This window comes from Thunnus albacares, chromosome 13 (assembly GCF_914725855.1).
Source record: "Thunnus albacares chromosome 13, fThuAlb1.1, whole genome shotgun sequence".
In the NCBI taxonomy this organism is placed as follows: domain Eukaryota; kingdom Metazoa; phylum Chordata; class Actinopteri; order Scombriformes; family Scombridae; genus Thunnus; species Thunnus albacares.
The window spans coordinates 30,933,375-31,064,117 of NC_058118.1; the positions used below are offsets into that span (position 1 = coordinate 30,933,375).

Consider the following 130,743-nt stretch of genomic DNA (forward strand, 5'->3'; position numbering starts at 1 on the left):
TTTAAAATTCAATTCACAGTCAAGGATAACACCTAAGTTTTTTACTTCTAGTTTAATCTGTAGAGCCAGATTTCCAAGCCTGCTTGAAAGTTCTTCTCTCTGTGCATCTGTGCCAAATATAAGAGCTTCTGTTTTGTCTTTATTTAATTTAAATAGGTTACAACTCATCCACTGTGTAATGCTAGAGAGTAGATGTCAGTTTATATATATACTGTATATATTTACTATATCTAAAATTTTAATTATGAATTTTATGTATATATTTATATCACCTGTCTTTTGTGGTAGTTGTGTTTTTCTCATACATTCTATAGGTATTTGAGTTTTATCTTACCTTCTAACTTTGATTGTTATGCACAACAACACCAAGGTAACATCAATAAATTGACAATAAACCTGTTTCTGATTCTGATTTTAAGGACTTTCAACAAAGCATTTGCACTTTTTTGTGGAAAAACACATCAGACACAAATGATCAAAACAAATGATTTTTCTATACATTAACACACATCTGGAGGAGATCTTTGATGCTTGGCACACAGCAGCACTCAAAGATGATGAACCAGTTATTTGTCATCAGTTTCAATACTAATTTCCTTCATTAACCATTGGAAAATATTTTTTAAAGAAACATATTTTTAACATAAAAAACACATTTGCTCTACTGCTCATCAAATATTCAAAATCCCTACAATGCAAAAAACCCTTGGCTCTAGAGAACAGAGGCCTTGCAAACTGAATGTAAAACCTCATTTACAGTGTCAGATGCAAATATTTACATGGCTGAAGTTCTGTGTTCAATCTAATCTTTTATCCTCATCTGTTACTTCAACCTGAGATAATTACATTCATACAATATCACAAAATGTACCAACAAACTCATGAAGGCATTTTACAAGAAACAATCCTCATTTTGTTATTTTGGAAACTTGGGGAGCATTCCTATGAAATCCCACTATTAATATTAAATGTTTGACCCATCATTAGGCCGGTCAATATCAGACTGTGCTCTAATAAATCTACCAAACCCTCTGATACAACAGATACTCAGCTGCTTATTCAGGCATTATGCTGGTAATTAAAAGATCCAATATAAGTGATGGGGGACAAAATCCACAGTCCTCGTTTTGTGCAAAAAGTTAATTAAAAGTTTATGTTAAGCTAATTCTCTATGGTCTACTGTAGGGAATGTTAAGTGTTCAATATAGTGCATTAGAATCATAACTTTGGCTAGGTATTGCATCAGGAATATATATATTTTCTATAATTATTTATGGTCAGAACACATTTTGATTAAAAGTTTTCTGTCTTTTTTATTGTTTGCAATTTCAATGGGGACAAGGTCTATGATGATTGTTTATATATCTCAGTCTAATACCCATTTTACTGTATTTGAACATTAAGCCCATTACAATGGATTCCCAAATCCACAGCAACAACCAACAGACCCAGACTGTAACTGCCTTGACCAGCTACACGCCCAGCCAGAATATTTTCTCAAAATATATGTGATTGGACGAGAGTATTACCCATAGAGTCCAGTAGAGGGCGGAGCCTGCGTGAGATAGAACCAAAGTAACTGTTTTTGGAGCCAAAGAAGAGGAATTAAAAGTCAGCACTCAGCTTCAATCGATAATGTTAAAAACCACAAACTAAGCCACAAATCTTGGTGTAATCATGGACTCAGACCTGAATTTCAACAGCCACATTAAGACAATTACAAAGTCAGCTGAAGAATGTATCAAGGATTAAAAGACTTATGTCTCAACAGGATTTGGAAAAACTTGTCAATGAATTTATCTCCAGTAGACTTGATTAGTGTAACACCGTCTTTACATTTCTCCCTAAAAATATCGATCAGACAGCTGCAGCTGATTCACAACGCTGCTGCTCGAGTCCTCACTAAGACCAAGACAGTGGATCATACAACTCCAGTTCTCCGATTTTTACACTGGCTTCCTGTCTGTCAAAGAATTGATTTTAAAATACTGCTGTTGTTTTATAAAGTACTGAATGGTTTAGGGCCAAAATACACTTTTGGTCTGCTGTTATGTTGTGAACCATCCGGACCTCTCAGGTCGTCTAGGGCATCTATGCTCCACATATCTGAACAAACTCCCAGAAAACTGCAGGTCTTTAATGACTGTTTTTGATTGTATTTAAGTGTCCTTATATTGTGTGTTCCTTTTGCACATTGTCTCACCTTGCCTTGTTGCTAAATAAACTTGCCTTGTCTAGTTTGGCGTTGCCAGGCTAAGAAAAAGTATACTGGTATCCTAAATAATTTCCAACAACCATAACAGCAGTTGCATTAGAAGAGAATCGTTGTTACTTAGAGTTCCAGCTTTATATCTTGCAGTCAGGCCGGCAGGGTATGTGGACAGCAGGACAGACTCTAGAATGTACACAGTTATCTGCTGGACCAGCCACTTCAAAATAGCCTATTTTTATTAGAATGCTGGACTTTTTGTCAGGAGCAGACTGATTATCCACCTTAGTGTAGGTTGGACCGAGCTTCTGTACTGAATCTCCAGGCAACAGAATATACAATGACATGAACTAGAGTATTGAGTAAGAATTGTAAAGGGATTACATCATCCATCACTGTTTAACATTACTGATCTAGTTACCATACTTACATGTCATGGTATCACATGAAGTGGGTGTGAGGATTGAGATCTTAAAATGCATTTAAGGCCAGGCAAACCCTGCTGATCAGTTCCTCCCACATGGACTCAAGCACGGCTTCTAACCTGTTAACTGTCGGCACAGGGAACATGTATGTGGGTTATTTTCTTTTTTACATGTGAACTCAACAGACATCTGCAAAGATGATGGGTTTTTACTGTTCTAAGGGTAAAACTGTTTAATTGTGCTTTTGTGTCATAATTGCATTGAAATTTTGATGGGTTTTTTTGAGATCTTAAATGTGTTTTCCAGTTAGTCAAATTTACCATATAACAGGGTGAAACCCTTTCAGTTATATTATCTCATTTTCACGGGGGTCCGATAAATGCCTCTCTAATATGTCAAATGCAACTCCATCTCAGACCAACATCACTGTTGGACTGCAGTACCGGAGACTACTGGAAATTGTGTTGTTTTCTGCTCCAATTACACTGTCATGCTGTGTGTTTCTCTTCATTAATGGGATCATGCTTTTCACCTTGAGGAGTAAGTCTGTGTTTAGGGAGACCTCCCGTTATATTCTTCTGTATAATCTACTTTTTGCAGACACTGTGCAGATGGCACTAAGCCAGTTACTGTATCTACTGTCTGCTTGTAGAATATGGCTGACCTATCCTGTATGTGGTGTTCTCGCCATGCTCGCTGATCTCACAAATAAAGTGTCTCCTCTCACACTGGTGGTGATGTCTCTGGAGAGATATGTAGCTGTGTGCTACCCACTGAGGCACACTACCATCATCACCATCAGAAACACAGCAGTGGCCATCATTGTAGTTTGGGCGTTCAGTTCACTAAATGTTCTCATCCGAGTTCTTTTGCTGTTAGAGTTTCCATTTGAAGAACTGGAGAGCCTGCAGATGAAAGACTATTGCTCTGACACAGCCATGTTTCTCAGCCCAATGTCTGATCATTATGACAAAGCCTTCACTTGTTTTCTGTTTGTATCAGCTGGTGTGACAGTAACTTGTTCCTATATTGGTGTGATTATAGCAGCCAGGTCAGCCTCCACAGACAAAGCTTCAGCCCATAAAGCTCGTAACACACTGCTGCTGCACCTGGTGCAGCTGGGCCTCAGTCTTTCCTCAACTGTACATGACCCATTGATTATTGCCATTTCAAAAAACCTCAAAAGAGTAGCAATTGTGCGCATCCATAGTATTATTTATGTATGTATTATCCTTCTCCCAAGATGTCTGAGTGCTCTAATCTATGGCATCAGAGACCAGACCATCAGACCCATCCTCATTTACCATCTATGCTGTCGATTGAAACTGCCAAGGCTGGGGTCTCACCCTAGGTGACATTGAATAATTCGAGCACTTTTTCATATTTAAATAGATATATATTCATTTGAAAGAAATATGAATGTCTTTAATGTCTTTAAAATTTAAATACAGAATCAAATAATGTAGTATTGCAACAGTACTTTATATCCTTCCTGAATTATCTATACTCTGCACATACTGTATTTGAGTTCATTGTTTTTTAATTGTTGGCAAATGCAATATGCAGAAGTGATTTTAATATTTGTAGATATTTTAGTGTAGTCAAACACTTCACTCTACATCAACAAAGTCCCAACACTGTGGCAAAAACTTAAAGTCCCCCTCCACTCAAAAATGTGTTCTTCTTATTCCCTCACTTGGATGTTTAATCTTCACTTTGAAGAATGATGTATGTTCACATTCATCTACTGAAAGTTTCTCTGTGCTCTGAGTATAAATTAATATGATTTATTAAGGTAAAATATTAAAAGAAAGGGAAAAAAAGAAATACAATAAACAATAAAAAACACTACAGTGATAAAAAGAGGTAAAATCATGAGATAAGAAAGATAAAACAGGTAGTAAAAACAGTAAAGAGCAAATAAAAAGTTGAGTTAATTAAAAGCAAGACTCTTGCGATGTTTGTTTAATGATAAAAGGCTATCTTTGTAATGTTGTGGACATGACTTTTAAAATTCAATTCCCAGTCAAGGATAACACCTAAGTTTTTTACTTCTGGTTTAATCTGTAGAGCCAGATTTCCAAGCCTGCTTGAAAGTTCTTCTCTCTGTGCATCTGTGCCAAATATAAGAGCTTCTGTTTTGTCTTTATTTAATTTAAGTAGGTTACAACTCATCCACTGTGTAATGCTAGAGAGTAGATGTCAGTTTATATATATACTGTATATATTTACTATATCTAAAATTTTAATTATGAATTTTATGTATATATTTATATCACCTGTCTTTTGTGGTAGTTGTGTTTTTCTCATACATTGTATAGGTATTTGAGTTTTATCTTACCTTCTAACTTTGATTGTTATGCACAACAACACCAAGGTAACATCAATAAATTGACAATAAACCTGTTTCTGATTCTGATTTTAAGGACTTTCAACAAAGCATTTGCACTTTTTTGTGGAAAAACACATCAGACACAAATGATCAAAACAAATGATTTTTCTATACATTAACACACATCTGGAGGAGATCTTTGATGCTTGGCACACAGCAGCACTCAAAGATGATGAACCAGTTATTTGTCATCAGTTTCAATACTAATTTCCTTCATTAACCATTGGAAAATATTTTTTAAAGAAACATATTTTTAACTTAAAAAAAACATATTTGCTCTACTGCTCATCAAATATTCAAAATCCCTACAATGCAAAAAACCCTGGCTCTAGAGAACAGAGGCCTTGCAAATTGAATATAAACCTCATTTACAGTGTCAGATGCAAGTATTTACATGGCTGAAGTTTCATGTTCAATCTAATCTTTTATCCTCATCTGTGACTTCAACCTGAGATAATTACATTCATACAATATCACAAACTGTACCAACAAACTCACAAAGGCGTTTTAAAAGAAACAATCCTCATTTTGTTATTTTGGAAACTTGGGGAGTATTCCTGTGAAATCCCACTATTAATATTAAAGCTGCAAGCAGCGTTGAATGGGCCCTCGCGCCTCCGCACACGTCAGGCTGCAACGCAATCGAAGGGCTTCTGTCACGGGCATGTAGATGTCTTCAGACCCGAGCTATTTTCAGACAGTGCGAGAAGGATTTAAACATCACTTCCTTTGTCCACTATTTTACCTGCTGCTGGGGCTGCTTTGCTGAAATTTCAAAGGGGGCGCTATTCAGCCAGTCTTCATCACTGATGGAATAATGTCATGTAGACTTGTTCAGGCCGGGAGAAGTTTGGTGCAGACTGGAGCATTTACAATAAAGTTATAGCGACTTCCTCTGTCATGGCAAAACATCAAATCTCAACAGTGTGAGAATTTTCTGCAGGGTAAGACGTGTCTGTCTTGCTCACACCTGTGTCATCAAAATGATGCAAGTTTTGGGCCCATTCACTTGGATTTCAATTAGTAAATTGAAAACCCCTGATGAGTTTGTGTGTAAAACAAATTAATTTCCTAATTTTCATCAAGTATAATTTTAGAAAAGTAAAAACTTTTGACCCACATGACCTGGTCAAAGTTTGATTGAAATGTGTACTGTCAGGTGTGTAGAGACAATAAGTAACTGCAGCTGGACACAGAAAAATACTCATATATTTGAATGGAGAGTGTGAGCGAACCGCTAGGTGCTCGGGCCCTAATAAAGGAAAAACTGCAGTCACTCAATTAAAAACGGGATCAATTCCACATGAATGAGTGAGCCCAGACAGCTCACTGTAACTTCAACAAGCAAACTACCCACAACACCTTATATATATATATATATATCTGCTGCATTCTGGTTAAGGAAATAAATTCACACAACAGCCACACAGAGAGACATTTAACCATCAGAGATGAAATTAGCAACCAAAGAGACAGAGAGAGAGAAGCTGTATCTGACTCACGTTATTTGATGTCTTCTTCTTTCTTTCATGGAGATGAAGTATTCATGTCATAACATCCATTTGTGGCTGTTGGTCGGCTTGTTTGTTAGTTAACAGAACTTTATGGCTGCTGCTTTACCAGTCTGATATCATTAGCAACAATGACAAACAAGCTAACTCTCCTGGTTGTTTCTCCAGTTGCTTCTCTCTCCAGCCGCTCCCTGGCGGTGTCCTGCTGCTGCTGCGCTGCACAGTCCAGATCATTTCTCCCATTAGTTTGACAACAGTCCTTAATAGTCCTTCCATGGATGTATAAAGAGTCCTTCAGGCTGCTACAACAAGCTAGCTGTTGCATTGGCTAACGCAAGGAGCTATCTACTGCTGCTACTCTGCCTTACAGTGGAGAGAATGGAAGATGAATTCTGGAAACTATCATTGGACCAACGCGATGTCAATATTGCATTCTGGTTGTTGATTGGTTAGGGAGACTGTCCTCCCTTGGAGCATCATTTTACGTGTCTCCGCCAAAGAAGAGAGAAAAAATATGTACTACTGCTGCTACTACTATTCCTACTAATAATAATAATAATGATACTGAGATTCGGTAATGGTTTATTTCAACCAAATATTCTTCTTTATATCTTGATGTCCCTCTTGTTTCTCAAAAAATAGAGGAGGATCAACCTCCTTTTTTTGTAGGAATTTTGGTTGCGAATCAATTGATACAGGTTTGAAAGTGGTCAGACTTATAGTTTAGACGTCAGAAGCATCAGTTTGACAAAAAGTCCATGCCCAGAGATTGCCTCCCCATTGGTTTACATTGTAAGGTGCAATGTGGCACTGCAACTTTCAGGGCTTATGAAATCTAAACCGTTCAAGTTATTACAAAGTTTTTAACAACTTTTGTTCAGCACAGTGTCATAAATCATGTATTAAAGTTTGAAGCCGATACCATTAACGTCCTCAGAGGAGATAGAGTTTGTTCAGGGTCCAAAATTAGGGAAAAGTCGTATTTTCATGTGTGTATTGTGGACTTCCTGTTGGATTTAGGTCAGGCGTGTCAGCGTATGATTTGTAGTTCTTGATGAGACAAATAATTGAGTTTTGGTTCAATCTCTCTACGGCATTCCTACGGGCCATGGCAGCCATTTTAATTACATAGGTGGCGCTCTCAAGCACAGTTTGGCACTTTGGGGCTTAATTTTTACATTTTATCAAACATTTCACCAGACCTGATGTGCATGCCAAATTTGGTGAGTTTTTGAGCATGTTTAGGAGGTCAATTTTAGGGTTTAAGTGGCATAATAAAAAGAAAGAAAGAAAGAAAGAAAGAAAGAAAGAAAGAAAGAAAGAAAGAAAGAAAAAGAACAGATACAAGAGGGCCTTCGTCCCTTTGGGTCTCAGGCCCTAATTAAGTGTTTGACCCATCATTAGGCCAGTTGGTATCAGGCTGTGCTCTAATAAATCTACCAAGCCCTCTGATACAACAGATACTCAGCTGCTTATTCAGGCATTATACTGGTAATTAAAAGATCCAATATAAGTGATGGGGGACAAAATCCACAGTCCTTGTTTTGTGTGAAAAGTTAATCAAAAGTTTATCTTCAGCTTATTCTCTATGGTCTACTGTAGGGAATATTAAGTGTTCAATACAGTGCATTAGAATTACAACTTTGGCTAGGTATTGCAACGGGAATATAATTTTTTTCCATAGTTATTCATGGTCAGAACACATTACATTTTGATTTTCACTAACAAAGACCATGCCAACAAAGATATGAGTTTGAAATGACTGTAGGATGAGGGATGCAGGGTAAGGGATGAAGGGATGAAAGGATGAGGAATGAAGAGTAAGGGATGAGGGATGAAGGGATGAGGGTGTAGGTAAAGGGATGCATGTGGGCGTTTCTGATATCGTTTGTGTCATGGTGGTTATAGGTAAAGTATGCAGGGGAGGACCAGCAGCCGAGGATTTTAATGCTGTGGTTGGGGATTCCTTGCCTTGAAGCTGTGGATGCAGCTCCAATACGGAATGAATTTCCAGAGTATAGTTTGGGTGGTATTCCTGATCTGGTTAGTACTTGGAGCATGTGGTGGTGGAACCAGAAGCATGTGGCCAAATTGCCCGTCTCTGTGATGAACAGAGAATCACCAGTAGGAACATGGATTCCAGGATTTTATCAATGTAAGGGGATAGATAACCTGTACAGAGAGTTCTGATGCAGCGGGCAAGGAGGTTTGAAGTGTGGGGCGAACATTTTGGTAAGAGATGTGGTTCAGCCTTACGGAGACCTTTGATCAACATGCTGATGTATGAGTGGGACAAGGCTGGACACGATGCTCCTGAGGACAGTCTTATGAAGAAGTTGATTCCGCTGATGTAGACCTGTACAGTGGAAGACTTAATCTTGAGGATAAAATGGGCAAATGTGATAAACCTGGAGAGGGTCACGACGTCAAGTGAGGTGAATGGAAGGCCACGGGAGGCATGGAAACCTTTGAAGCAGTTCCATCCAGTCAAATATGATGAGAATGTTCAGGGCGCAAGGCTGTAGAGGATCATATCTCGTGAGGTGATGACTTAATGTTCATGTTAAATGTCAACTGAAGATGGTGGCTGAAAACGGTGGGACTAGGGTCAGAAGAGGGTCAGCATCTGGTGCCAATTGTTTTAATTTCTGAAATGAGAAACGAGACAGAGGGAGAGAGAGGGAGAGAGAGAGAGACAGTCTGTCACGGGTCATGTGAAAACTGAGACAAAGGGGAAAGAAACTTTTAAGACTATATTCAGACCAACTCAGACAGTGCGTGAAAATACCTGTCCTCCCATTCATTTGAATGGGAGTAGTGCGTTTCAGCTGCAGGTGTTTTGGCTGCTGCCTTGTTCATGAAATGTTCTATGTAAATAAACTTGCCTGGCCGAGTTTGGCGATGCCAGGCTAAGAAAAAGTATACTTGTATCCTAAATATTTTCCAACAACCATAACAGCAGTTGCATTAGAAGAGAGTCGTTGTTACTTAGAGTTACAGCTTTGTATCTTGCAGTCAGGCCGGCAGGGTATGTGGACAGTAGGACAGACTCTAGAATGTACACAGTTATCTGCTGGACCAGCCACTTCAAAATAGCCTATTTTTATTAGAATCCCAGACTTTTTGTCAGGAGCAGACTGATTATCCACCTTAGTGTGGGCTGGACCGAGCTTCTCTACTGAATCTCCAGGCAACAGAATATACAATGACATGAACTAGAGTACTGAGTAAGAGTTGTAAAGGGATTACATCATCTATCACTGTTTAACATTACTGATCTCATGATATCACATGAAGTGGGTGTGAGGATTGAGATCTTAAAATGCATTTAAGGCCAGGCAAACGCTGCAGATCAGTTCCTCCCACATGGACTCAAGCACGGCCTCTAACCTGCTAACTGTTGACACAGGGAACATGTATGTGGATTATTTTCTTTTTTACATGTGAACTCAATAGACATTTCTGCAAAGATGATGGGTTTTTACTGTCCTAAGGGTAAAACTGTTTAATTGTGCTTTTGTGTCATAATTGCATTGAAATTTTTATGTTTTATTTTTTTGAGATCTTAAATGTGTTTTCCAGTTAGTCAAATTTACTGTATAACAGGGTAAAACCCTTCAGATATATCTCATTTTCATGACGGACCGATAAATGTCTCTCTAATATGTCATATGCAACTCCATCTCAGACCAACATCACTGTTGGACTGCAGTACCGGAGACTACTGGAAATTGTGTTGTCTTCTGCTCCAATTACACTGCCATGCTGTGTGTTTCTCTTCATTAATGGGATCATGCTTTTCACCTTGAGGAGTAAGTCTGTGTTTAGGGAGACCTCCCGTTATATTCTTCTGTATAACCTACTTTTTGCAGACACTGTGCAGATGGCACTAAGCCAGTTACTGTATCTACTGTCTGCTTGTAGAATATGGCTGACCTATCCTGTATGTGGTGTTCTCGCCATGCTCGCTGATCTCACAAATGAAGTGTCTCCTCTCACACTGGTGGTGATGTCTCTGGAGAGATATGTAGCTGTGTGCTACCCACTGAGGCACGCTACCATCATCACCATCAGAAACACAGGTGTGGCTATTGTTGTAGTTTGGGCGTTCAGTTCACTAAATGCTCTCATACAAGTTATTTTGCTGTTAGATTTTCCATTTGAAGAACTGGAGAGCCTGCAGATGAAAGACTATTGCTCTGACATAGCCATGTTTCTTGGCCCAATGTCTGATCATTATAACAAAGCCTTCACTTGTTTTCTGTTTGTATCAGCTGGTGTGACAGTAACTTGTTCCTATATTGGTGTGATGATAGCAGCCAGGTCAGCCTCCACAGACAAAGCTTTAGCCCATAAAGCTCGTAACACACTGCTGCTGCACCTGGTGCAGCTGGGCCTCAGTCTTTCCTCAACTGTACATGACCCATTGCTTATTGCCATGTCAAAATTCCTAGACAGAGTAGCAATTTCACGCATCCATAGTATTATTTATGTATGTATTATCCTTCTCCCAAGATGTCTGAGTGCTCTAATCTATGGCATCAGAGACCAGACCATCAGACCCATCCTCATTTACCATCTATGCTGTCGATTGAAACTGACAAGGCTGGGGTCTCAACCTACATGACATTGAATTATTCAAGCATTATTCTTATTTTAAGAGATATATATATATATATATATATATATATATATATAAATTTGAAAGAAATATGAATGTCTTTAATGTCTTTAAAATTACATAATTAATTACAAAATACAGAATCAAATAATGTAGTATTGCAACAATACTTTATATCCTTCCTGAATTATCTATACTCTGCACATACTGTATTTGAGTTCATTGTTTTTTAATTGTTGGCAAATGCAATATGCAGAAGTGATTTTAATATTTGTAGATATTTTAGTGTAGTCAAACACTTCACTCTACATCAACATAGTCCCAACACTGTGGCAAAAACTTTAAGTCCCCTTCCACTCAAAAATGTGTTCTTCTTATTCCCTCACTTGGATGTTTCATCTTCACTTTGAAGAATGATGTATGGTCACATTCATCTGCTGAAAGTTTCTCTGTGCTCTGAGTATAAATGAATATGATTTATTAAGGTAAAATATTAAAAGAAAGGGAAAAAAAGAAATACAATAAACAATAAAAAACACTACAGTGATAAAAAGAGGTAAAATCATGAGATAAGAAAGATAAAACAGGTAGTAAAAACAGTAAAGAGCAAATAAAAAGTTGAGTTAATTAAAAGCAAGACTCTTGCGATGTTTGTTTAATGATAAAAGGCTATCTTTGTAATGTTGTGGACATGACTTTTAAAATTCAATTCACAGTCAAGGATAACACCTAAGTTTTTTACTTCTGGTTTAATCTGTAGAGCCAGATTTCCAAGCCTGCTTGAAAGTTCTTCTCTCTGTGCATCTGTGCCAAATATAAGAGCTTCTGTTTTGTCTTTATTTAATTTAAGTAGGTTACAACTCCTCCACTGTGTAATGCTAGAGAGTAGATGTCAGTTTATATATATACTGTATATATTTACTATATCTAAAATTTTAATTATGAATTTTATGTATATATTATTATCACCTTTCTTTTGTGGTCGTTGTGTTTTTCTCATACATTGTATATGTATTTGAGTTTTATCTTACCTTCTAACTTTGATTGTTATGCACAACAACACCAAGGTAACATCAATAAATTGACAATAAACCTGTTTCTGATTCTGATTTTAAGGACTTTCAACAAAGCATTTGCACTTTTTTGTGGAAAAACACATCAGACACAAATGATCAAAACAAATGATTTTTCTATACATTAACACACATCTGGAGGAGATCTTTGATGCTTGGCACACAGCAGCACTCAAAGATGATGAACCAGTTATTTGTCATCAGTTTCAATACTAATTTCCTTCATTAACCATTGGAAAATATTTTTTAAAGAAACATATTTTTAACATAAAAAACATATTTGCTCTACTGCTCATCAAATATTCAAAATCCCTACAATGCAAAAAACCCTGCCTCTAGAGAACAGAGGCCTTGCAAACTGAATGTAAAACCTCATTTACAGTGTCAGATGCAAATATTTACATGGCTGAAGTTCTGTGTTCAATCTAATCTTTTATCCTCATCTGTTACTTCAACCTGAGAAAATTACATTCATACAATATCACAAAATGTACCAACAAACTCATGAAGGCATTTTACAAGAAACAATCCTCATTTTGTTATTTTGGAAACTTGGGGAGCATTCCTATGAAATCCCAGTATTAATATTAAATGTTTGACCCATCATTAGGCCGGTCAATATCAGACTGTGCTCTAATAAATCTACCAAACCCTCTGATACAACAGATACTCAGCTGCTTATTCAGGCATTATGCTGGTAATTAAAAGATCCAATATAAGTGATGGGGGACAAAATCCACAGTCCTCGTTTTGTGCAAAAAGTTAATTAAAAGTTTATGTTAAGCTAATTCTCTATGGTCTACTGTAGGGAATGTTAAGTGTTCAATATAGTGCATTAGAATCATAACTTTGGCTAGGTATTGCAACAGGAATATATATATTTTCTATAATTATTTATGGTCAGAACACATTTTGATTAAAAGTTTTCTGTCTTTTTTATTGTTTGCAATTTCAATGGGGACAAGGTCTATGATGATTGTTTATATATCTCAGTCTAATACCCATTTTACTGTATTTGAACATTAAGCCCACTACAATGGATTCCCAAATCCACAGCAACAACCAACAGACCCAGACTGTAACTGCCTTGACCAGCTACACGCCCAGCCAGAATATTTTCTCAAATATGTGTGATTGGACGAGAGTATTACCCATAGAGTCCAGTAGAGGGTGGAGCCTGCGTGAGATAGAACCAAAGTAACTGTTTTTGGAGCCAAAGAAGAGGAATTAAAAGTCAGCACTCAGCTTCAATCGATAATGTTAAAAACCACAAACTAAGCCACAAATCTTGGTGTAATCATGGACTCAGACCTGAATTTCAACAGCCACATTAAGACAATTACAAAGTCAGCTGAAGAATGTATCAAGGATTAAAAGACTTATGTCTCAACAGGATTTGGAAAAACTTGTCAATGAATTTATCTCCAGTAGACTTGATTAGTGTAACACCGTCTTTACATTTCTCCCTAAAAATATCGATCAGACAGCTGCAGCTGATTCAGAACGCTGCTGCTCGAGTCCTCACTAAGACCAAGACAGTGGATCATACAACTCCAGTTCTCCGATCTTTACACTGACTTCCTGTCTGTCAAAGAATTGATTTTAAAATACTGCTGTTGTTTTATAAAGCACTAAATGGTTTAGGGCCAAAATACACTTTTGGTCTGCTGTTATGTTGTGAACCATCCAGACCTCTCAGGTCATCTGCGACATCTATGATCCACATATCTGAACAAACTCCCAGAAAACTGCAGGTCTTTAATGACTGTTTTTGATTGTATTTAAGTGTCCTTATATTGTGTGTTCCTTTTGCACATTGTCTCACCTTGCCTTGTTGCTAAATAAACTTGCCTTGTCTAGTTTGGCGTTGCCAGGCTAAGAAAAAGTATACTGGTATCCTAAATAATTTCCAACAACCATAACAGCAGTTGCATTAGAAGAGAGTCGTTGTTACTTAGAGTTACAGCTTTGTATCTTGCAGTCAGGCCGGCAGGGTATGTGGACAGCAGGATAGACTCTAGAATGTACACAGTTATCTGCTGGACCAGCCACTTCAAAATAGCCTATTTTTATTAGAATGCTGGACTTTTTGTCAGGAGCAGACTGATTATCCACCTTAGTGTAGGTTGGACCGAGCTTCTGTACTGAATCTCCAGGCAACAGAATATTCAATGACATGAACTAGAGTATTGAGTAAGAATTGTAAAGGGATTACATCATCCATCACTGTTTAACATTACTGATCTATTTACCATACTTACATGTCATGGTATCACATGAAGTGGGTGTGAGGATTGAGATCTTAAAATGCATTTAAGGTCAGGCAAACCCTGCAGATCAGTTCCTCCCACATGGACTCAAGCACGGCCTCTAACCTGTTAACTGTCGGCACAGGGAACATGTATGTGGGTTATTTTCTATTTTACATGTGAACTCAACAGACATTTCTGCAAAGATGATGGGTTTTTACTGTTCTAAGGGTAAAACTGTTTAATTGTGCTTTTGTGTCATAATTGCATCAAAATTTTTATGTTTTATTTTTTTGAGATCTTAAATGTGTTTTCCAGTTAGTCAAATTTACTGTATAACAGGGTAAAACCCTTCAGATATATCTCATTTTCACAGGGGTCCCATAAATGTCTCTCTAATATGTCATATGCAACTCCATCTCAGACCAATATCACTGTTGGACTGCAGTACCGGAGACTACTGGAAATTGTGTTGTCTTCTGCTCCAATTACAGTGGCATGCTGTGTGTTTCTCTTCATTAATGGGATCATGCTTTTCACCTTGAGGAGTAAGTCTGTGTTTAGGGAGACCTCCCGTTATATTCTTCTGTATAATCTACTTTTTGCAGACACTGTGCAGATGGCACTAAGCCAGTTACTGTATCTACTGTCTGCTTGTAGAATATGGCTGACCTATCCTGTATGTGGTTTTCTCACCATGCTCACTGATCTCACAAATGAAGTGTCTCCTCTCACACTGGTGGTGATGTCTCTGGAGAGATATGTAGCTGTGTGCTACCCACTGAGGCACACTACCATCATCACCATCAGAAACACAGGTGTGGCTATTGTTGTAGTTTGGGCGTTCAGTTCACTAAATGTTCTCATACAAGTTATTTTGCTGTTAGATTTTCCATTTGAAGAACTGGAGAGCCTGCAGATGAAAGACTATTGCTCTGACATAGCCATGTTTCTTGGCCCAATGTCTGATCATTATAACAAAGCCTTCACTTGTTTTCTGTTTGTATTAGCTGGTGTGACAGTAACTTGTTCCTATATTGGTGTGGTGATAGCAGCCAGGTCAGCCTCCACAGACAAAGCTTCAGCCCATAAAGCTCGTAACACACTGCTGCTGCACCTGGTGCAGCTGGGCCTCAGTCTTTCCTCAACTATACATGAGCCATTGATTATTGCCATGTCAAAATTCCTAGACAGATTAACACATTTGCGCATCCATAGTATTATTTATGTATGTATTATCCTTCTCCCAAGATGTCTGAGTGCTCTAATCTATGGCATCAGAGACCAGACCATCAGACCCATCCTCATTTACCATCTATGCTGTCGATTGAAACTGACAAGGCTGAGGTCTCACCCTACATGACATTGAATTATTCAAGCATTATTCTTATTTTAAGAGATATATATATATATATTAATTTGAAAGAAATATGAATGTCTTTAATGTCTTTAAAATTTAAATACAGAATCAAATAATGTAGTATTGCAACAGTACTTTATATCCTTCCTGAATTATCTATACTCTGCACATACTGTATTTGAGTTCATTGTTTTTTAATTGTTGGCAAATGCAATATGCAGAAGTGATTTTAATATTTGTAGATATTTTAGTGTAGTCAAACACTTCACTCTACATCAACATAGTCCCAACACTGTGGCAAAAACTTAAAGTCCCCCTCCACTCAAAAATGTGTTCTTCTTATTCCCTCACTTGGATGTTTCATCTTCACTTTGAAGAATGATGTATGGTCACATTCATCTGCTGAAAGTTTCTCTGTGCTCTGAGTATAAATGAATATGATTTATTAAGGTAAAATATTAAAAGAAAGGGAAAAAAAGAAATACAATAAACAATAAAAAAAACACTACAGTTATAAAAAGAGGTAATAAGATAAAAAGAGGTAATAAGATAAAAAGAGGTAAAATCATGAGATAAGAAAGATACAACAGGTAGTAAAAACAGTAAAGAGCAAATAAAAAGTTGAGTTAATTAAAAGCAAGACCATAAAAATAAGTTTTGAGCTGATTCTTGAAAATATCAAGGATGCTTGTCTTATATGTGGTGGGAGTTTGTTCCAGATCTTTGGTGTATAGCTGCAAAAAGCTGCCTCACCTTACTTTTTGCATTTTATTTGTGGCACATTTAGCAAGCCAGTGTGACCTAAGCGAACGGTTTGGAACATATTGGGCTTTAAAAACAAGTAAAAGATTTTTTTTAAATCTTTCCTCAATGTTACAGGTAGCCAGTGCAATGACACTAATACTGGTTTAATATGTTCCCTTTTCCTAGTGTTGGTTAAAATTCTTGCTGCTGATTTTTGAACGAGTTGCAGCCGATCAATGGTTTTATTTAGTAAACCAGTATAAAGTGTATTACAATAATCTAAGCGTTAAAAAACAAAGGCAAGAGTGAGTTTCTTGGCATCCTCCAAAGTAAGGTAGGGTCTGACTCTTGCGATGTTTGTTAAATATATAAAGGGCTATCTTTGTAATGTTGTGGACATGACTTTTAAAATTCAATTCCCAGTCAAGGATAACACCTAAGTTTTTTACTTCTGGTTTAATCTGTAGAGCCAGATTTCCAAGCCTGCTTGAAAGTTCTTCTCTCTGTGCATCTGTGCCAAATATAAGAGCTTCTGTTTTGTCTTTATTTAATTTAAGTAGGTTACAACTCATCCACTGTGTATTGCTAGAGAGTAGATGTCAGTTTATATATATACTGTATATATAAACAGTGTATATATTTATATTTACTATATCTAAAATTTTAATTATGAATTTTATGTATATATTTATATTACCTGTCTTTTGTGGTAGTTGTGTTTTTCTCATACATTGTATAGGTATTTGAGTTTTATCTTACCTTCTAACTTTGATTGTTATGCACAACAACACCAAGGTAACATCAATAAATTGACAATAAACCTGTTTCTGATTCTGATTTTAAGGACTTTCAACAAAGCATTTGCACTTTTTTGTGGAAAAACACATCAGACACAAATGATCAAAACAAATGATTTTTCTATACATTAACACACATCTGGAGGAGATCTTTGATGCTTGGCACACAGCAGCACTCAAAGATGATGAACCAGTTATTTGTCATCAGTTTCAATACTAATTTCCTTCATTAACCATTGGAAAATATTTTTTAAAGAAACATATTTTTAACTTAAAAAAAACATATTTGCTCTACTGCTCATCAAATATTCAAAATCCCTACAATGCAAAAAACCCTTGGCTCTAGAGAACAGAGGCCTTGCAAACTGAATATAAACCTCATTTACAGTGTCAGATGCAAGTATTTACATGGCTGAAGTTTCATGTTCAATCTAATCTTTTATCCTCATCTGTGACTTCAACCTGAGATAATTACATTCATACAATATCACAAACTGTACCAACAAACTCACAAAGGCATTTTAAAAGAAACAATCCTCATTTTGTTATTTTGGAAACTTGGGGAGTATTCCTGTGAAATCCCACTATTAATATTAAAGCTGCAAGCAGCGTTGAACGGGCCCTCACACCTCTGCACACGTCAGGTCGCAACGCAATCAAAGGGCTTCTGTCACGGGCATGTAGATGTCTTCAAACCCGAGCTGTTTTCAGACAGTGCGAGAAGGATTTAAACATCACTTCCTTTGTCCACTATTTTACCTGCTGCTGGGGCTGCTTTGCTGAAATTTCGAAGGGGGCGCTATTCAGCCAGTCTTCATCACTGATGGGATAATGTCATGTAGACTTGTTCAGGCCGGGAGAAGTTTGGTGCAGACTGGAGCATTTACAATAAAGTTATAGCGACTTCCTCTGTCATGGCATAACATCAAATCTCAACAGTGTGAGAATTTTCTGCAGGGTAAGACGTGTCTGTCTTGCTCACACCTGTGTCATCAAAATGATGCAAGTTTTGGGCCCATTCACTTGGATTTCAATTTGTAAATTGAAAACCCCTGATGAGTTTGTGTGTAAAACAAATTAATTTCCTAATTTTCATCAAGTATAGTTTTAGAAAAGTAACCTGGTCAAAGTTTGATTGAAATGTGTACTGTCAGGTGTGTAGAGACAATAAGTAACTGCAGCTGGACACAGAAAAATACTCATATATTTGAATGGAGAGTGTGAGCGAACCGCTAGGTGCTCGGGCCCTAATAAAGGAAAAACTGCAGTACAGAGCTACAAATTTTAGTTTTGATGGTATTTTTCTACAGCACTTTATCACTAAACTGTCACCCTCACTCCATTTTTTCTCTTCCCCTCATAGATCATCCCCACTACTGAATTGTAAATATAAGACCTATACTTATTGTTAAATAAATGACAATAACACCAAACTTCATACAAAGTTTGTATATAATGTACTGTATGTATATAGGCTCTTCTGCTGTATCCTACAAAAATGAGCTGCATTCAACTCCCACACCAGTGGCGGCTGGTGACTCAAAAAATTGGGGAGGGCAGGAGGAAAACCAACTTACCGCATCAAACTATATCATTGTCCCCCACCTGATGAAATCAGAGGGGTGGGGGGCAATTTTATATGCCAATAAAACAATTTGCTTTTAAAAACAAAAAACCCTGAGTGGTGTAAAGGCTGCTTCTTTAAAGACATTTAACATATACATATTGTTTCTAAGCAAAGAAGAGCTCATTTTAGCCATGGACTGGTTCAGATGAGTGATTTTACCAACAAAATGAAATTCAAGTTTATAGTATTGTTCTATTGTGACAACAGATTTATGTTCTCATCAAAAACAGACAAGATATCACATGATTTACACGTGTTTCCTATGTATTTTCTTAGTATACAGAAGTATATAAAGTACCCCAAAGCTTATAATGTGATACAAGTTCATATCAGTGCTGAATACTAGAAAGACTGAACACTAAAAACATTCACAGATCTAAAAGTGTAGATTCACATCAGAAAGTATTAATGCATGTATCAAATACATGACTTACACACTCTTATCTATATTGCACGACATACAAAATATAGTCCACAAAGTTGACATGTTAACACTAGGGGTGCAACGGATCACAAAACTCACAGTTCAGATCATATCATTTTTAGGATCAGCAAAAAAAGACAAATAAAACTTTGTTTTCTATTTATTCTGTAACACACTTACAACATGAAACAGCAATGAACTTTTGCCCATGGTCTTAAATGAAAACATTCAAGACAAACAACATTTAAGATGTCCAATGTTTAAATAAACTAAAGCTCAGCTGCAGCACATCAGACAGCAGGTAAACATACCTACAGATGTCACATCGGACCCCTTAGATGCTGTTTTGATTGTCACCTTCAAAATCCCTGTTAGTGACACACTGTCTCCCCATGACTTGTACTTACAGCAGTTTGTTTACTTTGTATTAAATGAGATGTTAAATTTTGCAATTAATGCGCAGTTCATATGCCTGCCGAACCGTGGGGGGCGATCCGTACGGATCACCTATCAACTACAATCAGTTAAACCACTAGTTAACACTTGTTATTCTAGTTACTTTAAGCTTATTACTCAATATACAACTCAGCTTAAAAACAAACTAAAGAAACTGTCAGAAGCAAGCAGCCAGACCTCCTGCACACTCATTCACTAATCATACAACATCAACAGGTGACTGAACAATCACTCAATTAAAAACGGGATCAATTCCACATGAATGAGTGAGCCCAGACAGCTCACTGTAACTTCAACAAGCAAACTACCCACAACACCTTATATATATATATCTGCTGCATTCTGGTTAAGGAAATAAATTCACACAACAGCCACACAGAGAGACATTTAACCATCAGAGATGAAATTAGCAACCAAAGAGACAGAGAGAGAGAAACTGTATCTGACTCACGTTATTTGATGTCTTCTTCTTTCTTTCATGGAGATGAAGTATTCATGTCATAACATCCATTTGTGACTGTTGGTCGGCTTGTTTGTTAGTTAACAGAACTTTATGGCTGCTGCTTTACCAGTCTGATATCATTAGCAACAATGACAAACAAGCTAACTCTCCTGGTTGTTTCTCCAGTTGCTTCTCTCTCCAGCCGCTCCCTGGCGGTGTCCTGCTGCTGCTGTGCTGCACAGTCCAGATCAATTCTCCCATTAGTTTAACAACAGTCCTTAACAGTCCTTCCATGGATGTGTAAAGAGTCCTTCAGGCTGCTACAACAAGCCAGCTGTTGCATTGGCTAACGCAAGGAGCTATCTACTGCTGCTATTCTGCCTTACAGTGGAGAGAATGGAAGATGAATTCTGGAAACTATCATTGGACCAACTCGATGTCAATATTGCATTCTGGTTGTTGATTGGTTAGGGAGACCGTCCTCCCTTGGAGCATCATTTTACGTGTCTCCTCCAAAGAAGAGAGAAAAAATATGTACTACTGCTGCTACTAATTCCTATTCCTACTAATAATAATAATAATGATACTGAGATTCGGTAATGGTTTATTTCAACCTAATATTCTTCTTTATATCTTGATGTCCCTCTTGTTTCTCAAAAAATAGAGGAGGATCAACCTCCTTTTTTTTGTAGGAAATTTTGTTGCGAATCAATTGATACAGGTTTGAAAGTGGTCAGACTTATAGTTTAGACGTCAGAAGCATCAGTTTGACACAAAGTCCATGCCCAGAGATTGCCTCCCCATTGGTTTACATTGTAAGGTGCAATGTGGCACTGCAACTTTCAGGGCTTATGAAATCTAAACCGTTCAAGTTATTACAAAGTTTTTAACAACTTTTGTTCAGCACAGTGTCATAAATCATGTATTAAAGTTTGAAGCCGATACCATTAACGTCCTCAGAGGAGATAGAGTTTGTTCAGGGTCCAAAATTAGGGAAAAGTCGTACTTTCATGTGTGTATTGTGGACTTCCTGTTGGATTTAGGTCAGGCGTGTCAGCGTATGATTTGTAGTTCTTGATGAGACAAATAATTGAGTTTTGGTTCAATCTCTCTACGGCATTCCTACGGGCCATGGCAGCCATTTTAATTACATAGGTGGCGCTCTCAAGCACAGTTTGGCACTTTGGGGCTTAATTTTTACATTTTATCAAACATTTCACTAGACCTGATGTGCATGCCAAATTTGGTGAGTTTTTGAGCATGTTTAGGAGGTCAATTTTAGGGTTTAAGTGGCATAATAAAAAGAAAGAAAGAAAGAAAGAAAGAAAGAAAGAAAGAAAGAAAGAAAGAAAAAGAACAGATACAAGAGGGTCTTCGCCCCTTTGGGTCTCAGGCCCTAATTAAGTGTTTGACCCATCATTAGGCCGGTTGGTATCAGGCTGTGCTCTAATAAATCTACCAAGCCCTCTGATACAACAGATACTCAGCTGCTTATTCAGGCATTATACTGGTGATTAAAAGATCCAATATAAGTGATGGGGGACAAAATCCACAGTCCTTTTTTTGTGCGAAAAGTTAATCAAAAGTTTATCTTCAGCTTATTCTCTATGGTCTACTGTAGGGAATATTAAGTGTTCAATACAGTGCATTAGAATTATGACTTTGGCTAGGTATTACAACGAGAATATACATTTTTTCCATAGTTATTCATGGTCAGAACACATTACATTTTGATTTTCACCAACAAAGACCATGCCAACAAAGATATGAGTTTGAAATGACTGTAGGATGAGGGATGCAGGGTAAGGGATGAAGGGATGAAAGGATAAGGGATGAGGGGATGAGGGATGAAGGGATGAGGGTGTAGGTAAGGGGATGCATGTGGGCGTTTCTGATATCGTTTGTGTCATGGTGGTTATAGGTAAGGTATGCAGGGGAGGACCAGCAGCCGAGGATTTTAATGCTGCGGTTGGGGATTCCTTGCCTTGAAGCTGTGGATGCAGCTCCAATACGGAATGAATTTCCAGAGTATAGTTTGGGTGGTATTCTTGATCTGGTTAGTACTTGGAGCATGTGGTGGTGGAACCAGAAGCATGTGGCCAAATTGCTCGTCTCTGTGATGAACAGAGAATCACCAGTAGGAACATGGATTCCAGTTTTATCAATGTAAGGGGATAGATAACCTGTACAGAGAGTTCTGATGCAGCGGGCAAGGAGGTCTGAAGTGTGGGGCGAACATTTTGGCAAGAGATGTGGTTCAGCCTTACAGAGACCTTTGATCAACATGCTGATATATGAGTGGGACAAGGCTGGACACGATGCTCCTGAGGACAGTCTTATGAAGAAGTTGATTCCGCTGATGTAGACCTGTATAGTGGAAGACTTAATCTTGAGGATAAAATGGGCAAATGTGATAAACCTGGAGAGGGTCACGACGTCAAGTGAGGTGAATGGAAGGCCATGGGAGGCATGGAAACCTTTGAAGCAGTTCCATCCGGTCAAATATGATGAGAATGTTCAGGTAGCAAGGCTGTTGAGGATCGCATCTCGTGAGCCGATAACTTAATGTTTATGTTCAATGTCAACTGAAGATGGTGGCTGAAAACGGTGGGACTAGGGTCAAAAGAGGGTCAGCGTCTGGTGCCAATTGTTTTAATTTCTGAAATGAGAAATGAGACAGAGAGAGAGAGAGAGAGAGAGAGAGAGGCTGTCACAGGTCATGTGAAAACTGAGACAAAGGGGAAAGAAACTTTTAAGACTGTAGTCAGACCAACTCAGACAGTGCGGCGAAAATGCCTGTCCTCCCATTCATTTGAATGGGAGTAGTGTATTTCAGCTGCAGGTGTTTTGGCTGCTGCCTTGTTAATGAAATGTTCTATGTAAATAAACTTGCCTGGCCGAGTTTGGCGATGCCAGGCTAAGAAAAAGTATACTTGTATTCTAAATATTTTCCAACAACCATAACAGCAGTTGCATTAGAAGAGAGTCGTTGTTACTTAGAGTTACAGCTTTGTATCTTGCAGTCAGGCCGGCAGGGTATGTGGACAGTAGGAAAGACTCTAGAATGTACACAGTTATCTGCTGGACCAGCCACTTCAAAATAGCCTATTTTTATTAGAATCCCAGACTTTTTGTCAGGAGCAGACTGATTATCCACCTTAGTGTGGGCTGGACCGAGCTTCTCTACTGAATCTCCAGGCAACAGAATATACAATGACATGAACTAGAGTACTGAGTAAGAGTTGTAAAGGGATTACATCATCTATCACTGTTTAACATTACTGATCTCATGATATCACATGAAGTGGGTGTGAGGATTGAGATCTTAAAATGCATTTAAGGCCAGGCAAACCCTGCAGATCAGTTCCTCCCACATGGACTCAAGCACGGCCTCTAACCTGTTAACTGTCGGCACAGGGAACATGTATGTGGGTTATTTTCTTTTTTACATGTGAACTCAACAGACATTTCTGCAAAGATGATGGGTTTTTACTGTTCTAAGGGTAAACCTGTTTAATTGTGCTTTTGTGTCATAATTGCATTGAAATTTTTATGTTTTTTTTTTTTTTGAGATCTTAAATGTGTTTTCCAGTTAGTCAAATTTACTGTATAACAGGGTAAAACCCTTCAGATATATCTCATTTTCACAGGGGTCCCATAAATGTCTCTCTAATATGTCATATGCAACTCCATCTCAGACCAACATCACTGTTGGACTGCAGTACCGGAGACTACTGGAAATTGTGTTGTTTTCTGCTCCAATTACAGTGGCATGCTGTGTGTTTCTCTTCATTAATGGGATCATGCTTTTCACCTTGAGGAGTAAGTCTGTGTTTAGGGAGACCTCCCGTTATATTCTTCTGTATAATCTACTTTTTGCAGACACTGTGCAGATGGCACTAAGCCAGTTACTGTATCTACTGTCTGCTTGTAGAATATGGCTGACCTATCCTGTATGTGGTTTTCTCGCCATGCTCGCTGATCTCACAAATGAAGTGTCTCCTCTCACGCTGATGGTGATGTCTCTGGAGAGATATGTAGCTGTGTGCTACCCACTGAGGCACACTACCATCATCACCATCAGAAACACAGGTGTGGCTATTGTTGTAGTTTGGGCGTTCAGTTCACTAAATGTTCTCATACAAGTTATTTTGCTGTTAGATTTTCCATTTGAAGAACTGGAGAGCCTGCAGATGAAAGACTATTGCTCTGACATAGCCATGTTTCTCAGCCCAATACCTGATCATTATAACAAAGCCTTCACTTGTTTTCTGTTTGTATCAGCTGGTGTGACAGTAACTTGTTCCTATATTGGTGTGATGATAGCAGCCAGGTCAGCCTCCACAGACAAAGCTTCAGCCCATAAAGCTCGTAAAACACTGCTGCTGCACCTGGTGCAGCTGGGCCTCAGTCTTTCCTCTACTGTACATGACCCATTGCTTATTGCCATGTCAAAATTCCTAGACAGAGTAGCAATTGTGCGCATCCAGATTATTCTTTATGTATGTATTATCCTTCTCCCAAGATGTCTGAGTGCTCTAATCTATGGCATCAGAGACCAGACCATCAGACCCATCCTCATTTACCATCTATGCTGTCGATTGAAACTGCCAAGGCTGGGGTCTTAACCTACATGACATTGAATTATTCAAGCATTATTCTTATTTTAAGATATATATATATTAATTATAAAGAAATATAAATGTCTTTAATGTCTTTAAAATTTAAATACAGAATAAAATAATGTAATATTGCAACAGTACTTTATATCCTTCCTGAATTATCTATACTCTGCACATACTGTATTTGAGTTCATTGTTTTTTAATTGTTGGCAAATGCAATATGCAGAAGTGATTTTAATATTTGTAGATATTTTAGTGTAGTCAAACACTTCACTCTACATCAACATAGTCCCAACACTGTGGCAAAAACTTAAAGTCCCCCTCCACTCAAAAATGTGTTCTTCTTATTCCCTCACTTGGATATTTCATCTTCACTTTGAAGAATGATGTATGGTCACATTCATCTGCTGAAAGTTTCTCTGTGCTCTGAGTATAAATGAATATGATTTATTAAGGTAAAATATTAAAAGAAAGGGAAAAAAAGAAATACAATAAACAATAAAAAAAAACACTACAGTTATAAAAAGAGGTAATAAGATAAAAAGAGGTAAAATCATGAGATAAGAAAGATACAACAGGTAGTAAAAACAGTAAAGAGCAAATAAAAAGTTGAGTTAATTAAAAGCAAGACCATAAAAATAAGTTTTGAGCTGATTCTTGAAAATATCAAGGATGCTTGTCTTATATGTGGTGGGAGTTTGTTCCAGATCTTTGGTGTATAGCTGCAAAAAGCTGCCTCACCTTATTTTTTGCATTTTATTCGTGGCACATTTAGCAAGCCAGTGTTAAGTGACCTAAGCGAACGGTTTGGAACATATTGGGCTCTAAAAACAAGTAAAAGAATTTTTTAAAATCTTTCCTCAATGTTACAGGTAGCCAGTGCAATGACACTAATACTGGTTTAATATATTCCCTTTTCCTAGTGTTGGTTAAAATTCTTGCTGCTGACTTTTGAACGAGTTACAGCCGATCAATGGTTTTATTTAGTAAACCAGTATAAAGTGTATTACAATAATCTAAGCGTTAAAAAACAAAGGCAAGAGTGAATTCCTTGGCATCCTCCAAAGTAAGGTAGGGTCTGACTCTTGCGATGTTTGTTTAATGATAAAAGGCTATCTTTGTAATGTTGTGGACATGACTTTTAAAATTCAATTCCCAGTCAAGGATAACACCTAAGTTTTTTACTTCTGGTTTAATCTGTAGAGCCAGATTTCCAAGCCTGCTTGAAAGTTCTTCTCTCTGTGCATCTGTGCCAAATATAAGAGCTTCTGTTTTGTCTTTATTTAATTTAAATAGGTTACAACTCATCCACTGTGTAATGCTAGAGAGTAGATGTCAGTTTATATATATACTGTATATATAAACAGTATATATATTTATATTTACTATATCTAAAATTTTAATTATGAATTTTATGTATATATTTATATTACCTGTCTTTTGTGGTAGTTGTGTTTTTCTCATACATTGTATAGGTACTTGAGTTTTGTCTTACCTTCTAACTTTGATTGTCATGCACAACAACACCAAGGTAACATCAATAAATTGACAATAAACCTGTTTCTGATTCTTTTTTGTGGAAAAACACATCAGAGACAAATGATCAAAACAAATGATTTTTCTATACATTAACACCAGTGGCAGAGGACAGGAGGAAAACCAACATGGAATCTTACAACAAACCGTGTCAAACTATATCAGAAGAGCTCATTTTAGCCATGGAGTGGTTCAAATGTGTCATTTTACCAACAAAGTGAAATTCAAATTCATAGTACTGTTCTATTGTGACAACAAATTTATGTTCTCATCAAAAACAAACAACATATGACATGATTTACACATGTTTCCTATGTATTTTGTTAGTATACAGAAATATATAAAGGAGCACAAAGCTTATAATGTGATACAGGTTCTGATCAGTGCTGAATACTAGAAAGATTGAACACTAAAAACATTCACAGATCTAAAAGTGTAGGTTCACATCAGAAAGTATTAATGCATGTATTAAATACATGACTTACACACTCTCATCTATATGTACGATATACAAAATATAGTCTACAAAGCTGACATGTTAACACTAGGGATGTTAACATGAACACAAAACTCAAGATTCAGATCGTATCACGGATTTGAGTCACGGATCAGATCATTATTAGGATCAGTGAAAAAAGGGGGAGACAAACAAAACTTTGTTTTCCATTTATTCTATAACACACTAACAGCCAGAAACAGCAATGAACTTTTGCCCATGGTCTTAAATGAAAACAACATTTAAGATGTCCAATGTTTAAATAAAATAAAATAAAATATATAAAATATTGAATGCTCAGTTATTGCAATATGAGGCCTGAAACCTTCCTCTTTTAAACAGTGAATGAAACAGCCTCTGTCCACATCATCAAAACTTGATGATAACAAATGTTCACCACTAATGTCAGTTAGCAGCTAGATGCTAATTAGCTGCTCAGCTGCAGCACATTAAACAGCAGGTAAACAACTCAAATGTCACTTCGGACCCCTTAGATGCTGGTTTGATCGTTACCCTTCAAAATCCCTGTTAGTGACACACTGTCTGCCCATGACTTGTACTTACAGCAGTTTGTTTACTTTGTATTAAATGAGATGTTAAATTTTGCAATTAATCCCCAGTTCATATGCCTGCCGAACCGTGGGGGGTGATCCGTACGGATCAGGGATCAACTACAATCAGTTAAACCACTAGTTAACACTTGTTATTCTAGTTACTTATTACTTATTACTCAATATACGACTCAGCTTAAAAACGAACTAAAGAAACTGTCAGAAGCAAGCAGCCAGACCTCCTGCACACTCATTCACTAATCATATAACATCAACAGGTGACTGAACAATCACTCAATTAAAAACGGGATCAATTCCACATGAATGAGTGAGTCCAGACAGCTCACTGTAACTTCAACAAGCAAACTACCCACAACACCTTATATATATATATCTGCTGCATTCTGGTTAAGGAAATAAATTCACACAACAGCCACACAGAGAGATATTTAACCATCAGAGATGAAATTAGCAACCAAAGAGACAGAGAGAGAGAAACTGTATCTGACTCATGTTATCTGATGTCTTCTTCTTTCTTTCATGGAGATGAAGTATTCATGTCATAACATCCATTTGTGACTGTTGGTCATCTTGTTTGTTAGTTAACAGAACTTTATGGCTGCTGCTTTACCAGTCTGATATCATTAGCAACAATGACAAACAAGCTAACTCTCCTGGTTGTTTCTCCGGTTGCTTCTCTCTCCAGCCGCTCCCTGGCAGTGTCCTGCTGCTGCTGCGCTGCCCAGTCCAGATCATTTCTCCCATTAGTTTAACAACAGTTCTTCCATGGATGTATAAAGAGTCCTTCAGGCTGCTACAACAAGCCATCTGTTGCATTGGCTAAGCAAGGAGCTATCTACTGCTGCTACTCTGCCTTACAGTGGAGAGAATGGAAGATGAATTCTGGAAACTATCATTGGACCAACTCGATGTCAATATTGCATTCTGGTTGTTGATTGGTTAGAGAGGACAGCCTCCCTTGGAACATCATTTACGTGTCATGGACAATCACAGATTAGCATGAAAAAAAAAGAAATACATTAAGTCCAATGTAAGAGATCCCACCCTGCGGAGATCAGCAGGCGCCCGTCCTCCTCTGTCCCCCACTCCACCTCCACCAATTGCACCCCCCCCTCCCCCCTCCCCACCACTTCACACACTGCTCTTTCTCCCCCCACCCTGCAGGTGTCGCTGTTGAACCATTTCAAACAGAATTTCAGATTTTTTCCAAAGAAGAGAGAAAAATGCTTTATAAATACTGAGATTTGGTAATGGTTTATTTCAACCAAATATTCTTTTTTGTATTTTTATCTCCTTTTTGCCTCTCAAAAAATAGAGGACGATCAACCTCCTCTGCCTCTATGGACCAGCCTCCACTGATTAACACTCATCTGGAGGAGATCTTTTATGCTTGGTACACAGCAGAACTCAAAGATGATGAACTAGTTATTTTTCATCAGTTTCAATACTAATTTCCTTCATTAACCATCGGAAAATATTTTTTAAAGAAACATATTTTTAACATAAAAAAACATATTTGCTCTACCGCTCATCAAATATTCAAAATCCCTACAATGCAAAAAGCCCTTGGCTCTAGAGAACAGAGGCCTTGCAAACTGAATATAAAACCTCATTTACAGTGTCAGATGCAAATATTTACATGGCTGAAGATTCATGTTCAATCTAATCTTTTATCCTAATCTGTGACTTCAACCTGAGATAATATAATAGAGGTAATTACATTCATACAATATCACAAACAGTACCAACAAACTCACAAAGGCCTTTTACAAGAAACAATGATAAATTAATTCTTATAATAATAATAATAATAATAATAATAATAATAAACAGCTTAGAATGTCATCAGTAATTCACGCGCACACATCCTTTCTCTATTTGGTATAATGGGCCTGTGATGAAAACGACTGTTTCACTCTGTGATTGTTATGCAGAAAATAAACAAGCTACTCCAGGCTAAATTAAATTGAGGCAGTAATGGACATATTGTATTCAGGCTGGTATATTTTGTTTCTGCTCCATTTAATATATTAAACATTAGGGAAATACAAAGAGATGTTTCTCTATGATGCAACAGCAGCTCTCACAGGGAAAATAATACTGATAACATCTGTATAGTAATCAGTCAGGCCTGCATGCGCTGACTATCAATGACTTTCACATCACAGCAATATAATATAAATTAATTTTACAGTTAATCAACATTTCCAACACATAAAATGATTAAATAAAAATATCTGGACACACAGTTAGAAAGCTGTACTTATATTTCTATGAAGATAATTAAGATTTAATTCACAGCAGGAGTGAATGTGATATTATCTGTTGTAACTTTACTGATATAAAGTAAAATTATGTTCACCTGTTGACAGTTAGACTCACCTGCTGTGACGGGATGTCGTTTTCAGGATTTGCTATTTAATATCTTGAGAAATGTGAGTGTAAACTCTGTTAATTAGTGTTAAATACACTTTGCTTTGGTATTTTCATTTTACTTTGATTATGTTTTTATACTGTTATTTTTTTTTCTATGTGTGGTTTTCTTTACATTTTAGAGGATTCATGTCATTCTCTAGTGAAAAGAAATATAAATAAACAATAAATAGAAACAAAAAACAAAAACAAACAACAAAAAATATTCGTATCATCATTAAATTATTTTCTGTATTTTGTGCTAAATGTGTTTTGAACATTTAAAAACTTCTGTGAACCACAACTACAGAATCCTCAATAAAGAAAAATCAATTAGAGCTGCACCAACCAATTAAATTAAAATTTTAAAATTAAAATCACAAAGTAAATAAGTTCTATTCACAGCACAGTATTGTGCAAAAAAAGCAGCGATCCTGATGTGACAGCAGGTCATAAAAATACACTATGCACTATTGTAAATATGGTTAGATGACAGTGAAGTGACAGCAGCAGTCAGCATGTATCAGTGTTTGTAGTGTTCAACCAGTCAGAGTGAGGAGGGCAGCAGTGTGTGAGGAAGTTATTCACAAGCCTGATGGCCTGATGGATAGAAGCTGTTCGCCGGTCTTGTTGTTCTGGACTTCACACTCCTGCAGCGTCTGTCTGCTGATGGCGGGAGTGTGAGGAGGCTGTGTTGAGGGTGTGAACTGTCCCTGATGATGATGTTTCCCTCCTGATGACCCCGGTGTTGTAAATGTCCTGAAGTGATGGGAGGAGCTGCTCCTGAGATGGACTGTGCAGTTGTTTGATCACACGCTGGAGAGCCTTCCTGTCCTGGGCAGTGCAGTTTCCATACCAGACTGTGACGGAGCTGGTAAGGAGACTCTCGACCTCAGTCTTCTTAGAAAGCACAGTCACTGTTGGGATTTGTCGTGTGTTGTGAGACCAGGTGAGATCCTTGCTGATGTGGGTGCCAAGGAATTTAAAGGTTTTCACCCTCTCTACCTCTGTCCTACCTATGTATGGTGGTGTATGCTGCTCCCTCTTCCTCCTTGGATCAAGATCGGGTCTGCCACCTCTCTTCTGTTCGCCGTCTCCAGCCCATCAGTCATCAGTCCAATGACTGTAGTGTCATCTTTGAATTTGATGATGCTGGTGTTGTCCAATCATTCCTCCTGTTCATACTGGATATTAAAAGATCCTTCAAATGTGCTTTCAATGGAAGTGATGGAGGCCAAAATCCACAGTGTGTCCACACAGTCATTTAAAAGTCTGTGTGAAGCTTCTATTCAGCTTCAGCAGTCTGAGTTAGTCATATCAAGTGGATATCTGACACATTTACAGTCTTTTTAGCATCAAATCACCTCTTTGTGTTTCCTCAGACAGTGTTTCCCTGTTTTTAAAAGAAAGCTAAAATCTTATTTCTTCACCTTAGCCTTTAATTAGCTTCTGTCTCGGTCCGCTATGCACCTATGCACTACTGCACTTTTAAAATTTTACTTGTATTTTGTAGAATGCATTTTATACATTCTATGTATTCTATGTCTTAACTTTGTTTTTATTTTATTATATTTTATTATATATTCTATTTTCACTTGATTTTATCTCAATTTTATCAAAATGTTTTATTTCCCCTCTTATGTACATTTACATGTTTTTATGTTCATTTTATGCCTTTTATGTCTTTCTCGATGTGAAGCACTCGGTGCATCGAACTTCTTTTGTTGTGAAGCACTTTGAGCTGCATTTTTTTGTATGAAAGATGCCATACAAATAAAGTTAATTTTATCATCATTATTATTATTATTACTGAGCTGCGGTGGAAGTATAGTAACAAAAAGAGAGACTGTAACGTTTAAGGATATCATCTACCTGCCTTGTTTGTGGTGTCTGGATTCGGAGCAGAGTGAGACATCTGTCCCTGTGTTTAGTATCTGTGCTCTGAAACGGAAACCGGAAGTGCGGTGTTTGTTGTTGTTGCTTGATGCGCTTCCATTTGTCGCTTTTACATGTTTAGTTTCACACTTTTTTAAAAATCTTTTTTGTCATCTCTTTCTGTTTCTAAGAAGCTCGTTGAACCCTCTGAGCTTCAGTTCGCGGCACTAACTAACTGTTATTCACAGGTTTTAACCGTCCCAGCGGTTTGTCGGCGTTTGACGCCGGAGCGGGAAGTTTGAAAGAGGCTAGCTGAGGTTAGCATGCTAACGACCAAAACAAGTTAAATTAAAACGGAATCATGTTTGACATAACATGTCATTGGAAAGTGATGTTGTCAGAGTCCTGGACTTTACCGCTGTGATCGAGGACTTTGCCACCAGGAAGAAGACGGTTTAAAGGTAGGAACGGACTTTAATACCTGCAGGTATTTATTGATGTGTGTGTGTGTGTGTGTGTGTGTGTGTGTGTGTGTGTGTGTGTGTGTGTGTGTTTGCAACAGTCATAAAATTAAACTGCAGTCATGAGTAATTGTTGATACTCTGCTTTCTCTCTAATACACAGAAACTCGTTATTAGTTGTTGTGTTTGTTTGTTTAAAACTACAGACGGGTGACAAATTAAAGGAAAACCTGGTCCAGGTCTGAATGCTGGACCCCTACAGTGAGGGGGGTCTGGTCCAGGTCTGAATGCTGGACCCCTACAGTGAGGGGGTCTGGGGGGCTCTGTTATGCAGGCATGGTTTGGGTCCACTTGTCCCCTTGGAGGGAAGGATCACTGCTAATCAATACAAAGTAGTTGTGAGTGATCAGCTTGAGGGCTGGGCGATATGACCACGATCTGTAAATTCAATGAATAAATATTTTATATAAAATGACCACATGGAAAGGCTTATTTCTTATTACATTTTGAATTATATACTCGACAAATAAAAGCTATTTACTCATATTTGATTATTTTCTCCTTTTATTTAGAACCTTTGTGCAAATTTTCAACTCACACTTTTCACTCGGTAAAAGAGGTTGGTGGTGTTTGAGTTTGACGAGGGGACCGGTAGTTTTCTGGTCTGTGTCAGACTTTTCATACCCGAACCACGTCCATACGACAGAAGTCTTAGGTACGAGCTCCTCGTTGGACTCCTCCATGTTTGTTTAGGTCGTCCTGCCTTCGTCCTTTGCCCTTTGCCGCAAAGAGTCGTCAAATTACAAAAGATTTTGCCGTGAAGAGTGTGATTTGCGACACCACGATATAAACGATATAACATAAAATGAACCGATAAACGTTTTTCTATCGTCAAACGATACATATCGTCATATCGCACAGACTCTTCCAGGATGACAATGAATGAGTTTGATGAGTATTAAATGATGTGAATCATATGTGATGACCTTCAGCTGACGTGTTAGACAGCGCTCTTCATCATCATCATCATCATCATCATCACAACACCACATGAGGGAAGATCTTTATGAACAATGATGTTCATCCCTCCAGAAGATCAATAACAAAGAGCTCTGAAGCTGTTCTGGCAGCACGTGGAGGTCCAACACCACACTAACACACTTAATGTTGGTTTTTTCCTTTAACTTGTCACCTGTCTGTATGTTTGTGGTTTTAGCAATAATAAATATTTTGAAGGGTTGGTGGTTTTTAAGTTAAAGCACATTTATGTTACCTGTAAAATGCTGTGTACAGTACATGAAATTGCCTTTTTAATTAGTTTGTATACTTTGAAACAGAACTTTAACGGGATTATCTTTTATTTTAAAAGCTTACATTTTATATTAGTAGTGTAATATGAGAATAAACTTAATGTTAAAATTATACAGATGAAACTATATAGATGAAAACACACTCAGCTGTGTAACAGACGGTATCATAAAAACATCCTGTATGGTTTATATTTGAACCAGCTCATAAACCAGTGGGAGCTGACCTGAGAGCCTGTCTGTAGCGCCACCTGCCTCCGGCCGCCTGTCACTGCTACAGCTGCTGGTGCCACGATGTCCCTGATAAGATGATTCTCAAACAAATCAGATACACGTTCCTGTGGGTAATGTCGCACAATTAACTGTTCATCTGACCCATATAATGTTAACTGATCACTTGTAACTGTAACGATGCCGGCTTCATCTATGTGTTATCAAGTTATAGATTTGTGTCATTCAGGCAGGTTTTAGTGTTGTAAATGTTCTTTAAGCCTTTATTTCATTTATGTTACAGGAGTTTGTAACCGTATTAGACCAAATAATGACACCAGTGAAGAGAATAACACAACAGTAAGATAACAAATAACACTAAAACTGGGTCAAAACAACATGAAGCCAGTCTTGCTGGTGATATATGGACCCAAACTGGGTCCCAGTGTAACTCAGTGATGTTCCTGTTGTTGGAGGTGTGATGCTGATTGTTAAAACACAGATGGAAGCAGCGGATGTAGGTCTACCTGTGTGTACTACCGTCGCATGGCCACTGAGAGGCGCACTGGTGTTATTTCTCCACGTCTGTGTAACTCAGACAATGCCCCTTGCTTTTACTTCGACAGTGAGAACAGGAAGTGTGTGTTGATGGTTGGTGCCTGTGTGTGTGTGGACGCTGCTCCTGCTCCTGCTCGCGCAGCCTCCTCCGGTCGTCGTCATGGTGCAGATGATGGAGTCGCAGTGCGAGTATTTCATGTATTTCCCGGCGGTGCCCATCACGGATCTGTCGGACCCGGCCCGCTACCGCACTCTGCCCCGCCGGAGCCACCTCTACCTGGGGGAGACCGTCCGCTTCCTCCTGGTGCTGCGCTGCAAGGACGCGGGGGCGACGCCGACCGAGCACGGCCCCGGTAAGCGAGGGGGAGCCGGGAGGATGCCCCCCATCCGACCGGCGACGGATGGAAGGGAGGAGGGCAGAAACATCCATTATTCATATAGATTGTTTTTATTGTATTATTTTTTATACACGCGGACATTTTTAACATGGAGGGGCATCATAATCAGTGGAGGGTGGGTCATGTACAGCTCCTTCCTTATACTGCATGTTTGTGTTCAGGCTGCCAGACTGGAGACAGAATTCATGTACAACTGTAGCATCAGAGGGCAGAAACACAAAACCCAATATTTACCTTGACACTATGAATAAACCTCTAATACACCAGATGATTTATGAAGTTCCACACTAATTTATATTTATCTTAAAAACAAAGATAATCAGGAATATACTTCAAATTATTATTATACAATCAGACAAATAATCACATCCTGAGCAGCAGGCTGAAATCCTTAAATAATACATTTATTATAATAATAAAAAATGCAGGTGTTACCAGATAAGACTGACTCCATCCTGCAGCCGTAAGTTATATTTTCTTGCAGTTTGATGTATTTGTGCAGAAGGATTCAGGTTGAAGCAAGAGACAGAACAGATGTTTTATTTCAGTGTGAGACCTGGAAACAAGTATTAACAGTGTTTTAGAGAATTTATTTACTGAGGTGTCAGTGACTCGAAAATCAACATTCAATCTGGAGAGAATACTGGACCAAACCAGGGTTAAAACACCAGAGAATACTGGACCAAACCAGGGTTAAAACACCAGAGAATACTGGACCAAACCAGGGTTAATACACCAGAGAATACTGGACCAAACCAGGGTTAATACACCAGAGAATACTGGACCAAACCAGGGTTAAAACACCAGAGAATACTGGACCAAACCAGGGTTAATACACCAGAGAATACTGGACCAAACCAGGGTTAAAACACCAGAGAATACTGGACCAAACCAGGGTTAATACACCAGAGAATACTGGACCAAACCAGGGTTAAAACACCAGAGAATACTGGACCAAACCAGGGTTAATACACCAGAGAATACTGGACCAAAACAGGCCTAAAACACCAGAGAATACTGGACCAAAACAGGCCTAAAACACCAGAGAATACTGGACCAAACAGGGTTAAAACACCAGAGAATACTGGACCAAACTGGGTCTAAAACACCTGGCACTTATTAGACCAAAACAGAGCCAAAACTTCAGGGACTATTAAACCAAACCAGGATTAAAATATCAGAAAATATTGGACCAAACCAGGTCAAAAAATACCAGAGAATTTTAGACCAAACCAGGGCTAAAACACCTGAGAATACTGGACCAAACCAGGGCTAAAACACCTGAGAATACTGGACCAAACCAGGGTTAACACACCAGAGAATATTGGACCAAACCAGAGCTAAAACACCAGAGAATACTGGACCAAACCAGGGTCAAAACTCCAGAGAATACTGGACCAAAACAAGGTTAATACACCAGGAAAAACTGAACCAAACTGGGTCTAAAACACCAGAGAAAACAGGACCAAACCAGGTCAAAAAACACCAGGGACTATTAGACCAAACCAGGGTTAAAACACCAGGGAAAACTGGACCAAACTGGGTCTAAAACACCAGAGAACACTGGACCAAACCAGGGTTAAAACACCAGAGAATACTGGACCAAACCAGGCCTAAAACACCAGAGAATACTGGACCAAAACAGGCCTAAAACACCAGAGAATACTGGACCAAACCAGGGTTAAAACACCTGGCACTATTAGACCAAAACAGAGCCAAAACTCCAGGGACTATTAAACCAAACCAGGATTAAAACACCAGAGAAATAATTCAAGCTTTAGGATTTTGGAACACGTTTATCATCACGTCCCTTCCAGCAGGGGGCAGTGACGGCATCGCAGCAGGCTTTGGGACGGAGTCGGCCAGTAGCCGGGCGTGGAGGGAGTTGGCCGGCTCTCTGTGCGCCGTGGCCAGCGTGAGTCCAGGCGAGAGCAGCCGTCACCGAGGCAACCAGCATCACCATGACTACCAGAGCAGCGGGGACGAAGCCAACGAGGAAGGCGAGGAGGACTACATCGCGGCAGCGGAGGCGGCCATCGCGGCACTCGGCAGCAGGGTGGACTCCCGGTGTCGGAGCTTCAGGGACTGCAAGCCGCTGCTCATACACAACTCATCTGGGACGGCGGCAAGGGAGTTCCGCAGGGCACCTGTTCAGGTACATCAGCGTTTTTTTGAATAAAAAAGATGGTTGTTTATATTTTTAATGGTTAAATTTCTCCATATCTGCTGTCTTTCTCCATGTCAGTCTCCTCTGGACGAGCCGGTGGTGTTGACGGATGAAGTGATCTTCCCTCTCACGGTGTCTCTGGACAAACTTCCCGTCAGCACCCTAAAAGTCAAGGTCAGGAGGAACATCTGACTGTCTGTCTGTCTTCTTTTGGATCTATAACTTTAGGCCGGTTTCACATCGAGGTCGAAGGCGACTCTCCCTTAGAGATTTGGTTTGTTTGATGAAAGCTGTTTAAAGACTCCAGAAAACGGATCTTGAGACGACCATAAAAGGGTTGATCATCATCATCATCATGTACAATATGAATCATGGCGGCCAGAAAGGTTGTCTACAGAAACCTAAATGTCAAATCAATCAGCATCTCGCTGGTATTTAACTGACAAGCGAGAGGATTGTTTGCAATTGAAGCACAGCGCAAAACAGCGTCGTTATTATGACATCTCACACACCCAGACATGACGGGGTCTTCGCTGTTTTTGTGCATTGTATCACAACCGAAGTATCAGTATTAACATCATAAGAAAAAGAGTCTATTTTTCTCTTATTATGGTTGCAGAAATAACTCAAAATCGGACTTCAGTACAGTACTTGAGTAAATGTACGTAGTAACTTTCCACCATTGGATGTAGGTGATTAAATAATTGATCAGAGGGTTGATTCCCTTTTTCCAAACAATTGAAGATTGATTCCCTGCAGAGTTCACCTGTAAACACTAATCATCTTATCTTGTGTGTGTGTGTGTGTGTGTGTGTGTGTGTGTGTGTGTGTGTGTGTGTGTGTGTGTGTGTGTGTGTGTGTTTGTTCAGGTGATGGTCACGGTGTGGAAGAGGGAGGCGGAGAAAGTGGAGGTGCAGGAGCTCGGCTACCTGAGCGTCCTGCAGCAACGAGAGCCGACACACACTTTCAGACACGACCTGAATACCTTCAAGGCTCAAGGTACCACAAACACACACACACACACACACACACACACACACACACACACACACACACACGCTATTAGATAACAGGTGTTACTGGTAGCTCCAGATGTAGACACATGGCACTTGGAGGCACTGAAATTAAAACTATGTCAATACAAGAGAGTTTGTTCCTCAAACTGAACACACACAGAAAGGAGTAATAACAATCAGCAGAGTAGCAATTAAACCTCATTAATATTCAACTTTAACTTTATTATTATCCTCAAGGAAAACTGGTCTGACGTCAGTGAGAAGCAACAGTCAGTAGTTCAAGACTTATAAATGAATTAAGTGTATTTGATGATGAATAAAAATATAATATTTAAAATAAAATCTAATAAACATCCAGAAACAGAAACACCATCCTGTGCATGAGAAGGTGGAAGATGCCAGATACACAGAGCTGAATAAAGTGTAAGTTTCTGTATTATTATATGAAGAGATTCAGTCTTTCATTGGCCACAGAAGTAAAATAGAGTCTGAAGTGTTGAGCGTCCTGCAGCAGCAGCTTGAAGTTGATGATCAGGACGGTTTTTATTTTTATCAGACTGAAGCAACCAAAGCAAACAGCAGGTTCAATAAAACACTGTTCATTACACACCTTAAAAGATTAAACGCTGCTGAACTTTGCTTTGTACAAACGGCATCGATACTTGTTATCAATGTTAAAGTATTTCTACACAGGAAAACAATCAATGAGCTTCATGCAAGAACACTTTTATCCTAAAACTGACTTTTGTTCAAACAAACTCTGAACTCACAAAGCTGAAAGTTCCTCAGATTTCATCATCGACGCCAACAAGGCGACCGGTAGGACTGCAGCTGTTGATTATTTTCATTATTGATGAATCCGCTGATTATTTTCATCAGTAATAATAGTTTCTGATTAACTGTTTGATGATTTAATAATCGTTGCAGTTCTACAAAAATGTTCCCGAAGAGTAAAAGAAGAATCAGAGGTTTCTGCTGTCGTCGTATTAGAGGAGCTGAAACTATCAGACAACATGAATCCATCAGAGCAGCTGCTGCACTGTGACAGAAATTTAAAAAAAAAAAAAAAAAAAAAGTCTTTGTAAAGCAAAACTCTCCGTGACTGATATGAGAGGCGTCATGTGACCGTCACAGAGATATTAGAGGAGAGAATATGATGTTACACTGGAGCTGCAGCTGTTTACTGCTGCTGACATCAGCACATCAGGAAACTGGCAGCCAGGACGGTGATGATGATGATGATGATGATGATGATGATGAATGCAATATTTTATTTGAGTTGATTCAGTATCATTCAGATTAAGACATCATGACTCTTGTAAAGAAAATCAGTTCATGACTTGTACGACTCGTCTAGTAAATGGATGTAGTTACCGTGACGTCACTCGTTGGTTTCTGAAGAGCGGTTTTGAAGCTCAAAGTGAGCCGCTCCGGCCGTCGCCATCTTGGCAGTACGTGACTCTGCCTAACTCCCAGCCAATCAAAAATGGGCAAAGAGGCGGGGCCGAATGGCTGAAACAAGCCACCTAGTGGCTGGCGGACCTGTCACTCAAAGCAGCCATGTCCTTCATTATGCAGAACTTTACGGCTTAATAAAATTTAAACAGGTGAGTTATAAAAAAATTCACCCCCTGTACAGTTGTCATGAAAGGAGAAATTAGCTACAGAGACCAAAACCGTTGTTTGTACCAGACTGTAAACATGTTTATTTCTGCTGTAAAGTTGGACATTTTAACATGGGGGTCTATGGGGATTGACTCGCTTTTGGAGCCTCAAGTGGCCGTTCAAGGAACTGCAGCTTTTGGCTTCATTTTTCAGTCCCGGAGGTTGCTGCTTGGTTCAGATCTAAAAGAAAATTCAACAAAAGAACCACAAATTTTCTTAAATCAGGTGTACGTGCCTCTTAAGACTGAACCTGTTTGTACGACTGGTTCTTGCATGAGGCCCGATGTCTGCATCCTGCATGGTTGTTATTTATATGTAAATAATCTATAAATAATAATGAGTGTGTTCTTCTAAAATCACTGATTGTGTTCTGACACAATCAGTGATTGTCTGTTGGCCAAGGGGGAACTCACAGGCGAGGCCAGCAGGAGAAACACGACTGCACATATTCAGTGGGACGGATACCCCTGCAAGTAAACCCGGAAGCTAGAAACATTTTTGGTGAATACACCAGGCAAGCAGCTCTTATTGGACTGAATAGACGCCATTTTTGGTCCGGTATCCAGCTCTTATAATACATCCACGGTCCCTGTGCAGGGTTAGCGGTCAGGATGTTATCAAACCTGCCAGCCTCACTGTGATGACAATGAGAATCTGTCACAGTCACTGTGTCCATCGTTGTTTGCCTTTATATATTTATGGCATGTAACATACCATTGAATATATTTTGTGTATGGATTAAACCAATGAGATTCATCGTGTTAAGTGTGCTTTAGAGGTGCTGGTAGCTATATTTTGTCACTACAGACAGAACCAGACTAGCAGTTTTCCCCTGTTTTTAGCCCTATGCTAAGCTAGGCTAATTACACCCCAATACAGACATCAGATATCAATCTCACTCTAAAAAAAAAAAAAATCTTTAGAGTTTGATATAAATTGTGCCCTGAAAACAGAGATAGGTCTAGGACATATTTAACTTAGCTTAGCATAATTTAGCATAAGGATTGGAAGCACTGGGAAACGTCTAGCCTTGAAAAACAATGCAAAGTAAATTTTTCCTTATTTGTACTTAAAAGGCCAAATTGAACAAAGTGGTACACTATGTGAAATGCCATATGGAGATGATAAAAGAGACAGTTGTTAGCAATGGTTACTTTAAGGATAATAATATATACACTGTAGCATCTTTTTAAAAAATACAAGAATGTCTGAATTCTTGAGATTATTATGGATTAAAGGTTGGTAGCCTGTCATAGTAGTCTTTTTTCTACATGTCCCACAGGATTCAGTTTGAACCACAAACAACAAAGAACAGGGAAAAACAACAAATATCTCTTAAGTATTCTTCAATTATAAGATGATAAAACTGTAAAACAGGACATGAGTGCAGACTGACATCATCGTACTGAATGTGTTCGTCCACAGTGAGCACCACTCTGACCGTCCTGCCACCTCCCACCGTCCGCTGTAAGCAGATGACGGTCTCCGGGAGACACCTCGCTGTCCTCAAAGGTAGGAGATCTAAAGAAACCTGCCCTGTGCTTCTTGTCTTTTTTCAGGTGACTGTTCAGACCTTCGTTCATAAGCTACATGTGGATTATAATGTTTTTAATCAGTTGCATCTATTGAACAGCAGCAGAGGGTGCTGTCTTACTAGTCATCTGAGTTTAATTTCACTGCACGTTAAGACTAAAATATAGCTTTAATACAGAATAATTAACAGTTGTGTCTCAAACTGTAGCATTCAGTGACTCAACATCAACTAGGTCCTAAACCATGAATCTGTTTCCTCCTCTCAGTGCTGAATGAGTCGTCTCAGGAGGAAGTGAGTATTCGGGACGTTCGCGTTTTACCAAACCTCAACGCCTCCTACCTTCCCATGATGCCAGACGGCTCCGTGCTGCTGGTGGACAACGTGTGGTACGTACAGAAACGTGTGTTCATGTGAAGTAGAGTTCTGTCACATCTGACTTGTCAAGTCGTATTATGTTATATGTGATATGAAACACATCAGATTATCATGTTGTTACTGTAGGTTGGTGTCATGTCGTGTCTTTTGATTGTGTTTACATTATACTGAAGTTATGTCCCACTACAGGAAGTTACATCACATTACACGTTGTTGTTTTGATGTGCTGTGAATCCGCCATGTTGTTACATCAAGTCATGATACGATGTCTGTTACATTGTGTTATCATGACGTCATGATGTGCAACATTACGTCATGTTACATTGTTACATGTTTATGTTGAGTTTTCTTCTGTTACACTGTGTTTTGTTGCAGTCACTTCATCATGTTAACGATGGGTTACGTTATGTTACGTTACGTTACGTTGTTTTGCGTTACATTGTGTTACGTTGTTTTGCGTTACATTGTGTTACGTTGTTTTGCGTTACATTGTGTTACGTTGTTTTGCGTTACATTGTGTTACGTTGTGTTGCGTTGCGTTATGTTACGTTACGTTACGTTGTGTTACGTTGTGTTACGTTACGTTGTGTTGCTTTACGTTATGTTACATTATGTTACGTTGTGTTACGTTATGTTGTGTTATGTTGTGTTAGAGTATACCGCGTTACACTAAGATTTACTTGCCTTCTGTTACATTCTGTTATGTAACAGTGTGCAGTGTTACATTATATTATGTTGTGAATCAATATTTCTGCATTTGTGGTTTTTGCTATTTGAAGTCTTTAAAACTGAGTCTTCACATGATGGAGAACTCACTGGTCACACTGCGTCTCCTCTCCAGCCACCAGTCAGGTGAGGTCGGCATGGCGTCTTTCTGCAGAGTGGACAGTCTGGCCTGCCGCCTTCCCAGCATGCTCAGCGCTTTGGAGGAGCACGACTTTCTGTTCCAGCTGCACCTTAACGACATGCCGCAGGACGACTCCAACGAGGTCTGTACATGTTTCTTACAGGATGTGACCTTTTTTATGGTTATCAGCTTAATGTAACCTTCAAGTTAATGTTTTGGATAATGAAGCAGTTGTTGATATTAACATTTCCATAGTTTTGGGTACGTTGGTTGTCAGTTTGTGTGTTGCTTTATTTCCAGGGGTTAGAGGTTCCCCTGGTCGCTGTGCTGCAGTGGTCAACTCCCAAGATGCCTTTCACCAACTGTATCTACACTCACTATAGGTAAGAAAACCCCAGAAACCCCAAACATGCAAAAAATGTCACGGATAGTACCAGTTAATCCTGTTGTTTGCCATCAATATTTGAAGGGACAGTTCACTGTTCCTTGATATTCACCAGGACACTCATCCTGACCGTCTGTTTACAGTCGAGCTGCTGTCCGTCCTCTCTCTCTCTCTCAGGTTGCCCAGTATCCGTCTGGACCGGCCGCGGTTCGTGATGACGGCCAGCTGCCCGAGCACCGTCAGGGTGAAGGAACACTTCAAGGTGAAATACGTTCTGCTCAACAACCTGCAGGACTTCCTGGCTGTACGGCTCGTCTGGACTCCAGAGGGTCAGTGTGTGTTTCTGTCAAGTCAACCCAACATTCCTCCATGAGCAGCAGTGAGGAAAAACTCCCCTTTAACGGGAAGAAACCTCAAGCAGAACCGGACTCTAGGTGGACGCCATCTGCCTTGACCGGTTGGGTTGAGATAGAAAGAAGGAGGGAGACAGTTTTAGACATTGAGAGTCCTGGTCCTCACATCCTCAAAAGGCTTGTAGAGAGTTTAGAGCTGGTTTTACAGTTAAAGGTAGAAAGAAGTCCAGTACTTGTGGTTATTAACTTTGTTTCCAGAATTTAAAGGACGAGTTCACAGTTTATCAAGTGTGTCTTAAACCAACAGTCAGGAGTCCAAATGAACATTAAACCTCTTTTTCTTGCTGTAATCATTCCTCCTGTTCATACTGACCATTAGAAGATCCCTTCATAATGACCTTACAATGGAAGTGATGGAGGACAAAATCCACAGTCCTTCAGCGTCCAAATGAGTCAAATCAAGTAGATATCTTTCAACGTTACAGTCTTTTTAGTGCCAAAGTTCCTCTTTTTGTTACTATACTTCCACCTGCAGCTCAACAGGGAAACACTGTCCGAGGAAACACAAAGAGGGAATTTGATGCTAAAAAGACTGTAAATGTGTCAGATATCCACTTGATATGACTAACTCAGACTGCTGAAGCTGAATATAAGCTTCACACAGACTTTTAAATGACTGTGTGGACACACTGTGGATTTTATCCTCCATCACTTCCATTGAAAGCACATTTGAAGGATCTTTTAATATCCAGTATGAACAGGAGGAATGATTACAGACACCTGACTGCTGGTTTAACACACTGGAAACACTGGGAACCTGTCCTTAAATGTTCCTAAACGTTGTGTTGGTTGATTTAATGTAGCTGATTAACAGTAACAGCTAATAACTGCATGTGAAATACTACAACTGGTTCTCAAACACAGCAGACAAATCTAAGTATGTGTATGTGTGTTCAGGTCGTGGTCAGGGCGAGGACACAGCGCTGGCAGCTGTGGTCTGTCACACTCCTCTCAGTAACCTCGGTCACTGTCGGAAAGGAAGCACTCTGTCCTTCAGCGTGGCCTTCCAGATCCTCAAACCAGGACTGTACGAGGTACTGAACCATCATTCAGACAATTTGTGCTGCTTTACCAGCCAGTTCTGGGAAATATGTTGTTGTTTTATGTGCATATATTAAGCAGAAGTGTCAGAAATAGTGACATTTTTTTTTGTTTGCGTCGTCTCTCTCCAGCTGAGTCAGCACATGAAGTTGAAGCTGCAGTTCACAGCTTCAGTCTCTAACCCTCCGCCTGACGCCCGGCCGCTGTCACGTAAGAGGAAACATCATTTTGCTTCTGTTTTTTTTATTTTTCAAATTTAGAATAAATACTGTAGAGTAGAAAATGAGTAACGCTGTTTTTATTACTCTTGTACATTGTTTTAAAGCTATAATATGTAATTATTCCACATTAAAATGTGTAAAAACAACTAGACCTATGTTATATATGTTGTTGAGTTGTGTACTTACATTATCCCAAATGTTTCCAACAATTCTCAAACTCAGAGAAATCTGTAATTTAATCAAAGTAACGGACCGTTTCATTTGGTCGCCTGTCGATGACGTCATACCTCCTCTACCAAAGAGTAAACACGCACCAGATGCATACGGCGGCGCTGTGTTTGTCCGCTACAATGGCGTCTACCAAAGAGTAACTTACACACATACAAGATAATACATCGGCGTTGTGGTTGTTCCACACAAACTGTTATAAATGGACTTTTATTCAGTTTTAAGACACATTTTCATGATAAATTTAGGTGGTTTTTAACTTTATCTTTTAGCCGGAAGAAGGATTTTAGTCGTTGGACGTCTGGATCTTAAGTTATCAGAGAAATAAACTGGACAAACGTTAGCAGCAGCTCGGCTAACAGGCCCTCCAGGAAGTACGGTGGTCGCCGAACATCGTCGGAGAAATATTGATTTTTTTAGGTGAAACAGCTTTAATTAGTATTTTAACGATTTTAATCTGCGTGTACGTTTGTTTCTGGAGAGGAGGAGACCTCTGCGGATAATTCGGCTAATAACTCTGCTTGTATGTGTCCAAACTTTATTTAAACTCACAGAACTTTATTTTCATTTCCAGTTGAGTTTCCAAAGATATCAAACAGTCATAAATGCGTCTAAAATTACAAAATGTTTCAGTCATAATAAACATGGAGGTTTAGGATTGAATGTTTCACTCAGTTTGATGATCATGTAGCTTCAATAAAGAGCTTGAGCGAATGTTCTTCTGTCACCACTCAGGTAAAAACAGCCCGTCCAGCCCGGCGGTTCGAGACCTGCTGGACCGACACCAGGCCAGTCTGGGTCGATCTCAGTCCTTCTCCCACCAGCAGCCGTCTCGCTCCCACATCATGAGGTACGACACGAACAAACAGCGTCAGGCGTCACTTCGGTGTCGGCTGTCGGTTATAAAGTTTCATGTGATTGTTTTTTTGTGTTTGACAGGACGGGCAGTGCCATGGAGCGGCGCGCCATCACTCCCCCCGTCGGCTCTCCGGTCGGTCGGCCGCTCTACCTGCCGCCGCAGGACAAAACGCTGCTGTCGCTCGACAAGATCGCCAAGAGAGAGTGTAAAGTCCTGGTGGTGGATCCTGTCTGCTAGGGAGCGAGGGAGAGATGAAAGAACTGTGAGAGAAGAAAAACACTTCTTTTAAAATCTGGAAATGAATGTGAACTTTAATAACACGTGAAACACTCCAGGATGAGCCTCATAAGAAGATTACAGAGAGAGAGAGAGAGAGAGAGAGAGAGAGAGAGAGAGAGAGAGGATTTACAGAGTAGATTACACACTGGAGAGGAAGATGATCCCTTCCTCAACTTCTCTTCATCTTTTAAATTTCCCTGAAACTGAATCTGAAGCTTCAGTGAAACGAAAGACGAGAAGCTTTCATCTTGTGGATTAACTGACTGGATGAACAAACAGACACTGTACCGAGTGTGCACGCTTGTGTAATGTAATGTATTATCATGTCTCTGTATTATTTAAAAGTACACTCGGAGGTGGGTGATTTTTACTGGAAACGTTTGTTTTAAACAAAGAGAACATTCATGAAAATGGCGGAAATAATCACACATCAAGAGGAAGTTTGTCTTTGTTGAGTTCACTTTTTATTCCAGTGTTATTATCAGTCTGTTCACTGTCAGTATCAACAGAAATGTGTCTGTAATAAAAACAAGTGATCACAGGCAGAAAAAAAAAACCTGAAGTTTCCTTCATCTCACAATCTGAAGCGTTTACAACAAACATGTTTCTGAAGTATTTTTAGTCACACAAGCAGCAACCTGTTGGTCCAGACTGAAAAATCTCAACTATTTCATGCATTTTCATAAAATTTGATTCAGACATTCATGTTTCTCAGAAGATTAACTGTAATAACTTCATCTGGTCAAATGTTTAATTTGTCTAATACTTTGGTTTATGAACCAAATACAAACTGATGACATTCCCTGCTGTATCTATGTACAGCGTCAGAGCGGCTAGCACGGCTGTAGACTCTCGCTCTTGTTTTAAGAAAGTAGTTTCCTGTTGCTGTATTATTTATTTTCATCTCAGAAAGATGTGCCTTCAGATTTTGAGGAAATGAAAACCACAACAAACTAAATATACGGCATGTAAGAATTAAATGTATTTAAATCACACTCAAAATGTAATGCAGTCTGAATCATTTACATTGTCTACCAACTCCTGAGGGAAATATCTGGCTCTTTAGCTGCTAAATGCTCCACTATGTTCACCAGCTAGTCTACAGCTAACTGTGAGCAGGTAGTGTTCAGCAGCTTTTTACAGCTTTTTCTCTGAAAACGACGCTATGAGACGCTGAGAGTGAACCAGAACAGTAAAAGTTGCAGCCGGACAGATAAACAATGAGCTGAAACTCACTATAAAGCTCCGTAAAGCCGAGAGGAGCTGCAGAGTCTCTGTAGGTTCATCACTACGAATCACAACCAACACGTTACTCACATAGATCAGACTGAGGAGTAACAGGAAATATAACATTATAGCTGCTTTAAAGAAAAACACCAAAACCTGTTTCACACAAATGTGATTTGTGAGCACTACTTACATGCAGATGGAAAATGTTTACTGTTTGCAAATTGCAATTAAATTTAAATAAAATATTGTTCTGATTAGTGAAATGTCAAAATGAGTGAAAGGAGATAATATGATGAGCACATTTACTACAAATCGTGTGTATTTTTACATGATTTCCAAACCAAACTGTAGTGTGTTTGTCTTCACTTCCTGTCAGCTGTTGGTTTCAGTTTATTTTCATAGAAATCCATTTATAGACACTTCACACTGCAGGTCACAGTGACCATCATGTTACGCTTTAAACAGTGTGTTAGTGCAGATTGATTTACGGTTGGTAGCGTGATTGAATGAAGTAATTTTTCAAGCATAGTTGCCAACTGTTGAGTGTGAGAATTGAATTAAATATCTTTGGGTTTCAGACTGTTGTTCAGACAAAACGAGACATTTGAAGACATTTTTTTGGGCTCTGTGAAACTGTGATGACCATTTGTCACCAATGTTTTGACTAAATGATTAACCAACATAAAAAAAAGAAAGAAATTGACAGATCAAACGATAATGGAAAGAAACAGTTGCAGCCCAAATAACAACAAAGTCTGATGGATTTTCGTTCCAAGTGTCTTTAACTTGTTTTTATAGAAATGAATCAAAACCATTACCACCATTAATTTTTGTTGTAGTTTAAAAAAAAACACACTAATCTGAGTCAAATGCTTTGACTTTCACATTCATTAGGAAACATTGAAATCACATCCTGTCTTTGCTGCCTCAGAAAATAATCACTGTTGTTGGAAATGTTGAAGAAACAAGTGTTAATCTAAATGGCCACGCTGTTCTCGATGCTTCCGGGACAAAGGTAAGGATACGGCAGCTCCAGTTGGCTGTTGCGCTCTGTGATGTCATCAGAAATGGCCTGGAGCTCAGCCTGCACCTCTTCCACCAGCCTGCGGTGGGCGCCATCACCGAAAACAGCCTCCTTGTAGTGACACAGAGGAACCTGCAGGCGGAGACAAAACACTGGTTTACTTCCAAACACTAAAACATCATGTAACACTTTAAAATAAAAACTTAGCTTTGTGTCGGAACTTCATTAACACGCTTCCTGTTGTCATAAACATAAAAAGTCTAAAATGAGAATTTTATATGTAGATCAGAAAAACAAAACATTCCAACTCAAATGGATCAGATATCAGCAGATATCAGTCCAATCTGATGGGAAACTGGATGAAAACTCCAAACAGCTTCTCACATTTAGGTGTGATACTGATAAGAGCTGCAACTAACATTTATTTTCATTATCGATTCATCTGTCGATTATTTTCTCAATTAATCGATTAGTTGTTTGGTCATAAAATGTCGCTGCACAGATCTGGTCTCAGAGGGCAGGGTTAGGTGACCCAGCGTCCAGCTGTAGGCCTCTCTAGGTCCTTCCACCTGGTGCTCAGATAGCAGCGTTATTGCGTTTAGAGAGCACATTGACTGTGCTGCATATTTGTACGTCCTCTGGATAACGGACGCGGTGAGACGTTCCTTTGTGCTAGGCAGATGCTGGATTCAGCCTCTTTAATCTTTGGTTCTGATCTTTTGGCGCTAGTGGCTGAAGACATGGCGACCGGAACGGAAGAAAATTGTATAAATATTTAGTCGCACTAGGCTCGCCGTAACGCGTTAGCTTGTCAGTCAGTAGCTCTAACACACAGGGTTTAGCCCAGTTAACTGCGTACTGTAAGAGTCTGCTCGTCCTGACACAGAGTCACTCTGAACTCCAGATACTCTGCTTAGCTAACAAGCTAATGCTAACTGAACCCTGGTAGGCTCGCTGTAACGCGTTAGCTGGAGGGTATAATGTTACACAGTCATGTCGGTTAGCAAATACAGGGTATCCGGAGCAACAGCTCGCCTTGATGTGGACACTGCTCCGAATTATCCTGTGTAACAGCAAAGTACACACAAGGACTGACTCAGCAAATCCAGACTGAAGCTGAGAACTACGTTATAGTCCCTCACCATGTCTAACTAGCTAGTCTTAACTAATGGTGGTAAGATGAGGCGGCGTGAGTCGAGCAGTTTGACCTGTTACTGGAGCCGAGGTGGTTCCCATAATGAAACACGGAATAACGTTAGAAAAAGAACCACAAAATATTCACATTTGAGAAGCTGGAATCAGAGAATTTGGGGGGAAAAAAGTCTTAAAAAACGCAAAATTTCTCTGATTCCAGCTTCTTAAATGTGAATATTTTCTGGTTTCTTCCGTCTCTTTGACAGTAAACTGAACATCTTTGTGTTGTTGACAAAACGAGACATTTGAGGACGTCGTCTTGGACTTTAGGAAACACTGATCCACATTTTTCACCATTTTCTGACATTTTCTGGGCCAAACAACTAATCCATTAATCGAGAAAATGATCAGCAGATGAATCAATAATGAAAATAGCTCTAATTGTTTCAACCCTGATTTCATTTTTTCTATAAAGCCATAAAACAAGCTGAAAAATCAGTTACAATAATTGACAATCATGTGTACATTTTGTTGTTAAACATTTTAGAAATAAGATGATTATGAATCTGAGATGTTTGATGAGGCGTGTTTCCTGTTTCAGGTGTGTGTGGGTGGAGTCTCACGTAGTTGACGGCGGGCTGCGACAGCAGAGTCAGTGTTGTCAGGACGCGACAGGTGGAGTTCACGTCCGGCAGGAAGGACAAGATGTCTTCCTCCGTCACCGCGCCTTTGAGCTGCGGAGGAGGACGCAACATGGAGACCGGACAGTTTGGCGTCCAGAGAGCGAAATCCAGCTGCAGGACAGAAAGACGGACGAGGACGATTAAAGCTGGAGATGTTGACAACAAATATCAGAAAATCAATGATGTTTTAGAAATGAAATATCACCCATTTGTTCACATATGTAGACAAACTATAAGCTAATTTTAAAATGATTAAAATTATCTTTCAGTGGTTCATGTTACTTTATACTTCCACTAAACTACATCTCAGAGGGAAATATTGTACTTTCTACTCCAGTACATTTATTTGACAGCTTTAGTTACTTTTCAGATGAAGATTTGACACAATGGATAATATAACAAACTTTTAAAATACAACACATTGTTAAAGATGAAACCAGTGGTTTCCAACCTTTTTGTCTTTTGACGTCTTACAAAAAGCAGTGTGTAGTCGGGGTCACATTTCACATGTCTATGAGTTGTTAACAGCTCCACCAAATAGTGATTTTTCCCTCTAAACTTCTCACATGCTTTCATTTCAATAAATGTTCAAATGATCCAATATTTCAGCAAAAATCAAAGATTAGAGAAAAAGTCCAAAAACTGAAAACAGATTTGTGTATCAGAACTTTGTTTTTTCTTCTTTCCTCTCCCATTAATCATCTCACCACCCCTCAGATTTATCTGCTGACCCTTTGGAGGGGCCCGACCCCTAGGTTGGGAACCACTGGACTAAACTAGCTAACTGTATATAAAGTAGTGTAAACTAGCTCCACCTCCAGCAGCTACAACAGTAACATGCTGCTCTAACACTGATGCTTCACTATTAATAATCTAATGATGTCATATATAATAATATATCAGTCAGAGGGACCAAACCACTACTTTTACTGCAATACTTTAACTACATCAAGCTCATAATACTTATGTACTTTTACTGCAATACTTTAACTACATCAAGCTCATAATACTTATGTACTTTTACTGCAATACTTTAACTACATCAAGCTCATAATACATATGTACTTTTACTGCAATACTTTAACTACATCAAGCTCATAATACTTATGTACTTTTACTTTAGTAGCATTTTTCATGTAGGACTTTTACTTGTAATGGAGTATTTTTACATTGTGGTACTTTTACTTGAGTAAAGGATGTGAATATTTCCATCACTGCTGAGTTGCATTGTAAGTTATTTATTTTTACATTGCTGTATTGGTAGTTATTCTTCCATCACTACCGTGATGTGGGAGTCTTCAGATGAAGTGGTCTTTAGTTTGACCCACCTGGGAGAAGTTAACAGCGGCGTGAAGTGCTGAGCAGCTGTAGATGATCATGGTGACAAACTTGGACACTTCTGCTTTGGTTTGGAAAGACTGAGGGAAACCTGGAGGACGAGAGGAGACAAAAAAACGTAAAGTCTCACACCACCGTCATGTTTTTATCTACATGGTCTCTGCAGTGACATCAGATTATGCGTCCTGTCTCTGAAATAAACAAACAAACAAAAACATGGAGGTTACAGGATTTAAACAAACACACACCCGACTTTTGTGTGAAGCTGTGTGTGTTGATGTCGGTGATCCAGTGTTGAAGCTCAGAGTCCTGCTGCACCGCGTCGTCTCCGCTGTAATACAGATCCACCCAGCTGAATACAAACCTGCCACACACACACACACACACAGTTTATCATCTGCAATGCATACAATGATCATGGGACGGTCAAATCCAGAATTCACAGGGCGTGCTGGAGATGAAGTGGTAAATAAATGTATTTTTATAGCACTTTTCTTAGAAGTTAGTTACTTTTATATATTTAAAACATCTTAAACCAGCAGTCAGGTGTCCATATGAACACTGAAAGGTTTTCCTTGGTGTAATCATTCCTCCAGTTCATACTGGATATTAAAGGACCAGTGTGTAGAATTTAGTAGCATCTAGCAGAACAGATTTGGGAGAAATGGAATATTCATAAGTATGTTGCAATTAGTGTAAAATCACCTGAAAATAGGAATTGTTGTGTTTTCATTACCTTAGAATAAACCCTTTTTATCTACAGGGGGGAGGGTCCACTTCCATGTTGCACCTCCATGTTTCTACAGTAGCCCAGAATGGACATACCAAACACTGACTCTAGAGAGGGCCTTGTTTCACAGCCAGGTTGCAATCTGCAACTTCACCGCTAGATGCCACTAAATCCCACATACTGGATATTAAAAGATCCTTCAAATGTGCTTTTAATTGTAATGTAGAGGTGCGTTTCTTTACCTGTGCAGCGCGTCCCAGACTCTCAGAGCGTCCTGGGCGTAGTAGCTCTGCGGTAATTTGTCCACACCGCGGTCGGACAGGTCGTCAGGGACACACAGGGATCGGTAATGAATCCTTGCTGACGCCCGAGAGAGGAAGACTGGTAAGGCCTCCAGACCACAGCCCACCGCCTGGAGGAACAAATAACTGCACTGCACCGCTTTCCAAAACCTCACTCCTTTATTATATTATAATATTTCAGCCCAGTATCACGCCAAGGATACCGTGTCAGTGTCACATGAAAAGTACACACCGGTACGACTTTGAAAGACGGTCTGTGCTAGACTGGATCAGCCGGAAGGACGAACTCTCTCGAGTGCGGTTAAGGTCAGGGGGTTTGGGTTAAGGTTAATGTACAAATCTCGCAAGATTTTTGCTCCAATCCAGCGCCGACCTTCAAAGAGCCTGTCAGGTGAAGCAGTTCAGATGTACGAGGTGGTGGGTTGGTGGGTTGGGTTAGACAGATCCTAACCTACACAAAGTGGATCTAGTAATCCTGCTGCAGGAGACCGCTGCTAACTACATATGTCGTGGTGTTTACTGTTGCCATGACAACTAAGGTGGCCTAACTTTAAGGGAAGTAGCAACTTTAACCCACACCATGTTTCAAGTGATCATTTTAACCCAAAACATGATCTTTAACTAACCCTAACCGAGTGGTTTTTGTGCCTAAACGTAACCAGACTTTAACCACAGCGTTGTCACACCATGAAACATCATTATTTTCACTCCTAACGTGGTGCAAACATGAAAAATACTCGTGAGTATTTTTGACGCCAAGGTGAGGCAAAACGTGACACTGACAGGATGGACTGATATGTGTATCACACCCTTTGGCGTGATACCAGGTTGAATATTTTCATTACAGTTGATGGTTTACCTTATCAAAAACCCCATCAGGTGCCAGCAGCGAGACTCTGGCCTGGTAGTTGATCTGCAGAGACGTCCTGATGTGTGGCATCAGCAGCTGTTCACAATAACAATCAGAGAGGAGATCAATAAGTAATAAACGGTGGACCTGACGACAAACTGCTCATCAGGGTGAAGAGAGGGAACAACTTTTAACAAATGCTCGTGAACTTTGGTTGCTAAGTCTGTTTATTTGTCTTTTCCTGTCTTCATTCTCAGGGTTTCCTGCTAAGCCGTCATCTAACTCAACCGACCACGAGACAAGATTCATCTTAACACCTCTGCAAGTTAACTTCCTGAGAAAACACCAATTCTGTCGTCACCTTTTCAAGCCTCCTTCTAGATCAAGACATTTATATTTTCCACATAATTTAGGCACAGTGTGTGGTGTTTTGGCCATATAAATAAGAGGTACAGTATATTCCCGTTTGAGATACAGATGGCAGAGCATTTTGTATGATCATGACTTAAGTTTGGTTTTTTCTGCAGTGTTTACAATACAAACAGTCCAGCGTCCCAGTTGACCCAGATGGTGAGCCTTTGGTTCTGAGTTGTGTTGGCGGTTTGGACCCCAGTATACCTGCTTGCAGGTCTAGTTTAAAGGACCAGTGTGTAAGATTCAGTGACATCTAGTGGTGAGGTCACAGATTGCAACCAACTGAAGACCCCTCTTCTTCCAAGTGTGTAGGAAAATCTATGGTGGCTGCAAAACTCACGAAAAACGTGAAAGGTCCTCTCTAGAGCGAGTGTTTGGTTTGTCCATTCTGGGCTACAGTAGAAACATGGCGGGCTCTGTGGAAGAGGACGTGCTCCCCATGTAGATATAAAGGGCTCATTCTATGGCAATGAAAACATGACGATTCTTATTTTCAGGTGTTTGTACACTAATTAAGACATACTTATGAATATTATATTTCTGCCAAGTCTGTTCCGATAGATGCCACTAACCTACACACTGTGCCTTTAAAAATGATTCACCTGCTGATGAAAACTGTGACTAGACCAGACCAAAACATCTCTAGAGTCTAGAGTCCAGTTGTAAATAGTACAGTCTAGACCTGCTCTATGTGCCCTGAGATCACTTCTGTTGTGATTTGGCGCTATATAAATAAAATTCACTTGAACTGAAGATAAGAAAAGTTTGGCAAGAGTTCAACTGGCCTTCAGCCACTGAAACAAAGGACGATTTAGACCTTTTAGTTCTTACAGCTGGTAAAATGACGACCAGATGGATGGTTTGTACCTGGTGCAGTGGGTGCTGGTCTGGGAGCTGCCGCAGCGTGGCCACGCAGCACAGCTCTCCCAACATGTGGGTCCTCAGGTAGTGGGAGGCCAACTGGTGACACTGGAAGTCCGCACTGTGGACCCAAATCTTAGCCAGCAGCCAATCGCAGCCGGGGTCAGAGGGCAGGAAGACCGGGTTCTCAGGGCCGGGCTTCTGTTGCAACTAAAGGAGGGAAATCACTGATTGATAGATTACTTGGTTAGATGAATTCTGGAGGACGTGCTTTTCTTAATTAAGTAAAACTCACATATTTTTTTAGAAATGTGTTTGTAATAATTGAGAATAATACATTTTTATAAGTTCTTATTCTTTATTCTCTGTTTGGATCTCCATCAGCCTCCACAAAGTGGTTGCTAGTCTTCCAGTGGTCTTCCAGTGGTCCGAGCAACAATGAAACAAACATCAATCTAAAATCACATCAATCAATAAAAAACAAGAACGAGCCGAATATCAGATCACATCAAGATCAGAGAATAAGTGAAATAAGTCTATGCATGAAAAGGTAAACAAAACTGTCTCCAGATGAGCAACTACAACGTTTTACAAGATAAAAAAACTGCTGAGTAAACAATCACCTGGATGGCGATGGGCAGCAGCTGTCCCTGCTGGTTCAGATGGAGAAGGCACAGTGGAGCGGACAGGTACGTCTGCTTCCCGTTGACCACATTGGCCGGGACGCCGTCCAGCACCTCGTAGTCCAGCAGGTACACGCTCCCTTTCTGTCCCGTTATAAAACATCAAGATACATCATTATGAGGGAAAAAATGAGCACAGCTGGCACCAAAGATAAATAATAATAAATCAGAGAATGCATGTAGCACACCTGTAGCTCCGCCTCAAGGGAGGAACCTTCAGGCAGGAAGGGGCGGAGCATGTCAGAGGTGACGGACAGGTGAGGAGGAAGGAGGCGGATCTGATGCAGCAGCAGAGGGTTGCAACCGTTCAGACACTGGTGGCCGAAATACCAGTCCTCCATCCAGTGAGCCCGAATGAACTCTGAGAGAGAAAAAGATCACGACGCACAGAGAGACAAAGTTATTCTGAATGAGTCCTGAAAAATATTATTCAAATATACTTTTTACAATTCCTAAACAGTTGTCTGGAGGCGTCTATTCTAAAAGTTACTGGATGAAGATTTATGTTCATGTTGAAACCAAAAGAGTAACAACAAAAACTTTAAAAAAATGATCCTGACAAAAAAAAAACCTGTTTCAGCCCGTTTTCTTACTAAGATTATCCTGGGAAAACTTTATTTTCACCTGTTCTAAAGTCACAAACACAAGAGAGAAAACAATTTAGATCATACTTAGAAAATGGATCACAAGAAATTTTTTTTTCTTACTTGCCTCTCAGGGCTTCCGTACAATGAGGCGATTTGCTGTTTTTCTGTCGTATGTGACAGTAAACTGAATGTCTGAAGGTTTTGGATTGATGACAAAACAAGCAAACCTCACAGTGGGCTCTGATGATGCAAATAAATGCAATTATGTGACTAAAGAATTAGTCGATTAATCGAGAAAAAAATCTGCAGATTGACTGATATTGAAAATAGTTGCAGCCCTACTCAATCTAACAATCTATATTGTTAACACACTGACTACTTGAAAAACACATTCAACTTTGTGATAGATAATATAGCCAGTATTATGTTTACTACAAAGAGCTTTCCTCTGTTCAGCAGATGAATGTGAAACTCAAACATCAAGTGAAGTAAGTATTTTTGACAGGAAGTGTGAAAGTCCTCTGTTACAGGAATGTTTTCATTCCAGTAAACTGACTGAATGTGTGTCTGTTGTTTCTTACTGGCCGTGTTGTTCTGGTTCGCAATCTGGGCGAAAAACATCTCCAGCTCGGTGAAGCTCGCCCAGGCCTCCGCTCGGCCGATGAAGCCTTTCAGATAGTGCAGGTTGACAGCCGGACTGAGGACGAAGACACACAAACAACTCAGACTCACTTGTCCTGCATCTGTCTGTTCTTTCTGCTCCTCCGTCTCATCCTGACCAGTCAAAGCGAACATTAAGTTTCACCTCTTGTGTGTGTAGCTGAGGTTCGGCCCGAGTTCAGACATGCTGTTCAGGTCCACACAGTGCGGAGCGCCATCGACGAACTTACACCACCTGCAGTCATGACACAATGACAGAATGAATCTATGAAACTACAGCGAGTTAGTTCCTGCTTTTCAGCTTTAGGCAAGGCAAGTTTATTTGTATAACACATTGCAACAACAAGGGAATTCAAAGTGCTTCACATAGAACATAAAAGGCATCAAAACAGAATATAAGTAAATGGTTTAATAAAAGGCGGCAAACAGAAAAGTCTTCAGCTGAGAGTCGCAGCAGACCTGCAGTTTTCTGGGACTTTGTTCCAGATATGTGGAGCATAAAAACTGAACGCTGCTTCTCCAGGTTTAGTTTTGACTCTGGGGACAGAAAGCAGACCTGATCCCAGACCACCTGAGAGGTCTGGATGGTTCATAACGTAGCAGCAGATCAGAAACCATTCAGTGCTTTATAAACCAACAGCAATATCTTAAAGTCAATTCTTTGACAGACAGGAAACCAGTGTAAAGATCTGAGAAGTGGAGTTATATGATCCACTTTCTTGGTCTTAGTGAGGACTCGAGCAGCAGCGTTACAGTAGTCGAGTCTACTGAAGATAAATACATGGACAAGTTTTTCCAAATCCTGCTGAGATATAAGTCCTTTAATTCTTGATATAATCTTCAGGTGATGGTAGGCTGACTTTGTAATTGTCTTAATGTTGCTGTTGAAATTCAGGTCTGAGTCCATGACGACACCAAGATTTCTGGCTTGGTTTGTAGTTTTTAACATTATCAATTGAAGCTGAGTGCTGACTTTTAATCGTTCTTCCTCGGCTCCAAAAAACAATTACTTCAGTTTTGTCTTTGTTTAATTGAAGGAAATTCTGGCACATCCAATAGTTGATTTGTTCAGTGCACTTGTATTGGACTGTAGTCCCCTACTGATACAGTCATGTAAATTTGTGTGTCGTCTGCATAACTGTAGTAACATATTTTGTTGTTTAGTCGTCTCACAGGTTTAACCTCTGAAACTCTGCTGCATCCACCCGTAGCTTCATCTTCTTCAAATGTTGTTGAATAAAGTTATATTCTTTATTCAACAACATTTTCAAAGACACCAGAGACGTCTATTTGTGTGTTTTACCTGATGAGCTTCTGCTGATGTTGCAGCTGTCGCAGTCGCAGCTCCTTCAGCTGCTCGTCTGTCTCATCCTTCAGCAAACACACTGCAGAGGAATAATTATATGTTACAGTTTTAATAATATTTAGTTAAGTTCCACAAAAAATGGACACATAAAACTGACAATGTCATTTGGATTGACTGTTGACCAACAGATGATTCTAATTACTCTTTTAAATTCAGTTTTTGGTAAAAATGAAAATTGTATTTAGGTCTAATGTCCCCTTATTAACATTAAGGACAAGGAGGGACAGATGAATATTTATATTCCAATGGATTAAATTAATTTCCACAGATTTTGACCCAAACAGATTTAATTATGGGAAAGACCAGAAACAATATTCTATATATATATAGTTGGCTGATTTGATCGTTTCAATAGTCTCTGTGTAAAGGGAACAAAACATTTCATAACACTCAGAAAGAAAACTTTCTCTTTTTTAACAGGAATTTCTCCATATTGTGTAAAAGAGGCAAAAGAAAAGAATAATTTGTTGTCTAAGTATGAAGAGAATAATGAACTGGGGAAAAAACTGCATTTTTAATTCATAACAAACTGAGGAGACAAATGTTAAAAGACTTTTAACTTCTTACATTTTCCGTTGTGCAGCTCTACGTCACCGTCTGCCAACCGCAGCCATCTGTTGCACGGGAACACCTGCGTTTCTGGATCCTCGGACCCGGACCCCTCCCCGCCTCGCCCCTCCTCCTCGGCCTGTCCGTCAGCCAGCCTGCAGACCTCCACCTGGCTGCAGTGCCAGTCCAGGTTGGGAAATCCGGTCCGAGCCTCCAGCCGGAGCCGGACCAGAACCAGACGACCCAGAGGAGCGTTGGCACACACCCGGACCCGACACGACTGTCAGGACAGGAAGAGGAAGAGACCGTCAAAGTTTTCCTTCAAGAGAACAGCAGTGTAAGGTGGGAGTGGGGACTGCAGCAGCCGTGTGGGAAGAAGTCGAACCAGAATCAACTTTTGCCGAAACACAACCTGACGTCACGCGGAGGTGGCCGATCATGTAAGCCGCTGATCAGACGGAAGACGCCCACAGGAAGAGGAACCTTATTTACCGCTAGAGCTGTAAAACCCCGCCATGAGCCAGTACAAAGACGTTACTAAGATGAGGGGAGGACATTTATCTTTGTTTGATGACAGTAAAAGTGAAGTAAGGCTTTGCTGTCGGCTTCCCATCTAGTTTTAAGAAAGACAAGAAAAAGAGAGAGAGAGCAGCGATGGTCGAGAGACCTAGAGAGTGAATGAAAAGAGGGAGCAGCGGTAGTGAAAACAAAGCAGCGACTCAGAGATTTTTAATGTTTACAATTCAATGGCCACTAGGCAAATGAATATCTGGTGTAAAAATTCCTTGTTTGATTTGACTTTTGGTGTAATATTACATAACTCAGCTGTTGTTGGTAATAAAAATAAAGAGTCACTAACTGCTCTGCTTGGGTTCAATCTGTGGAGGAAACGTGATGAAACCCACCGATCCGGGATGAAGATGCAGGTCGCCTTCGTTCACACTGATGGGTGTAGTCTCCCCCTGCGAGCCAATCAGGTTGAGCCACAGGCGGCTGAAGGTTCCACAGGTGGGACCAGGTGAGGTGTGAACCGTCACCTCGAACTCTTGACAGGAAGTCATCATGTAGGACAGCTGCGGAGGACGGGGAGATAACCAGGACCCGAATTTATCAAACTTGTAAGAACCAACTGAACAACACAAAGGACACATTTATCAAATGTAAAAGTCTCAACTGATCACATGATCAATCACATGAAGAAATAGCCAATCAAAGATATGGATTGATCCTACAGCTGCCATATTGTAAAGTCTTTTTTAAAAACACTTACAGTTTAGTCAGTGGTGTGTTATTCTGCAAAGAAAATATGATTATAAGTTGTTTTATTTGTGTGAAATATTGAGTATTTGAAATGAACAATGATCAAATATATTTATCATGTATAAATATATAAACATTGCTGTAAATTTTAAGGATTTTTAGTCCAAAATTGTATTTTTCTGCAATTTGATGAATACGGGTTCAGGATCCTGCTGCAGGTTATTAAGATGTTTCATTTCTTTGAGCCTCATGACATGAACACAGAAACACACGCTGACCCTCTGGAGTCCAAACGAGCCGTGACGTTATAAGATATGCAATTGTAAGTTGATGTAATGTTGTAATTGTATGTATTTCTCCAGCATGTGTCAATGAACTATTGTGGGTTGGTAGGGGAGGGAACTGGGCGCCACATGGGAGGAAGGGAATAAAAATTAATTGAATAAGTCTTACAACAGTGTCTGTTAAGTTGAATGGTATCGGTATCAGTTTATTATCATGAATTATGAAGATATGTATCCAATCTGCTCATTTGAGAACACAACTTTAGTTTCTCTTAATTGCTTGAAGAATCCCTAAAAATTGTCTGTCCTATTGTCAGTTGTGTTTTGACAGATCATTAGTGGGATCTATTATGTTATTACACTTAAAAACAATTGATAACAAAACAAAAAAGAGTTCAGTCTAGACCTGCTCTATGTGAAAAGTGTCCTGAGATAACCTTTATTATAACTTGGTGCTCTATATAAGATGAATTGAAGCTGAAAGGAAAAAACAACCAAAACATTCAGTTTACTGTTGTGAGACTGAATCTTCTTCTGCAGAACTATGATAAGAACTCATTTGTTTACCTCGCTCGGTATTTGACTTGGAAATGAGCGACAGTGACAGTTAGCATGAACGCCCACTCACTCACTCACACACACACACACACACACACACACACACACACACACACACACACACACACACAGAGCATAACAACACTGCACTCTTTCTTCTCAAAGGTCACTTCCTTCTTCCAGCGTTCACTGACCACTAAAGCTTCCTGTATTAGTGTTTACCTGACACACAGCAGAGAAATTACACTCATATTTCAACGAGAAGATGTAAAAAGCAGCTTTTTTTGGTTCTTATGTGTTAGTTTTGTTAGAGATGGAAATAACAAACCAATTTAAAACAACACACAGTACCTGGTCTTCTTCTGATATTAACATATATTAAAGTTTTAAACTGGATTTGAGTTAACTTTATTGCCATTATAACGAACATTATAGGAATTTGCCTTAATGAACATGTCAACACAACATAAAACCACACACATACAAACATTTTTAAAACACACAGAGTATCATAAATATGAAAGAGAAGCTAAAAACAATCAACTTTAAAGTGCAGGAAGGTTTTGTGAAGCACAAGTTACAAGTCTGTGATGTCTGAATCATTTCCAAGAACTTTCCTGGAAAGAACTATTCAATTCCAGTGATATTCATATATTCATTTATTTATCATCTCTATAATATACTTTCCTTATAATCATATGTTTATGTATATATTCCTATATAACTATATAATATATATTATAGATGTTGAATTATTTGCTTCCTTATAGTCGAGCAGTTAATTAAATCATATTTTTTAAGTGTATGTTACCAAAAACACCGCCAGTTCTTTCATTATTAGGAATTTACATTAACTTGTGCTGAGTTTATGAATAAAATATTCAGATGGAATGACAACAGAACCTGCTTCTTTCAGCTCTGATATCAGAATAAAACACATTTGTTCTTTAATAAACCTTTTCCCAGGAATGATACTTATCTTAACAGGGGAAAAAAAAACAAACATGATTTGCATGTTAACCGGCTGTTTTCAGGACAGCTTGTTTATCAGCTGTTACAGAAGTGACTGGATCTGTTTTCCTTTACTGATCATTTTAAGAAACTTCATGCAGTTTTAATGGCGCAAAAAAATTAAAATAATTAATGATAATAAATTTGTTCTCAGCAGGAAAACACAGAATCTGAATCCTTTTAAAGATTTAGAAATCATTATTTGTATAACGGATTTTACTTTTCCAGAACTTACAGGTACATTATGTTTATTCATCTCTCAGGTCAGACTGCTGTGACCTTTGACCTTCACACTACCACTGAGGACACTGAGGATATGTTCTCAGTATGGCTAATTTTTATTAAGGCTTACTCTGTTTTTTTTTAGTGTCAGTTTTCTTAAATTTCACTAAATCAGAATGAAGGGATTTAGTATTTCTCCTCCAGATTTATGTCTTGGCATCAAAAGCGCTTTGAAACAACATTTAGATCATTGCAAAGGAAGATAAAATTAAAATATAATCTAGCAGAACAACAAATGAATAAAATGTGACTTACGATAATCAGTTTTTCTCAAATCTTTGCAGACAGACAGACAGACAGACAGACAGGTGAGCTTACCTGCAGAGCGACACTTCCTCTCCTCTGTGGGCTGTTGATATGTTGAATAGCAGCTGCATGCTTAGAGCACGTCTGTTTTTTTTCAAGTCCCGCCCACCACAACACCTGCACATCCTGCTGTTGGTTCATCTCGAACACCTGAACACCTGAAACACCAAACACCTCACTACAGGTAGTCCAGTACTGACAGTTTACATGTTCAGGGCCAGAATTGATCAAATTTGTAAGAATTACACAGAGAACAGAGCCAAAGAAGACTGACTGTGTGACGATTAAGACACATTAAGAAACTCAATCCTTTAGTATTCAGAATGTCACTACTTTCACTACTTTACTTGAGTATTTCTATTCAGGATTTTACTGGCTGTGTTGACATGTAACAGCTTAAAGCTGCAGTGTGGGACTTTTGTCTCCCCCTTCTGGCAGTGAGAGTAATTACAAAAAAAAAACTGTCGATACGTGCTTACGTCATAGGCTACGTCGGAGCCTACTCTGTTGCGGCTGTAAAATGGTGGATGAACTGGTTTGAGCGTCACGCAACCCCCGCGAAATGACTCGTAATTTGATCCATTCGGTCCGATAACATTTAGAAAGACTAGAAGAGCCGCACGATTAAATGATCTTATCCCCATTCAAGTTAGCAGAGAGCTAACCGGAGGTCGGAAGTCTCTAGTGCGCATGCTCTGCCAGTATACATTTATCAGCGCGGAGCCGTCGCCACTGTGAAAACAAAAGGTGATAGGCTTAATCAGCATTGTGTGAACACCTTTGGCAAGGGCTTAAATGTAACGGACGTTCATTTAAAAGTAAAAGTTCTACCCTATACTTTTAATCTGTCCATTATGTTAATCATCCTATTAAAATACTGCATGTAGTGTCACAAATATCCAGCCTAACTCGCCAGCGTCAGTGCAATCTACTGTATACAGAGAGTGTTAAATTAGAAAATTTGAAGAAATCGTAAATACAGCACGTTAGATATACAGAACTGTCTTTACCAGAGCACCTTGATAGAAAATAAAACCATTTTTTTGCTGCTATTGTGGCATCTGGTTCCATAGTGTAGCGGTTATCACGTCTGCTTTACACGCAGAAGGTCCTGGGTTCGAGCCCCAGTGGAACCAGCAACCTTTTCCCCACGTTGAGTGTTGTTATGTAATTACGGTAGAAATGAAGAAGAAACGAGATATCATTTGATTGTGCAGCTCAAGACAAAGAAACTATAATGCGATTATAGTCTAATTCTATGATCAGAAAAAAAAATAGAATTTCCAGTTTGGACATGTAACCTTCTGAAGAGCTGTATGTTGATGTCCTCAGCATGGCGAGAATGATCTGAATGCTTCTTAACCACTGATCATCCTAAAGATTGTTGTTATTTTGTGTAAATACATTGAGAGCTGCTAAACCGGAGTCAATTTCCTTGTATGCGTAAACATATTTGGCCAATAAAGACGAGTCTGATGTCTTGTTACACGAAAAATATGTCATAATGACCGAGTCTTCATTTTCAGCATCTGTATCTCCTCACCTGATCGGTCACATGCAGTGTCCGAGTGTCCGGGACAGCAGCGGTAAAAGTGGAGATGCCGGGGATTGAACCCGGGACCTCATACATGCGAAGCATGCGCTCTACCACTGAGCTACATCCCCACACGACGCATCATGGCCGCCGGAAATCAGTATTTACATGTAAAATGGCGGGTTACACAACAAATATAGTGTATTCTTTGGTGTGAATAGATAATATTTAATACAACGCATTTAAGCCAAATACTTATACGTTTGTTTTTTAGCTTTTTGCTTTTAACAACTAATTCACCCATTGTATAGTTTTGACCCAAATGCACCATATTAAATGTATCAAACTGAAACTGATACTACTTAGCAGCACACCAACAACACGTTTCTGAATAACTTGTTTTTCCAGTCCAAAAGTTTAGACTCCTTAGACTGGCTTCTTTTACATCGTCTCTCAACACTTATTACATGATTTTATCTGTTACCTTTGTGTTACTTTTATCCATTATTTTATCTTTTTTTTTTAATTTGATTATTTTGCTGCTTTCTTTTATTTGTCCTTGTTTGTGAAGCACTTTGTATTTAGCATTATGCTAGCATTATCACAGTTAACCATAGACTGTAAATGCACCCTGCTAACCAAGCTAGCAGCTTGCACTAGGGTCAGCTCCACCCTCTTATCAAATATGGTCAAACTCAAGGCTTCAAAACAGGAGTCCACAAACCATCACGGTGGCTACGTCCATATTATTTTATTCTTTACAGTCAGCAGTATCTACAGGTATCACAAAACAACACAGGGGCTTGTGTGACCGTGTTTTTTGAAGTGTTGGCTGGCTTGACCACAGTCTCGAATCAGAGGTGGAACTGTTTATGGGCCTCTGTCAACTGAAGAGTGCTGGGCTTTGAAGCAAATTTGACATAGCAGCCAAACGGTGTGATTGCAACATCACGTGATGCACACTCCCACAACTTCCGGGTTTGCTTCCGCGTTGTGCGGCCCACTGAATATGCGCAGTAGTGTTTCCCCAGCTGGCCCCGCCCATGAGCTCACGCTCGGCCCAGAACAGCGGTACGTTCAATCGACCAATCACCAGCCAGACAGAGTCCTGAATGAGCTGTGATTCAAATTTTCACATGGCGTCCTCTAGCGACACCTAGCGACTTTACCTGCAGGCTTGAGCTACTTCCCACTGAAAATAGTGGGAGTGCGTTATATCGGAGTAAATCGTGATTTTTTTTTTTACTTTACACTCTCCTGACATCGACTTAAAAACTCGTACTGTCATTATTTGTCTGATAACTTGAGTTTCCGGTCCTGTATAGTGTTACCGATGTTCATTACCGCTAAAAGTAACGGCAGATGTAAACAGAGCAGAGGCAGCTCACGTTAGCTAGTTCTGGTGTATGAAGACCTGGGGCAATTTTATTGTTACACACTTTAAATTAGTTGAGAACAATGAACGCCAAACAGGTAAAGACGAATACAAATAGTACGGTCCCATCGCATTGTGACGTAAGCTGCGATGGCCGAGTGGTTAAGGCGTTGGACTTGAAATCCAATGGGGTCTCCCCGCGCAGGTTCGAACCCTGCTCGCAGCGGAAAAGTGATTTTATTTATTATGTAATTATTATTATTTTTTTTTATGAATGTAAACACAGCTGCAAAGATTAATCGATTAGTTCATCCATGGAATAGCAACAATTTTAATAATCAAATTATAGTTTTTGTAACGTATATATATATATATATATATATATATATATAAAAAATATATAGATATATATTATCTGTTTGCTCTGAGATAAGAAGGCTTTGTACAGACAGTAAAGCCAGTTTGTTGTTGCACTCTGTCTCACCTCACACCTCACCGTGTGTTGGGATTGTTTATGTGTGTGTGTGTGATGGCCACCTGCTCTCTGTGGCCTTTAACATGAGAACAAAATGTCCCCCGTTTCCTCTCTCTTGTCTCTCTGTCTCTCTGCTGGCGGAGCTGAGGCATCACACAGGTCGACACATATGGTCTGTGAACAACCACGCTGTGATGTTAAGGAGCTGCTGTATGTTGCTCATGTGGATTATCTTGTCTGCAACAAGTCTGTGCACGTTGATCTGCACAACAAAAACATGAAGCATAAATGAAATATTTTGACTGGTCCTGGTTTGTCCTCCTCAGCATGTGAGGAAGAAAAAAAGATAACCCTGATGATGATGAAACAGTGATGTCATCAGATTTAAAACATAAAGTCTGTGTTACAACTTGGAGTTGTGGAGTTTTAAAGCTGTTTACAAGCAGGGAGGTTCTAATGAGAAGACACTGTTGAGTTGCATTATGGGAAATGTAGGATTCAGTGTTTTTATGGAAGTGCAATACTTAATCACTGAAGAGCAACTTTGAACCTGCGTTAACTGATGTTTTGTCCTCTAGTTTTCATCAGAAACACACAGTGAAAACAACTCTGACATATTATCAGCTTGATATGTTGAGCTTGTTGGTAAACAGTTGTTTATTTCCACATCCAGCAGTTACGGAGTCGAGTGAGAGAGAGTGAACCAAAACAGTAAAGTCAGACAGCTAAACAATCAACTATTTTCTATTAATCTACTGAATGTTATCTTGATGAATTGATGAATTGTCTATTATATATTTGTCTATTAAACATCAGGAAATTATGAATAATGCCCATCACTGTTTGGCAGCATTTCCAAACTAATGCAGTGATAATAAGAGTTCTACCTGCTGTTCTGTTTCTGTAACGTTTGGTACAGAAATCTGTAGTTTTACGAGAACATTTTTGGCACAAAGTGAACAAGACGTAGCAAATGATGAGGACTTCATTACCCAGAAATCCTGTGTGCAGACGTCTGCAAAGGTTTTAAAGTTTTCCAGACGATATTATACATTTTCTATATGTGAACGTTATGACCCAGATGTTGTTTGAGCATTTTGCTGCTGTGTAATTTGTATTTGTTTTAGTTCTCTCTCTCTCTCTCTCTCTCTCTCTCTCTCTCTCTCTCTCTGTAGGTGGGATGCAGGTGGGATGCAGGTAGGATGCAGGTGGGATGTAGGTGGGATGTAGGTGGGATGCAGGTGGGATGTAGGTGGGATGCAGGCGGGATGCAGGCGGGATGCAGGCGGGATGCAGGCGGGATGCAGGTGGGATGTAGGTGGGATGTAGGTGGGATGCAGGTGGGATGTAGGTGGGATGTAGGTGGGATGCAGGCGGGATGCAGGCGGGATGCAGGCGGGATGCAGGCGGGATGTAGGCGGGATGCAGGCGGGATGCAGGCGGGATGCAGGCGGGATGCAGGCGGGATGTAGGTGGGATGCAGGCGGGATGCAGGCGGGATGCAGGCGGGATGCAGGTAGGATGTAGCTGATTGGCTCCAGCAGCCTGCAGTTTTAAGGCTTCTTCCAGCTGCTGCAGGCTCATCTCTCTCCTCTTCCAACCAACATGTTTGGATGTGTAATGTTGTCGTTAAATACCAGTCCAGGTTTTGTAGGGATGAGCAGCAATGTTGTTTAGTTATTTTCTGTTGTTTTTAGGAGTTAGATTAGCGGCTCGTCTTTTTGTTCCTGTTTTGTTTGAGTAGTTTAGGTTCCTCATCTTCTCTGTTTGTTATTTAGCTGTTGGAACCCTGAAGCATAAAAGACTGTAAATAAAACCTTTAAAAGCTGCAGATTCCTCGTTGCTGGTGGTCGTTGGAAGAGTCTCATTCTGTCCATGTCGCTCCGGGGTTTCAGCTAATATAATGAATATTTATAATAAACATGTTCTGACTTTTCAGCAAAAACAAACCTGCTGTTTTTACATGATAAATACAGTTTACTGACAACATATGAAATGATCCCAAAAGAGTTTCACCACAACAAGATTTCATATTAATTAATGTTTGTTCGGCCGATTAATCGATTGACAGAAAATGATCGATGGTTTAACTCCCTTTTCAAACACGTTAGACATGATGTCATCTTGTTTCTCACAGTTTTCTGATGTTTTATTGATTAAATGATTGAGATCGAACATTTTCCTCTTGGTTTTAATCAGCTGTCCTGTAGCGCCACCTGCAGGACAAACTTCACACCTTTATCTCCTCCGATAGAGACTCTGGATGTTTCATATTGTGTGTGTGTGATGAAGGCTGCAGCCTGTCGGGGTCGCTGTCGACGCTGTAAACTGTTGTTTATGTTTTGTTGAATGAAGGAAGGACTCGGCTCACACTTTACATTCTCTGTTAATCCTGTTTTACGTCGTATTTTCACTGCTAATGTCATGTAAATGTATTTCAGCTGCTGGAGGATTTTTTACACAGGATTAAACAGTGAGAACCCAAATTAGAGGTAAACACACACACACACACACACACACACACACACACACACACAGAGTCATTTGTTGTGTCTTTATTTAAATGTCTCTTTAATTCAGTGATCTTTGTTATTTAAATCACTGAAGAGAGAAAAAAAAGATCCTGTTGCTTTCTGTTTGTTGGCACAGAAACGGTCAAATATTAACTTCCTTTACAAAATCTATTTAATTTAAAGTCAATTTGATATGTTTTATAAATGCAGCTGAACGTATCCAACCAGAACATCTGAACATAGAAGGTTTTCACATTTATCTCCACTATTTCAGGAATAAGATTCACTTTATTTCAATAGTTTTTTTGGCCTAAAAACATTTGAGTCTCAGAAAAAAAACCAACCTTTAAAAGCATCAGATGCAGTTTTAGTTGTAGAATATAAACTCTTCTCTTTCTCAGGTCATTAAAAAGTCTCTGAATGACCTCCGTGCTCCCAGACTTTTAAAAAAGAAAACTGTGAATCTTCCCTTTAACCGCGCCTGCTGCCAGCCTGCTGACATGTGTAGGATCAATATATTCATATCTAAATATTTGTGTGTGAGTTTCAGGCTGCAGGAGCGTCGTCGTCGTTGCGTAACAGAACATCCAGTAATCTGACGTCCATTTATCTCCATTTATTATGTATGATAAGTTTTCTGACTGACAGAATCTCTGCTGGGTTTTTCTGCTTCGTCAGGGTGGAGAGAGAGAGAGAGAGCATGTATACCTCCACTTATACTCTCTCTCTCTCTCTCTCTCTCTTTCTCTCTCTGCTGGCTGTGTGCAGTGGATTGAAGTGAGAGAAACATTAACGGCAGGAGGAGACACAGCGGGAGGATACAGAGAGGCAGCGAGAGCGAGTCTGAGATGAGAGTATTTATAGGTGGAGGGATGAGGAGATAGAGAGAGAGAGAGAGAGAGAGAGAGAGAGAGAGAGAGAGGGGAAAGAGAGAGAGAGGGAGGGAGAGGAAAGAGAGAGAGAGGGAGGGAGAGGAAGGAGAGGGAGGAGAGAGACCAGAGAGAGAGAAATCCAGACACAATAAGAAGAAAAGGAGGACAAAGAGGAGCGAGAGACCATGCTGAGGAGGAAGAGGAGCGTGTCGTTTGGAGGCTTTGGATGGTAAGTGTGTGTGTGTGTGTGTGTTTGTTTGTGTGTGTTTGTTTGTGTGTGTTTGTGTGTGTGTGTGTGATTTGCATCCTTTGATAAATGGCCACATGATCTCATCACTTCTCACACACTCAGACTTTCGGAGGGTCTTTGAGTTCATTTCCAGTCAGAGCTGAAACAGAAGTGACATCACTGTGACATCACGGTCGCAGCAGCTACCCCCCCCCCCCCTCCCCCTCGTCCCCCTCCCCAAAAAAACAATTTAAAATTAAATTTTCATGTTTAAATATGCATCAGGAAGTCCTGGTCACATCCTCAATGAGATAAACAGAGAGAAATGTATGAATGTATGAATCATGAACCATCACAGCTCAACATATTAAACCTTCATGTAAACACTAGTTATATGATTTTAAACATTATTGATCTTCAGCTGCTCCTCTGACAGTCACAGTTTATATATGTTATAATGTTGAACAAGCAACATCCTGATTATTTATCCTTCTTAATGATGCATTTAGAACTTCTGCACAGACACGTTTTTAGCAATAAAAATGTATTTCCTGTCAATTTTATTGCCCCGATACTCCTTCAATTATTTTTTAAACTGCGTAAACACGCTTTTGTTGCATTGAACGAACAGTATTTATGATTTTGAGAGTAATTCACCTTCAGTTGCGTCTCTTTACAGCCGTAACGCGTCCTGATGATTCATCTGATCGGTCGTGGAGCTTAAAAATGTTAAAAAGTTCGTTCTGAGGTCATTAAAACGCTTTGATTCATCTGCAACTGATTATTTAAGTCTAACAATGATGCTTCAAATGTCTTGTTCTGTCTAAAACGGGCAGAATTGATTGATTGATTGGCTAAATAAAGACACACACACAACATACAAACACATAAACATGTAAAGTAAGAAAGAAACTAAATAAACTGATGAATTGAGGACATTGAGCAGCATAAAGAAAGTTTTTAAATGATTAAAATGAGTCTTCCAGTTTTTCTTTCCTGTTGTGTCTCAAGATGAGAAGAAAAATTAACGTGGTTGAAGTTAAAATTTGACTTTTTTTTTTTGAACGAGGTTTGGTTGATCCGTCGTCTGTGTTTCTGTTTCCAGTCGACTGACGCTGAACAAAAACCTGTTTTTTTTCTGCTGCAGTTAATAAACAACTTTCTGTTAGGGGTTCTCATACAAGAGGTCCTGGTGTCTTCTGATTGGCTGTCTGTCTGTCATATACGTGATCTGAAAGATCTGTGATGTTTAATCGTTCTCTACTAGCGTTTAGCTGTTAAAGGAGCAGTTTGACATTAATTGACTGTCTTACTGAGCGTTAGCAGAGCAGATGGATTCAACTCAAGCCTCCGTATAACAAACTGTAATTATAACGTCATGTGATGCTGTTGCCACCAAAAAGCTTTTTCCCAGCTGTGTCTCAAATCACATTCTGTTAGTAAACTGTGTACTTACTGGCGTAGGGCGCGAGTCTCAAATCAAACACGGCCGTTGTGCACTTACTGGAAACGACGATCGCAAATTAGCATTAGCTAGCGTTAGCATTCGCGCTAAATTAACCCAAAAAAACATACTGATGGCTTATATCTGACAACAGTATAGTGGTGCTTAGTGCCAAAAAACACATGTATAACTTACATTTATATAATGCGGCGATGTTCACCGTAGTAACAACGTACCCGGCCGCCATTTCCAGTTTGTAAAGTGGTTCCTCCCCTTCCGCTATGTAGCCAAGATGGCGACCGTTGAGGGCGAGAAGTGTCCATAGTTCCACACTCAACTTTATGACCGTTTTGAGTGCATTTCCCCATACTTCTCAGTGTGAACGCACTTATGCACTCAAAATGTGAAGTGTAAGTACAGAAGTGAAGCGATTTGAGACGCAGCATCTGTAAGTCAATGGATACACAACCCGGAAGTTAACCTGGAAAACAGGAAGTTAGCCCGTCTCAGCCCCTGTAGCTCTACGGGCGCATAGAGCATCCGTCCATGATTCCACTCCGTCTGTCTGTTATGGTGGTAAAGCTACTTGGTAGTTAGCCTAGCTTAGCATAAAGACTGGAAGCAAGAGGAAACAGCTGGCCAGCATCTGTCCAAACCTGTAAAGATCACTGATCAACATGTTATATCTGTTAAATTCAGACTAAGTCTACAGTCGTGCTAGCATCTATCTATATATATATACTGTATATACATACAGACCTTCAGTTATGTAATAATTAACATCTTCCCTTTAAAAAACGTATTATTTTAAAACTTTAGCCAAAGTTTGCAATAAAAAGAACAAAAAATAGATGAATAAATAAACATACGTGTTTATTTTGTGTGCATGTGAGTTAACATGAACATAACTAATAATAATTGAAGCAGTACATTAATATTTGGTATAATAATATGGAAAAAAGAAGAAGTACATTAATATTTGGTATAATAATATGGAAAAAAGAAATTTAGATTAGAAATAGAAATGTATAAATACATAATAGAATAATAATAGAATATCAAATAGATAAACAAATTGAAAATTATGTCATAAAACTTCCTGCATGATGCTAAATACAGACACTGATGCTAAATATCAACACGTCATAATAATTTGTCACTTTTGTCGTTTTAAAATACTTTCATCTTTCTCATTTCTCTGTTTCTTCTTCTTTCATTTCTGTTTGTGGTTGTTGAAATGTTCAAAATGGCGGCTGCAGAAGGAAGCTTCTGCGTGACTGACACACTAAACGTGAAGTTTACCGCTGATGTTTCAGATCTTTGACATATTTGTGGATATTTTCAGACTCTGGTTTGTGAATAATAAAGAACAAAAGGAGTCCACAGTAGCTGCTCTCTCTCATCGTTCTCGCCTCAGTAAATCTCAGTCTGCAGTCGGCCTGTCAAAACTCCCTGTGACCAGAATACACAACTCTGAGAGTGTGTGTGTGTGTGTGTGTGTGTGTGTGTGTGTGTGTGTGTGTGTGTGTGGAAACTCTTACACAAGCCTCCTTTTCAATCATTCACTCTCTGTTTTCTTTTTCTAATCTTTTTGCCTCCACCTGCTCGCTCCTCCTGCCACCAAACACCCTTCTTTCCTTCTATACCTCCTTATTCACTTCTATACCTCCTTATTTCCTTCACATACCTCCTTATTCACTTCTATACCTCCTTATTTCCTTCCATACCTCCTTATTCACTTCTATACCTCCTTATTTCCTTCACATACCTCCTTATTTCCTTCCATACCTCCTTATTTCCTTCTATACCTCCTTATTCACTTCTATACCTCCTTATTTCCTTCACATACCTCCTTATTTCCTTCCATACCTCTTTATTCACTTCCATACCTCCTTATTTCCTTCTATACCTCCTTATTCACTTCTATACCTCCTTATTTCCTTCCATACCTCCTTATTTCCTTCCATACCTCTTTATTCACTTCTATACCTCCTTATTTCCTTCCATACCTCCTTATTTCCTTCCATACCTCTTTATTCACTTCTATACCTCCTTATTTCCTTCCATACCTCCTTATTCACTTCTATACCTCCTTATTTCCTTCCATACCTCCTTATTTCCTTCCATACCTCCTTCTTTCCTTCCATACCTCCTTCTTTCCCTTTACATATCCTTCTTTCCTTCCATAAATCCTTATTTCCTTCCATACCTCCTTATTTCCTTCCATACCTCCTTCTTTCCCTTTACATATCCTTCTTTCCTTCCATACACCCTTAATTACTTCTATACCTCTCTATTTCCTTCCAAACCTCCTTATTCTCCTCTTCCTCTCTTTCTCCTCCATCATAACAGTATTAATACAGATTTTTTTTTGTCCCTCCCAGTTCACCTCGAGCAGCTTCCTCGTCATCTCTCCTCCCTCCCAGTGTTTAGACCGAGCCAACTAATAGAGTTGCAGTATTTAATAATGCAGGAGCGGCTTCAGGGCAACTGCAGGACTAGTTTATATTAAACACCCAACGCTCCACCCATCCGCTCACCTCCACCGTTCCTCCCTCAGCTGCTCGTTCTGATTCTACGATCTGTTGTTGGATTAAAATAGAACAGGAAACGTTGTGTCAGCACTCCTGCCTTCACTAACGTTCTACTAACGTTCTGCTGATATTGTTGCTCATGTTAATGTGGTTATTGCATTTATTCATGTGAGTGTTAAAAATGTGCCAAAGGGAATTTTATGATCCGATGCAGGACAACATCATTTGTCTGTGTCTCCAAAACCGTTCAAATCCCCGTTGAAAAATAAAACGATGCTGTTAAAGCGTCATAACTTATATTTCTGTTACTCCTCAGTCTGATCTGTGTAGTAACGTGTTGGTTGTGGCTCGTAGTGATGAACCTACAGAGACTCTGCAGCTCCTCTCGGCTTTACGGAGCTTTATAGTGAGTTTCAGCTCATTGTTTATCTGTCCGGCTGCAACTTTTACTGTTCTGGTTCACTCTCAGCGTCTCATAATGTCGTTTTCAGAGAGAAAAAGCTGTAAAAAGCCGCTGTACACTACCTGCTCACAGTTAGCTGTAGACTAGCTGGTGAACATAGTGGAGCATTTAGCAGCTAAAGAGCCAGATATTTCCCTCAGGAGCTGGTAGAGAGTAAAAGCAGAGCTAAAAGAGAGTGAATATTGGACTCACATTCACCAGGTGGACAGAAACACGACTCCACATGAATGATAATGTTGCTCCGTAACTGCTGGATGTGGAAACATGTTAGCCACAACTACTTTATAAACTGATAATATAACAAAAATGCTTCTGCTGAAAACAAGTGGACAAAAAACATCATGTCAAGTCGCTTGAACCAGATTAAAACTATAAAGGATCAAGAACAGAACCCTGAGGAACACCACAAGTAATTATTGACGTTATCAATGTGACGATAATGTTGCTCCATAGCTGCTGGATGTGGAAATAAACAACTTTTTGCTAACAAGTTCAACATATCAACTTAAAACTGATGATGATGAGTCAGAAGTGTGTTCATGACTTGTTTCTGATGAAAACTAGAAGACAAAACATCAGTTAATGCAGGTTTAACGTCTGGTTAGGTTTAGGGAAAGATCATAGTTTGTGTTAAAATAAGTACTTTGTTAAGAGATTAAAGCACAGATGTAATATTACAGTATTCCTTCAACACCAGCGGACTCCTGATGGACAGTTTTTAAAAAAAAATAGGGTGAAGATCGATGCAGCAGAATCAGAAATAGAATCTTCCTTGTCAAAAACTTGGTGCCTACATTACCCACAATGCAACTGGAGATTGGGATGTGTTATGCTAGTAGCAGCTAATGTAGCCTGGAGCTGCTAGCCTCCAGCTACAGAGGTCTGCTAACCTCACTTCTTTCTAACTCCACACCTCCAGATTTTTTTTTTTTTTTACTTTTCAAACTTATAGTCTTCAGCCCCAACTGACGCCGACTCAAGTGACATCATCAGTGACATCATTAACAGGCTCTATACTACTTGTTACACAGAGAATACCTGGAAACACACTCTGAGGTGGAAAATCACTGTAGTTCACCTTCAAGTTCAGGGAGACATTTTCTGCTTTTATATCCTGTTCTGATGTTGGATGTTAAACAAGGTCAAAGTTCTCAAACTTGACGTATGTAGAAATGCTGCCTGCAAGTCAAAACTCAGGGCTTCAACCTGCGCTGAACGCTTCGTTTGCAACGTTTTTTACTACCTTGCTGACGAGCTGACGTCAGCTCATCGCACATGCTCATAAATGGCTGTCTGTTCTGTAGCCTTGGTTGCTAAGGTGGTTGCTAAGGTGGTTGCTAAGGTGTTTCCATGTGTTGTTCAGCTCCAACATGTACGGATGGATTTGAGAAGTTGACATTTGGAGTAAAGAAGGAGAAAAAGAAGTGAAATCCTGCTACTATAGTTTGTTTACGTAGCCTCCGGAGCCAGAGGAAGCTTCCTGAAAGCTGACCAATCAGAACAGAGTGGGCTCATCAGGAGGCGGGGCCTTAAAGAGACAGGAGCTAAAACGGCCTGTTTCAGACAGAGGCTGAACTGAGGGGCTGCATAAAGGACCAGTAGAAGATAAATAAGGAGTTTTTATTCCAGTAGAGCCCCAGAATATAAATATAGAGCTGGAAATGTGCAGGTTAAAGGACCTTTGTTGTCATGGGTACAATAATAATCACATGGTTAACCTCCTCCCTACTTCTGCTCTGTAATAACATTATTTATAATTTGCTCCTGACAGAATTACTCCGACGTCACTGCAACATAAACGGATGTTATTTTGGGGAACTTGTTCAAACAGTCTCCGTTTAGGGTTTTTCCATTTTTCAAGATATTTAAAGACGTTTCACACGACACGATGTCGAATAAAAGACACGATAAAAACAACACAGTAAAGGCATAAATCTAACATTAGAAGCAGCTCTGAAACAGTCAGAGTCATCTCGTGGTTTCTGGGAGAATCTTCTTTAGTCAACACACACGGAAAGGGCGTGTGTGTGTGTGTGTGTGTCTGTGTGTGTGTGTGTGTGTGTGTGTCTGTGTGTGTGTGTGTGTGTGTGCGTGTGTGTGTGTGTGTGTGTGTGTGTGTGTGTGTGTGTGAGCAGACTTAGCAGCAGATATGAGTTATTTATGACCTGTGGGAGTTGAGTTTTCACAGAGTCATCATACATACAGGCTTTTAACGTTAAGGTCGTTCGCTCTCTCTCACTTTCCATCTTTACATTACTCCCTCTCTCCTCCTCCTCCCTCTTCCTCCCTCTTCCTCTCCTCCTCCTCCTCTCTTTTCTTTCTGTTCTTCTCCTTGTTTCTTCTCCTCCTCTCCTCTTGTCTCCTGTTTCCTCTCCTTCTTCTTTTCCTTTCCTCTCTTCCATTCTTTCCTATTATCTCCTCCTCCTTTTCCTTCTGTTTTCTCTCCTTCTTTCTTTCCTTTCCACCTTTTTCCTCATCTGTTTCCTCCTTCTTTTCCTCTCCTCTTCTCTTCATGTTTCCCATCTCCTGTTTCTTCTCTTCCTTCATTTCCTTTTCTCTCTCTTTCTTTCTCCCGTCTCCTCTTCACTTCTCTTCCCTCCTTTCCTTTTATCTCTTCTGTCCATTCCTCTCCTCTCTTGTTCCCTCTTATCTCATCGTCTCTTCTTCTCTCCTCTCGTCTCCTCTCCTGTTTCCTTCCTTCCTCCTCTCTTCTGTTTAAACCCTGAAGTCAAACATCAAGTGTTAATGTTCACAGTTGAGTTAAATATTCAACCTTTCGTACATCCATCTGCTGTTTCAGGGTTTCTGTTTTATATTTGGAGTATTTACAAAATAAAACCCAAAATGTTTCTGTATTTTAACAATAAATAAACTGTAAAACTTTAATATCCAGTAATAAACCAGATGATCAACAGGAATAAAGCAGCACTGAGACGCAGGACAAGAAAAGATATAAAAGAGACAATTCCAGTGAAAGATTCTCATCACTTTTATGTAATTATCAGGGTTTGATATATAAATGAGATTAGTGTTTCTGTTCCTTTACTGAGACAGAGAGGCTTCAATCTAGAGCTGAAACATTTAATAATTAAATTAACAATAATTTTCCTCTATTATATCATAACCATTAAAATGTCAGAGGAGGATTTTTGCTGATTTGAGTTAAAAAAAAATAAAAATAAACTGAAAAATAAACTGAAATTGAGTGAAAAAGTAAATTTACTGTAAAAATATGAAACAGATAAAGAACATAGAAGTTAAGTAAAATCATTTCCATGTATTTACTAATTTAAACCAATGGAAAAAAAAACAGTTTGTACATAAAGAAAGAATCACATTCATTCTGCCTCAGGTGTTTGTGGGTGAACTGACCTCTGACCTCTGACCTCTGACCCCTGTTATCTATCCTGAGCCTCTGATTGGCGGTTGAACAATCGTGTGTTAATTAGGTTCCAGCTTTGATGACCTGAGTTAATGATCTTGAACGCCATCACCGTCTAAACGAGCACACGAGTGAAAACAGGAGAACAGTGTTTATGGTTTTAGGAAATGGATCTGCTGGTGGATGACTTCATGGTTTGGATGGTTTAGTTAATGGGACCAGTTATAGTTTGTAAGAAAAACTGTAGTAATTAAAGCTGCAAGCAGCGTCGGTCGGGACCTCGCACTCTGGCCCGTCGGGATCATTACGCTTTTTAAAAATGAGGGATATTTCTTACAAGTGTGGTGTGCTTTTATTTTGAAAGTTTGATTGACATGTGTACTGTCAGGTGTGTAGAGACAATAAGTAACTGCAGCTGGACACAGAAAAATACTCATATATTTGAATGGAGAGTGTGAGTGAACCCACACCTTTTTGAACATTTACTGCTTCCACATAGTTTTAGATACAAACTTCATTTGAACTTTAAATGAGTCACGAGACTTTGACCTTTGACTTACAAATCTTGAATTTACATGTGTTTTCTAGGGGTTAATTTTTACATTTTATCAAATTTTTCACCAGACCTGATGTGCGTGCCAAATTTGATGAGTTTTTGAGCATGTTTAGGGGGTCAAATTTAGGTCTGAAGTGGCGTTATAATAAAGAAAGAAAGAAAGAAATACAAAAAACAACAGGGTCCTCGCCCTCAGGCCTTTTGGGCTCGGTCCCTAATTAAAGCAGTTGGGTTGTAGAATATTCACTATATAAATATAAATACATATAAAACTAATTTAGAGCCAACAGCTGTCATGAGGCTGTAACAGAGCTTCTACATGGTTGTATTGATCGTTATTATCAGTGATGTAAAACAGTGAAGCGACTGGAAGAGACGAGTGAGTCATCAGCATAGAAACTACAGCTGTTTTTAAGGTCTGAAATTCTTTAGTAATGTGACAGTTTTAGATAAAAACATAACATTCATCTCTTCAAAGATCAAACTTTGAATTTCATATAAGCAGAATTTACTTTAGAAATGTAATTTAATTTAGAAAATATAATAAAATATAAGTAAATAAATGTGAAAAAAGTTTTAATATTATGAAATATTTACTTTTTTCATAGTTGAACATTTTGTCAGTTAAAGTTGGACTCCAGCCTTCACATTGTTTACTTTAGCAGAGCTGTGTGTGTGTGTGTGTGTGTGTGTGTGTGTGTGTGTGTGTGTGTGTGTGTGTGTGTGTGTGTGTGTGTGTGTGACGTTAAAGACGAGTTTTGAATAGTAAATCGGAGAAAGAGACGGGTGCAGACACTTGACTAATGAAAGAAATTAAAGTCGATTAATCAATTAGTGGAAACTCTTTTTAAACATTATTAACTGTTTCAGGCATTTTTTTTTAAAGCAAAACTAAAAATATTTCACTTGTTGCAGTTTTTCACGTGAATATTTGCTGTTTTATATCAAAGTACACTGAATCATTTTGGATTTTGGACTGTTGCTCAAACAAAAAAAAAGCTCAGAGAAATTATGATAAACATTTTTCATTTTATCGACTGACTGTTTAACTGCTGTTTTAAATAATAATAGTTATAATAATGTTAGTTATCAGAAGGCAGTGTTCTTATTAATTTCTTATTTAATGATATAATTTATTGCTCTATTATTATTCTGTTATTATCGTTAGTATTTATTGTTCAATATATATTTATTTATAGTAATTGTTATTATCATTTTGTGAATGTGTGATACTGTTAATGCTGCTGTTAACACTGTAGTCGGTTTTGATGTCTTTCAAAAATTAATAAACACTTAAGTTACAAAAAACAAAAAGAAAAAAGCTTTTAGTTGCAGCCGGTTTGACATTTTAATATTTATTTGATATGTTTTGATGATTTATTCTGTTGAAATGTTTTACAGCTGCTTTTATCCTTCAGCTCAGAGACGTGTGTGATGGAGACATGTGATTTATGACGCTGCAGCACTTTAATAAATAGACTTTTTATTACTGTGAACCTCAGAGAGCACACACACACACACACACACACACACACACGGTCACTAAGGTTAATAGAGTATGCAGATGTAAATGTCCTCCACACCTCAGTAATGTCTTAATGCTTCCTGTTAGCGGAGCGTTGAGTACAATGTGTTTTAACGACGTGTCTCTGTGTCTCCCTGCAGGATTGATAAGTCAACCGTCAGCGCTCTGAGAGCTCGGTGAGTAACAACACAGACGTAATGTTCCACCAACCCTTAATAACAGGAATGTTACATAATGAAGCTCATCGGTTCCTACTGGAACTCTTTGAAACACCTCATAAATGTGTACTTTTACTTTTAAACTAGAGCTGTAAGCAGGTTTACTGGAGTCCAAACACCCGACATCACTCAGAACCAAAGACTCATTTCATTGGTTGATTGGGAAGTTTTTTAATTAGGGACCGAGCCCAAAAGGCAGAGGACTCCTGTAAAACTATTGTTTTTCATGTGTTTGTTTGTTTGTTTCTTCTTTCTTTCTTTATTATTACGCCACTTAAACCCTAAATTTGACCCCATAAACATGCTCAAAAACTCCCCTTCAGTGCCCTCCAAATGTGCTCTCTAGCGCCACCTATGTAACTAAAATGGCCGTCACAGCCCGTAGGAATGTCATAGAGAGATCAAACCAAAACTCAATTATTCGTCTCATCAAGACCTACAAATCATACGCTGACACCCCTGACCTAAATCCAACAGGAAGTCTGTAATTAGCCTTTCAAAACCTGTATCAATGGATTCACCACGAAATTTCCTACTAAAATATGATTTTTAATGTAAGATTTGGCCAAAGTCATGGGATTTATGAGGAGATTTCTCAAGAAGCAAAATGATCTGATCCCGACGGGCCAGAGTGCGAGGTCCCGACCAGCTCAGCTCAGCTCTGCTCTTCCTATTGTTCCTATTGAAGAAACAGTTCATAAATATGTAGTTTCATGTTTAAAAAAGTCTCAGTAATTCTCCAAATCAGCTGGTTCGGTTAGTTTTTAACAAACAGGAGGAAATAGTGTGTTTGTTGGGGACTATTTTCAGCGGCGGATGAATCCACATGTGGTGCTCTAGTGGGTGTTTCTGACAGCAGGTGTATTAGTGTAAGTGGTGTAAAGTCATAGCACACGCAATAATAGAATATTGATACAATGTGTTTTCTTCATCATGGAAATAACAAATTAACAAAAATCATCACAAGGTACACTTATTTATTTGTTTTCAAAGCTTTCAGTCACATGTCCTGTTCTTCCTCCACAAAGTACAACTTTCTTGCAATCCATATTTTCAGATTAATGTACCGTAAAGGTTTTAAATGTTGTCTTTGATTGTTGCTTTGAAAACTGGAATATTGGAAAATAGACAACTAGAGTTTATTTATAAATCTATACGATGGTTTGACAGTCAGACAAATTCAGAAAACGTATTAAATGTATTAACTTTCTCATATTTTGGAACAGATTTTTTAAAATGGAAGACTGGATGAGCGTTACATGGATCTAAACTGAGCTCAGATTATTATCTTATTATAATTAAAGCTTCAAACCAATTAGAAGTGGGGCTGCAGCTAACGATTATTTTCATTATCAATTAATCAATTAATTCTTTGGTCTATAAAATGTCAGAAAATGGTTAAAAAAACACAATTTCCTGAAGCTCAACATCTTTAAATGTCTTGTTTTGTCTGATGTTCAGTTCACTATCACATGAGATCAAGAAAAGCAGCAGATTGTCACATTTAATGAGGTGAATTTTCTGCACTTTTGCTTGAAAAAACTCAACAATTTATCAATAATGAACATATTTGCTGATGGTTGCAGCCGTGATTAGTAGGACATCGCGGTGGGTCAGCAGAGCGGCTTTTATTCCGCTTATATAAAACCAGACTGAGTCTTTGGCTTCGAGCTACAAACTGATGTTTACGTTTATATTTGGAGCATCTGTTAAGAACTCGGAGTGTCTTCTTTTCTGTCTCCATCTGAAGCTGATCTGACAGCGGCGTCTATTGTTCAGCTGCATGATGGGATACGGTCCAGATGCGTTTCTGAATAAAAAAACTGTCCTGATGGTTTCTGCTCGGGCCGTCAGACACACTGAGCAGATAAAAGCGGAACCTCAGGGCTGCTTTCACGGCTGAACGCTGGAGTTTGTTCTGCAGTTTTCTCGTTGGGAAAAGTGTTTTGAAAGTTTTAAACCTGCAACTAACGATTATTTTTCATTTTTAATGAATCTGCAGATTATTTTTACATTCAGAAAACATTCAGTTTATTATCACATCAGACTAAAGCAGCAAATCCTCAAAACTGAAAAGATGAAACTAGTGAAAATGTGTCGTTTTTACTTGAAAAATTAAGTTTAATTTATTAATTTATTAATAAAATAAACTGTTTCAGTTCTAGTTTCAACACAGATCTGATGTTTTCAGCTCTTCAGTGACGTTTAAGTCACACGATTCATGATGTCATCAGACAACAGGAAACACTTTTTAAAGTCCAACTAAAATCAAATTTAATCATCGTCTTTGTGGTCTAGAAGAAAAAAGTTAGGGAAAAGTCAGAAATGTGGTGGTGTCTGTGTTTGATTGACAACAGCTTGGGGGGTGTGTCGGTGTCTGTGTTTGATTGACAACAGCTTGGGGGGTGTGTCGGTGTCTGTGTTTGATTGACAGCAGCTTGGGGGGTGTGTCGGTGTCTGTGTTTGATTGACAGCAGCTTGGGGGTGTGTCGGTGTCTGTGTTTGATTGACAGCAGCTTGGGGGTGTGTCGGTGTCTGTGTTTGATTGACAGCAGCTTGGGGGGTGTGTCGGTGTCTGTGTTTGATTGACAGCAGCGTGGGGGGGGTGTCGGTGTCTGTGTTTGATTGACAGCAGCTTGGGGGGGGGGGGGTGTCGTTCAGAAAACATTCAGAAAACATTCAGTTTATTATCACATCAGACTAAAGCAGCAAATCCTCAAAACTGAAAAGATGAAACTAGTGTCGTTTTTACTTGAAAAATTAACTTTAATTTATTAATAAAATAAACAGTTTCACTTCTAGTTTCATTAAAGCGTTGAATAAAAATCTGAGACTCATCACTCATTGGCGTCCTGTAGGCAGATCGCGGCTCCTGATTGGTCTGGAATATTTAGTTTGTAGATTATAATCTTTATTTTATATGTTCAACAGAGAAACTGCTGCTGGTTTCCAGTGATGGAGGCTTGTTTACTTCTTCCGGCTGATTTGTCTAAACTCTGTGTCTCCTCTCAGTGTTTCTGCTGCAGGCAAATTCACATATTCCACAAACCTGAAGGTGAATCTGAACTCTTGAACTGTGCAGCTGCTGCCGGCCTCTCAGGGGTTCCTCTGCTGCAGCTTTTCTTTCAAACATACTTTCTTTTAACGGCCTCATATAAACTATTCAGTAAGTCAGACGAGGTTTCTCTTCGCTGCCAACGAGTATCATCCTGCCTTTTGATCCGATTCAGAGTCGCAGAGGCGGATTTTCTTCACTGAAGCACTTCTGACAAATCCTTCAGTTCCTGTAAAGGTTCAAGTCAGAGACCTGAATCCTTAATGAAATCTCCCGCAGCTTATTTTACTCCAATCTGCTAAAGACAAAGCTGATCTCTGTTAGCTCGATGCTAGCAGGAAGTAACTAAGTACAGTTTGAGGTACTTGTACTTTACTTGAGTATTTCCATGTGATGCTACTTTCTACATTTCAGAGGGAAATATTGTACTTTCTACTCCACTACATTTCAGAGGGAAATATTGTACTTTCTACTCCACTACATTTATTTGACAGCTTTAGTTACTTTTCAGATGAAGATTTGACACAATGGATAATATAACAAGCTTTTAAAATACAACACATTGTTAAAGATGAAACCAGTGGTTTCCAACCTTTTTGTCTTTTGACGTCTTACAAAAAGCAGTGTGTAGTCGGGGTCACATTTCACATGTCTATGAGTTGTTAACAGCTCCACCAAATAGTGATTTTTCCCTCTAAACTTCTCACATGCTTTCATTTCAATAAATGTTCAAATGATCCAATATTTCAGCAAAAATCAAAGATTAGAGAAAAATCTGAAAACTGAAAACAGATTTGTGTATCAGAACTTTGTTTTTTCTTCTTTCCTCTCCCATTAATCATCTCACCACCCCTCAGATTTATCTGCTGACCCTTTGGAGGGGCCCGACCCCTAGGTTGGGAACCACTGGACTAAACTAGCTAACTGTATATAAAGTAGTGTAAACTAGCTCCACCTCCAGCAGCTACAACAGTAACATGCTGCTCTAACACTGATGCTTCACTATTAATAATCTAATGATGTCATATATAATAATATATCAGTCAGAGGGACCAAACCACTACTTTTACTGCAATACTTTAACTACATCAAGCTCATAATACTTATGTACTTTTACTGCAATACTTTAACTACATCAAGCTCATAATACTTATGTACTTTTACTGCAATACTTTAACTACATCAAGCTCATAATACTTATGTACTTTTACTGCAATACTTTAACTACATCAAGCTCATAATACTTATGTACTTTTACTGCAATACTTTAACTACATCAAGCTCATAATACTTATGTACTTTTACTGTAGGAGGATTTTTCATGCAGGACTTTTACTTGTAATGGAGTATTTTTACTTTGCTGTATCAGTACTGTTACTGCAGTAAAGGATCTGAGTTCTTCTTCCAGCTGTTCGTGTTTCATTTACTTATTAAATGATGTTTTTCTTCTGATCTCAGTAACAGAAATCAGCAGTTTGATGATTGAAAGTGATCCAGACTGTGGAGTTTTGTCTGTTTTCTGTTCTGCTACAGTTTTAATTTGCAGTTGATACAAACTCAACATTTCCTCCATGTTTACTTGTTGTTTTGTTAAATTCAGTATAATTTTCACGTCCACATCACTACAACATTAGTCTCATTTCATACTCACAACTCTGCTGTTTAACAGTTCTTAGTCACTAATTATTAAAGTTACTGTTAACAGCAGAGTAGAAGTGATTGGAATTAATTAGTAAATTAGTCAAATATAAAATAATTTGAAATAAAATGTAAAAATTATAAATAAACCTAAAAATATTAAATTAAACATTAAATGAATATGTGCATGTAGTGTATGTCATACATATAAATGTAACTGGTGACCCAACATCATTGTATAAGTCATACATGGACGTACACATACGTACTACTGAGCATGTGCACATATGAATTTATAATATGCCGTGTTTCCACACTGTAAGGTATCTTTATTATAAGGACATATCTGCAATTAAAATGATTTAAACATATGTGGACAAAAAAATATACTTTTGTCCAATATTATATCAGTATTTTTATTTATAATGTAGTTTATATTACAACTAAATACAAACTTAATTTCATATATTTGCAGGTATATCCTTGACCAAAGTCACTATAAATGATAATTCTACACATTAAAATATGTATTTAAAGATATAATGATTTAAATATATAATTCAGATATACACTGACACAAAGTGTAAACACATTTATCTATTGATCGGATATATTTACACACACTGATTTATGATCATTATCATATAGGTTTGTCCTTTATAGTGACATATATGATCTATATATGGAGACATCAGTTTACAAACATGTAACACGAGGACATACATGTGACTGACATGCATGTACATATGTGTGTGTGTGTGTGTGTGTGTGTGTGTGTGTGTGTGTGTGTGTGTGTGTGTGTGTGTGTGTGTGTGTGTGCCTGAGGGAAGGTGACCCGTCTATGTGACAGAATATTCTGCTCTCTTCCCTCCAGCAGTTTTTCTTCTGATTCACAATTTATCATCTGTCCATCAAACTTCTCTCCATTCATTCTCTCTCTCTCTGTTTACCGTCCTTCCACAGTCTGTAGTCAAGTTTCCATCCACTGCTGCTGTGTGAATATCAGCAGATAAACAGCAGGTGGCGCTAATTCTCCAGTCGGTGTCATCAAACTGTTGCAGAAGAAGAAGACTAAACGTGATGACGTCATTAAAACAGTCAAAGCTCACATGATGGAAAACATGATGGAAATATGACATTTCTGTTAGTTTCATGTATTGATGTGAGGAAGGTTACAGTCTCCTCATCATCGCTCCACACAGATCTGATGTTTTCAGCTCTTCAGTGACGTTTAAGTCACATGATTCATGACGTCATCAGACAACAGGAAACACTTTTTAAAGTCCAACTAAAATCACATTTAATCATCGTCCTTGCAGTCTAAAAGAAAAAAGTTCTTTAGGGAAAAGTCAGAAATGTGTTGGTGTCTGTGTTTGATTGACAGCAGCTTGGGGTGTGTGTCGGTGTCTGTGTTTGATTGACAGCAGCTTGGGGTGTGTGTCGGTGTCTGTGTTTGATTGACAGCAGCTTGGGGTGTGTGGTGGTGTCTGTGTTTGATTGACAGCAGCTGGTAGCTTATGTTTGTTTAACAAAGTGAACAAACTGCTGTAGCTACGCGTCATGGACAGACTGCGTGTCTTTAACAGGGATTTTGAGCATCTAACGGGTCCAAAGTGACATTTGCAGGTATGTTTACAAGCTGTTTGATGTGCTGCAGCTGAGCAGCTGATTAGCTACCTAGCCTGCTAACTGACGTTAGCGGTGAATGTTTGTTTGGTGGCTCGTTCAACAAGCTGCAGGACGTGTGTTCATGTTTGCAAGTTAGATAAGAAGGAGACTTTAGCAGGAAGCTAATGTGGGTTGTTGTGTAGCAGGATGCGATCAGGCTCAGTGTGACCGTCTGCTCTGCCGATGATAGAACAACACGTCATCACTTTATTCAAAGATTTAATTTGCTGTATTGAAATAAGGTCTCCAGCTACATAGACGGATGATGAAACAGTAATTTAATGGAAATAATGTAAAACTAGGGAATCATGGAATAAAAGAATTTAAAATCTAAATTTCTCTCTTTTGTTTTCTCATTTTTTCTGAGAGGAGAACACATGACAACTGATTTACAAAGCAGATATTTTGCTGTAATAGATGAAAGAAGGCAGTTTAATTATAATTAGACTGTAGGATATTTAAACTTTTTTTTCAAATTTGGAAATCTGTGGAAAAAAAACCTCAACTACCATTTTGCTCATGCTTTTAGTATCATCAACATTTTTGCAACTTGTCAATTATGTTAATTAACAACAGTCTCTCATTATGTTCTCATAGAGAAAACATGATTCAGCAGCAATTAATGTGATTTCAAGGAGACGGAGTTGTGCTGCTGTAGTCATAAACAGTCACAACATCATTAACTGTTTTATCATTTTTATCCCATTAAAATTATACTGGTATCATCATGAACAATATGATGTCGTCGCACTGATATATGTGCATTCAGTGTTATTCTAACCACTACATTCCTTCACTGTGGAGAATTAATAATCACAACTGTTAGTAGTGATTCTTTTCTCTCTCAGCTCTGGCTTTTCTCTGTTTGTTGTTTTTGTCTTTTCTCTCTCTCTCTCTTTTCCTCACAATATTCCCGTTTCCCTCCATCTGCCTCTCTCTCTCTCTAAGTGATTAAGGCGTTATAATCCTGATGGTCCCTGACGTTAGAGAGAGAGAGAGAGAGAGAGAGAGAGAAAGAGAGAGAGAGAGGAGGGCTGGTGTGTTAGATTTGAGCAAGATGCTCAGTAACCGACGGTAACGCCACAATGCCGCACGACCACTGGTGAGTCTGGCATTTCTCCTCATCCTCCATCTGTGTGTGTGTGTGTGTGTGTGTGTGTGTGTGTGTGTGTGTGTGTGTGTGTGTGTGTGTGTGTGTGTGTGCTGCGCCGTTTCTTAAAATTTGACTGAAATCCATTTGTTGATGCGTTTTCGTGTGACATCATGAACAGACGATGCGTTCAGGTGTCTGTTGTAATATTTAGGTTATATGTTTGTATTTTCTACTGTGAATATCTGATGTGTTTATATGTGTTGTGTATGTTTATATGTTTAAATCAGTCAATATGAACTCTGAGTTTTGGTTGTAAATAGTTTCCTCCCCCCCCTCCTCCTCCTCCTACTATGAGGAATGACTGCAGCAATTGAACTCTATCAGGCAGAAAATTAAACATATGCAGCATGTTTCACATCTGGAAGGTAAATAGAGAATAAAATGTGTTCTTGTTCTAATAAAAGATGAAAGAAAATAAATCAATTCCATTCAAAGTCTGACATTTGAAACAATTTGAATCAGCCGGTAATATTAACGCAGACAGGAAAGAGTTATGATAGATAGATAGATAGATAGATAGATAGATAGATAGATAGATAGATAGATAGATAGATAGATAGATAGATAGATAGATAGACCAAAAATTGCACTAAAATTCTTTTTTAAAAAACAGACAAATTTCATCATAAAACCAAACCACTCAAATCATTGTTTTTATTTTTGCAGCTCTGCATGTGAGTCAGATCATATTTCCCCAAAATGCATTAAGCATGCTGTGAGTGTGTGTGTGTGTGTGTGTGTGTGTGTGTGTGCAGCTAAAGGGCAGACGGTCCTTCTGTCTAGAAACAGAAGCCAGCAGCGTCTCCTCTCCTGCTGCCGTTGTTGTTGTTGTTTATGTTGTCGTCGGTTTTCTTTTTTTTTTTTTTTACGCCGTTGTTGTGGACAGTGACTCATTTGCCACCCGACGAATATAATTAGCAATGTGTGTGTGTCTGCAGGTGAAACAGAAACACAGATTTCCCAAAAAAGTCAGTAAACACACAGATTTATTTATTTTAATACAGAGCAGTAAACGCCTGGTGATGTTTGTGTGCCGGTAGAATAAAAGAACGTCTTGAAAAGTTACAACAAAGTCCAACAAATTAGGAGCATTTTCTAATTGGCGCCCTGATCCAACTCTGTCTCCTAGAAATGGCGTTCAAATATGTTTTGTTAGAAACGTAATGCTGTTGAATTACATTTTCTCTCAACATGATGAGAAAATGTTAATCGACGTATTTGGCAAGTTGCAAAATGTTGGTACTGAACGTGTGAGTGAAACGTTCAGAGACGACGTACCTGGTTGTTTTCAGATGTCGCAGTAAAATCTCAGCTGGTAGAAACTACAGCAGCAGCATGAAAGTGTTTGTGGTTGTGTTCAGACTCTGGCAGCACTTGGTTCAGGTCAGAGAAAGATCCAGAGACTTGAAGCTCAACATGTTCTACAACCTCCTCCCTCCCACTGCAGAGACACATACACATGTAGCTTCATTCATGCCACTAAACGTTACCTGGGAATATAATCCAGGCAGAGATCACGCTTGTCAATGCAACTGCAAAACAGTTCAGTTGTATATAAAGGTCATTTCTAGGAGACAGTAATCAGCAGGAAGACATGACATCATCTGTCTGTGTTACTGTTAAACAGTAATGATGTTTAATGATGTGACAGTGCTGTGGTTCAGGTCTGGTTAGGGTTAAAATGATCATTTTGTTAAGGTCAGAGAAACATGTGGTGGTTTAAAGTTACTACTTCCTTAAAGTTAGACCACCTTCATCGTCATGGCAACAATAATAACCACAGGTCTAAGGTTAGGGGACGATCATCCACCCGCCTCTGTCCACATATATATACTAGAGGTGTGCCAGGATACAAATGTTATTCGGCAAAGCACTGACAGTAGGGTTGTTTTACAAATATTTGTTTCACACAAATATTTTTAAAAAATTATTTGTTTTCGGGAAGAAAAATAAAACAAGTCAAATACCAGCACGCAGGTCGGTGACATCACTATCTCAGTGTCTCTCCTCTGCTCCGCTGTGACGTCACATCCACCTGCTACATGACGCACATTTCCTTATTTGGACATCAGTCCCAGAGATAAAACTGAACTACTGACACACACTTATTGTAACACTTTAAAAACAAAAACAGGGTTTTTAAACCTCTTTCCACTTTTATTCGAAGACAAATCCAAATAATTTTGCTGCCTCAACAAATACAGACACAAATACAAATACTGGGCCCTCTGCACATCCCTAATATATACGTATATATGTGTCACAACTATTACGGCCACTAGATGGCAGCTGTCACTCAAATGTAATTATGTGTCGTTTTTTGGGCGACTGACATTAAGATCTGTTGGGTCGTTTTTCTTGGGAGGACAAACTGCAAAGTGTCATTCGTCCACATAAAATAGACCCAGAAGCTCGGTGACGTAGTGACACCTGCAGGGCTGAGTAGTCAGCTGGTGGGTCAACTACTGTAGCTGGTGAGCTAACTGCTAACAAGCTAGCCGGCTGGTGTTTCCACCCAACTGTTTTCATTCACATTATGAATTTGCACATAAAAACACTCTGGAGGTTTAAACACTTAAACACATAAAGACAACACAATTACAAAATTTCAATTTACATTGTTAGTTTTTTTTCCATTAAAAGTCTCCTACAGCATGTGCAGTGCTACTCATGTGCATCCTAACTTGTCCTGAAAACAACAATATATGGCAGCCTGAGTGACACATGTAGTGATTCTGCTGTAAGCCTTTAAATAAAGGGAATTAAAAACAAACAGAAACATTCAATATTTAGTCAGAGTTTCACTGGTTTATTTGTTTGTTGGAGGCGTTTGTCGCTCTGGGTTTGTGGTATCTCAGCTGGTCCCTTCAGCCTGCTCTGCTTTCAAACTGAAATTCATCCAAATCCTTGATCGTTCATGGCTTTTCTGTCCTGCTCTGTCAGCTCGTGGTGACAAATTCAATCCGCTGTGTATTAGCTTCATGGACGGATGAGGATTTGGACTGAGTCGTCCGCCTTGTCACTGATTCTGTTTGTGATTTTCATGGACGGGATCTCGAGGTGCAGCCGGAGGGAGCAGAGTGTCTGATAAAACTGACCTCCAGATTGTTTGTTTTTTTTTTTCTTTCTGCTTGTTGTGGATGATGTGGTTCTGGTGTCTCCGTCAGACCGTGACCTCCGCTGCACACTGGGACAGCAGACAACAGTTTGCTTCAAACGCAGTGCTTATCAGACTGTTTAACCTCTTCCCCTCTTCACCTTTACAATGTCCAAACTGGAGAAGCTGCAAATAATATGTTGCTGCTCTATGGATGGAAATGTTGGTCTGTCGGTCCATAGAGAGACAAAGTGAAACCAGAACTTCCAGGTTCTGCTCCAGAAATAAGAAAACCTCATTAAAAATCTCATTAACATGTGTAACTCTGCTAATAAGTAAAACTCAAAGCTTCGGAACAGAAGCTTTCTCAACAGTATGTTTGTGTGGCTCACTGCATATGTTTAGATTAAAACAAAAACACACAATATTTATGTTTCTAGCAGCCTTTCACGAATATTTCCCATAAGTCTTTGAGGTTTGAGGGCTAAACGTCATGAGACGAGTCCATTAGAGATGCAAAACCGAACCAATCACTACAGAAACTACAGCCCAGTTTGAATATGTTCCACAAGGAAACAAAAGTCCCTGTTCCCCAGAGAGCAGCTGTCCAATGAACTGTTATCGTAGTATAACAGTTCATTGGACAGCTTACCAATGACGCATCACGTAGGTGGATATTTCTGACTGATATATTATTATATATGACATCATTAGATTATTAATAGTGAAGCATCAGTGTTAGAGCAGCATGTTACTGTTGTAGCTGCTGGAGGTGGAGCTAGTTTACACTACTTTATATACAGTTAGCTAGTTTAGTCCAGTGGTTCCCAACCTAGGGGTCGGGCCCCTCCAAAGGGTCAGCAGATAAATCTGAGGGGTGGTGAGATGATTAATGGGAGAGGAAAGAAGAAAAAACAAAGTTCTGATACACAAATCTGTTTTCAGTTTTTGGACTTTTTCTCTAATCTTTGATTTTTGCTGAAATATTGGATCATTTGAACATTTATTGAAATGAAAGCATGTGAGAAGTTTAGAGGAAAAATCACTATTTGGTGGAGCTGTTAACAACTCATAGACATGTGAAATGTGACCCCGACTACACACTGCTTTTTGTAAGACGTCAAAAGACAAAAAGGTTGGAAACCACTGGTTTCATCTTTAACAATGTGTTGTATTTTAAAAGCTTGTTATATTATCCATTGTGTCAAATCTTCATCTGAAAAGTAACTAAAGCTGTCAAATAAATGTAGTGGAGTAGAAAGTACAATATTTCCCTCTGAAATATAGAAAGTAGCATCACATGGAAATACCTCATAATTGTACTTAAATACGATACTTTCAGTTATTGTTATTATTTTTATTATATTTATATTTCAGTCATCACTGACATCATAGAAGTTGTCAAACTCATCAGGACTTTCAGGTTTGGACTTTATTAGAGAAGGATTGTCGTCCAACCTCAGTTCGGGCAACGAACTCTGCAAACACATCCTGCCTGCAATTATTATCTCTGCAGCAAGTTTCAAGTCTCTGCAGTTTGATTTTAATAAAAACAGAGTGAAAACAACAGTTGCCTGCGAGGAAGGAAAATCTGAACCTGATGCATTTATTTGGAAAATGATGATCGGTATTTTAGAACACCGACAACATTCTCACTAAAAACTAACTTCTAACCATTTCAGCTGTTAAATTGAACTGTCAGCAAGAGTTTTGGTGTCCTTTATGGTGGAGGAACTGGAGGGATAAATTAAAATTTTAATGAACAGCTTTGATGTTTCCTCAGAGCACAGCAGGCCTCCTGGATGAAAAAAAAATTATAAATATATTTTTCATGACATTACATGCTGGAAAATAATCTGGAACTGTGCCACCAAGAAAAAACCTCCTACTCTATCTGCTCTTTCTTTTTTTCTTGTAATAGTTATCAGAACATAAGCGCACATTTTGTTTACATAAACGACTCACAGTCAGAAGGTTTGCAGTGAAAATGTGTTTGATGGATGTTTGACTAGATTAGTGAGTCTTTCACCTCAAAACCAAACCGACCTGATCCGTCACAGTTCAGGTGTCAACATGTTGTAGCATCGACGTCTGTTTACCACAGACCAGATGGACGTAGAAAAGTGTGACGTCACCTGTTGCTTGACTTACTGAAACTTAGTGAAGTCCTGGAGCCAACTGTCAATCACAGCTGTCAATCAACACCCACACGGCAGACATCAAAGCTACTATAAGTCAAATCAAATCTTATTAACGGAGCAATAATTTCCAAAATGACCACCAGCACACTCATTAGAGGGTCTGAATTTAAAGACTGAGACCAGAATGACTCAATGAAAACAAGGATTGACTCAGTACTTCTAGAGAGAAGTTGAGGCTTTTTGAATGGGAATCAGTTGGAGCATCTTTAAGGTGCTTCAGACTCGAGACGTGAAGCTGTTGGTTGTTATTTACATGTTGACGCTATGACAGAGGCTACTGGTAAGCAAATAGTGGCCCATGGGCCAAATCTGTCCCTCCAATAAAAATATTTGGCCCCAATAACAAAAGCTGAAATTTTCCCTTTTATACACATCAAATCTTTTACATGACTCTTCATAAATCTACAGTAGTTGACGATGTAAAGACACCGATAAATATGACCTATGCATCACACAGGTACGTAGCATAATTTGGCTGATCTAACCAGAACAGTACTTGTGTGAGGATAAGTTTTCAGTTACACTTCTAGTCTCATGTATCCTCATTTTTATGTCGTTTTTTGCCAAATCAGTATCAACATAAAATGTTGTTGCTTACTAATAGAAATAAACCCTAAAACTGTTTTATAAAACAATTTTATTCTTGAATGATGATTTAAAAGAAATAATAAACAAAAAAACAAACACAGTTTAGCTAAAGTAGCTAACGTTAGCCCAGGTGTGCAGCGCTCGGTGTTCGCAGTAAGCTAGCGTTAGCTTTGGTCCGAGGTAGCGGGGCGCGTCTCCCCGCGCGTGAAAGGAAACACGCCGCACTCTTTATCTGGACGTTTCTGGCTCCAAACGGAGAAGATAAAACTCTGAGCTTCAAACCGGCTCCAATGAAACCAACCGGTGACGTCACACCTGCTGCGTCCATCTTTATATACAGACTGTGATTTCAACAGATAGAAGAACCAATTATGTTCTATTTTCAGTGGTGATTAAACATTAAAAACAACAACTATCGACTAGATTATTGTGATCATTAATTAATTCTACTGATTCAGTGACTTTTAGATATTTATAAATTTAGTTAGTCAGAGATGTTGAAATTTGAAATAAATAAATCAGAAGAAGGATTTAAAAGGTTTTGGATTTGTGACTTTCATCAGTTCTGTTGTTTCTGTCACTGAAAGTGTCATGAACTTTGTGATGACGGACTCCAGAGGCGTGTTGCATTGTGGGAATGGCCTGGAGGAGTATTTGACATCAGTGTATCATGTTAACATGTGTGTGTGTGTGTGTGTGTGTGTGTGTGTGTGTGTGTGTGTGTGTGTGTGTTGGAGATGATGTTATCAGCTGTGACATGCAGCTGTCAGCGCAGATATCGAGACAGCTGAGAGTCCGGTTAAAAGTGAAACTGGTTTTATTTTGAAGTAACAGTGTCAGGTTTATATCTGACACGCACACACACACACACACACACACACACACACACACACACACACACACACACCAAACACAGACAGTTCCTCACTGAGTGACCTTTTCTCTCTCAGCAGGTCTTTGTGTCTACACCTCTCTGCTCTCATCTTGACCTTTTTGTTACGTTCCTGGACGCTCTGAACACTGAATGCTCTGTAAACGCTCTGTGAACACTCTAAATGTTCTATAAATGCTCTGTAAACGCTCTACGAAGACTCTAAATGTTATGTAAATGCTCTGTGAAGACTCTAAATGCTCTGTAAACGCTCTACGAAGACTCTAAATGTTATGTAAATGCTCTGTGAAGACTCTAAATGCTCTGTAAATGCTCTGTGAAGACTCTAAATGCTCTGTAAACGCTCTGCGAAGACTCTAAATATTCTGTAAACGCTCTGTGAAGACTCTAAATGTTCTGTAAATGCTCTGTGAAGACTCTAAATGCTCTGTAAACGCTCTACGAAGACTCTAAATATTCTGTAAACGCTCTGTGAAGACTCTAAATGTTCTGTAAATGCTCTTTGAAGACTCTAAATGTTCTGTAAACGCTCTGCGAAGACTCTAAATATTATGTAAATGCTCTACGAAGACTCTAAATATTCTGTAAACGCTCTGCGAATGCTCTAAATGCTCTGTAAATGCTCTGCGAAAACTCTAAATATTCTGTAAACGCTCTGTGAAGACTAAATGTTCTGTAAACGCTCTGCGAAGACTCTAAATATTATGTAAATGCTCTACGAAGACTCTAAATATTCTGTAAACGCTCTGCGAACGCTCTAAATGCTCTGTAAATGCTCTGCGAAAACTCTAAATGTTCTGTAAATGCTCTGCGAAGACTCTAAATGTTCTGTAAATGCTCTACGAATGCGCTAAATGTTCTGTAAACGCTCTGCGAAGACTCTAAATATTATGTAAATGCTCTACGAAGACTCTAAATATTCTGTAAACGCTCTGCGAACGCTCTAAATGCTCTGTAAATGCTCTGCGAAAACTCTAAATGTTCTGTAAATGCTCTGCGAAAACTCTAAATGTTCTGTAAATGCTCTGCGAAAACTCTAAATGTTCTGTAAATGCTCTGCGAATGCGCTAAATGTTCTGTAAACGCTCTGCGAAAACTCTAAATGCTCTGTAAATGATCTGCGAATGCTCTAAATGCTCTGTAAATGCTCTGCGAAGACTCTAAATGTTCTGTAAACACTCTACCAAGACTCTAAATGTTCTGTAAATGCTCTGCGAATGCTCTAAATGCTCTGTAAATGCTCTACGAAGACTCTAAATGTTCTGTAAATGCTCTGCGAAGACTCTAAATGTTCTGTAAACGCTCTGTAGACGCTCTAAATGCTCTGTAAACGCTTTGCGAAGACTCTAAACGCTCTAAACGCGTTTTTATTGTGAAATGTGTAGTGGTTGATGGAGGCAGCTAGCTGTTTCATTAGCTGCAGAGCTAATATCTGCAGGGTGTTTCGGGTCAGATAGCTCTGTTTTTGTTGTGTTGTTGTGTCGTTATGCCGGTTGTTTGTTGACGTCAGCGGGAGAGAGGCGAGACAGCAAACAAAAACGTCAGTTGGATTTTTGCTGAAAATCCGTCCCGAGCCCTTCACATAGACATCAGTCCACAAGCTGATACAGAGAACTGAGAACGGAGAGAGTCGGGAAGGTTTCATTTATGTTACATTAATACTCATTAAAACAACGTTAATACTGTAAACTGCTTCACAATTCTACATATAAAATCTTTCTCTCTTTCATGTTTTCTGTCAGGTTTTTATACAACATCCTTCACTGTTGGTCTCTCTGCCTTCACACATTCACACACACACACACACACACACACACACACACATACAAGGTCATTAACCTCCCTGCTCGGCCGCTGCCCTCTGGCTGTTCCCATTTTATCTCTTTTCTGTGGAAATGTCAGTTTGGTGAAATTAATTTGGATTCATAAGGGACACTACAAGAGGAGGAGGAGGAGGAGGAGGAGGAGGAGGAGGAGGAAGGAAGTGAGAATTAATTCATTTTAACAAAACTACACACAAAAGAGGATGTATTGTACTTTTTCATTCACTTTCATCTTGTGTTTTTACTGTTTAAAGCTCTGCTAATCGAGACCTTTTATATTAATGAGTCAAATGTGAAAGGTGACGAACCCTCCGAGAATCATCTCTGTCTCTGCTGCTCTAGTTTTACATTTGTGGCACATTTCTTGTCTGGTTCAGTCTCAGCTGTTACAGTAATAATGTCGATAAACTCACTGTACAATAAACAGCAGACACTCACACAGGATGAACATCACAGGAGGAGGATTAAATATCTGAGCTCATGGTTCTGGACGAAGACAAAAAGTCAAAAACTGAGTCAAAAAGAATCCATCAGGGAGTCAAATCTGAACACAGACATGAGACACATGTTATCATTCAGTGTGACTTACACTTCCTGAGGATATCATTATCTCTGACGTCCATCACCAACAAACCTCCATAAATACACTTAGAGACCAGAGAACAAAGAGGCTTCAGTGATAGTTGTCATGTTACGCTGCAGACAGAAGCTGCTAACAGCTGATTCGCTTGACTTTTAATGGAGACAAGTCTTAATATTTGGAGAAAAAAAGTCTAAAGTTGTAATCTTTGGAGAATAAATTTGACAAAATGTAAAAACACGTCTGAAGGAGAACAGCAGTACCTGCAGCTGATCTCATCAGTTTTTATGGAGTCTCACTCTGATTGGTTCAAACACACAGTAGAGCTGATAAAACGCAGCAGAAGGAAACAACTCAGAGATCAACTTTAAAACACAATGACAGGAGGAGCAGCGAGTTAAAGACAGTCTGTAATTATTACTGAACAATGAGTCACATTAAAATCACTGTCCAGCAGGTGACGTTCACATAGAGCTTTATGTATAGATTTAACTTTGCTGCAGAACAGTTGTGACGTCCCGACACCTCAGGAGGAGGTCTGACATGTCTGATCACAACCTCGCCTGACACCTCATCATCCTGCAGGGATCACAGGATAAATGTCACTCCGCTCAGCAGGAAATGAACATCGACTCGGTGGCTCCTCTGCAGAAAGGTGTTTTAATTGAGCGGACACCGGCGGTGGTCTTCAATCCCCAAAGACGTTTCAGGATGTGACAGAATCAGTGAGTCACCAAATGTTGAGTTCCAAGTCTTTAATGTCATCAAGCTCAAAACGGAGTCGTTGGAGTCAACTTCTCCTGTTTTAAAGTGGAAACGCCAGAAATTCAATATGTGTTAAAAGAGTTTCCTGTTGTCAAACATTCACTGGGGAAAAGTGCACCGCTAACATCAGTTAGCAGCTAGATGCTAATTAGCTGCTCAGCTGCAGCACATCAAACAGCATGAAAAGATACCTGCAAATGTCACTTTGGACCCGTTAGATGCTCAAAATCCCTGTTAAAGACACGCAGTCTGTCCATGACGCGTAGCTACAGTCATTTGTTTAGTTCGTTAAACCAACACAGGCTACCTGTGTTACAGTGTGACACAGGTAGCCTGCCAGCTGCTGTCAATCAAACACAGACACCGACACGCCCCTCCAGCTACTATCAATCAAACACAGACACCGACACGCCCCTCCAGCTACTATCAATCAAACACAGACACCGACACGCCCCTCCAGCTACTATCAATCAATCACAGACACCAACACGCCCCTCCAGCTACTATCAATCAAACACAGACACCGACACGTCCCTCCAGCTACTATCAATCAAACACAGACACCGACACGCCCCTCCAGCTACTATCAATCAAACACAGACACCGACACGCCCCTCCAGCTACTATCAATCAAACACAGACACCGACACGCCCCTCCAGCTACTATCAATCAAACACAGACATCGACACGCCCCTCCAGCTACTATCAATCAAACACAGACACCGACACGCCCCTCCAGCTACTATCAATCAAACACAGACACCGACACGCCCCTCCAGCTACTATCAATCAAACACAGACACCGACACGCCCCTCCAGCTACTATCAATCAAACACAGACACCGACACGCCCCTCCAGCTACTATCAACCAAACACAGACACCGACACGTCCCTCCAGCTACTATCAACCAAACACAGACATCGACACGCCCCTCCAGCTACTATCAATCAAACACAGACACCGACACGCCCCTCCAGCTACTATCAATCAAACACAGACACCGACACGCCCCTCCAGCTACTATCAATCAAACACAGACATCGACACACCCCTCCAGCTACTATCAATCAAACACAGACACCGACACGTCCCTCCAGCTACTATCAATCAAACACAGACACCGACACCTTTCTGACTTTTCCCTAAAGAACTTTTTTCTTCTAGACTGCAAAGACGATGATTAAATGTGATTTTAATTGGACTTTAAAAAGTGTTTCCTGTTGTCTGATGACATCATGAATCATTTGACTTAAACGTCACTGAAGAGCTGAAAACATCAGATGTGTGTGGAGCGATGATGAGGAGGAGACTGTAACCTTCCTCACATCAATACATGAAACTAACAGAAACATCATATTTCCATCATGTTTTACATCGTTTGAGCTTTGACTGTCGCTTTTTTAATGACGTCATCTCGTTGTTTCTTCTTCTTCTGCAGCGGTTTAATGGCACCGACTGTTTATCTGCTGATATTCACACAGCAGCAGGATGGAAACAAACTACTTTCTGGACATTTGGTTGAATTTATTCACTGTGTTTGGATGTAAACCTGATTATAGATCAGATCACAAAAACACACTTCTATACATGAAACTGTATCTGCAGGTCGTAGTAAATCCAGAAGTATCCAGGACTTGTAGATTCTTGAAGGCTTCATGATGGACAGTCGCAGGTATTTAAACCTCTGAAGGGTCGTTGAGGTCACATGTAGTTCGTTAGTCATGTGACAGTCGTTATAGTCACATGAGTCCAGGTGTGAGAGGGATGAACAGACTGTAGGTGGTCTCTGTAGTCAGGCTTTCATCCAACTGTGACACTAAATTTAAACTGCATTTCCAAAAAAACAATGGTCAAAAGAAAATGTTGTGAATGTTTGATCCAAAATACAACAAATACACACAAACAAGAAGAAAATAAATTAATGTGCAGTTAGAGGAAAAAAGTCTATTTAGCTTATTGATTACATCTACCTAAATAATATGTAGTACATACATAAATATACAAGAAAAACTAAACAAATAAGATTATAAAAATCTGCTGTAAAGGAAGAAGACTGAGAGAAGTAATTCCATAAGTTTGACGCCTGTATCTGAAGATTAGATGATTGTCTGGTTGAGTGAATCTGAGTCAGTTTCAAAATACTTTTAATTATTGTTTTTATATATATAGCAGATAAACCTTTATGGTAAATGATTGTGTTCCTCTGTATAGTTTTAATTCAGTCACTGGCAGGAACCCTAAACCTGCCAGTATGAAGAAGAGAGTTGAACCAGACGTTTTATTTTCTGTTAAACTCAACCAAACGCTCTGCTGAAGGTAGCCTAACTCACACTGAATGGTACCTACACGTAACCATGGAAACGTGTTTACACCACCAGCATGTATGGATCGGACCTAAACGTCTTAGAGACAGAAAACACCCTGTTAACACGTCCATTTTGAACGTCTTAAGGCTTCCATGCTGTCGGTTGGCGTCAACATACCGACTACTTTTTTGACGTCGGTCTACGTTGTGGTCATGTGCGCTCTTGGCTACGTATGTATCACTTGTCTTACAAGCAACTGTTATTTAGTATTTGGGACAGTCCATTTGTGCAGGTGGTTTTGAACTCTGGTGGCTGACGATGCAGATGTTAATGTTATTTAAGCCCAACATGGTAGCACCCGATTTTAAAGGCCTTAAGACGTACAAATTTGACGTATTAATACGAAAGCCGACGTTGGATCCTATGTAGGTACACGTTGGACCAGACACTGAAGGAGGTTGATCCCTGTATTACCAGCCATTCTGTACGTATTTACATGTGAACACACACATGTTGACCTTGGTGGAAGATAGAAATGAATCTGGAGGCTGTGATATTCCGGTACGAGTCAGCAGTTTCCACGTTTGAGTCGACAATATTCAAATCTGAGTCGTCAGTCAGTCCGGGTGTTAAAATCCAGACTCTTAAATCCACATCTGATCGATATTAAAGTCTGAGTGGAAAAACACAAATCCTCCAAACCCCCCGTCTGCCGGTGGTCTGACAGCTGACTGATGACGCTCAGTTTGATCCAGGTCAACATCTTCTTTTTTGGACACCTGAGGAAACCATGGCAACCGTGCAGTGTTAGCAGCCTGAGGGCGAAGGAAATGATTGGTCTTGTGGCTGGTTGGTGGTCTGGCTCTCTGTGTGTGTGTGTGTGTGTGTGGTATGAAGTCATCCACGGTTTAGTCTGTGGAGGCTCCTGACAGATTGCAGCTCCATCTTTAGGGACACATTCATCGCTCGTCTGTGACAAACATAATGACGATGTGTGGCGCTCAGATAAATCAGGACACACACACACACACACACACACACACACACACACACACACACACACACACACACACACACACACAGGTGTTTTGTATTTTATTATTACAGTGTGATAAAGGTGATATTTGGGGCGTCATGCAGACACAGGAAGATTTTCATGTCAGGTGAGAGGTTTTTGGGGCTCTGACCAAAGATGCACAAACCCCAAATTGGCTTATTGATTAAGAATAGAACTGCAATGACAACTATTTTGATAGTTAGATGGACCCAAACGCAGGAGACTGAAGAATAACTTCTTTATTTGAGGCTCAAAGCAAAACTGAGCACAGAACAAAAGATCCAACAAAGACTGAACTGGAAACGGAGCTGAGATACTCCGTGAACTAATGAGGAGATGAGGTGCAGGTGGGGAGATGGGAGGAGAAACTCCAGTGAGGTTAATGAGGAGATGAAACAGGAGAGCAGGAAAGAAGCTGATTGGCTGGGAGCAACACTGGGAAAAGGGGCAGGTGTGGAGGGAAAAACAGGCCGAGAACACAGGAGGAAAAAACAGAAAACCAAAGACCCAGAAACACAATGAATACAGTCTAAATAATAAAGGCAACTTAAAGCTATAATATGTAATTATTCCAAATGTCTACTTCTACTTCTACTTCCAGCTCCTCAATTTCTGTTTTTCTGTTTTTTTTAATTTTGAGGTTTGAAACCTTCTGTCCAGCTTCTCTTTCTCGTTACATTTGTACCTCGTCGGCTTCTGAGTCTTTGTCCTCCGACGTTTGATCATCTCGTCTCGCTTGTAAGAGGCTTTGAATAAAAGCTTCTGCTGAATGACAAAAGTAAATGTTTTCAAGTGTTGTTCAGGAGAAATAAGTCAGTTGTTGATGTCGCCTTGTGGTGGAAACTGTAACGGACATTTTTGAAGATATTCTAATATTTTATAGACTAAATGATAAATCAAGAAATGATGAAAATAATTGTTAGCAGCAGAATTAAAATCATCAAATACTGTTTAAATCCTCAAGTTTCATTCTGAGTCACTAAAACAACTAAAGAACCAGTTTCACACTGACGTCCTTCGTCTGTTGAATAACTGATGATTAATTGTTATTGATAATTATTTTTGCCGTTTCTCCAGCAAACAGGAGCTCCTGAGCATCTCCAATGTTTCTGACGCTGACTGCCCCCCCTCTCCCCCCCGCACCGCCCCCCCCACCATGAAGGTAAAACACACTAATGTCTCTCTGTACTAGTGAGGACTTCAAATCAGGCCTTTTATTTCTAATTTCTCCTGTTTAATATTCTATATTATTTGTTTTCTGCTCGTCACTTCCTCCATGTTTACATGTTGTCTTGATGAATTCAGTATAAAGTTTCCGCTACTTTGCCGTTTTTTTGATCGCTGTTAAGCAAACGTCAGTGAAACTTGAACAACTTCTGAAGAAGAGATATGATTGGCTGCTGCAAGGAGACTGTTTGACCAATCAGGAGCAACAGTGTTTGATTCTACAGATGCTGCAGCTCCATTAAACACTCATTAGTTAATTGGTCCATTTTAATGTAAAACATGTCGTCATAGTTCTCGTTTTCAAAGTTACTTTTAGTCTTGTTTTCATCGTGAATAAATATTTTATTATTGTCTACCAGCAGCTTGGAGGGTATTATGTTTAATGCTTAAAGCTTAAAGCATTTCTGGTTTAATTATCTAATGAAACATTTGCAGGAAATGTTGAGTTTCATTGACAGCAGCTTAACAGCGATTGAAAAAACTGCAAAGTAGAAGCGACTAGAAATGAACATTATGCTGAATTTACAATGTGAGACATTATAGTACAGACAATTATAATGTCATCATTTATTTGTGCTGTCATTTATTAATTAAATACCAGCTTTTATTTGAAAACATACATTAAAATGTTTCCTGAAACTCTTAACACATTAACGCTCATCTCTCTCTGCAGTCGGCTCATTTCTTTGACATGATGGAAAAGATGGAGGTAAGAATTTAATCTGATGTTTATAATCTGTGTTTTTCCTGCTGTGAAAACCACTCGTGTCTGAATCAACAGGCCACATTAATACGTTTGACAAGGAAAGTTTCTCTTTTCAACAGAAAACAACAGAAGCTGCATTCATTCAATATTCATGCAGCTTCGAGCAGAATAACTGTTTCTGTTGAGCTGTTTGATAAATACGCTCGCGGGAATCACACTGAAAGTAGGACTAGAGATACTCAGAGTCCTCAGAGTCAGACTGAGACTCGTTTATGAAGCACACTGACTCTCAGGAGGACGAGGAAGACTCAGGAGAGATCACGACGTCGCTGCTTTACAACATTCAGAGCTGCAAAGTAGAAACTATGATGACGTGTTGTTGTTACATCTGTGCAGATATCATATATGTTTATACATTAATAACTTTATAAGGTTATATATGCAAAAATATGATGCTAACATTATGAAATTATATTTAGAAATATGCTGTAGCCTTCATAAACTGTAAACATACATTCACACAGGTTAAAAATAAATGAAGCCTGTTGGTCAAATCAAACAGTAGGAAGCTTTGCAGTATGTTACATAAAGCACCTTTAACCAGAAATAAAGAAGGAAGCGAGCGGACTCTTCTTCTGTGGTTTCCGACTGAAGGAAGAGCTTTAACGCTGTCGTCTCTTCCCGACCGATGCAGCAGGTGCCAGAAGCTGCTGAGATGAAGACGATCCCTCAGAGACAGAAGGCACGTCGGTCCATCTGTCCGTCCTCATGTCCATCAGCTTTTTTTTTTATTTCATCTCATGCTTCACATTCGTACCATCTTGTGAATCAGATCTCAAGAGTTTTATTTCAGTTTGATGGTAACTGTGTATTTATCAGATTTAACAGCTTCTGAACAGAAACATGTCGAGTCTTTATACGAGTTCAAGTTCTGTCTTAAACTCTGTTAACCAGGAACTTTATTGATGTTACAGTGACAACAGTGGAACCATAATATTTAACTCTATTATGAGCATTTTAAACCCTTAAAATATGTTAATTTGGTGACTTTTGGATGGTGATTTGTTGGTGTTAACTTTTATCTGAGAGGTGCATGAAAAGGAAACACTGGACTGTTTCATTCATACGTTCACCACTAAAAGAAGAAAGAAAGTCGTCAGTGTCTTAAAGCAGCGTTTAAGAAATAATAATAATAATAGTAAACTTTATTTATAAAGTGTGTTTTATTAACGAAATGCAGCTCAAAGTGCTTAACAAATTCACAAAGTTCACATTTTTGTATTAATACATCAATGCTTTAATGATACAAAGGTCAACAGTGATTTAACTAACTAATCCAAAGTCTCAGTAAATTGATTCACTGATTTAAATCTCGTTAGAAATGCGTCCGTTTATTCTTGGCTCCATTTATGAATATAAACTGACTTTGATCTGTTTTATGAGCCACTGCGTGTCTTGAATCTTATGAACCTTTGTTTGGGGGAAAGACGTTGGCGTGAGTTTGTTTCCGTTTACTAGCAATAAAATTAAAGAAGCTAATTTTAAATTCATTTATAAATATTCTCTCAGCAATCAGATGCAAAAACTCTCTGAAGAAAACAACATAATGTGAGATGTGAGACAGCAGACGACGTTTTGGTTCATCTGTTCTGGAAGCGAAAAATTAAACATTCAATCAGTCTTGATTCACAAAATCAGTGTAAAAACTGAAGTTCAGTTCAATCCTTGTTCATTTTTATTAAATTTCTTACGCAAATTAAAAATAAAAATAAAATAATCACCATTAAAAACTGTATTTTGTTGTGTTGGAAAGACGAGACCGTTTCAACTTTTTCATCATCGGAAAACAAAAATTGTGGACAAACTTTCAGCTTTTATCTCATATTTTAAAATGCAAAATACCAGAAAGCGTAAATGTTTCATTATAAAAAATATTGGCTTTTGGTAAAGACATAATTTTGGCTCATTGTATATAATTTAAGTGCTGTCTTTGCTTTTTGTTGTTGTTGTTTTTGTGAGTGTGTTTGTTTGTTTGTTCATGGCCGGGGGAATGATGAAATATGTGGACTGCATTACTTATAGTATCTACAGTTTGATGAAATGGAAAATAATAAAAAAAAATATGCTGCAAAAAATACTTACATTTACATTTTTATACAAAATACATTGAGTATTTTGTTATGATATTTTTTGATAAAAGCTAGTGAGTGAATGCATTAATCTGCTTTTAACATCCAGCATGTCTATGAGTTGTAATTTCCCTCCAAACTTCTCGCATGGTTTCAAATAAAAAACTGTTCAAATCATCCGATAATCAGCATTTAAACAGAAAACTGAGACTTTTAACTGCAGAGCAGCTCTGCTTTCTAATAAAGAATAAAGAAAAGACTGTGAGAAAATAAAACATGCAGACAGAACTGCAGATAACATGAGCCTCCGTCTACGTGATTTAACTGTTTGATCTTCTCGTTACATAATAAATCTCACAAATATAAAATTATAGAAACAAATGAAAGACCCTTAAAGAAAAGTCCAGCGCAGCTGCTACAGCAGACGTTTTACTGCAGAACTACTTTACTGTGAGACTTAAACTACATTTTACTGGTAATACGGCAGAACTTTTACTACAGTCGGTTTTGAATGCAGGAACTTTTACTACAGTCGGTTTTGAATGCAGGAACTTTTACTACAGTCGGTTTTGAATGCAGGAACTTTTACTACAGTCGGTTTTGAACGCAGGAACTTTTACTACAGTCGGTTTTGAACGCAGGAACTTTTACTACAGTCGGTTTTGAACGCAGAACTTTTACTACAGTCGGTTTTGAACGCAGAACTTTTACTACAGTCGGTTTTGAATGCATAACTTTTACTACAGTCGGTTTTGAATGCAGAACTTTTACTACAGTCGGTTTTGGATGCAGGAACTTTTACTACAGTCGGTTTTGAACGCAGAACTTTTACTACAGTCGGTTTTGAATGCAGAACTTTTACTACAGTCGGTTTTGGTTGCAGGAACTTTTACTACAGTCGGTTTTGAACGCAGAACTTTTACTACAGTTGGTTTTGAATGCATAACTTTTACTACAGTCGGTTTTGAATGCAGAACTTTTACTACAGTCGGTTTTGAATGCAGGAACTTTTACTACAGTCCGCTTTGAACGCAGAACTTTTACTACAGTCAGTTTTGAATGCAGGACTTTTACTACAGTTGGTTTTGAATGCATAACTTTTACTACAGTCGGTTTTGAATGCAGAACTTTTACTACAGTCGGTTTTGAATGCAGGAACTTTTACTACAGTCCGCTTTGAACGCAGAACTTTTACTACAGTCAGTTTTGAATGCATAACTTTTACTACAGTCGGTTTTGAATGCATAACTTTTACTACAGTCGGTTTTGGATGCAGGAACTTTTACTACAGTCGGTTTTGAACGCAGAACTTTTACTACAGTCGGTTTTGAATGCAGAACTTTTACTACAGTCGGTTTTGAATGCAGGAACTTTTACTACAGTCCACTTTGAACGCAGAACTTTTACTACAGTCAGTTTTGAATGCAGGACTTTTACTACAGTCGGTTTTGAATGCAGGAACTTTTACTACAGTCGGTTTTGAACGCAGAACTTTTACTACAGTCGGTTTTGAATGCAGAACTTTTACTACAGTCGGTTTTGAATGCAGGAATTTTTACTTGTAACTGAGTATTTTAACATTAATGTGCAGCAGGTCTGAGTTCTTCTTCTTGTATCTGTATGTAACAGATATAAACAACAACTGTCATGTTCATCATCATCACTCATGTTGTTTATTCACCTGTATGTGTATGTGTGTGTGTGTGTGTGTGTGTGTGTGTGTGTGTGTGTATGTGTGTGTGTACATACATGTTTATTCTGTCATGTGTGTAACTGCTCTGTCTCTCTCTAACAGGACGACTACATTCCTTATCCGAGGATTCAGGAGGTGAGACCGACTTTATCTTCATGTCTGTTTCTTGTAAATGAGCTCAGATCTTCATCCTGCTCGTTTTACACACAAAGATCCAGAAATAATCAAACTCTCATGACGTTATGATGTTCAGCGATGTGGTTAAAAGCTTCACGTGTGTCTTTTACGTGTGCGTGCAGGTGTTGGAGCGGGGCGGGCCGTACCCTCAGGTCATCCTACCTGAGTTTGGAGGTTACTGGATTGAGGATCCTGAGGCTCCTCCTCCTCCCGCTCCTCCACCCTCCTCCCTGGAGATCAGGGGGGAAGAGGAGCAGGAGGAGGAGGACATGCCTGCAGGGGATTATGGGTACCGTCTGGAGGAGATCAACGAGGCTGCGCGGGCGTACAGGAAGCACTTCTTGGGCAGGGTGAGATTTGTCAGTCCTGCAGCATCCTGACTGTTGCTATGGTTACCTGCAGTTTAATACACCTGGATGGAGAATGAAGATTGAACTGTTGATATGATTTATGATTTTATTTATTTATGATCCTCTGAGACTGTGGCAGTTATTGATCTTTTTGGAGATATTCAGGTAACAAACTTTATTTACAACGTTTCAGTCCTCAAACCTTCATCAGGTAGAGTTTATGAAGACAAACAGCAGCTTATATTTTATTTATTTATAAGTAAGTCTTTCTATTTATAATTTATAATCAGTCTATAAACAGTTATTTAATGGTTTATAACAACAGTTCCAACCTTTTCTTTAGGGGAACCCAAATATTATTACTGACTGTAATATTTCATATTCAGTGTTGGAAAAGTTATTTTTCAAATGTATATAATAAGTAACAGATTACTAGTTAGTGTTAAAAATTTAATAAGTAATGTAACTTTTAATTACTTCATCAATGTAATGTAACTTATTACATTTCATTACTCTTCTAACAAATGTTTTAAACTGGGCAATAAAGCTGAAAAGTCAAACTTTTATTAAAAAATCATTTTTCTAAATAACTTGAATTAAGGTTAGAATGTTTTGATTTTAAAGCACAACCACCGAAATAAATCACACGTCTGTAGATCACAAACAACAAACTGCCTGCAGACAAACAACAAACAGGGGAACCAATCAAAAACATCACATACGGCCAGATGACCTGAGTCTGTCTAGACGTTCCTGCAAAGCAACAGACTGAATGTTAAACATATAAGATTTTTACTGTAAAGAATATATTAGGATGTAACTGCTTTGTAATCACCAACATTTTGATTAGTAACTGTAATTTAATTACATATATTTTCTCAGTAACTGTAACAGATTACAATTACATTAACTTTATAATTTAATTTAATCATAACTCTGTTACATGTAAGTAGTTATTCCTCAATGCTGTTCATATTATATAAAGCATAAAAATAACAGATAACAGCTCTTAAAAACTGAAGAACATTGTATTAACATTGTATAAAAGCTTAAATCAATTTTTTCAGTCGTAAAAGAAAAAATCTAAATAATTATAGTTTTAATGTATGTTCTCTATTTGATTATGACACAGTTAATACATACAGTTCATAAAAAGAAAATACAGATAACTGTATATTTTACTTTATTTTATGGTTTGATTTGTTTATATTTTGGCATTTTAAATCTTCCATAATTTGGTTTATTCTTGTATATTGAATTATTTGAACCCACAGTTTATCTTTCAAGATTATTTTTGTAATAAACCTTTGTTGTTTGCAGTTGGATCAGCTGAGTTTGGGGGGTTTGTTATCATTTAAAGAGCTCATTGATTAGTTTGTACAGAAGCCGTCTGATTGGTTGTTTTTTTCCAGGTTATGTTTATGTATTTATTTGGTCTTCGTTCTGTTTGTCTGTATGAATTTTAGCTGATGAAGTGAGTACAAGTAAAGGCTTTTTTGGTTCAGGTCATCAGAAAATAAAAGTTTCTGATTTGAATGGATTAGAGGCACCACTGTGACCTTTGACCTCTCTCTCTCTCTGTGTCATTCAGGAGCATTTAAACTTCTCCTGCTCAGCCAGCAGTCTGGGAAACCTGCTGCTGTCTGTCAGACATGAAGAAGAGAAGGAGCAGGAGTTCCTCCATGTCATCATCAGGTACACGTCTGTGTTCACGGCTGCCATCATTATATATTTATTTATTTATTTTGACCAATAAAAGCGAAGTATACTGTATGACAGTTTTAATAACTAGAATGTAAAAATTCAATATCTCAAAACCACTCAGAATGCAGATCAAAGCTGATGATTCAAAGATTTCTCTTTTGACATGTTTTTCATTTAATTATGAAACAGTAAATGCACACATAAAAAGTAATAATACAAACAATGATGTGTATTGTATTTCACATTATTTCTTTGTTTGACTCTGGTCTGAGGTTGGTCTTCTGTCCCTGCAGGTCTCGGGTGAAGAGCGTCTATCACAGACTGTCACTGGCAGAGCTGCCGGACATCCCCAGTGTACCTGAACTCGCTAAGGTACAAACACAGAAAACACAAATATAAAACATATCAGGACAACTGAAACACTTTTACCATCTAAACTCCAACAGTCTGTAAAATCAGTGGTTACCTCGTTAGGATCAGAGGGAGGAGAGTCCCCACACTGTGAGATTTCATCCTCAGAACATTATAAATATAAAACATACATGAAGTTTCCATTTCTATAGTAGTGAGGACTATAAACTACACTCATTTAATTCAGTCATGTCTAGAATTTCATCTTCAGTCAGTTTGTGTTCATGTCCACAGTGGAGTGTGGAATATTGATATAATACAATGGAATATAGATATAATACAGTGGAGTATAGATATAATACAATGGAATATTGATATAATACAGTGGAATATAGATATAATACAGTGGAATATAGATATAATACAGTGGAATATTGATATAATACAGTGGAATATAAATGTAATACAGTGGAATATAAATGTAATACAGTGGAATATTGATATAATACAGTGGAATATTGATATAATACAGTGGAGTATAGATATAATACAGTGGAATATTGTTATTATACAGTGGAATATTGTTATTATACAGTGGAATATTGATATAATACAGTGGAATATAGATATAATACAGTAGAATATAGATATAATACAGTGGAGTATAGATATAATACAGGTCAGAGATCGTTCACTAGATAATAGATCCAAACATTGAAGTCAACGTAACGCCTCCTCCTCTGTGCTGCTCTGACACTCTCCCCTTACAGTTGTTTATTTCCTTATAAATTCAAACATCTTTCCAATAATTTTGTGTTTTTTGGTGTGTGTGTCCGTCATCCTGAAGCTGCTGTGTGATGAAGCAGCAGGTCTACGTTTCAGTCCCGTCCTCTACCCGAAGGTGAGCTTCAGTTGTTCTACTGACATTCAGAAGAGTTCATGTGTTTCTGTTTTTATCGAACCCTGCGTGTGTTTCTGTCTTCAGGCGTCTCAGCTGATTGTAAACTACGACGAGCACGAGGTCAACAACACCTTCAAGTTTGGAGTCATTTACCAGCGATTTGGACAGGTACCAACTGACTCTTTACACCTTTTAGTCCATCCATGACTCTTTGCAATCAACTTTTGTCAGAGTGCACAAATACAGCCTCATGCAAGAGGAGGCACATCCCAGTGATTTACAGGAGTCACATTCACTGATTTTCTTAGAATTTTCTCTGAAATATAAATGAAACTGTCGAGATCAGAGTCATACGAGACATGAACAGACAGAAAAACACTCGTCTGTCCTGAAATCATAAAGTCTTTGTCTGAATGAATGCACAGTTTAAATATAAGACAGAAATCAATTAAAATAAAATATAGAACTGATACTTTGTGCAGGTTTCTGTCCAACATGATGTTGTGTTGCGGTTGACAGTGTAACATCACCTACTGCAGGCTGTAATATTCTCCTCTAATATCTCTGACTGTCACATGACGCCTCTCGTATTAGTCACTGAGCGCTTTGCTTTAGAAAGATGTTTTTTAGCATCTAACTTCTGCAAACTGACGCTCGCTCTGAATAAACATCCAAGTCACTTTTACGTAAAAGTCTCGAGTCTTTCAACACTTTGACACAAGTCTGAACTGAATGCTGTCAGATGAACATAAAAACCACAGCAGCACAAGGCTGAAGGTTGCTTCAGGAAACTTAACGAACGTTCAGCTCCTCATGAACAGGTGACGTTCATCAGGCTGAAACTAGAGATTTACAAAGAGTTTGTGACGTCAGGAGAGTTTGTGGAAACCGGAAAAAGTCAGAAAGGTTCAGACCCGTGTGGATGGTTGTGGCTTAAGTGATGTGAGCGAGTTCTGATCGTATGTTGTGATCTGATTGTGTGGTCACCTGTCCGTCAGGTGTCTGAGGAGGAGCTGTTCAGGAACAACGAGGAGACGTCGGCCTTCACAGAGTTTCTGCAGCTGCTGGGAGACACGGTGGAGCTGCAGGACTTCAAAGGGTGAGAAAACTGTGAACATGTAGATTTTTATACTGTAATTCTGTCATGTTGGAAGGAGAGTGACCAGGCCTTCATATTTCTGTCCACATATTCAGCCTGTTTAATGTTGATGTCTCATTTAGGATTGTATGGCTGCAAGTCCAAAAGCTAGTCTTCAGAGAAATTCTTTCACTGGATGAAATGGGATTATTACTCACATTTGGAGTATTAGGGCCACTTTTAGAAAATAATAATAATCTGAGAAGTTATGTAATAATATTTCAAGAATAAAGTAATGATTTAATAGGTTGTTTCAAGAGTCAAATGTCAGTTATGTTCTGCTTACAGGTTACCTCAGTATACAGGTCCTTTAATTTTATACTAATTTCCAGGTAATTGGCAGGTATGTAACAGTTATGGTATGTGTTGTGGATTTTCGGAGCTGATGCACTGGCAGTTGTCAGTTTGAAGAAGAGAAGACCAAACCAAACTTCGTATGATGATTCTGGGAAAACTTTAATGAAGAACCTTGCAAGGGAGAGCGACTCAAGGGACACCTCCTGTTCGTACGGTGTCCCCAAACTCGTCTGACCCTCACAGTCCAAAACCAGCCTTTAAGCCAATCATAGAAACTAGTTCGTCAGTTCCGAATCATAAACCTATGACCTAAATCTGTATCTTTGGTTTGTCTTGTTGCGTCTGATGATGACCTGCATTCTGGCCTTGGTTCGCCTGTGAGGCTCCTGGTTTATTAAACAACATGTGTTATCTTCTGTTTGAGAGAACAGAAGAGTACAGCTTGACATTCTGTTGTCCTGGTCAGTTATGGAATATCCATAACAGTATGTATTGAGTGTGGTGCAATTTGGTACAAAATATAAGAAAAAACAGAAAAACATGTTAAGTTGGTTTAGTTCGTCATTATATTTGGTTTTATAGTTGTTAATTTACAAGAATTCTTAATAAATTAGACCATTGATAATTCTGTAACTGACAGAAAATACAAAGTAGCTGCTGTGCATTTCTTTGAAAGGTTTATCATTTGGTAATATAGGAGAAATTTGCTCACTATAGAGTTTTTAAGTAAAAACCTGATATGCTGATGTATAGTTTGACACACAGAGCTACACTCTGAATACCTGCAAATTACTCAGAAATTTTCCGGTAATTAGTATAAAATTAAAGGACCTGTAAAATAAAATGTTACCTTTCCTGAGAGTCTATTGGCTGTAACTTAATTAACGACAGGATTTCTTTATCTTTTTAGGGATGCAAATCATTTTTCTAAACTACTGTCAGTGTAAGATGAACATGATCTGTTAGAGTGGTACAAACCTCCACTGAACACAGTCAGTGCTGACAGAGAGATAAAGGCAGGATCTGACTGTCCCCCCTCCCTCTGCAGGTTTCGGGGGGGTCTGGATGTGTCCCACGGTCAGACCGGCTCTCAGTCCGTCTACACCGTCCACAGACAGCAGGAGATCATGTTCCACGTCTCCACCAAACTGCCCTTCACTGAGGGAGACACACAGCAGGTAGAAGCATCTACATCTGAATCTGAATCTGAATCTGAGACCCTGTTTACTCCTGCGCTAACATGTGATCTGTAAACACCTGTTAATGGTGTAATCGCATTGTGATTGGATCTCAGTACAGTGTGACCACATTCATGAGAAGAAAATAGTCCCAGTAAGTTGAAAGGTCACATAGCTCCGCCTCTTCCTGCCAGCTAAAGCACACATGCAAAAACTACTAAGTAGCAGCAGCAGTTGTCGTCCGTCGCAAAAAAGTGATGTGGAAATGAATGATGTCCATTCGTGGCAGCAGTTTCCTGACCGGGAACTTGCCATGTTTGTTGATTAGTCCACCAGCTCTGCTCAGCTAATTTGCATATTGAGATTTGATCACAAAGGGGACACAGCTGAGAGAACAAGAACACATTTTAATACCAGGTGTAAATGCAAAGACGCATGGATCAGATATCAGTGCACATTTTTAATTCAACCTTTACTTCAGGCGAGATTCCCTTAATATGGAAAGCAGCTCAGGTGGTGACATCTGTGACCTGAACAGCTATCGGCCTAAATCCAAACGGTCCTGTCTGTCCAAACTCTGAGAATCATTAGTCAACTCACAACTATGTGGTTTACTGGAGAACAATAATGTTCTTCAGCCTCAGCAGTTCAATAACTGCTGCAGCTGCCGTTATCATCGACATTATTGACCCACCTGATAAAAAGCAACACTGTTTGAGGCTTTTTATACTGTTGAACACAACATTTTGTTAAATAAGCTGCTTTCTGTGGGTTTTGATGCTTCTGCTTACAGCTGGTTCACATCATATCTCTCTGGTAGAGTTCAAACTGTTGTTGCTGATGGTTTCAAATCAGGCCCCCAAACTGTTGATAAAGGTGTCCCTCAAGGATCAATATTAGTCCCCCTGCTATTTACTCTAAACATAAAGAACATTATTCAAACAATATTCACAGAAGAATCAACCCAGAATCTACAAAAACAACAAAAGAAAACTGTTACATAGTCGACTTGTCTCCCTCTAATCACAGGAAAATGTTTGTTTCCAGTTTTAATGCATTAAAACGTGAAAGCTTGCTTTTAATGTCAGAGACGAGTTTGTAACCTTATCAGACACAATAACTTAGCATGTAAAGATATTCTGTGACAACAAAACAACACAAGACACCGTATGGGAAGACATTATGACACAACTCAACATGACACAGTTCTGTCATTTTTTCACCCCGCACACACAAATCAAATGCAAGAAACAACAAATACAAACCAAGAAAACCCAACTCACCACAGTTTAACGTTCCCATTCCTCTTTCAGCTCCAGAGGAAACGCCACATAGGAAATGACATCGTAGCGGTGGTGTTCCAGGAAGAGGCCACGCCTTTTGTCCCAGACATGATCGCCTCCAACTTCCTCCACGCCTTCGTCCTGGTGCAGGTGGAGGAGCCGTGCTCTGACAACACCTGCTACAAGGTACAACAGAGACAAACACATTTCACTCACTGTTTTACATGTTTTCCAACTTTCATATAATATCTAATACATTTACTGTGAGCTTTTCAAAATACATATTCTGCTGCAAAATTTTGAGTAATCTAAATATACAAGTACAATGTGGGTCAGATGCAGTTTTGTTTCATTTTACAGACTGCGTACGAGTGTCTCTTTGGTTTGTCTGTGATGTGATTAAACAGAAAGACACTGCGACACATAATTAAAGAATGCCACCCGTATCACATTTCGCCTGCTTTTAGCACCATTAGGTGTCATTAAACGCACCGTCCAGATAGCGTTCATTAACACTTGACGCCAGCGCTTCTGCAACCAGGTGTTACAACCTCAGACTGTGGTACTGAGGAACAATAACTATTATTGTGAACAAACTGAACCGTTTCTGTTTTATTGAAAAAGAGAGATACAAACAGTGTTTCATGTCTGCTGATGAAGACTTCTTCACATGTATAACACAAATTGGAAAACAGGCTCAGTGGTTATTACAAAACATGTAGAAATCAATACAACTAAGGCCTGTTTGGAAGTCTACTCTATTGTTTATATCAGTGTTATGATTATGATCAGTGTTATCACTGTTTTGATTGACAGGTGTCTGTTACAGCACGAGAAGACGTACCTCTGTTTGGCCCGCCCCTCCCGAATCCAGCCGTCTTCAAGAAGGTGAGAAAAAAAGACGGTTTGATTCAGTTTGTAGAATATAATACAGAATATGGTGGCATAACCTGCTGTCTTCTCTCCAGGGTCCAGAGTTCAGGGAGTTTCTTCTTACTAAACTCATCAACGCAGAGCTGGCCTGCTACAAGAGCGACCGCTTCGCCCGGCTGGAGGTAAAAGCGAAGTAAAAAAATACTCCAAAAGTCAAATATTCAGTGAGCCATGAGCTGTTGTTGGGTCAAGTCAAAGTAGGTCTACTATTTGAGAATCCCCGCCCCCCCAACTGAGGTCTATCATGAATAACAATAATAGGAAATTCCAGTCGACCATGAACTGCAACGTCCCCACCATGGAACCTTTTGTTGCATGTCAATCAATCAATTAACTTTATTTGTATGGAACCTTTCATACAGGGTTGTTCAATTTAAAATTAGATAATAAAACCAATAAAATAGATTAAAAACAGTAAAATATACAAAAGACAAATTAAAAGCTAAGCTAGACAGGAAGGTTTTAAGTTTCAAGATATGCTCTCAAATCCTCGGGCAGGAAGTTCCAACAGTTTGGAGCATAAAGACTAAAAGCTACCTCACCGAATGTTTTTGTCCTTAAACAACTAAAAGACTTGTGCCAGTAATTCACCATCTCTCTCCCCCGTAATGTCTTATCACCTCTCTACTGTTGACGGGCTAATAAAGGCATGAATAAATATCCTCCAGAAATAAAATCAAAATACTCTTCTAACCAATCCAGTGTCATCTACCTCTAGTCTGCTCATCTGTGGCGTCCCACAGGGCTCTATTATAGAGCCATTATTGTTTTCTAGTATATGCTGCTCCTGGATTTTTTGTGGATTAGTTATTTGTGAATGTGTATAGGAGCGTACCCGGGCCGCCCTGCTGGACAGCCTCCATGATGAGCTGCAGAGACGCTCCCAGAGCATGCTGGGATTGACCTCAGGTCTAGAGGAAGAGGGGCGGGCCGAGAACGGCCACGCCCATGGAGGTCTGCTGGAGTCCATCAAGGTGTGTGTTTCTGTTTTACTTCTGTCATCCTTCTTCCTGCATTCCTTCTTTTCTTTATTTTTCTTTCTTCTTATTTTTCCTCCTTCAGATTTCTTTAAGAGTGTGAAATATTTGTAAAATTATATGACATTATATTACATTTTATATGACTGTTTGATTTTGAATGTCCATTATTGAGTGAGAAAGTTCATTCTTGACCTTGGAAATCCGAAGTCCAAGTTCACTTATTGCATATTTTGGGCCTTTCAAATACATTTCATGGTTTTCTTCCATGTGTGCTTAGTTACTTATTACTTCATGTTACCTGAGTGTGGAACTTTGGTCACATGATACAGAAGGTTTTATATGGGGGGGTTCTGGACAGTGCAGGTAACTGGACCTTGAGTTACATTTTTTGATTGTCTTTTTCACTTCCATCTTTCATCCTTCTCTCTCTCTTTCTCTGTCTTTCAGAGGGCGATGCGAGGGCGGAGCGTCTCCATGGAGACCATGTCGAGGGGTGGGGCAAGTCTGCCCACCAGTCTGAGTGGGGGGGGTCTGGCACACATCAGTGCTGAGGTGAGCGAAAGTCAAAGGTCACTGAACCTTTATTTGTAATTTAGCCTTTATTCAACAAGGTAAGTTAGATCTGGAGACCGGACCAAGGCAGCATAACAAAACAATACAACGTCAAGAAGAGATAAACAATACTGGAAACAGATAACAATACTAAACCTAATGTAAGAACGTTAGTTATAGTTAAAAAATTCTGTCAGAGACATCAACTCATCAATATGAATTCTCTCTGCAGACAGTTTCAAGTGTCTGCAGCAGAAACATTTTCTATCCAAAGATTTCTATTCTCTATGTAATGAGTTTGCTGGGATATGACAGGAACGACTTTATAAATAACTTACTTTATAAATAAAGAAAAAATATTGGTTAGAATTCTACAGTTCGTTACAGATGATTTTGGTGATTTGGTGGCAGAAACTAGACGTCTTTGAAATAAAACCTTCAGTCACAGTTTTGACAGTTTCACAAGTTTTCAACATGTTGCTTAAAAAAGACATTAATCAAACCAAATACCAAGATATTTATAACAAGTAAGAACTTATATTGTCTTCCTCTGGGTTACAACAATGTCCACAATGTCTATAGGCTTCATCCTAGCATTATAAAATAACAGCGACATAGTTCTCTCTGTGTTCTCTCTTCTCAAGCAGAGAAGATCCACTGTTATATAAAAGCACATCGTCTGCATAACAACACATACAGTTAACTTTGATTTTTGAAAGAAGCAGAGCTTGTTTGTCTGTTTTTTTGATATTTTTCCTTTTCATTTATTGCTTCTTGCTTCTAATCTTGATTCCAGTCATGGTTAGTTTAGTATTTTGTGTTTGGTAACTGGAGTATTTTGTGTGTCGTATTTGTGTCAGTGTACTGTGAAATCTCCGGTGAAGAGACGTTCAGGTCTGTTTCCTCGACTGCTGAGTGTCGACAGTCAAACAGACAAACACAACCACAGAAGGTAACTCCTCACTTTCAACTTCAACTTTAAGTTGTACATCACCTGAAGCTGCACACTTTACAAGTTAAAAAGATGAGACCAGACATGAGATTTCACATGTATAAAGTGTGACGACTCTGGCAGCTGCGTTTTGGACCAAATGTAGACTTTTTGTTGCCGTCACGAGTTGATTATTCCCAAATTCTTGACTGTGTGGCTCTGAAATTGTGCAGTCATCCAAATTATTGGCAACAGATCTACAGTGTGTGAAGTTATTGCACATCCAATGATGAACTTCTGACAAACACTTCTCTAGTTTCACAAGCTGGGAGGAATTACTGTCTGTTACAGGAAGTTAGATTTATGTTGTATTTTAAAGGGCTGCAGGTACACACAGAAGAATACAGAACAATATTGTAATAAACAACATACAACATGTAAATTAAGGAGCTTTGGAGCTGTCGCAAAGTGTATTTCCAATTTTTTTAATGGAACTAGACTAGCAGTTTCCCCTTGCTTCCAGTCTTTATGCTAAGCTAGGCTAAACACAAAGACTTCAGTAAATGTTGGACTGTTTCTGTAACTCTTTGTTCTTTATATTCTGGATGTTTCAGTCTCCTCAGTGAGCAGAGAAGCTTCGACAGCTGCCACCCGACACTGGAGGTGAGGTCAGAGCTGCCGTCCAATCCCAGCTCTCCAGAGGCGGGACAACGAGACAGGTGTGTATCACTGCTTTCTTTATTTATTTATTGATTTACCAGCAGGTTCATAATTATAATAGTATAGATTATTCACAGTGAAGGTCTGAACAAATGACTAAATTAAACAAAGGAAACACAAATCCAGAAAATGAGGAATATGAGAGAATCAGGAACAATATCAGCCGCGTACATTCTGTTCATCACACAGACAGCAGGACAATGAATCTGTGTGTTTGCTGAGATACAAAAAAACAAGTATTTTTTATTTGCAGGATTCATGTGAAGAAGGAGAGCAGTAAGATTTCCAGATCAACATCCAGCAGCTGCAGCTTCAGCATCCCTGCTGACGACACTCACCTGGTGAGAGAGACAACATCGCAGACACATGATCAAAGTGTTTGACAGACAAACAACATCCTGTCTCTCTCTCTCTCTCTCTCTGTCTGTCTGTAGCTCGCCCAGGCTGCGACGGCAGAGGGTCAAAGTTCAAGTCCACTCCTCGTCTGTCGGAGCCCCACAGGTTCAGTATAACATCCTGCTGCATCCACACAAAACTGAAATGTTGATAACTTATCATTTGTAATAAATAAACGTACTTCGTGTTGATGGTTGTTTTGCACTTCTCGTATATTCATGGCTGGATGTTTGTTCTTTTTTCTGCCTCCACTTTCAGAGATGAAAAATAAAAACTCTCCCAGATCCAACCTCAAGTTTCGTTTTGACAAGCTGAGCCACTCTGCTGCAGTAAGTGTTTACAGTAATACAGTATCCATATATCCGTGTGTGTGTATATATATATATATATATATATATATATATATATATATATATATATATATATGCAGGGCATTATATTGAAAAGTGCTCCTAATGTTTTGACCCTCTCATGTATATTAATGAGTTGGACAAAATATCAGGAACACTTCCGACACCTCCCACTACGACCTCAATAATAAACATAAATAGAATTATTTAACGTCAACAAAAACTGAAAATGTAGAAGCTTCATAAAAGTAGAATTTATGGCAGAGCTGTTATTGGATTGCATTAGACTGCACAGGTGTTCCTAATAAAGTGCTCGGTCAGTGTATGTGTGTGTATAATAATAAAATAAAAAAATCTTTTACATTTTCCGACCACTGAATGTGAACTGCGACTGTGTTTACACACAGGCATCAATCAGTCAATCAAACTATATTTGTACAGCACAAAACAATAATAATAATAATAAATTCACCCAAAGAACTTTACACACAGTAAACCAACCAGAAAACACTTAACAGCAGCGTCACGTCCCAGACATTGAACATCACACACGTCAGTACAGTTCAACGCTGACTGACTAATAATGACAACAACAAATAATAATGATAATAATAATAAGTACAAACAATAATAATAATAATGAGTACAAATAATAATAATAATAATAATAAGTACAAACAATAATAATAATAATGAGTACAAATAATAATAATAATAAGTACAAATAATATAATAATAAGTACAAATAATAATAATAATAATGAGTACAAACAATAATAATAATAATGAGTACAAATAATATAATAATAAGTACAAATAATAATAATAATAATAATAATAAGTACAAATAATAATAATAATAAGTACAAATAATAATAATAATAAGTACAAACAATAATAATAATAATAAGTACAAATAATATAATAATAAGTACAAATAATAATAATAATAATAAGTACAAACAATAATAATAATAATGAGTACAAATAGTTCGTTCATTCAACAAATAACGTGTGAGTGAGTCATTTATCTGTGAAGGAAGAATTTTATATTTTCATCTGCTTCATGTTTTTTTTGCTCAAACAGAGTAAATCTTTGAAGTCAAGTTTCCGTCCAAACGTAGCTCAAATTTTTATCAAATTTCCAAAGACAGAATGAAACGATGTCATTAAAAGAGCAGCATGTGGAAAACATGATGGAAATATGACGTTTCTGTTAGTTTCATGTATTGATGCGAGGAAGGTTACAGTCTCCTCATCATCATCGCTCCACACAGATCTGATGTTTTCAGCTCTTCAGTCACATGATTCATGTACGATTTCATTATCCATTAATCTGCCGATTATTTTCTTGATTAATCATTTTGTTTATAAAATGTCAGAAAAACACGTGTTATAATTTAAAAAGTGACGTCTTTAAACGTCTCATATTGTCTGAACAACAGTCCAGAACACAAAGATATTCAGTTTACTGTCATGTTCAGTGTGTCAAAGAAAATCATCAAATCATCACATTTGAGAAGCTAAATCTAGATTAGCTCCAATAGTAATAGCTCCAGCTGATTAATTTCCTGTCGTTCAATATTCAATAAGTCTGTTTCCACCAACTTTACTCCTCAGCCGAGCGTAAAAACATTTTTGCAATATTTCAACTTTTTATGAGCGAATTAAAAACATAAATAAAAACAGGAAACTGATCACAGTGATTAAGATGAAATGAACTGAAGCTGTCGGAGTTGCTGGTCTTTCTTATATCTTAGTGAGAAGTGTTGAGATGTTTCTGTGCGTTTCAAGAGTAAATGTTTAAATCGTTTCTCTCCGTCTTCAGCAGGGACATTAAACTGTGACGACAGCAGACGCTCGCAGGTATGTATCATGTTTGTCACAGTTAGAACTTTGATTTAGTTTTAAAGTGTTTTCAAATGTTTTAAATGTTTTAAATGTGTTTTCAATGGAAGTGATGGAGGCCAAAATCCACAGTGTGTCCACACAGTCATTTAAAAGTCTGTGTGAAGCTTCTATTCAGCTTCATCAGTCTGAGTTAGTCATATCAAGTGGATATCTGACACATTTACAGTCTTTTTAGCATCAAATTCCCTCTTTGTGTTTCCTCGGACAGTGTTTCCCTGTTGAGCTGCAGGTGGAAGTATAGTAACAAAAAGAGGAACTTTGGCACTAAAAAGACTGTAACGTTGAAAGATATCTACTTGATTTGACTCATTTGGACGCTGAAGCTTCATATTAGCTTCAGATAAACTTTTAAATACATTTTTGTCCTCCATCACTTCCATTGTAAGGTCATTATGAAGGGATCTTCTAATGGTCAGTATGAACAGGAGGAATGATTACAGCAAGAAAAACAGCTTTAATGTTCATCTGGACTCCTGACTGTTGGTTTAAGACACACTTGAAAAACTGTGAACTCGTCCTTTAATCTTTTTATTGTCTTTGTTCACTTTTTCTAGAATAACAACAAGAGGACGATGAGACAAACACATCAGCCTCCACACAGAGGAAGAGGAGGACGATGATCACACACACACACACACACACACACACACACACACACACACACACAGGATTAAAAGGGAAAACACTTCGACATTCCATTAAAACTTAAATGATGCAGCTGCATCTTTTCTGCTCAGAACAAATCAGGCCAGCAGGACTGTGCGTGTCAACACACACAAACACACACACACACACACTCACTAAAGGTACGGTCACGTTGCACGGCCCTGAAAAGGACGTGATTAGTAAGTATTGATCAGATCGATCACAGACTTTGTAGCTTTGTAAAAAACAACCTGAATTCCTGCTTCGCTCTGTTCGTTATAACTGCGGCCACTAGACGGCGCCGTCGCCGCAGCAGCAACACTTCTGTTTATATGATACAGATACAGTCTCACATTTCAAACACTTCCCTCATTATTACGAGTATTTTTTACCTTTCTAACGAGAAAATGAGCTCGTCTTAATGTGAATAAGCATCTTGTTATAATGACAAAAATGATCTCGTTGTGACAAGAAGGTTTTCATGTTCTATCGAGAAACTGAGTAAATATTTTAAAAAGTACCAATTCAACAGTTTTAAAAAATGCATTACAAGTAAAACTCCTGCATTCAGAATCCTACTTTAGACTTTAGATTTTAGATTTTAGATTGAAAAAAGTACAAGAAGCTCAACAGTGTAGTTAAGTGCAGTAAATCTTCAGACTTCAGTAGAAAACGAGCTGCAGACGGACGTGTTAATGTGATCGAACCTTTAAAACTCATCCGTCTCTAAAAATGTCTCTAATTATTCTCCACAGATCATCTGCTGCAGTGCAACTGTTGATTTTAAAGGATCATTCTGCTGATTTTCTGTGCGAGAAATACGGAGAATCACCAGATTGATCCTTTAATGTTGAATCTAATCAGATTCTGAGCTGAACTACAGTCTGATGTTCACTGAAAACTGTTTTTTTTTTCATCGATTCTTAACTGAAATGTAGAATATACTTTTTAAAATAACAATATTTATTCCTTGTCAGCTGATACAAGCCTGAGATTACAGTTAATAAAGCAACACTTGTATTGATCTGGTTCATGAATTCTTCCAGTTTCTCTGTTTAATACTTTCTGCTTCCGTCAGGTTTGCAGTGAACATTCGCTGTGACGTCGCTCTGATCTGATCGTCTGTTAAACGCTGGAAACATTTAAATATCGACACCACAACAAACTTGTTCAATCAACTGTTTGTTGTTTTCATCACAGCTGTGAGACGACCGTAGACGGTATATAAATATGGACGTAGTTACCGTGACGTCACCCGTTGGTTTCTGAAGAGCGGTTTTGAAGCTCAAAGCGAGCCTCTCCGGCCGTCGCCATCTTGGCAGTGCGTGACGCTGCCTAACTCCCAGCCAATCAAAAATAGGCAAAGAGGCGGGGCCGAACGGCTGAAACAAGCCACCTAGCGGCTGGTGAACCTGTCACTCAAAGCAGCCATGTCCTTCATTATGCAGAACTTTACGGCTTAATAAAATTTAAACGGGTGAGTTATAAAAACATTCGCCCTCCGTACAGTTGTCATGAAAGAGGAAATTAGCTACAGAGACCAAAACCGTTGTTTGTACCAGGCTGTAAACATGTTTATTTCTGCTGTAAAGTTGGACATTTTAACATGGGGGTCTATGGGGATTGACTCGCTTTTGGAGCCTCAAGTGGTCGTTCAAGGAACTGCAGTTTGTGGCTTCATTTTTCAGTGCCGGAGGTTGCTGCTTGGAGACGATGCAACAACAGATATTTTTACATACATGAACAGATCAGATGTTCTGTTATGAATGGGCCTGTCACCATGACAACCAGAGCTGCAACTACTCTGATAATCGATCAATCGTTTCAGTCACGTTCTTTCATCTCAGATCCTCAGATGTGATGATTTGCTGGGGGTTTTTTTGTCTTGTATGACAATAAAGTAAATATTTTAAAGTTTTGGACTGTTGGTCAGTATTATTTTAACACCATTTTTAATTATCTGATTTGATGATTTGATTAATCAATTAGTTGAGTGAAAAAAAATTGATCTGCAAATATTTTGATTTCTTTGTCATAAGTGACAGTAAATTGAATATCTGAAGGTTTTTGGACTCTGAGACATTGTTAACGCAACTTTTTCCATATTTATCAGCATTTCATTGACTAAACGATCCATCGATTGATTGAGAAAATAATCTGCAGATGAATCAATAATAAACATTATTATTATCTAGTTGTTAGATTCGACTCAGCTGTGATGAAAACGACACACTGTGTTAACTGTGTGAAACAGTTAAAGCTGCAATAAGAAGAAGCTTAACTGCCGTTTGATGCAAAAACCAACGGAAAACTGATGGAAAATGTTGTATATTTTGCACTAAAATGACACAAAGCTCTGTGGATGTTATATATATGTTATATATATGTTATATATATGTATGAATATCAGATCTGTACAGTCTGAACCAGGCACTAACAGAACTGTAAACGTCTTGATTGCACTGAAAGCACAAAGTCTTTCTTCTCTTCTCGCTCTGATTTCAGGTGTAAAATATTTTAATTTTGAAGGTGGATGATGAGAGAAAGATGTAGCATAAATACAGTCGATGTCGATGTTTGCTTATATTCTGTTTTACTGCATCATGACGGAAACTGAGACTTCTGTGATCCTGAAACTCTGATGTTATAAAGTTTCTGCAGGACGAGACTTTAGTTTTTAGTTTGACTGAAACAATCAGAGCAGCTGATGTTTTACTGAACTACACTATAAAAAATAAAGTTTGGGTCAATACAGCAGCAACACAAAGCTTGTTATAATCTTCTCTTTTTAAACTTAAACATCAGAGTTTGTTATTGATTGTTAATAACTTGTGTATCTGAATCTCATCTGCACATCGTTTTGTACAAGAAACAAGACGTTTGTGACAGTTTTTAGCTAAATCCTGATATGTGTAACACTGGGTTGTTGTTTTGCTGCTACATTGACCCAAACTGGGTCAAATTGTAAGCTGGTGATACTTATTGTGCACGAGTGGAAGCACAACAGATATTAAACATTTCAAACTTCACAATTCAAAAACATTGTATTACAAATTATTCCCAACACATCTACTCAAGTACAGACATGTGTGTGTTCACCTGAAGACCCTGCAGGACGGGAAGAAAAGAAATAGACTGGAAAAAAATTTAATTTGTGAATAAATATGTAAAACAAAACAAAACATGCAAAGATTTTTTTTAAAAAACTGCTCTTGATTTCTTCAGTTTTGTCTTTGAGTTTGTCAAACAGTCTGGTCATCTCATCATTTAAAGGTGGGAAAACATAAATAACACACATACATACAATCAGATTAATCTAAACTAGACTTGCAGGTAAATATAACAGATTCCAAGCACACAGACGCAGTTCAGACTCAGAGTTTAAATTCTAAAATGGTGAATTAATGATAAAGGTTAGGGTAACATCATTTATTTCACTGTCTGTGGTCTGGTTGTTTTTTCTATAACTAAAGAACACAAGTTAACAGAACCAGAACTGCAATTAATGATTATTAGAAATCTTTAAAGCTTACCCTAACCTTAACGCCCTAACCCTAACACCCTAACCCTAACCTTAACGCCCTAACCCTAACGCCCTAACCCTAACACCCTAACCCTAACCTTAACGCCCTAACCCTAACCTTAACGCCCTAACCCTAACGCCCTAACCCTAACCTTAACGCCCTAACCCTAACCTTAACGCCCTAACCCTAACGCCCTAACCCTAACGCCCTAACCCTAACCCTAACGCCCTAACCCTAACCTTAACGCCCTAACCCTAGCCCTAACCCTAACACCCTAACCCTAACACCCTAACCCTAACGCCCTAACCCTAGCCCTAACCCTAACCCTAGCCCTAACCTTAACACCCTAACCCTAACGCCCTAACCCTAACCTTAACACCCTAACCCTATCGCCCTAACCCTAGCCCTAACCTTAATACCCTAACCCTAACGCCCTAACCCTAACCCTATCGCCCTAACCCTAGCCCTAACCCTAACACCCTAACCCTAACCTTAACGCCCTAACCCTAGCCCTAACCCTAACACCCTAACCCTAACCTTAACACCCTAACCCTAACGCCCTAACCCTAACCTTAACACCCTAACCCTATCGCCCTAACCCTAGCCCTAACCTTAACACCCTAACCCTAACGCCCTAACCCTAACCTTAACGCCCTAACCCCAGCCCTAACCCTAACACCCTAACCCTAATGCCCTAACCCTAACGCCCTCACCCTAACACCCTAACCTTAACGCCCTAACCCTAGCCCTAACCTTAACACCCTAACCCTATTGCCCTAACCCTAGCCCTAACCTTAACACCCTAACCCTAACGCCCTAACCCTAACCTTAACGCCCTAACCCCAGCCCTAACCCTAACACCCTAACCCTAATGCCCTAACCCTAACGCCCTCACCCTAACCCTAACCTTAACGCCCTAACCCTAACCTTAACGCCCTAACCCTAGCCCTAACCTTAACACCCTAACCCTAACGCCCTAACCCTAACGCCCTAACCTTAGCCCTAACCTTAATACCCTAACCCTAACGCCCTAACCCTAACCTTAACACCCTAACCCTAACGCCCTAACCTTAGCCCTAACCTTAATACCCTAACCCTAACACCCTAACCCTAACGCCCTAACCTTAGCCCTAACCTTAATACCCTAACCCTAACGCCCTAACCCTAACACCCTAACCCTAACGCCCTAACCTTAGCCCTAACCTTAATACCCTAACCCTAACGCCCTAACCCTAACCTTAACACCCTAACCCTAACGCCCTAACCCTAACCCTAACGCCCTAACCTTAGCCCTAACCTTAACACCCTAACCCTAACGCCCTAACCCTAACGCCCTAACCCTAACGCCCTAACCTTAATGCCCTAACCCTAACGCCCTAACCTTAATGCCCTAACCCTAGCCCTAACCTTAACGCCCTAACCCTAACCTTAACGCCCTAACCCTAACCTTAACACCCTAACCCTAACGCCCTTACCCTAACACCCTAACCCTAACCCTAACGCCCTAACCCTAATGCCCTAACATCCTAATCCTAACACCCTATACCTAGCCCTAACCCTAACCCTAACACCCTAACCCTAACCCTAACCCATGGGTGTATGTAGGATTTAGTGGCATCTAGAGATGGACTGAATCCTCCTCTTCCAAGCGTGTAGGAGAACATACGGTGGCCAAGAAACTCGTAACAAACATGAAAGGTCTTCTCTAGAGCCAGTGTTTGGTTTGTCCGTTCTGGGCTACTGTAGATGGCAGTGCTACATGGCGGCTCCGTGGAAGAGGACCTGCTCCCTATGTAGATATAAAGGTTCATTCTAAGACAACGAAAACACAACGATTCTTATTTTCAGGTGATTATACACTAATTAAAACTTATAAATATTATATTTGATTTCTGCCAAGTCTGTTTTGCTAGACGCTACTAAATTCTTCACACTGCACCTTTAAGTGTCTTACCTGAAGGTAGGCTGGGCTGTAACTCACCTTAGTGTAGTTTTTTTTTTCTCAGTTGATCATTTATTTTATAAAACATCAATCATACCAAACAGATGACTTATGTTACTTATTTTAATATGTGGACTCAGTTCATGCTCAGTACAGTAAAACATACAGTATCTACTGAAAAGTCAGAAAACTGGCAAAAAATATCCAAATGATGTGAACAGTTCCTGAGAACTTTTGCTTTCTTGCTTTCTTTATTGAAATGTTGTCCACATGGAAAGAACAAAAATGTACAAAAAGTTATTTTCATTAGTATAACTTAGTATCATTAGTATAAAAGTACATTTACTCAAGTACTGTGTACAGTTTTGAGGTGCTTATGGATTAGTGATTGGTAAAGACCTAGTAGAGTATACTGTATGTTTTTATGCAAAGATAATATGTAATTACATATTATAATCATGTGATACAAGTAACCGGCGACATCACTTATTAGTTATTTTTGGTATATTTATTACTTATAATCTGACAGTGTTGTATTTGCGTTGTGTGTTTATTCACTTCTTCTACCTCCCTGTGAGAGTTTACTGTGCTCTATACTGCTGGTATAATTTAACACATTCATATATATAAAACAGCTAAAGGCAAAATTACCACCAAATCCAGATGTTGCTGTTGCGTCTCAGGTTCATTCATATTATTAATTTGCTTTATATGAGAGCGACCATATTGGAAGCGTTTCTGTTGGGTTTGTAATTAATTCACTTTATATGAGACATAAACAGAAAATTCATTCAGATTCAATATGCTGGAGAATATACCAAAACTTAAAACTATTAGTTGTAACTAAAACAAATTCTCAAGCATAAAACACATTTTACAATACATAAATAACATGCATACATGCAATAAACTGAATCTAAATGACACAGAAACAGGATCAAAGTGAAGAAAACACAAACATTAACATATTTCCACCAGGCGGCGCTAATGTTCAAATATAACGTCTGAACACCAACGAAGAAGAGCGAGGAGGACAAACATTACCGGGTCACGGAAGCAGCCGCAGCAGCAGCAGCAGCCGTTGTTCGCAGCGCCATGGCGGCAGTGCGCAGCTTGCGGGTGTCGGTGAAATCAGACAGCGGCTCGGACCGCTCCGAGTCGGACTCTGACTCCGAGTCGGACCGAGATGCCCGCGAAGCCGAACCGATGGAAGTGGAGGAAGGAGAGCTGGAGGCGGAGGACATCTCCGTTAACCGATCCCTGAAGGAGCTGCTGCCGGTAAGTGCCCCGGACTAGGCCGTATCAGACCGGGGACTGGCGTCTCCTGCTGCCGGCGGGACCGCGGGAAGCGTCGGCGTGTGGTAACGTCGACTCCCGGCTCTCTCTCTCCGGAGAGGGTTGTCGTCTCCGCGGCGGTTAAAGGTTAACGGTTGACTGCCGTTAACCGCTTTAAACACCGACTAGTTTTCATTCACGACATCTTTGTTTTCGTTTCGTTTTGTTGTTTATTTCAGTCACTTGTTGCTGTTTGTCTCTTCACGTGCTGCGTCTGTTATTAACACCAAACCGCCTTCTGGAAACAGAAAGTTAAATGTTTTTATGAGCAAAATACCGCAAATTGTTGAAAATGACTGAAAATGTTTGTGAATTCCGACACATATCAGTTATTGATCAGTTCGGCCTGTTTCTAACGGCTAACTGAAGTATTATTTATAACTTTTAGAGGTGTTTCCTCTGCTGTTATTATATTAATATTCCTCCCAGTAACATCCAGTTTACTGGGTGAACAGACAGGAAGCAGAGCGCAGAAATACGAGCTGTAGAGTTTAAGGTTTTATTGCAGGTTTCTGTCAGCTGCAGGTGAACCTGCCGTGTGTCTGACAGGCTGTGTGTCATCAATATCCAGCTTCATAATCAATAACTGTAATTCTTATAGTTCAAGTTAAAATGGCGGTTACTGAACAGGAGTTTGGCGTAAAGACACGGAGGAGAGCTCAGCGGTCAGGGTGGTTGTTTATGTTTATTTCCTACATGTAACAACGAAATTAATAAATAAACAACATAAATATTACATTCACTCCTTCATAACTCAAACAGTTAACTGAATATTTATCACATATATACAACTCACAACCAGTTCAGGGTTTTCTCCTCATAACGATGTTGAAAGTCAAACAGTTCTGTATTTTTAGAGGTGTTTGTTTGTTTACAGTTTCTTTTTCTTTGATGTTAATCTGATGTGACATATTTCCCCCACAAGCCAACAGCTGCATCCTGGTAAATACATTAACTGACATAACTGAGTTTCCAGACGCCTTCGTCAGGTTGAAATCAGGAAGCAACAAGTTAACTGGCCGCTAATTTAGTAGTTGATTAATCATCGTTGAAGTCAGTTTTCAAGCAAAAAGATAAATATTTGATGCTTCCTGGTTCTCAAATGTGATTTATTTGTACAAATATTTTGTTTATTAAATGTTTATTCAAACCAACAACAGATGTCTCTGTAATCAGTCTGATGATGGATTTTGTATTTTTTGCAGGATACGAGTCGACGCTACGAGAACAAAGCTGGAACCTTCATCACTGGAATAGATGTTAACTCTAAGGTACCAAACACACACACACACACACTAACACACACACACATGCACACACACACAGACACACACATATACACACACACACACACACATACATACACCGACACACACACACACACATATACACACATACACATATACACACACACATACACACACAAACACACATATACACCGACACACACTGACACAAAAACACTGACACACAAACACACACACAGACACCGACACACACAAACACTGACACACAAACACACACACAGACACCGACACAGACACCGACACACACAGACACCGACACACACAGACGCTTCGTCCTCACTGCTGGAGTTTAATCACTCGGCTGCTGCCACTAACAGTCTCAACTAATTGTTTGTTCTGTGAAACATTAGTAAACAAATGATGTGACGTCATCTTGTTTTGTCCGACAGTCAGTCGACACACTTCAACCCTCCTGAAGAAAAACAAACGAATCACAAAAGTTTTTACGTTGTTAAAATGAAAAATGAAAGAGAAGCAGGTAACAGAGTAATTATAGATTAATAATATAATAAATAAATTGTATTGTGTGTCTTCTTGTAGCGTAACAGCTCAGATAGACGCTCATCACAGCGAGCTGAACAACATCACTGAGAAACAAGATGCAGCACAATCATCGTTTTATCTTGTTTTCATAATCGTTGGAAGACAAAATCGTGATTGAAAAGCCGCTGCAGTCCCGTTAGCATGTTAGCATGTTAGCAGGTCGACATGTAGTGAAACTGATCACAGTTCACATGTTACTTTCTAACTAAGATTAAACCTTCTGTCAACATTGTAACAACTTGATTTTCAGGCTTTTAGACATTTTACACATCATGTAAAAACAAATATTCTCATGAAGCTGCAGCTAACGATCGTTCTCATCGATTCATCTGTCCGTTATTTGCTCTATTGATCATTTGATCCATAAAATGTTAGAACATCATGAAGAATCAGTGACGTCCTCAAATGTCTTCAGTTTCCTGTCAAAGAAACCAGAAAACATTCACATTTAAGAAGCTGAATCAGAGAATTTGGACTTTTTATTCTTAAAAAATGACTCAAAACGATGAATCTTCTGTTGATTGACTAGTTGTTGCAGCTTTAAATACATCATCAACCCTGAATGTAGAAACATAAAACCAGTGAGACGTCACATCATTGAAGCTCTGATTGATGTTTGACAGTCCAACAGTTCAGATCCAGTAGATATCTTTCATCGTTACAGTCTTTTTAGTGGCAAAGTTCCTCTTTTTGTTACTTTACTTCCACCTGCAGCTCAACAGGGAAACACAAAGAGCTGGTTTAACACACTGGGAACACTGGGAACACTGGGAACTGGTCCTTTTTTTTAATAAAAGTGTGGATGTTTCCATCAGGAGGCGATCGAGAGGAAAGAGAAGCGAGCGAGACGTTTCCATTTCCACGGAGAGGTGAGCGTCGGTCAGAGGAACGTTTTCCTGGATAAAGACAGTATGAGGAAAGGTACCAACGTCTGTCTGACCCGCACGCCATGTCACACCCTGGTTGTACCGACATCATTTACTTCAACCTGTTCTTCTTCTTCTTCTTCTTCTGTGGTGCTCAGCAATCCCCAAACTGCGTATGGAGGCGATTCACATGACGGGCGTGGACGACATGAGCACCCAGGACGTCTTCGGTTATTTTAAGGAATATCCTCCGGCACACATCGAGTGGATCGATGACACATCCTGTGAGTAACACACACACACACACACACACACACACACACACACACACACACACACACACACACACACACACACACACACACACACACACACACACACACACACACACACACACACACACGTTGTTCTAGGTCACTTCTGGGGACATCACATAGACTTACATTCATTTCCTGGAGACTCATCACAACCACTGAGCTAAAAATCAGCACCAGTTTACCAGTCTGGGTTAACTGATCCTCTAACTGGTTCCCAGTGAGAGTGGTGTGACAGTAGGATGTTGTTTCATGACCCAGATGTTCACCACAGGTTTCACAGCTCGCTTTTCTTCTGCAGAAGAAGAAATTTACTTTCATTTCTCCTCTAAAACAGTTTCCACCGGAGCTAAAAATACTTCCTGCTGCCGTCCAGTGTACAACTAATCAATATTTCCATTATTTAACGATTAATCAGAATAGTTGTTGATTAATTTAATAGTTGGACACTAATCGATCAATCGTTGCAGATGTGTTTCTCTCCATTAATCAAT

General features: G+C 39.0%; 9 protein-coding genes, 1 long non-coding RNA gene and 3 other non-coding genes across 17 annotated transcripts in view; 10 read left to right on the plus strand and 3 right to left on the minus strand.

The window, feature by feature from the left end:
* Positions 1-605, plus strand: part of LOC122995868 (odorant receptor 131-2-like) — a 2,287-nt gene extending 1,682 nt beyond the window's left edge. The window contains exon 2 of the mRNA XM_044371249.1: positions 513-605. Coding sequence (XP_044227184.1) covers positions 513-605 — 93 coding nt within the window. The remainder of the gene's footprint in view (positions 1-512) is intronic.
* A 2,421-nt stretch (positions 606-3,026) lies between these two features.
* On the plus strand, positions 3,027-5,246 carry LOC122995869 (odorant receptor 131-2-like). Its single transcript, XM_044371250.1, has 2 exons — positions 3,027-3,952; positions 5,153-5,246. The coding sequence occupies exons 1-2, from the start codon at positions 3,027-3,029 to the stop codon at positions 5,244-5,246; spliced, it is 1,020 nt and encodes a 339-aa protein (XP_044227185.1).
* A 4,955-nt stretch (positions 5,247-10,201) lies between these two features.
* On the plus strand, positions 10,202-11,164 carry LOC122995870 (odorant receptor 131-2-like). The gene has a single exon (XM_044371251.1). The coding sequence runs from the start codon at positions 10,202-10,204 to the stop codon at positions 11,162-11,164; it is 963 nt and encodes a 320-aa protein (XP_044227186.1).
* A 3,716-nt stretch (positions 11,165-14,880) lies between these two features.
* Positions 14,881-15,843, plus strand: LOC122995871 (odorant receptor 131-2-like). Its single transcript, XM_044371252.1, has one exon. The coding sequence runs from the start codon at positions 14,881-14,883 to the stop codon at positions 15,841-15,843; it is 963 nt and encodes a 320-aa protein (XP_044227187.1).
* Positions 15,844-24,004: 8,161 nt separating this feature from the next.
* Positions 24,005-24,958, plus strand: LOC122995872 (odorant receptor 131-2-like). The gene has a single exon (XM_044371253.1). The coding sequence runs from the start codon at positions 24,005-24,007 to the stop codon at positions 24,956-24,958; it is 954 nt and encodes a 317-aa protein (XP_044227188.1).
* Positions 24,959-31,899: 6,941 nt separating this feature from the next.
* trappc14 (trafficking protein particle complex subunit 14) lies at positions 31,900-45,789 on the plus strand. Of its 3 annotated transcripts, none has more exons than XM_044370833.1 (15): positions 31,900-32,305; positions 33,817-33,952; positions 34,449-34,733; positions 36,599-36,933; positions 37,024-37,119; positions 37,815-37,944; positions 41,052-41,138; positions 41,426-41,546; positions 42,377-42,524; positions 42,683-42,765; positions 42,945-43,096; positions 44,078-44,214; positions 44,353-44,431; positions 45,406-45,520; positions 45,610-45,789. In XM_044370833.1, the coding sequence occupies exons 3-15, from the start codon at positions 34,541-34,543 to the stop codon at positions 45,764-45,766; spliced, it is 1,833 nt and encodes a 610-aa protein (XP_044226768.1). In that variant the 5' UTR covers positions 31,900-32,305; positions 33,817-33,952; positions 34,449-34,540; the 3' UTR covers positions 45,767-45,789. The 3 variants fall into 3 exon arrangements, with proteins under 3 accessions (XP_044226768.1, XP_044226767.1, XP_044226766.1); XM_044370832.1 differs by having other exon boundaries at positions 31,901-32,305; positions 33,817-33,956; positions 36,596-36,933; XM_044370831.1 differs by having other exon boundaries at positions 31,901-32,305; positions 36,596-36,933.
* On the minus strand, positions 35,263-36,589 carry LOC122995538. Its single transcript, XR_006406809.1, has 2 exons — positions 36,094-36,589; positions 35,263-36,059 (listed from the first exon to the last, which is right to left on the minus strand). It is a non-coding gene; the product is annotated as an uncharacterized LOC122995538 (long non-coding RNA).
* A 2,008-nt stretch (positions 45,790-47,797) lies between the features above and the next one.
* zgc:152891 (uncharacterized protein LOC767741 homolog) lies at positions 47,798-65,626 on the minus strand. 3 transcript variants are annotated; one of them, XM_044370830.1, is made up of 16 exons: positions 65,367-65,626; positions 61,933-62,078; positions 59,125-59,292; positions 58,238-58,499; positions 57,608-57,689; positions 56,450-56,539; positions 56,226-56,341; positions 55,246-55,418; positions 54,998-55,141; positions 54,381-54,584; positions 53,109-53,195; positions 52,190-52,359; positions 51,466-51,581; positions 51,208-51,308; positions 49,820-49,990; positions 47,798-48,194 (listed from the first exon to the last, which is right to left on the minus strand). In XM_044370830.1, exons 2-16 carry the CDS (start codon positions 62,059-62,061, stop codon positions 48,015-48,017), a joined length of 2,193 nt encoding a protein of 730 aa, XP_044226765.1. In that variant the 5' UTR covers positions 62,062-62,078; positions 65,367-65,626; the 3' UTR covers positions 47,798-48,014. The 3 variants fall into 3 exon arrangements, with proteins under 3 accessions (XP_044226765.1, XP_044226764.1, XP_044226763.1); XM_044370829.1 differs by lacking the exon at positions 65,367-65,626 and adding an exon at positions 63,464-63,529; XM_044370828.1 differs by lacking the exon at positions 65,367-65,626 and adding an exon at positions 62,400-63,450.
* On the plus strand, positions 62,984-63,056 carry trnav-uac. Its single transcript has one exon. It is a non-coding gene; the product is annotated as a tRNA-Val (tRNA).
* trnaa-cgc lies at positions 63,514-63,585 on the minus strand. Its single transcript has one exon. It is a non-coding gene; the product is annotated as a tRNA-Ala (tRNA).
* On the plus strand, positions 64,974-65,055 carry trnas-uga. The gene has a single exon. It is a non-coding gene; the product is annotated as a tRNA-Ser (tRNA).
* A 3,185-nt stretch (positions 65,627-68,811) lies between the features above and the next one.
* LOC122996133 (rap1 GTPase-activating protein 2-like) lies at positions 68,812-121,691 on the plus strand. The gene is made up of 24 exons (XM_044371701.1): positions 68,812-68,918; positions 78,963-78,998; positions 100,944-101,028; positions 101,767-101,802; positions 105,724-105,756; positions 105,921-106,148; positions 107,740-107,843; positions 108,146-108,224; positions 109,051-109,104; positions 109,189-109,272; positions 110,103-110,203; positions 111,588-111,717; positions 113,031-113,186; positions 113,817-113,888; positions 113,969-114,055; positions 114,761-114,907; positions 115,361-115,465; positions 116,326-116,417; positions 117,011-117,115; positions 117,370-117,457; positions 117,551-117,617; positions 117,771-117,841; positions 119,691-119,728; positions 120,328-121,691. The coding sequence occupies exons 1-23, from the start codon at positions 68,875-68,877 to the stop codon at positions 119,700-119,702; spliced, it is 2,016 nt and encodes a 671-aa protein (XP_044227636.1). The 5' UTR covers positions 68,812-68,874; the 3' UTR covers positions 119,703-119,728; positions 120,328-121,691.
* A 5,211-nt stretch (positions 121,692-126,902) lies between these two features.
* Positions 126,903-130,743, plus strand: part of ncbp3 (nuclear cap binding subunit 3) — a 10,433-nt gene continuing 6,592 nt past the window's right edge. The window contains exons 1-4 of the mRNA XM_044371641.1: positions 126,903-127,162; positions 128,425-128,490; positions 129,885-129,990; positions 130,094-130,219. Coding sequence (XP_044227576.1) covers positions 126,980-127,162; positions 128,425-128,490; positions 129,885-129,990; positions 130,094-130,219 — 481 coding nt within the window. The 5' untranslated portion in view covers positions 126,903-126,979. The remainder of the gene's footprint in view (positions 127,163-128,424; positions 128,491-129,884; positions 129,991-130,093; positions 130,220-130,743) is intronic.

What these genes read in the sequence shown, in the direction of transcription:
- LOC122995871 (XM_044371252.1), top strand. Translation starts at nt 14,881, where the DNA reads ATGTCATATGCAACTCCATCTCAGACCAATATCACTGTTGGACTGCAG.
- LOC122995869 (XM_044371250.1), top strand. Translation starts at nt 3,027, where the DNA reads ATGTCAAATGCAACTCCATCTCAGACCAACATCACTGTTGGACTGCAG. An exon ending in ATTTACCATCTATGCTGTCG is followed by an intron (nt 3,953 to 5,152) that starts ATTGAAACTGCC and finishes ATTAACACACAT; the next exon opens with CTGGAGGAGATCTTTGATGC.
- LOC122995872 (XM_044371253.1), top strand. Translation starts at nt 24,005, where the DNA reads ATGTCATATGCAACTCCATCTCAGACCAACATCACTGTTGGACTGCAG.
- LOC122996133 (XM_044371701.1), top strand. Translation starts at nt 68,875, where the DNA reads ATGCTGAGGAGGAAGAGGAGCGTGTCGTTTGGAGGCTTTGGATG. An exon ending in CTTATCCGAGGATTCAGGAG is followed by an intron (nt 105,757 to 105,920) that starts GTGAGACCGACT and finishes GTGTGCGTGCAG; the next exon opens with GTGTTGGAGCGGGGCGGGCC. An exon ending in GAGGCGGGACAACGAGACAG is followed by an intron (nt 117,116 to 117,369) that starts GTGTGTATCACT and finishes TTTTATTTGCAG; the next exon opens with GATTCATGTGAAGAAGGAGA.
- LOC122995870 (XM_044371251.1), top strand. Translation starts at nt 10,202, where the DNA reads ATGTCATATGCAACTCCATCTCAGACCAACATCACTGTTGGACTGCAG.
- trappc14 (XM_044370832.1), top strand. Translation starts at nt 34,541, where the DNA reads ATGGTGCAGATGATGGAGTCGCAGTGCGAGTATTTCATGTATTTCCCG. An exon ending in GCCGACCGAGCACGGCCCCG is followed by an intron (nt 34,734 to 36,595) that starts GTAAGCGAGGGG and finishes CGTCCCTTCCAG; the next exon opens with CAGGGGGCAGTGACGGCATC. An exon ending in GCTCGTCTGGACTCCAGAGG is followed by an intron (nt 43,097 to 44,077) that starts GTCAGTGTGTGT and finishes ATGTGTGTTCAG; the next exon opens with GTCGTGGTCAGGGCGAGGAC.
- zgc:152891 (XM_044370830.1), bottom strand. Translation starts at nt 62,061, where the DNA reads ATGAACCAACAGCAGGATGTGCAGGTGTTGTGGTGGGCGGGACTTGAA. An exon ending in TGCATCTTCATCCCGGATCG is followed by an intron (nt 58,500 to 59,124) that starts GTGGGTTTCATC and finishes CTGTCCTGACAG; the next exon opens with TCGTGTCGGGTCCGGGTGTG. An exon ending in CCGCTGTTAACTTCTCCCAG is followed by an intron (nt 49,991 to 51,207) that starts GTGGGTCAAACT and finishes TCTGTCCTGCAG; the next exon opens with CTGGATTTCGCTCTCTGGAC.